Raw genomic sequence first — 144,179 nt, forward strand, 5'->3', positions numbered from 1 at the left:
TGGTAGTCCCTGGAACCATTGCTCGCCTTTCAGCGTTGGTCATTCGGGCAACATTGACGGACAGGATCCGTAGAGAGCAGAATGTTGATGTTCAGTTGACAGAGATGAGAGCTAGAGCAGAGGAGAAAGGTAACTCAGAGTTTGGGGTGAATGGAGATGGTTTGGTGACTTTCAGAGGCCGTATTAGTGTTCCTATTGGCGATGATATTCGACGAGACGTCTTGACAGAGGCACATACCGCACCATATTCGATACATCCAGGCAGCACCAAGATGTATCAGGATCTTCGTAGACTCTATTGGTGGCCAAGTATGAAGAAAGGCATTGCCATGTTTATTTCTCAGTGTCTAACTTGTCAGCAGGTGAAGATTGAGCACCAGAGACCTGCTGGGACATTGCTATCTTTGCCGATTCCTCAGTGGAAATGGGAGCATATTACGATGGATTTCGTGACTGGTCTTCCCAGAACGCAGAAAGGTTTTAACTCTATTTGGGTTATTGTCGATCGATTGACCAAGTCAGCGCGTTTTCTCCCAGTCAAGACGACGTATTCCATGAACCAGTATGCCGAGGATTATATAGCAGAGATTGTTAGACTTCACGGTGTCCCTGTGTCGATTGTGTCTGATCGTGACCCTAGATTTACCTCAGAGTTTTGGAAGAGTTTGCACAGAGCTATGGGTTCACGGTTAGCTTTCAGTACAGCATATCACCCTCAGAGCGACGGTCAATCAGAGATAGTTATTCAGATTCTAGAGGATATGCTCAGAGCTTGCACTATTGATTATTCTGGTAGCTGGGATTCTAAATTGCCTCTTGTGGAGTTCACGTACAATAACAGTTACCAGGCGACGATTGGGATGGCACCGTACGAAGCACTTTATGGCAGGAAGTGTAGATCTCCCTTGTATTGGGATGAGATTGGTGAGAGGAAGATGTTGGGTCCAGAGTTGGTCCAACAGACTGCTGATGTAGTTGCTGTTATTAGAGAGAGGATAAAGACAGCGCAGTCGATACAGAAGAGCTATGCGGATGTACGTCGTAGACCTTTGCAGTTTGAGGTTGGCGATCACGTGTTTTTGAAGATAGCACCTCTCAAGGGTGTGATGCGGTTTGGCAAGAAGGGCAAGTTGAGTCCGAGATTTATTGGCCCCTTTGAGATCTTGGATAGAGTTGGTGATCGAGCTTACAGATTAGCCCTACCGCCAGATCTTGACAGAGTTCACAATGTTTTTCACGTATCGATGCTCAGGAAGTATATTGCGAATCCTTCCCATGTTCTTCACCACGAGCCATTGGACTTGACGCCGAATTTGACGTACCAAGAGATTCCGGTTCAGATACTAGACCACAAAGTTAAAGTTTTGAGGAACAAAGATATCAGCATCGTTAAAGTTCTTTGGAGGAACCATTTGATCGAAGAGGCCACGTAGGAACCAGAGGATGAGATGAGAGAGAAGTATCCTGAGTTGTTCGTGCAGTGACGTCAATTTCGAGGACGAAATTCCTCTAAGGAGGGGAGATTGTAATAGCCAAGCCTGGTGTACGGTACGGTTTAAGTTTTCATAAGTTTATTGACTACTTGGTCAAGTTTAGGTATAGTTTGGATGTTAAGAGTTTCGATTTATGATTTATAGTATGGTTGGTTATAGATGATGTGTAGTGCTTTTGTAGCGGCGTTACGATTAAATTCATGATAAATTGTATATTGATCCAAATGAGGTGACGCCTTTTCCATTAGAAATATAAGACATAGAGGTGTAACTTTCTTATTTTGAGTTTTGTTCAAATCATTGTGGAAGGTAAGCCAAAAGTGCCCCGAAGTGTTTCGTGTGTTTCGACGTTCCTCCAGTGACACATGTTGGGAGAATGGGCATAACGTTTTACTCAGACGTCCAATTGATCTGAAATTTTGAGGGATTCAAGATAAGACATAGAGCTACAACTTTGTAGTTTACCACTTTTCCCAATTATGAATGTAAGAGGCGTTTCAGAAGCGATCTTTGGAGTGGCAGTGCGCAGAGTGCGCGCCCGAGCGGGAATAAATGTCCGCCCGGGCGAGCCTACTTCGAAAATTTTGTGTTTTGTCGATGAGTTCCGCGCCCGAGCGGAAAATATGTTCGCCCGAGCGGCCAGCAATGTTTAAAAATCGTATTTTGGTATTTTTAGTGTTTAAATACAAGGGTTTGCCCTCATTTCTCTCATTTCCTTTATTCTTTTCGTTTCTTCACTTCAAGGGAGAGCTAGGGTTCTCATTCCTTCTTCATTTCCTTTGATTCAAGCTTCTTGTTGGGTTGTTGAAGTGAGAGCAAGATTATTTTCGGTTCAAAGAGCTAAGGTAAGCTTGTGGTTTTGTTTATTCTTGGATTTTGGTGTTGGGGAGAAATCATGGGTTTGGTGATGTGTTGATTTTATGGATTAATTGATATGGGTTTATGATTATTGAGTTGTTGATGGTTCAATACATGGTTTATTGTTGTAGGTTTTGTACCAAGATTATAGGTTCAAGGTGTTCTTGTGGTTTGTAAGTGGAAATTCATCCCTTGTGCTCACATGATTATATATGTATTGTGTTTCAAAGGTTTTATTGTGTTCCCTTCATTTGATTCACTATTATTTATTGATGCCTTTGTTGTATATTGTGGAGGCAATTGATGTCTCAACTTTGAGAAAGGAATACAAAAGAGAAAGAATATCAAAGTGTTTGATGAAATGTCCCAAAGAAAGAGTTTAAATGTTTTATGGATTGATAGATACATAGTCAGAGATTGCATGCAATTAGTTGATCAACGACCATAGGCTTATATCCCTCAGAGTTGTCGAATTATATCGATGGGATAAGAGCACCACAGACAGAGTTACTATTGATATCAATCCACCATAGTAAAGAGAAATACCATCTCATTGTTATGCTATTGCTACGATATACATGTTTCAGAGTTGATGGTATTTTATGTTTTCAAAGCCATGTTTTACAGATTATACTATGTATCATTGCTATGTAAGAGTTCCACTTGCTGAGTTTTATACTCATTTCAGTTATTTCATGTGATGCAGATAAGAGCGACGGACCAGGACGTTGATTGTGGCCCGGAGTCATATGCATACGAAGTTGGAAGGAAGAGGTTATTTTGCAACTATTTTTGGATCATGATCATAGGAATGATATTTTGTATTTTTTTATATCATTTGAATGATCATTTATTTACTTTTAAACATTTTATGGTGATGTATTTTGAAACCTTCCTTCATTTTATAAGAAAATTTTAAATTCCGCTGCTACTGTTATTGTAAACGGGTCGAGGTGTCACAGGGAATGGAATGTTGATATTGCTATTCTCGATATGTCATTTCAGATTGACAGAGACAGTCTTGAATTCAGAACTTCCCATTTCTTCAGACCGAGACTACGAACGAAAGGTATAAGTCAATGTGGAACCGGGAAAACGGCTCGAGTAGGATATACTTGAGTTTCCCTAAATCACATACTTATTGTTATTATTTACATTGATTTGAATTGATATGCTTGTTATATTGTTTTATAGAAGCATGTATTAGATGAGTATTAGACGAGTGATCTTGTGATATAAGTGCCGATAGTGATGGAATCGTCACTGGAACATTGCACATTGTCACAAGATAGTGAATTGGCGATAGTGCCACAGTCTGTGACGGATAGGTCAAGACACCGGATGTTTGGTTATATCGATTGAATATAATTGGAGTTTCTTCTATTACTGAATTCGAAATAGGAATGCCAACGTCTGGAAACCGGGATCCCTAGACTAGGATTGAGTCTAGTCTGAGACGTGGAGTCACGAGTCTGATTAATGATTTTATATTGATTATATTTAGATTCTGATACATGTTAGTGATATTTGTTACATGCTTTTACATTTTTTAAATGATTGCATGTTTCGTTGATTTATACAGGGATGTATTTCTCACCGGAGTTATCCGGCTGTTGTCGTGTTTGTATGTGTGCATGACAACAGGTGGGACATGATCAGGGTCGAGGAGATGACAAGAGATCATGATTAGAGTGGAGACCTACGGACTTTGACGTTGCTGTAGATAGGATTCAGCACTGGACAATTAGTTGTTAAACCTTAGTTTGAGTTGATGTTTATAATACAAAACTTGTACTTTAAAACTGATATGTATATTAGAATCTATTCCATTACGTTCCGCACTTAATACTGTATTTAAAAAAAATTAGACCCTGTTTATTATAATTAAATTGTTCGAATGTTAATTAACATAATTAGCGTCCAGGTCCCCACATGGAACCTCAGATTTGATAGCACTATCAAAGAGTTTGGTTTTGCTAAGAATTCTGAGGAACCATGCGTGTACAAGAAATTTAGTGGGAGTGCAGTGACATTCCTGGTACTTTATGTTAATGATATCATGCTTATTGGGAATGATGTATGATTATTGCAATCAACTAAAGTATGGTTAGCCAGTAAATTCTCCATGAAAGACATGGGTGAAGCATCCTACGTATTGGGAATACAAATATATAGAGATAGATCAAAGAGGATGCTCGGCCTCACCCAAGCCACCTATATCGATACCATTCCGAAGAGATTCTCTATGGAAGAGTCCAAGAGAGGATACTTACCAATGTGTTATGGTGTTACTCTATCTAAAGCCATTTGTCCCAAAACTGATGAAGAGATATAGATGATGACATGTATTCCATATGCGTCAGCCATTGGTAGTATCATGTATGGTATGATATCGGCACGTCCCGATGTTGCTTACACTCTGAGTGTTACAAGCAGATATCAGGCGAACCCTAGTCCACTACATTGGAAGGCCGTGAAAGATATTCTAAAGTACTTGAGAAGAACTAAGAACTTGTTCATGGTCTATGGGGGTGGAGAATTGAAATTGGAAGGCTACACTGATTCTAGCTTCCAATGTGACGTAGATGATTCGAAATCGACCTCTGGCTTTGTATTCATGCTTAATGGTGCGGCTGTCTCTTGGAAAAGTTCCAAGCAAGACACCGTTACGGATTCCACCACTGAAGTTGAATACATTCTTGCATCTGCTGCAACAAAAGAGGTAGTTTGGATGAGGAGTTTTGTCCAAGAGTTGGGCGTTATTCCTAATGGAGTTGATCCAGTCCCGTTGTATTGGGACAACAATGGTGCCATTGCACAAGCAAAGAAACCAAGGTCTCATCAGCGATCCAAACATGTACTGAGGAAGTTCCACATCATACGGGAGATTGTGGGAAGATGAGACATATCAGTCGAAAGAGTCTCCTCTGCAGATAATTTTGCTGATCCACTTACATAGCCCTTGCCAGGACCATTGTTTGAGAAGCATCGCGAAGCAATAAGATTAAAGTTATGGGTAGTTGGCTCTAGGGCAAGTGGGAGATTGTAGAGTTGATGCCCTGCAAGCCAACGGTTGGCTAGGGAACTTATTGACTCAAGTGTAATAAAAAATCTTTATTTTAATATAATTTAACTTTTCATGGTCTAGTTTTACTTTATCTGTATACCCATGCAATCAGCATAGATAAAGTCCTTGATTATAATTTATTACAAATGAATCGTAATTCGATATTGAAACTCATTTGTAAACACTGTATGATCTAAATTCGTTCCTAGTCGATTCAGCCGCCTAAAACATGGGTAAAGGTCGCTTGAGCTCGAGACTAGCATCTGTGATGTTGTGTACTGCGTTTCTTGATAAGGGCATAGAGATGTCCAAACATGTAGATGGGTAGTCATATGATGATTATACCGAACAACCCTCCCTCAAACTTTCCAAGTGGTTATCATTCATCGAGAGGATAAGTCCGTGGTTATGATTGTACACCATTAATCCTTACGACCCGGGACAACACTAAGGCTCTATATGCTAGGGCTGTGCTTTGACTCGTTTACTGGCTCCAGGAGAGTCATCAGGTGGCGAGGTTGGGTACAGTTGCGACACATATAGGAGCCAGTGCATTGTAGTTAGGGATTCACCGCTCACCTGTGGGTGTGGATATCCTATGTGATATGATGAAAATATAGTGCGTGGAATCTCTGGCCAGAGTATGAGATGTACGTTAGAGAAGGAGTTCTCCAATCGTACATGCGATGCCACTATTTATAGTTATCACATAGTTATCGAATTATTATGCAACCCTCGATGAACCAATGGTTGCAGATTCGATCGGGATAAATGAGATGAAGGGACCGTACTGTACGTTAATCATAATCGACTGGTTCTTGTAGGCACTATCAGTGATACATAGGGGATCATGGGGCGATACTACTAGACGCTCTCACCATGATCCGATGGTGCAATCAGAAATGAGTTCTGACATTCTTAATCAAGGTGTTGATGAAAAGAATGGGGCTAACTAGGGTAAGCCCGAATAAGAATAAATATTATTCTGAATCACAAATAATTGTTAACCCACGGCTAGCTGTATCCCTGAACTATTGCGGGTCACACAAGTACTGGATCATTTGTTCCCGTTGAGAAAATAAATTCAAGTAGTTGAATTTATATATTATTATAGTAAATTCAAGGAGTTGAATTTATATATTATTATAGTAATCTCAAGGAGTTGAATTTATGATAATTAAATTTTGAAAAAATAAATTCAAGGAGTTGAACTTATGAGATAGTAAATTCAAGAAGTTGAATTTATGAAATTTGGAGAGAATAAATTCAAAGGGTTGAATTTATAAAGTTTGAGAATTTAATTTATTAAACTCAAAAGTTGGGTTTATTAAATATTAAATTTTAGAGGTGATAAAATTCAAGGAGTTGAATTTGTAATTTTAATAATAAATTCAAATGTTGAATTTATAAAAGATTTAATTTATTAAGCTCAAAAATTGAGTTTATTAAATAATAAATTAAATATAATGGGAAGTGTGTTTAATGGGCTTGTAGGAGTACAATCCAACATACTAAATAATTAAAGTTTTAATGAACTTTGATTAATTAAACTAGTTGGACTAGTCCAATTAATTAATCAAGCTCATTAATGTTATTTAACAGGCCCATGTATTATTTTATGGTAATTAGGTTATGGAAACTTTATTTAAGTCGGAGAATTAAACCCTAGCCTCCATAACACACCATCATTTTCGAAAAAAAAAACCTCCTCCTTCTCTCCACAATATTTCGGCCACCCGCTTTGCAAAAGGAGATTGACCCGCCTCTCGAATTTTCGATCTCAACGAAAAATCTCTTCTAACTTTTCTAGTACAAATTAGAAGAGGAAAAAATCTTCTAGTCGTAGATCTAATTAGAAGGATTGAAGGAAAGAGTTTTTGAAGATAGTTTGTAGGGATTCATCAAGAGCTAGATCCGCCTATAACGGATTAGTTGGAGCCAAGTGATTTAATTCACTAAAGGTATAATTCTAACACCCTGTGAATGATTTTGTTAAAATCATACGAGCGCCTAAAGCAAAACATATTTTGATTGTCAAAATAAATAAAAATTTTTAAAACTTTCGCTGCGTTTGGGCGTGTAGAAAACTCAGATCCAACAGAATTGAGCCTCAATACTAAGCTTTCAATCGATCAATTTTCCGTTAATGTGATTATTACTTGCATATTTTAGGGCTGGAAATTTTCTGAGAAAGCCTTGGGCAACTTAATATTTGATATGATTAAGAAAATTCTTAAAAATTTTAAAGGGATATTTTATACATATAAAAAAAACTCATATGATTTAATTTGATCTCAATTTAATATACATTTATGTTCACTAAGTGTTTGACATGGAAATCTTGCGTGCCGAAAAGTGCGCAAATCTGACATGTTACGAGTCTCAATTCGTCTGTCTCTTCTTAAATTCACTTTAAAGGTTAAATAATAAAAATAACGTACGAATTCAACCATCTGCACAACTCGATCGTATGTGTTTAAATAATTAAAATCAAGAGTGAGTTACGTTTCATGCATATCTCTTCTAATGTTAAAAAAGTTGTGCTATTTCTTGTATGACAATATTTATTCCCAAATTGTCATATAGTTTCTTAAATTAGAAATTGAACACCATGATATATTAGTCAAAATTTAAAAGCTCCAGGAATTTATGCATTACGATCACATCTTTCCACTTGTGCATGCAGCAATAAAACTGATATCTTAATAGAAAATATAATTGAGTACTGCATAAATTTTAAACCATGTATGAAATAAATGAATGACATGCAATAGGTAGACAAATTCAACACCTAGAGATCATTTTTTTAGGTAGATTTTAATATGTGTGATATAAGCTTTATTTTGTCAATTATAAGTGCATATAGTGAACTTCAAATGAATTTATTCAAAGACTTAAAAAATTTTGCTTTAAATTAATCTCTTGATCTATATAAATTCAAACTAAAGAATATGATGAAATGGTTGAAGAGTCTTTTCAAGGATCGCTAGAATCACTAAATCACGGGTTAAATTCGAGGCAATATCTTGTATTTTATATAATCATTCAAACACAATAAATTTTTTTTTAGGTTTATAAGATCCTAGCTATTAATGTAGAATAAATTTTTGGAAATTTAGTATGTAGATGCATTTGCTCCTTTTTTTTCCCAAGATATATATCTTAAGGAATTATTGCATGCAATACTATTATTCTTCTTTTCTGATCAATGGAATGAGAGGAGAAAATTTGTGATGGTGGTTGATGGATTTTCTCAATTTTGTAGTCGATGGACGGAATGTGATAAAATTTATTATTAAATTTGAAATTTTTAATCCGATACCATTTCTTGATATACCCAAAAATATCTTGTTACGTTCTTGCAACTTACCATGCAATCAACTTTAATGTTGTCTCTATCGCTAGCTAGATTCCACGGTTTTCCCTTATAGTTGCGGTTCAATATAATGGATTAAAACTTATCACCATATATGCATCTTCTATAGATAAAAAAATTTGCTTGGTTTGGGAGGAACGAGGATTTTGCTATGTAAAATTCATATTTTAAAAAAATCAAATTCAAAATTTTAAATTATCTTTTGTGAAATCCTAATATATCTTTTCTTCTATTAATACAAGTTCTTAAAGTGGTTCTCTGTTGTATTTTTCCTTTTTGAGAAGATCCAGTGAAAGAAAGTGAGAGTAGGCCAAGAGCTAGGGATTTCCATTCTTTTCCAAATAGGACTCTATCAACTAATGAATAATGATAAGGTAAATAGGACTATTAGACTTAAATGTAAGCATTCAGAGTGATTGTGTGAGAGAGGATGAAATTATGATTTTAATTATATCCGGAGGGGATCAAGGGATTCAAAACCAGCCAACCTTTTTAAACCCGTACCACACGTCCACAATTCTTCAACATTCCCACCACCTCCAGACACCATGGTAGCCACCACCACCACCGCGGCGAAATCGACCCCAGTTTTCCTGAGAACTCATAACTCTACCGAAATGAAGTCTTGGTCTCCCCACCAATACACGACAGTGTTATAGTAGATGCCCTGCAAGCCAACGGTTGGCTAGGGAATTTATTGACTCAAATGAAATAAGCAATCTTTATTTTAATATAATTTAACTTTTTATGGTCTTGTTATACTTTATCTGTATACCCATGCAAATAGCATAGATAAAGTCCTTGATTATGCTTTAATACAAATGAATTGTAATTCGATGTTGAAACTCATTTGTAAACACTGCATATTCTAAATTCTTTCCTAGTCGATTCAGCCGCCTAAAACAGGGATAAAGGCCGCTCGAGCTCGAGACTAGCATCTGTGATGTTGTGTACTGCGTTTCTTGGTAAGGGCATAGAGATGTCCAAACATGCAGATGGGTAGTCATACGATGATTATACCTGAACAACCCTCCCTCGGACTTTCCAAGTGGTTATCATTCATCGAGAGGATAAGTCCGTGGTTATGATTGTACACCATTAGTCCTTACGACCCGGGACAACACTGAGGCTCTATATGCTAGGGCTGTGCTTTGACTCGTTTACCGGCTCCAGGAGATTCATCAGGTGGCGAGGTTGGGTACAGTTGCGACACATATAGGAGCCAGTGCATTGTAGTCGGGGATTCATCGCTCACCTATGGGTGTGGATATCCTATGTGATCTGATGAAATAATAGTGCATGGAATCTCTGGTCAGAGTATGAGATGTACGTTAGAGAAGGAGTTCTCAAAAATAGTACAGGCGATGCCACTATTATAGTTATCACATAGTTATCGAATTAATATGCAACCCTCGATGAACCAATGGTTGCAGATTCGATCGTGATATATGAGATGAAAGGACCGTACTGTACGTTAATCATAATCGACTGGTTCTTGCAGACACTATCAGTGATACCTGGGGGATCATGGGGCGATGCTACTAGACGCTCTTACCATGATCCGATGGGTGCAATCATAAATGAGTTCTGACATTCTTGATCAAGGTGTTGATGAAAAGAATGGGGCTAACTAGGGTAAGCCCGAATAAAGGATTATGTCCTGAATCACAAGGAGTTGTGAACCCACGGCTAGCTGTATCCTTGAACCATTGAGGGTCACACAAGTACTGGATTGTTTGTTCCCGTTGAGAGAATAAATTCAAGGAGTTGAATTTATATTATGATATAGTAAATTCAAAGAGTTGAATTTATGATAATTAAATTTTGAGAAAATAAATTCAAGAAGTTGAATTTATGAGATAGTAAATTCAAGAAGTTGAATTTATGAAATTTGATAATTTAATTTATTAAACTCAAAAGTTGGGTTTATTAAAAATTAAATTTTGGAGGTGATGAAAATTCAAGTAGTTGAATTTATAATTTAAATAATAAATTCAAATGTTGAATTTATAATATATTTAATTTATTAAGCTCAAAAGTTGAGTTTATTAATTAATAAATTAAATATGGTGGATAATGTGTTTAATGGGCTTGTAGGAGTACAATTCCAACATAATAAATAATTAAAGTTTTAATGGACCTTGATTAAATTAATTAAATTAGTTGGACTAGCCCAATTAATTAAATCAAGGCCATTAATGTTAATTATGTATTAGGTCATGGGTTAATTATATATAGGGATCGAGAAGTCAAAACCCTAAACTACCACACCATAAGTTTTCGAAAATCAGCCTCCATCCTCCAAGCAAAAATCGGCCACCTCTCTTGAGAAAGAATTTTGAGCCGTCTCTCAAATAATTTTCTCCTACGTTAAATATCTTCCAATATTTCTAGTGCAATTTGGAAGAGGATCAAACAATCCAGTCGCGGACCCAATTAGAAGAATAGAAAGGATTCTTTTGAAGAAAGTTCGTAGGGATTCAACAAGAGCTAATCCGTTTATACCGGATTAGTTGGAGTCAAGTGATTTAATTCACTAAAGGTATAATTCTAACACCCTATGAATGTTTTTGTTAAAATCATACGAGCGGCCAGAGCAAAATATATTTTGATTGTCAAAATAAATAAAAATTTTAAAATTTCCGCTGCGTTTGGGCGTGTAGAAAACCGAGATCCAACAGTGGTATCAGAGCCAAGATTTTTCTAAATCGTATGGTTTGATATTGAATAATTTATTTCTAACCACACAAGAAAATTTTTCAGAAAATTGTAACACCATGAAAAATTAATTTTTTCAAAAAACAAAAAAAAAATTTTAAATCTGCCCGGAACTGTTCCGGGCAGTCCGTGCGCGCAGGGCCGCTAACGGCAGCGCGCGGTGCGCGCAGGCGTGCAGGCGCCAGACGCCTGCGCGCACGCGGCGTCGGCGCGCCAGGGCGCGCCTGTGCGCGATTTGCGCGCACAGGGCCGCTGCCGCTGCCCGAAACGTTCGGGCAACAGGCAGGCAGCGAGGGTGGCTGTCTGGGGTCGTCTCGGGAACCGTACTTGATGTTGGGCCTGAATTGTTTGGGCCTAGGGTGCAATTTTTTGAATTTTAAAATTTTTGGGTAAAATTGATATTTTTGAAAAATTGGTTCAATTTTTATTTTGAAAGATTGATTTTTAGAAAATTAATAATTTTCTTGTAAAATAAATAATTAGAATGTGATTTTAATTATTTATGGTAAAATGAGTTTTACAAGAAATCAATTATTATTGATTTAATTGGAAATTAAATAAAGAAGTTTATTTAATTTATTAAATTCTTTAATTATTGTGGTGGTTACTGATAAAATTATTAGATAAATGATTTATCAATTAATTAAATTGTTTAATTAAATTGATGTTAATATTTGATATTAAATGCATGAAGGATGATCGAGAACCTTGACCAATGTGTTAGGTGTATGTTAGGATATTTTACTGTTTTATTCGTTTTTTTTTTAATATTTGATATTATTAAAGTGAGCCAGGTTTATGGCCCGTTCCCACCCCATGAGATGTATCCTTTATGTGCCATGGCTATTTAAATGTAATTATTAGAAATAGTGGAAGATCAAGACTGGAAGATGGTGGGCCCGATGAACGAGATGAAGACATGTAAAATATTCGAAGCTCGTGTAATAATTGCATTTGCATCCCTGCATTCACCTAGGTTTTGGATCTGGATCCATGTTTGGCTCACATGGATCTAATAGTGTTGGCGATCGATCATTCTTATTTATTGTTGAATGTCATATTATGATATATGTGATATATAGTAGTATGCATGTATGTATATTATTAGATAATATTGTTGCATGGATCCGGCAAACATACAAACTCGTGGCACAGCGATTTTAAATTAAAATGATGAGACAATTTTAAAATTAAAATCCCTCATTTTGAATATGATTCAAAATTCATATCAAACCGTAAAAGTAAAAATTAAAAGAGTTTAATTTTTCCTTGCCTTCCATCAACCGTGATTGCATGTTGATCGCTACCCGCGGACAGTGTCTGGCTCATATTATTGGGGAGGCCTGGACGCCGGAAAGCTGTGACTTCCACCGGACATATGATGTGAATTGAGTGGAACTCCCATGACTTCGGCTCATATTATTGGGGGAACTCATGGCGACCGTCTACTACAATTCAATATTGATGGGTCGGTTTGACACGCGAAAATAAACGCCGTCATATTATTGGGTCCTTATTAAACGTGAGGCAAAACACGCGGAGGTTGCATAGTGATGCAATTGGATTCTACTTTTTAGAAATTATAATTGGCTGATATTATTCGGAATTATAATTGGCTAATTGAACTCTACGCGCCCACTAAGAAAATACGATTTTCCTTTTTCATCAGAGGGTGGTTAAAATTTCAAAATAGTGGGAGGAAGATTTATAAAATAAAAAATCCATATTTTATATCTTAAAATTATTTTAAAATAATCAGCAACCATTATTATGTTTCCATATCAGTATATTTTCGATTTCGTCACGTAATTCATTTTTGTTATTAACAAGCTAACCGAATCTAATTTTCAAGACTGGTTGGAAAATTTGTTCTAAATTCGGAGAAAATGACATACACACTAATGTCAGTCTTGTTGAACTGACAATGCATGCAAGATGGTGGGACCATAGTGTGCAAGCTAAAGTGTAATGTGCTTGCTTCTATGTCAAATGAACTGTAGGGACAGTTTGAGAAAATTTTGAATGCTGCTGATATTCGAATGCACGTGCAAGAGTTACATGGTGCATGAAATTATGCACATCACTTTCGAGGAGCTCATGAATACACGCATGCAAGACAGGGCTTTGGCCCATGAGCGTGGTGTACATATAATTGGGCTTATTGAGAATGTGATGGGCCTGGAATATGTGATTCCTAACAAGTTACTTCATGACATCAATTTGTTGTCATTCTCTTTCTCATTTGACAGGTTTATGTTGAACTTCATTTTGAATAAGATTGATGATAGCCTTGAAGAGCTATTCAACATGCTTATGACTTATGAAGTCATCATAAAATAGGAAAATTTTGTTTCTTAGTTGGGCTTGTTGTCAGGAACAAAAGTGGCCCGCAATGTAAGGGAAAGAAATGTTCTGCCTCTCACAAGAAAAACCCAATAAGAGGCAAACTCTGAAAGACACTTAAAAGGCCTACAAAGCCCGATAAGTTAGAACATATTTATTTCACTGAAAGAAGTCCGGACATAAGAAATTATATGTGCCAGAAATGTTCTGGAAATGATAAGTGAATGTCCAAGTAAACATGATTTCAACAACAAACAAAGAATGTTAGATGATCCAAATCCCACACAAATATGGCCCGTTAGAATATGTCATATTTCCCAAAGAAGGATGCACAAACTAGTGGGAGAAGACATGTTTGACTTGTCAAACATAAATTCTCTACTTACTTGTGAGTTCTGTCTAAAAGAAAAAATGACCAAGACTCCATTCGATGGAAACGTGGAACGTGCGCATGGTGTACTGGATTTGATCAACACAGACATTTGTGGCCCGCTAAGTGTTAGCACAGAATATGGGCAATCCTACTTCATTACCTTTACTGATGACCATTCAAGGTATGGGTACGTTTATTTGATGAAATACAAATCTGAAGCATTTGAAAAGTTCAAAGAATTCAGATCTGAAGTAGAAAATCCGCTAGAAAAAAGTATTAAAGCACTTCGATCTGATCGAGGTGGAGAATACTTAAGTGCTGAATTTTTGGGTTATCTAAAAGAGAATGGGATTTTCTCACAGTGGACTCCACCAGCAACACCACAATTGAATGGTGTTTCTGAACGTCGTAAGCGAACCTTGTTGGACATGGTTCGATCCATGTTGGGATTCACTGAATTGCCTACATCGTTTTGGGGCTTTGCGCTTGAAACTACGGCAATGTTGTTGAATAATGTCTACGCTAAAGCAGTTGATAAAACACCATATGAGATATGGATGGGAAAAACTCCCAAATATTCTTACCAGAGAATATGGGGATGTCCTGCTTACGTGAAGCAGACAGTGGGAGACAAATTGGATAGTAGATCCACTTTGTGCTACTTTGTAGAATATCCAAAGAATTCTGTTGGGTATTATTTCTATCGTCCCAATGAAGCAAAATTGTTTGTTTCAAGAAATGCCACCTTTTTGGAAAAGGAATTTCTATTAGATAGAAAAGGCAAGATGATGGAACTTGAAGAAATTCAAAATACTCCCTCAACTGTAGAAGTTTAACCCATTTCCAAGAACCAGTATTTGAAGTACAATCTCCTAGGAGGTCTGATAGGGTTATTAGACCACCTGCAAGACATACTCTTCTTCATGAACAAGATCATGATGAGTCTTGTGTTGGATATGATCCAATGAACTTTAAAGAAGCAATATCTGATACTGATTCAACCAAATGGCTTGAAACCATGCAGTCGAAAATGGACTCTCTATATTCAAACCAAGTCTGGACATTGGTGGATCAACCTGAGGGAATCGTTCCTATAGGGTGCAAATGAATCTACAAAAGAAAGCTTGGGGAGAATGGGAAGGTAGTGACCTTCAAAGCAAGACTGGTTGCAAAAGATTATACTCAAAGGCAAAGAGTTGACTATGAGGAAATTTTTCACCAGTTGCTATCTTTAAGTCCATTAGATTACTACTAGCCATAGCATCATGGTATGACTATGAGATATGACAAATGGATGTAAAGACTGCATTCCTCATTGGAGACATCAAAGAAGAAATTTATATGTCTTAACCTGAGGGATACACATCAGTAGGAAGTGAGCATAAGGTATGCAAACTTCAGAGATCAATACATGGTCTCAAGCAGGCATCAAGGAGTTGGAACCTCAGATTTGATAGCACTATCAAAGAGTTTGGTTTTGCTAAGAATCCTGAGGAACCGTGCGTGTACAAGAAAGTTAGTGGGAGTGTGTGAAGCATCCTATGTATTGGGAATACAAATCTATAGAGATAGATCAAAAAGGATGCTAGGACTCACCCAAGTCACTTATATCGATACCATTCTGAAGCGATTCACTATGGAAGAGTCCAAGAGAGGATACTTACAAATGTGTCATGGTGTTACTCTATCTAAAGCTATGTGTCCCAAAACAGATGAAGAGATAGAGATGATGACATGTATTCCATATGCGTCAGCTTTTTGTAGTATCATGTATGGTATGATATCGACACGTCCTGATGTTGCTTACGCTCTGAGTGTTACAAGCAGATATCAGGCAAACCCTGGTCCAATGTATTGGAAGGCCGTGAAAGATATTCTTAAGTACTTGAGAAGGACTAAGAACTTGTTCATGGTCTATGGGGTGGAGAATTGAAATTGGAAGGCTACACTGATTCTAGCTTCCAATGTGACGTAGATGATTCGAAATCGACCTCTGGCTTTGTATTCATTCTTAATGGTGCAGCTGTCTCTTGGAAAGGTTCCAAGTAAGACACCGTTGCGGATTCAACCACTGAAGCTGAATATATTGCTGCATCTGATGCATTTAAAGGGGTAGTTTGGATGAGGAATTTTGTCCAAGAGTTGGGCGTTATTCCTAATGGAGTTGATCCAGTCCCGTCGTACTGGAACAACACGGGACTGAATCAACACTTGTGTCGTTGTGCAAGCAAAGGAACCAATGTCTCATCAGCGATCCAAACATGTACTGAGGAAGTTCCACATCATACGGGAGATAGTGGGAAGAGGAGACATATCAGTTGAAAGAGTCCCCTCTGCAGATAATGTTGCTGATCCACTTACAAAGCCCTTGCCAGGACCATTGTTTGAAAAGCATCGCGAAGCAATGGGATTAAGGGTAGTTGGTTATAGGGCAAGTGGGAGATTGTTAGAGTAGATGCCCTGCAAGCCAATGGTTGGTTAGGGAATTTATTAACTCAAGTGAAATAAGCAATCTTTATTTTAATATAATTTAACTTTTTATGGTCTTGTTATACTTTATCTGTATACACATGCAAACAGCATAGATAAAGTCATTGATTATGCTTTAATACAAATGAATCGTAATTCGATGTTGAAACTCATTTGTAAACCCAGCATATTCTAAATTCATTCCTAGTCGATTCAGCCGCCTAAAACAGGGATAAAGGCCGGTTGAGATCGAGACTAGCATCTGTGATGTTGTGTACTGCGTTTCTTGGTAAGGGCATAGAGATGTCCAAACATGCAGATGGGTAGTTATATGATGATTATACCGAACAACCCTCCCTCGGACTTTCCAAGTGGTTATCATTCATCGAGAGGATAAGTCCGTGGTTATGATTGTACACCATTAGTCCTTACGACCCGGGACAACACTGAGGCTCTATATGCTAGGGCTGTGCTTTGACTCGTTTACCGGCTCCAGGAGAGACATCAGGTGGCGAGGTTGGGTACAGTTGCGACACATATAGGAGCCAGTGCATTGTAGTCGGGGATTCACCGCTCACCTACGGGTGTCGATATCCTATGTGATCTCATGAAATAATAGTGCATGGAATCTTTGGCCAGAGTATGAGATATACGTTAGAGAAAGAGTTCTCAAAAATCGTACACGCGATGCAACTATTATAGTTATCACATAGTTATCGAATTAATATGCAACCCTCGATAAACCAATGGTTGCAGATTCGATCGGGATATATGAGATGAAAGGACCGTACTGTACGTTAATCATCATCGACTGGTTCTTGCAGACACTATCAATGATACCTGGGGGATCATGGGGCGATGCTACTAGACGCTCTTACCATGATCCGATGGGTGCAATCAGAAATGAGTTCTGACATTCTTGATCAAGGTGTTGATGAAAAGAATGAGGCTAACTAGGGTAAGCCCGAATAAAGGATTATGTCCTGAATCACAAGGAGTTGTGAACCCACGGCTAGCTGTATCCCTGAACCATTGAGGGTCACACAAGTACTGGATTGTTTGTTCCCGTTGAGAGAATAAATTCAAGGAGTTGAATTTATATTATGATATAGTAAATTCAAAGAGTTGAATTTATGATAATTAAATTTTGAGAAAATAAATTCAAGAAGTTGAATTTATGAGATAGTAAATTCAAGAATTTGAATTTATGAAATTTGATAATTTAATTTATTAAACTCAAAAGTTGGGTTTATTAAAAATTAAATTTTGGAGGTGATGAAAATTCAAGTAGTTGAATTTATAATTTAAATAATAAATTCAAATGTTGAATTTATAATATATTTAATTTATTAAGCTCAAAAGTTGAGTTTATTAATTAATAAATTAAATATGGTGGATAATGTGTTTAATGGGCTTGTAGGAGTACAATTCCAACATAATAAATAATTAAAGTTTTATGGACCTTGATTAAATTGATTAAATTAGTTGGACTAGCCCAATTAATTAAATCAAGGCCATTAATGTTAATTATGTATTAGGTCATGGGTTAATTATATATAGGGATTGAGAAGTCAAAACCCTAACCTACCACACCATAAGTTTTCGAAAATCAGCCTCCATCCTCCAAGCAAAAATCGGCCACCTCTCTTGAGAAAGAATTTTGTGCCGTCTCTCAAATAATTTTCTCCTATGTTAAATATCTTCCAATATTTCTAGTGCAATTTGGAAGAGAATCAAACAATCCAGTCGTGGATCTAATTAGAAGAAAAGAAAGGAGTCTTTTGAAGAAAGTTCGTAGGGATTAATCAAGAGCTAATCCGTTTATACCGGATTAGTTGGAGTCAAGTGATTTAATTCACTAAAGGTATAATTCTAACACCCTATGAATGTTTTTGTTAAAATCATACGAGCGCCCAAAGCAAAATATATTTTGATTGTCAAAATAAATAAAAAATTTTAAAACTTCCGCTGCGTTTGGGCGTGTAGAAAACCGAGATCCAACAGACAGCCTTGAGTTCTGGTAGTTCATGATCGCCGGTTCCATTGCTGGTTCAATCAAACATATGGCCATGTTCCTCGTGGACACCCTTAAAACTCCCATGCAGGTACATTCTGTTGGGGCATCGTGTTCTTGCACCCAAGACGCAGTGGAAGCTTAAAATTTTTGTTCTTGGGCGTCGTATGTTTAAAATCATGCATAGGGTGTTTGGAATTATGCCTTTGCGTTCTTAACGCTTGGACTCCAAACTATTCCGGTTTTTACGCGGAGATAGTTCTTCTTTTAAATCCCTACGAACGGCTCTCCTTTTTGATCATCTAATCAGGTTCACGATCGAAGATTTTTTCAATCGTTTGGTTTGTACTAGAATATCCAAAACGATTTGTGCGTTGAGACTGTAGCCTTCGAATTTCCAAAATCCGGAGACGGCCCTGCGACGGCGGCGCGACGATGGAAGACTCTTGATGGCCGAAATTAGTTTTCCCAAAAACCTTTTGTTGGACGAGATTCCTTGATTTACAATCATGGATTTGTGCTAATTGATTCTCAATCAATTATTAACAAATAATTATTGATTCTTCAATTGAGTAGAGGATTTGTGGTTGTTTTGTGTGCAAAACATATGGTATGTATTATGAGCCCTAGTTGCGTATATATAGAGTAAGACTCATAATCTAATTACGATTCCTCCAACAAGGACTCTAATAATTTTATTATATTTAAACTCTCATATAATTAATATATAGAGTATTTATTAACTTTTACTAATACATGATATATTAATAACATATACACATATTTTATATCAACATATAAAATATATATGTACATTAATTAAATTAAATAACCATTATTTAATTCATAAATTAACACCTTTGTTAATTTAATTCTAGACTCAATTAGAACATATATGAGAATTTGTGCATGTTAGTAGTCAACACTACTAGCATAATCATTTAATTAGTAAATTCCAAATTTACAAAAAAAATGATTCCGAACTCATTATAATCATGATCGACGATCCAAGATGGCCGATATATCGAGGATACAAATCTTGTTCATATAATGAAAATTGATAATTTCGAAGATCAAAACATTCATTTACCATATTGGGCAGCTGCCAGTTTTAGTGAACTCATTCACTAAAACAGGCCATCTCACATTCCTTTCTTATTTAACAATGACGCTAACTTCCATTTCTTCCATCCTATGGAATCAGCTAATAAACTCTTTTATAAGCTTTCTGTTTGATCTCCATCAAACTATAGTCGCCAAATTCCAACACGTTGAAATTTGACAATCTCAATGGGAACACAAAATCCGATACTTGTGTGACCCTCAATGGTTCAGAGATATAGCTAGCATTGGGTTCACATCTCCATGTGATTCAGAATAACATTTATTCTTATTCCGGTTTACCCTGGTTAACCACATTCTTTTCATCAACTCCTTGAACAAGAATGTCAGAACTCATTTCTGATTGCACCCATCGGATCATGGTAAGATGGTCTAGTAGCATCGTTCCATGATCCCATACGTATCACTGATAGTTCCTACAAGAACTTTTAGTCATGGTTAGCGTATAGTACAGTCCTTTCATCACATATATCCCGATCGAATCTGCAACCATTGGTAAATCAAGAGTTGCATATGAATTACGATAACGATGCGATTTATCTTTGAGTACTAATAGTGGCATGGTATGTGCAAGTTGGAAAACACATTTTCCTAAAGCAGATTTCTTGCTTTGACCAAATACTCCTTGCACTATTAACCCATCAGATCACATAGGATATCTTCACCCGTAGGCGAACGGTGAATCATTGACTACAATGCATTTGCTCCTACGTATTTTGAAACTACACCCAACCTCGCCACCTGATGACCCTCAATGAAGTTGGTAGACTGATCAAAGTGCATGCTAGTACGTATAGCTCCTACATTGTCCCGGGTCAAAGGACTAATGGTGTACAACCATAATTTCAGACTACTCCACTCTATAAGTGAGAACCACTTGGATAGTTTGAGGGAGGGTTGTTCAGTGTATCATCATATGATCACCCATCTATGTGAATGGACATCTCCATGCCCTTACCAATGAAACATGGCGTTTCCATCACAGATGCTAGTCTCAATCTCGAGCGACCTTCATCCTTGTTTTAGGCGGCTGATACGACTAGGAACCTGTTTAGAATATACTGTACACTTCCTAATAAGTTCCATGATATTACGTTGCGATGTAGACCTCATGGTACCTATTGTATATTCAAGGAGTTTATCCATGCAGCTTGCATGAGTATACATATAAAGTATAAATCAAATAAAATCATAGAATATTATTAAAATAAAGATTGTTTTACATTAGAGTCAATAAAACTCGAGCCACAAGTTGGCTTGCCGGGCACGTACTCTAACAATCTCCCACTTGTCCTATAGCCAACTACCCATAAATCTTAGATCCATTGCTTCGTGATGCTTCTCAAATAGGGGTCCTGGTAGGGGCTTCGTTAGTGGATCAACAGGGTTATCTGCGGAGAAGACTCTCTCTACCGATATTTCTCGTCTTCCCATAATCTCCTGGATTATGTGGAAGTTCCTCAGTATATGTTTGGATCGCTGATGAGACCTCGGTTCCTTCGCTTGCGCAACGGTGATGGTGTTGTCACAGTAGACCGGGACTGGGTCAACTATTTAAGGAATGACACCCAACTTTTGGATGAAATTCCTCATCCAAACACCCTTCTTTGTTGTAGGCGATGCAGCTATGTATTCGGCCTCAGTGGTTGAATCTGCTGTGGTGTCTTGCTTGAAACTCTTCCAAGAGACATCACCACTATTGAGCTTAAATACAAATCCAGAGGTCGATTTCTAATCATCCACATATAATTGGAAGTTAGTATCAGTGTAGCATTCCAATTTTAGCTCTCCACTCTCGTATACCAAGAACAAATTATTAGTTCTTCTCAAGTACTTAAGAATGTCCTTCACTGCTTTCCAATGTAGTGGACCAGGATTCGACTGATATCTGCCTTCAACACTTAGTACATATTCAATATCAGGTCGAGTAGATATCATACCATACATAATACTGCCTATGGCAGACGCATAGGGAATGCGCTCATGGTTTCTATCTATTCATCAGTCTTAGGGCACATAAACTTGGATATAGTCACACCATGAGACATTTGGAGATATTCTCTCTTGTACTCCTCCAAAGAAAATCTCCTCAGTATGGTATCGATATATGTGTATTAGGTGAGCCCTAGCATTCTCTTTTATCTATCCCTATAGATTTGTATTCCTAATACATATAATGTTTCACCCATATCCTTCATAGAGAACTTACCAGCAAACCATAGTTTAGTTGATTGCAACATCCCTACAACATTCCCAATGAGTACTATGTCATCAACATAAAACACTATGAATATCATTGAACTCCCACTAACCTTCTTGTATACACATCATTCCTTGGGATTTTTGGCAAAATCAAACTCTTTCGTAGTTTTGTCAAATCTGAGATTTCAGCTCCTTGATGCCTGTTTGAGTCCATAAATGGATCTTTGAAGTTTGCATAGTTTATGCTCACTTCCTACTGATGCGAATCCTTCAGTTTGAGACATGTAAATATCTTCCTTAATACCCCCATTAAGAACGTTGTTTTTCACATCCATCTGCCATATTTCATAATCATACCATGCTGCTATGGCTAGCAGTATCTTAATGGACCTGAACATTGTGACTGGAGAAAAGGTTTCCTAATAGTCAATACATTTCCTTTGAGTATATCCTTTTACTACCATTCTATCTTTGAAGGTCACCACCTTCTATCCGCTCCAAATTTCCTCTTGTAAATATATTTGCATCCTATGGGAACAATTCCCTCAAGTGGATATACTAAGGACCAAACGTGGTTTGAATACATGGAGTCCATCTCGAACTACATGGCTTCAAGACATTTAGATGAATCGACATCAAACAGTTCTTCCTTGATATTACTTGGATCGCATCCAATAATGAGCTCACCTTGGCCTTCTTCAAGAAGCAGACTCAACCTATTAGGCAGCCTTTAGATCCTTTCAGATCTCCTAAGAGCTTGTGTTTCTGTGATTGGATGTTGGGGTGTGAGTTCTACTAGTTGTGTAGTAGGAGGTTCTTGAATCTCATCGAGTTCTATCATCTCGTCTTTTCTTTCCAATAGAAACTCATTCTCTAAGAAGGCGGCATTCCTTGAAACAAATAGCTTTGTTTCACTGGGATAACAGAAGTAATATCCAATAGAGTACATTGGATATCCTACAAAGTTGCACAAATTGGCTCTACTATCCAATTTGTCTCTCACTGATTGCTTCACGTAAGCAGGGCATCCCCATATTCTTAAGTAAGAATAGTTGGGAAGCCTTCCCATCCATATCTCATATGGCGTCTTGTCCACTTCCTTTGTATGGACTTGATTCAACAACCTTACCCCTGTTTCAAGTGCATATCCCCAAAGGGATGGCGGCAACTCAGTGAATCCCATAATAGATCGGACCATATCCATCAATATCGGACTACGGCGTTCTGACACACCATTCAATTGGGGTGTGGCAGATGGAGTCCACAGTGAGAGAATCTCATTCTCTTTAAGGTACTCTTGAAACTCAGTACTCATGTATCCTCCACATCGATCTTGTCGTAGTGTTTTAATACTCTTTTCTAACTGTTTTTCTACTTTTGTTTTGAATTTTCAATTTTTAAAAGGTTTCAGACTTGTATTTCATTAAATACACATATCCAAACCTCGAATGGAGAATGACCAAATTTCGTGCTAACACTTAGCGGGCCAGCCACATCTGTATGGATCAAATCTAATTGATCATGTGCACGTTCCACTTTCCCTAAGAAAGGGGCCTTGGTCTTTTTTTCTATCAGACATGACTCACATGTCTCTAGAATGTTTAAGTCTGACGAGTCAAATATGCCCTCTCCCACTAGCTTGTGGATCTTTCTTTGAAAAATATATCATAGCCTAAAAAATGTGCTTTATTTAGACTATATTGTTTTGTTTTGTTTTGTGTTGTTTTGTTTGTTGTTAAAATCGTGTTTACTTGAACATTCACTTATCATTGCCAAAACATTTCTGGCCCAGATAATTTCTTATGTTCAGACTTCTTGCAGTGAAGCAAACATATTCTGACTTATCAGGCTATGCCAAATTCCAGGCCCACCACCTTCTTAATAGACCCAATAATACTTAAACCATGCTCATGAGCGAGAGCCCCATCTTGCATGTGTGCACTCATGTGTTCCTTGAACGTGGTGTGCATCATTGTGCGAGTTTCATGCACTATGCAACTCTTGCATGTGTATTTGAATATCAACAACATTCAACATTTCCTCAAACTATCTCTACAGTTCATTTAACATAGAAACGAGTATATTACACTTTTTCTTGCATATTATGGTCCCACCATCTTGCATGCTTTATCAGTCAGCAAAACTAACATTAGTGTGTATGCTATTTTCTCCGAATTTAGAACAATTTTCCCAGCCAATCTTGAAGATTAGTGTTTGGTTAGCTTGTTTTAATAACATAAATGAATTACGTGATTAAATCATAAATATGCTGATGTGGAAACATAATGAATGTTACCGACTATTTTAAAATATTTTGTAAGAAGTAAAATATGGACTTTTGTATTTACGAATTTCCTCCCACTATTTTTACATTTTCACCACCCTTTGATGAAAAACTTGAAATCCAATTTTTTTGAATATCAACAACATTCAACATTTCCTCAAACTGTCTCTACAGTTCATTTAACATAGAAACGAGCACTAGTAGAATTGTTGGCTTTTACTTCGCCACACGTTACTTCGGCGAGTATTAATTATGAAGTAGTATATATCAATCAACTTCGGTAATTACACCAGCGAAGTAAAACATAATTTTTTACTTCACAATTTAAAAAACACGGGCTTCAGTTCTAATTTTTTGTAATCTTTTACTTCGACACAGTAGTTTTGATGAAGTGAAAAGTTCAAAAAAAATTTTAAATTTATATTTAGCGAAGTAAAAAAATGAACCACAATTTTAATTAATTTCCTTAAATGATGAAGTAATAAAATACAAATTAACTTGTCATATTAAAATTGTGTCGAAGTTAAAGAAAGAATTTACTTCACTACAACTCAATAATTGTGAAGTCGTTATCTATTAATTACTTCACTACAACACAAAAAAATGAAGTCTTTTAAATTTACTACTTCGTCATTAAATGTAAATTGTGAAGTAACAAAACTTACAAACAAAAAAAGATGTAAACCGTCGCTCGTCAAAACCGTCGCTATTAGCGACAATTTAAAATATCTGTCGCTAAATAAATTGGCGACGGTTGTATAAACTATCGCTACATATATCGACGACGGTTTTATAAACTGTCGCTAATTAGCAACGGTTTTGTTATGACAGTCGCCCAGAGCGACGGGTTAAACAATCCGTCGCTAAATAAATCGGCGACAGTTGTAAAACCCGTCGCTAATTAGCAACATATTTATTAACCCGTCGCTAATAGCGACGATTTATAAATTTCCGTCGCAAATTGCCTATAAATACACACCTCTGCGGCTTATTCTTCACACCACTTCGTATCTGCTTCCATTTTTTCTCTCGGACGGTTTTAATTTCGATTTAGATTATATTTTTTAGCTTCAATTTTTAATTTATGATCATGAATTTAATTTTGGTGTTAGTTTATTTTATCGCAAGATTAAATTATTTTATAAATTATTTACAAATTTGAAATATGATATTTAGATGTGTTGAGAATATTATTTAAAAATATGTAGGAATAATTATAAAATTTAAAAACTATTTTTTTTAAAAAAATAATATCTTTAGCGACGGTTTTATGATTTACCGTCTCTAACTAGCGACAGTTATATAAATACTGTCGCTAATTAGCGACAGTTTTGGTATAAAGGGTCGTTAATAAGCGACTGTGTTTGTTAGACCGTCGCTAATTAGCGACAATTTTGGTATAAAGGGTCGTTAATTAGCGACGGTATTTGGTAGACCGTCGCTAATTAGCGACAGTTTTTGAAATTATCGTCGCTACTTAACGACGAGATATATTTAACCGTCGCTAAGTAGCGACGGTCGGTCTATCTTTCTAAACCGTCGCTAACTGGAAACCGTCGCTAATTTAGTTCCGTAACACCGAAGTCATTCGCATCAATTACTTCACAAAAATACAAAACCTTTGAAGTTGTACAACACATTTACTTCGTCATTCTATATAAACTATGCAGTTATATATAAGCTACTACTTCTGCACTTTACGAAATCGACGATGTAGAAGACGTTGTTTTACTTCGTCATCGGTCTAATTCCGACCAAAGACTTCGCTAATTTCTTGGATACGACTTCGGTGATAATGCGAAGTAAAATGGTGCCCTATTACTTCACGTGCATCTACTTCGGCAATTAATATACCTATTATTTCATTTAATATGCGAAGTAAATCAAGGAAATTCTACTAGTGGAGTATATTACACTTTTGCTTGCATACTATGGTCCCACCATCTTGCATGCTTTATCAGTTCAGCAAGACTGACATTAGTGTGTATGCTATTTTCTCCGAATTTAGAACAATTTTCCCAGACAATCTTGAAGATTAGTGTTTGGTTAGCTTGTTTTAATAACATAAATGAATTACGTGATGAAATCATAAATATGCTGATGTGGAAACAGAATGAATGTTACCGACTATTTTAAAATATTTTGTAAGAAGTAAAATATAGACTTTTGTATTTACGAATTTCCTCGCACTATTTTTACATTTTCACCACCCTCTGATGAAAAACTTGAAATCCAATTTTTTTAGTGAGTACGCAAGACCCAATTGCGAATTATGATTCCTAATAATATCATCCAATTATAACTTCCAAAAGGTAGAGCCCAATTGCAACTCCTTGCAACCCTTACGTAATTTTGCCTCACGTTTGAGGAGGGTCCAATAATATGATCCCTTCTCTCTTCACGTGTCGAGCCCAACCCATCAATGTTGAACCTTAATGGATAGTCGCCATGAGATCCCCCAATAATATAAGCCGTAGTCATGGGAGTTCCACGTAGTTCACATCAAATATGTCAGTGGAAGTCACAGCTTTCCGGCCCCCAGGCCTCCCCAATAATATGAGCCAAACACTGACCGTGGGTGGTGTTCATCATGCGACCGCTGTTGATTGAAGGCGAGAAATTATTAAACTTTCTTTTAATTATCCTTTTAATGGGCTTGATTTAAATTTTGGATCTCATCCAAAATGAGGGATTTTAATTTCAAAAATTTGTCTCATCATTAATTTTAAAACTCGTGTCATGATTGTTTGTATGATTTTCGGATTCATGCAACTCTTGTTATTATATTAATAATAACACACATACTGATTAATTATAATATATCATATAAATCATAAATAATAAAAGATGATCAATAACCGAGAGCTAATTGATCCGTACATGCCTCATACGGATCCATGTCCATAACCTAGATAAATGCATGGATGAAAATGCAATATTACATAAGCTTCTAATATTTTACATGTCTTCGATCATCAAAACTACTTCCGAGGATCGGGCCCACCGTCTTCAAATCTTGATCTTCCACTAATTCTAATATTAACATTAAATACCCATGGCACATTGGGATACATATTTAGGAGGTTGGAACGGACCATAAACCAGGTCCACTTTTAATTATCAAATATTGAAAATTACAATAAGTAGAATATCTTAACATACACCTAGCACATTGGTCATAGCTCTCGATCATCTTTTTAACATATAATATCATATATTAAATAAATACGATAATATCACATATTATCAATAAATTGTGTATCTCGTAAATTTTCACTAACCGCCATAATTATCAAATTAAATAAACATTTTTATTTAATTTAAAATAATTAAATTTCTTGTAAAACACAAATATAAATAATTAAAATCATATTTCAAATATTTAATTTGTAAAAAATTAATTTTATCAAAAATATTGTAGGGGTAAAATCGTTTGCATTTCAAAAATATCAATTTAACCAAAACTTTTGAAAAATTTGAAAATCACCCCTCGTCCCGAACAATTCAAGTCCACGACCCAGCGCGTCCCGGGCATCCGACCACGCCACATGCCCGCTACCCGATCCGATCGGCTCGGCCATCGATGGGCGTGCTGTGTGCTGGCCAGTCGCGCGTCTGCCCGGAACAGTTCCGGGCAGACCCTCAAAATTAATTTTTTTAAATTAAAAACAGATTTTTCGAAAAATTTTAGGGGCGTTTTTTAAAAATTCTTACACGGTTAGAAATAATATACTCAACATGATTTAATTAAAACACACAATTGAGAATAACCGACTCTGATACCACTGTTGGGACATCGTGTCCTCGCACCCAAGACGCAGCGGAAGCTTAAAACTTTTGTTCTTGGGCGTCGTGTGTTTAAAACCATAAAAAGGGTGTTTGGAATTATACCTTTGCGTTCTAAACGCTTGGACTCCAAACTATTCCGATTTTTACGAGGATATAGTTCTTCTTGTAAATCTCTACGAATGGCTCTCCTCTTAGATCACCTAATCAGGTCCACGATCGAAGACTGTTTCCCTCGTTTGGTTTGTACTAGAAAATCCAAATGATTTGTGTCTTGAGACTATAGCCTCCGAATTTCCAAAATCCGTAGACGGCGATGGAAGACTCTTGATGGCCGAAATTAGTTTTCCCTAAAACCTTTTGTTGGCCGAGAATTCCATGATTTACAATCATGGATTTGTTCTCATTGATTCTCAATCAATTATTAACAAATAATTATTGATTCTTAACCAACAATCATGCAAATCTAATTTTCTTTGTGGAACAAAGTTTCTTCATCAATTTCCTTGTGGTTGCCGAACACTTGCTTCAATTGAGGAGAGGATTGGTGGGGGTTTCGTGTGTAAAAGATATGGTATGTATTATGAGTCCTAGTTGTGTATATATAGAGTGAGACAATTAATATAATTAGGAGTCCCTCTACCAAAAGAACTCTAATAATTTCATTATATTTAAACTCCTATATAATTATTATATAACATATTTATAACTTTTAATAATACATGATATATTAATACCATGTACACATATTTTATATCACCATATAAAATATATATATATATACATACATTAATTAAATTAAATAACCATTATTTAATTTATAAATAAACTCCTTAGTTAATTTAATTCTAGATTCATCTAGAACATATATGAGAATTTGTGCATGTTAATTGTCACCACTACTAGCATAATCATTTAATTAGTAAATTCTAAATTCACAATAAAATGATTCCGAACTCATTATAACCCTGATCGACGATCCGAGAGCGCCGATGTACCAAGGATACAAATCTTGTTCATATAATGAAAATTGAAAATTTCGAAGATCAAAACTTTCATTTACTATATTGGGAAGCTGCCAGTTTTAGTGAATTCGTTCACAAAAACAGACAGTCTCACTTTCCTTCCTTATTTAGCAATCATGCTAACTTCCATTTCTTCCATCATATGGAATCATCTAATAAACTCTTTTATAAACTTCATGTTTGATCTCCATCAAATTATAGTCGCCAAATTCCAGTACGTTGAAATTTGACTATCTCAATGGGAACACAAAATCCGATACTTGTGTGACCCTCAATAGTTCAGGGATACAGCTAGCCGTGGGTTCACATCTCCGTGTAATTCAGAATAACATTTATTCTTATTCCGATTTACCCTAGTTAACCCCATTCTTTTTATCTACTCCTTGATTAAGAATGTCAGAACTCCTTTCTGATTGCACTCATCGGATTATGGTAAGAGCGTCTAGTAGCATCGTCCCATGATCCCCAAGGTATCACTGATAGTGTCTGCAAGAACCTTTAGTCATGGTGAGAGTACAGTACGTCCCTTCATTACATATATCCCGATCGAATCTTGTAATAACCGATTGTTAATTTCTTTTATTATGAATTACGGTATTTTATGTTGATGGTTTATGGCTTTACATTATGATATGAATGGTAATGAATGTTATATAATGAAATAGATAATGGATTGGTAGAATAGAAGGTTGAATTTGAGTTAAATAGGTAATGGAAGTATTGAATGAAAGGGGATCGGTTACGGTGTCCGGTTTAGTGCAACGGAAGTTTTAAAAATTGTTTTTCAACAAGAAAACCGAGCACCTCAACTACTATAGTGTGTAGCAAATACGAAAAACACGAAATGTCATACATATGGTGTTTTTAAGAAAATATACCTATCAATCTTAAAAGATTGATGTTGGCTTCAACTTAGTTGATTTACAACTAAGCTCTTGATGGCAAGACAATCTTCAAGCTCTCCTTGCTCCAAAATTAGGCCCACCACCAACTAGCTAGTTCCCCTCTTATTTTGCACTAGAGAAATAAATGGATTTTTCAGAGAGAAGTGTATTGTTTCCTCAACAATTGAAGAACAAAATTATGGAGAGAATTTTTAAGAAATTTCGGCCAAGTGCTTCAAGGGAGGGAGGAGAATGAGTTTTCTTGGTGTTGTAAAAAGTTAAAGTCACCTTTTTGCATGCTAAGCAATTTTTAATGAAAAAGTATTCCCCAACTCTTTACCTCCCAAGCATGCAATTTGATTGAGCTTGTAACAATTACAAGGCCCATGGACTTTAATTTATAAACTCATTTATAAGTTTTTCAACACATTGAACTATTTTACTTCTCAACGGTATCTAGAAAGCTAATACTTGTGTGGCCCTTAATGGTTCATTGATACAACTAGCCGTGGGTTCACATCTTCATGTGATTCGGACTAAACATGTCCTTATACGAGCATAACCCAATTGCTCTATTCTTAATTATCAACTCCTTGATAATAAGAACGTCAGAACTCAAGTCTGATAGTACCCAACCAATCATGTTAAACGCCTAGCAGCATCGCTTACATGATTCCCTAGGTATCAAATGATAGTGCCTGCAAGAACTATTCAATTATGGTTAGCGTACAGTACGGTCCCTTCAACTCATATATCCCGATCGATTCGACAACCATTGGTATATCGAGAATCGTCAATGAATCGATACTATGTGTCATGTCGTAGTTGCATCGATGGTATAATCTATGGAACCCCTTTCATAATTACCACCATACTCTGATCAGAGATTTCATACTACATATACATGAGATCACATAGGATATCCATACCCGAAGGTAAGCGGTGAATCCCCGACTACAATGCATTGACTCCTATATGTTTCGACAAAACACCAAACCTTGCGACCTGATGACCCCATGAGAGTCGGTAAACAAGTCAAAGTATAATGCTAGCACATAGAGTCTCAATGTTGTCCCGGGTCATAAGGACTAAGGGTGCAAAACAATAAACTAGGACGTTTCCACTCGATAAGTAAGAACCACTTGGAAAGTCCTTTATGGAGGGTTTTTCAGTGCATTCTACAAGGAGCACCTATCTGCATGTTCGGACATCACAATGTCCCCTACCAATGAAACATGGTACTCACATTGCAGATACAAGTCTCGAACTCGACCGACCTAAATCCTTCTTAGCGGCGGCTGAATCAATTAGGAACTGTTTAGAATATACAATATTCCAAATATGAGTTTCATGATACTAATCATATGAGCATCTCATATTCTTTCTACTATTTGTATATTCAAGGACTTTATCTATGCAACTAGCATGGGTATACAGATAAAGAAGTGCCAAAATAATAATTTCAAATATTGTTAAAATAAAGACTATTTATACATAGAGTTTCATTGTGAACACTCGGCCAACACTTGGCTCGACGTGCACCTACTCTAACAATCTCCCACTTGCACTAGAGCCAACTACCCATATGATTCAAACCCATCGATTTGCGATGCTTCTCAAATAATGGTCCAGGTAAAGGCTTAGTTAGTGGATCAACAACATTATCTGTGGAGCCGACTTTGTCAATCGAGACTTCTACTCTTTCCACAATATCTTGGAGGATGTGGAAGTTTCTCAATACATGTTTGGACTTATGATGAGATCTTGGCTCCTTTGCTTGAGCAATGGCTCCCGTTTTGTCACAAAACACCGGGATAGGAGCAACTCCATTAGGAATGACGCCCAACTCTTGGAGAAAATTTCTTATCCAAACAGCCTCCTTTGCTGAAGATGATGCAGCAATGTATTCTGCCTCAGTGGTGGAATTCGCTGTACTTTCTTGCTTGGAACTCTTCCATGAGACAGCAGCACCATTGAGCATGAATATGAATCCAGAGGTTGACTTCGAGTCATCGATATCGCTTTCGGAAGCTAGAGTCGGTGTAGCCTTCCAATTTCAGTTGTCCACCCCCATAGACCAAGAACAATTTATTGGTCATTCTCAAATACTTGAGGATGTCTTTCACAGCTTTCCAATGCGGAAAACCAGGGTTCGATTGATATCTACTCCCTACACTTAGTGTGAAAGCCATGTCAGGACGTTTAGATATCATCCCATTCATGATGCTACCAATTTCAGATGCATACGGAATGCGTGTCATCGCCTCTATCTCTGCATCAGTCTTGGGAGACAAAAACTTGGATAGGGACACGCCATGACACATTGGTAGATGTCCTCTCTTGGACTCATCCATTGAGAACCTCTTCATGATGGTATCAATGTATGTGGACTGGGTGAGACCAACAATCTTCTTGATCTATCTCTATAGATCTGTATTCCCAATACAAAAGATGCTTCACCCAAGTCTTGCATCGAGAACTAACTCGCTAATCATATCTTAGTTGATTGCAACATTCCTACATCATTCCCAATGAGTAGAATGTCATCAACATAAAGTACCAGGAATGTCACAGAACTCCCACTGATCTTTTTATACACACAAGGTTCCTCAGTATTCTTAGTAAAACCAAACTCTTTGATTGTACTATCGAATCTAAGGTTCCAACTCCTAGATGCCTGCTTTAGACCATAAATAGATTTTGAAGTTTGCATACCATATGCTCACTTCCGACGGATGTAAACCCTTCAGGTTGAGACATGTAAATCTCTTCCTTAATATCCCCATTAAGAAAGGCTGTCTTGACATCCATCTGCCGTATCTCATAGTCATGCCATGCAGCTATGTCTAGCAATATCCTTATGGACTTGAACATTGCAACTGGAGAAAAGGTTTCCTCAAAGTCAACTACTTGTCTTTGATTATATCCTTTTGCCACCAATCGCTACTTGAAGGTCAATACCTTCCCATCCGCCCCATGTTTCCTCTTGTAAATCCATTTACACCCTATGGGAACAATTCTCTCAGGTGGATCCACGAGATTCCAAACTTGGTTCGAATGCATGAAATTCATTTCAGATTCCATTGCTTCAAGCCACTTGGATGAATCGACATCAGATAACGCTTCCTTGAAGGTCCTTGGATCACATCCATGGTTAGGCTCATCATGGCCCTCTTCAAGAAGCAGACCATACCTCATAGGTGGTCTCGAGACTCTCTCGGATCTTCTAGGAGCTTGTATCTCCTCTCTTGGCTCTTCGGGTGTGGGTTCTATAATTGTGGGTGTCTCTTGAACCTCTTCGAGTTCTATCTTCTCCCCTTTTCTATCCAATAGAAATTCCTTTTCCAAAAAGGTTGCATTCCTAGAAACAAACACCTTTGTTTCTTGGGGATGATAGAAATAATACCCAACTGAATTCCTTGGATATCCCATAAAGTAACATAAAATGGATCGACTATCTAATTTATCTCCCACTACTTGCTTCACATAAGCAGGGCACCCCATATTCTAAGATAAGAATATATGGGAGGCCTACCCATCCATATATCATATGGTGTCTTATAAACTGCCTTTGAATGGACATTGTTCAACAACAGTGCCGCTGTCTCAAGCGCATATCCCCAAAAGGATGGCGGCAACTCCGTGAACCCCATCATAGACCGAACCATGTTCATCAAAGTCCGGTTACGACGCTCTGAAACACCATTCAACTGTGGTGTAGCAGGCAGAGTCCACTGCGAGAGAATCCCATTCTCCCTAAGATACTCTTGGAACTCGGCACTCAAGTGCTCACCATCTCGATCCGATCGAAATGTCTTGATGCTTCGTCCCAACTGTTTCTCTACTTCACTTCTGAATTCTTTGAAACTTTCTGTGGGGATCCGGACGCTAATCATGTTCTTAATCATCATTGGGACTAATTAATCAATTATAAAACAGGGTCTAATTTTTTTTTTTAAAATACGGAACGTAGTGAAAAAAAACGTATATACATCTCAGTATAAAAGTACAAGTCCTGTACCACATACATTTATTCAACTAAGGTTTAACAGCTAATATCACGTGTCTAACCCTATCTCTAATCCAAGTCCGGAGCCTCCACTCTAATCACGATCTCTCTTCATCTTCTCAACCCTGAACCTGTCCCACCTGTTGTCATGCACACATACAAAACAAGACAACAGCCGGATAACTCCGGTGAGAATAAATCCCAGTATAAACAATGTAAACATACAATCATATAAAAACATATACAAAAGCATATAACAAATATCATTCACATGCAGCCAATCAACAAACATGTATAATATCAAAACTGTAAATCAACTAGTCATCACAGACTCGACTCAACTCTAACCTAGTGATCCCAATGTCTGGATATTGATAATTATATCGAATCTCAGTCGATAGGAATAAATCAACCCTAAACGGTATCGATATAATTCATATATCCAGTGTCTGGGCGAAACAGCCACAGAATTGACGAATCAGTCAAGGATTAAGCGAATCAGCCAATAATTAGACGAATCAGTCAGTAATTAAGCGAATCAGCCAATAATTAGACGAATCAGTCGATAACTAGACGAATCAGCCAATAACCAGACGAATCAGCCGGTGACTAGGCGAATCAGCCAATGAGTAAACGAATCAGTAGTCAATACATGCAGTGGCTATAAATCAATAGACTATAAACATCAATCTCATCAATTACAAATATCAATGTAATAAACTAAGTATGTGATTTAGGGAGACTTGAGTCAAACCTCACTCGAGTTGTGCAATCCCAACTCAACATTAATTTATACTTTTCTTTTTGATACTCTGACTCTGTCGAAGTATCGATCTCAAAGCCTGTCAATACTCAATCTGACAACAACAATATTGAGGGTACGACATCAATACACCACTCAATCAATACTGGATAAAATCATAATTCAATCAAATTCTGTTTCAACAATATGATGTCATAATTTCAATATATCCAGCACTACCATATCAGTCAGATATCAATTCCAACACCTCATAATCGATAACAGTTCAATTCTGATATCAAATCGACTCCAAAACTACTCCGAAAATCATAACAATTTCATATGGTATCTGTTCTCCAGTCCGGTTTCGATTATACGATGTCTAACATGAGGATAACATCATATATGAATCATATCAGATTCTGACAATACCATCATTTCAAAACATATCAAAACGTAGCAAAACTTACGTCCAGTTGTAGCCTACGTCGATAGGAACTCAATACAGAAGTCGGATTCAAAATCGGACGGGCGGATTTCTCCCGAAAGGCGTAAGGATTTTCGGAGCTTCTTCGTTTTTCTCTTTTCGTTTCTTCTTGTCTGAAGAATTAAGATGTACATATATATATATATATATATATACATCCACGCACATGAAATAAGCCAAGTGGCTCGGTGTGCCTACTGCACGTCTCGCGCATATGCACGACTAATATCGGCGCATATGCGGGAGACCTATGGGTCTCGTGGATAAACTTCTCGGCAGCTCGCGCATATGCGCGACTCATCTCCGCGCATATACGCGAGGTCCTCTGGACTTCGCTTGTACAGGGTCGCGCATATGCGCGACTCACTTCGCGCATATGCGCGAGGTCCTTTGCCCATGTCGCGCATATGCGCGCATCTGTGTCGGCAATATGCGCGAGGGCTACTGTTCCTCGCACATTTTCATGCATTATCTCGTCTTTCCCGGTCCGATCCTTTCCATCTATAATCATATCATTTATCACCAAATTATTTCAGATTAATAGGATAAAATTCTCGGGCCTTACATTTCTCCCCCCTAAGATATGATTTAGTCCTCGAAATCACAGGCAATCAATCATATCATAAGAAGGTATATAGAAGAAGTTAAGTAAACCACTCACCTTAGTGACATAAAACTGGGAACCTCTGTCTCGTATCAGACTCAGTTTTCCAAGTAGCTTTTTCAATGCCATGTTAACTCCACCAAACTTTCGCAAGTGGAATAGTCTTTGTTCTAAGCTATTTTTCCTTCCGATCAAGAATCTGAATCGGCTTTTCGAAATAACTCAATGTCTCATCCAACTCGGCCTCATTGGGTTGGATGACATGTGAAGCATCAGACAGGTATTTTCGCAAGAACAACATGAAAACGTCCTGTATCCCATATAATGAAGGCGATTAAAGCTAGTCGATAGGCACGATCTCCTATCTTCTCAAGAATCTCATACGGACAAATCTATCGTGGAGAAAACTCCCCTTTCTTGCCAAATCTGACAATTAATCTGAAAGGTGAAATTTCCAAAAATACTCGGTTTCCAGCCTCAAATACCAACGGTCGTCGTCGAACATTGGCATATTTGACTTGTCTATCTTGGGCTGCCTTCATTTTCTTCTGAATCAGCTTCACTTTTTCAGTCATATCTCTGATCATGCCAGGTCCGATCTCAGGAACCTCCGAGATATCATCCCAATAAAGAGGGGATTACCATTTCATTCCGTACAACGCTTCGAAAGAAGTCATTTCAATACTCGTCTGATAGCTGTGGTTGTACGATAATTCATAAATGACAACAAATCATGTCAACTAGTGCTAAAATCCAGCACTACAGTTCTTGGATATTCTCCAGTATCTGGATAGTTTGCTCCGACTATCCGTCAATCTATAGACAGTACGTGAAGGAGTTTATAATATATTCTGCCAAAAATACAAAATCAACCGAAAATCATGGTATGATATAGTCAATTTTGGCATTCAATGCAGTCTAATCACTCTTCTGACATAACTCTTGATCGTCTGATCTTATCTGTACCTCATCCTGTACACCTAATATATCCAGATTCAAGCATTTTATCAACACATTTTCAGCTATCAAAATGCATACCGCATAGATTATTGCACACTGTCTGGCAATATTTATCATTTTAAATTCGGAACATCTGGAACAACAGATTGGTTATTCATATACAATACAGTATTACTTACCTGATTCAAACACGGATTCAAAACAACAGCAAGCTTCAATCAGATTCAAAACATCACTCATCGGTACTGATCTGCTAAACTCATAAACTGCAAATATCTAACACTGATATCCATCTCGGCCAACTAATTACGGTTTAATTCTGCTAAATTCAACAGATACGTCATCTTCAGATATAACACACCCTAAATGAAATTTGTCTCAATCAGGATGCAATCTGTTTCTGATATCAAATCAAGGCTAAAATCAATCTCTCTTATTGGAATCGAACCAGAAGTCTTATCGGGGAAAACATTATTAACTTTCTTATCATTGGTAAATCAGCCAATGATAGACTCAACTTCAGTAAATCAACTGAATACATAAGGAGTCCCTCTGTTCCTTTCTGTAAAAATCGAGTTATAGATAGTACGAATCATCAAAGGAATTCTCAATCTAGAATCCTTATCGTACACTATTCATCCCTTGGCCATCTCAGGTCCGATTCTCACCATCTTCTGGAACTAATCTAGGGTAGCTCTGTACTTGGTCAACATATCAATATCAGTAGTGCAGTCTCAAAACCAGACAACACTAGTACAATACAAGCTACAACACGATCTAACTCAATCTCATTCTCATCCTATTGTAGTATATGATATTTTACAGAATTCACTGCTATAAACACTTTCCCCAACCAGTAAAGAGATATACTACAGTAGATACAAACTCAACAGGTAATGCATGACTCAATGCAAATCGTTCAAGAATAAACATATGGGAAGCATCCGTATTTATCAATACAAAAGCAGGATAACTACATCAAGAACAGTTATCTGCAACATCATCATCTGGTGCTTCCTGAGCCTGCTCCTCAGTCAAAGCAAATACTCTGGCCTGCTGTCTAGGAGGCTGGCCAACTGTCTGGCTTCCTCTTGGCCTCTGCTGTGACTGAGATGGTGCTGGCTGAAATGAAGGAACAGCAGCTGATCGTCTACTCCACTGTGCCGCTGATCCAGATGATTCGGCTCCCTGGGATCTTTGAGAACCCTTCTGTGGACACATTCTGGCAAAATGTCCCTGTTGTTTGCAGAAGTGGCGACTACCAAGTACTCCTTGGCATTACCACTGGAGCTAGAAGAACTGCCGCCAAACTTCTTAAACTGCTTTCCTCTAGCCTTCAGAAAATCTTTCTTTCCACCACTGCTACTATCACTCTCAAATCGGGGAAGTGGTTGCTGTAGTCTCGGTGCGGGAGGAATATCTGCAGCTCCTCTCTGCCTTATCAGGCCCGCTTCCGCGCCCTTTGCTCTATTCATGGCATCAGCAAAGTTATTCGGTCGCCCTGTGTTCACCAATGTAAATATATCGGGATTCAAGCCATTGATGAACTGATCAGCAACGGCTTCGTCATTTCCAGCCACATGGGGAGCAAACTTCAACAAGGTAGAGAACTTGGTCACATATTCTTCAATGTTTAGCTTACCCTGTCTCAAATTGGCAAACTCCACCCCCTTGTCTTTCTTGTACGACACTGGGAAAAATCTTTGATAAAACTCAGTTTTAAATACATCCCAAGTAATAGTCGTACCTCGATGCTTTAAGGCCCTCTTCATCGTAATCCACCAGTTCTTTGCAACATCATGCAACTGGTGCCCAATTAATTTAATTCGGTGCTCATCACTGTACTCCAGTGAATCAAACATCATCTCAATGTTATCTAACCAACTTTCACACTCAATTGATGTCTCAATACCCTTCAATGTCGGTGGTTTGAATGACTGAAACCTTTTCAATAACATTTCCATCGGAGTTGCTGTCACATCCATTGGAGGATTCGATGTGCTACTCTGTTCTGGTATTCTTCGAGGAGGCATATCTGATACTCAAATGGATTAGTACCCCAATCCAACAAACCTGTTTCAATTCAGTCCCTCCTCCGATCATCTTACTGCTGATCGAGAATCAGTTCGAATTTGTTCCCAATAATACATATTACACAATCAAATCAGATAAGTCAAGTAACATGTATTATATAAAGTAGTAAAGCATGCTAGCAATCACAAGAAAAGAAAGAAAACTCAATCTACCCCGCTCACTAGCTTCTATCTCAGTCTAAAGGATCTATCGCTCTGATACCACCTGTTGTGGGGACCCGGACGCTAATCATGTTCTTAATCATCATTGGGACTAATTAATCAATTATAAAACAGGGTCTAAATTTTTTTTTAAAATACGGAACGTAGTGAAATAAAACGTATATACATCTCAGTATAAAAGTACAAGTCCTGTACCACATACATTTATTCAACTAAGGTTTAACACCTAATATCACGTGTCTAACCCTATCTCTAATCCAAGTCGGAGCCTCCACTCTAATCACGATCTCTCTTCATCTTCTCAACCCTGAACCTGTCCCACCTGTTGTCATGCACACATACAAAACAAGACAACAGCCGGATAACTCCGGTGAGAATAAATCCAAGTATAAACAATGTAAACATGCAATCATATAAAAACATATACAAAAGCATATAACAAATATCATTCACATGCAGCCAATCAACAAACATGTATAATATCAAAACTGTAAATCAACTAGTCATCACAGACTCGACTCAAGTCTAACCTAGGGATCTCAATGTCTGGATATTGATAATTATATCGAATCTCAGTCGATAGGAATGAATCAACCCTAAACGGTATCGATATAATTCATATATCCAGTGTCTGGGCGAAACAGCCACCGAATTGACGAATCAGTCAAGGATTAAGCGAATCAGCCAATAATTAGACGAATCAGTCAGTAATTAAGCGACTCAGCCAAAGTTTAGACGAATCAGTCGATAACTAGACGAATCAGCCAATAACCAGACGAATCAGCCGGTGACTAGGCGAATCAGCCAATTACTAAACGAATCAGTAGTCAATACATGCAGTGGCTATAAATCAATAGACTATAAACATCCATCTCATCAATTACAAATATCAATGTAATAAACTAAGTATGTGATTTAGGGAGACTCGAGTCAAACCTCACTCGAGTTGTGCAATCCCAACTCAACATTAATTAATACCTTTCTTTCTGATACTCTGACTCTGTCGAAGTCTCGAGCTCAAAGACTGTCAATACTCAATCTGACAACAACAATATTGAGGGTACGACATCAATACACCACTCAATCAATACTGGATAAAATCAGAATTCAATCAAATTCTGTTTCAACAATATGATGTCATAATTTCAATATATCCAGCACTACCATATCAGTCAGATATCAATTCCAACACCTCATAATCGATAACAAGTTCAATTCTGATATCAAATCGACTCCAAAACTACTCCGAAAATCATAACAATTTCATATGGTATCTGTTCTCCAGTCCGGTTTCGATTATACGATGTCTAACATGAGGATAACATCATATATGAATCATATCAGATTCTGACAATACCATCATTTCAAAACATATCAAAACGTAGCGAAACTTACGTCCAGTTGTAGCCTACGTCGATAGGAACTCAATACAGAAGTCGGATTCAAAATCGGACGGGCGGATTTCTCCCGAAAGGCGTAAGGATTTTCGGAGCTTCTTCGTTTTTCTCTTTTCGTTTCTTCTTGTCTGAAGAATTAAGATGTACATATATATATATATATACACATCCACGTACATGCAATAAGCCAAGTGGCTCGGTGTTCCTACTGCACGTCTCGCGCATATGCGCGAGACCTATGGGTCTCGTGGATAAACTTCTCGGCAGCTCGCGCATATGCGCGACTCATCTCCGCGCATATGTGCGAGGTCCTCTGGACTTCTCTTGTAGAGGCTCGCGCATATGCGCGACTCACTTCGCGCATATGCGCGAGGTCCTCTACCCATGTCGCGCATATGCGCGCATCTGTGTTGCGCATATGCGCGAGGGCTACTGTTCCTCGCACATTTTCATGCATTATCTCGTCTTTCCCGGTCCGATCCTTTCCGTCTATAATCATATTAATTATCCCCAAGTTATTTCAGATTAATAGGATAAAATTCTCGGGCCTTACACTTTCAAAGGCTTCAGACTTGTATTTAATCAAATACACATACCCATACCTCGAAAAGTCATTGGTAAAGGTGATGAAGTAGGCATGTCCTTGCTTAGTGGTGATGCTAAGCAGACCGCACACATCGGTATGGATCAAATCCAGTAACCCTTTGGCTCGCTCCACATGGCCCTTAAAGGGAATTTTGGTCATCTTTCCTTTTAGACATGATTCACAAGTCGTGAGAGCATTAATATCAGACATATCAAACATGTCCACTCCCTCTAGCTTGTTCATCCTTCTTAGGAAAAAATGTCCTAATCCAGCATGCCATAATTGTGCCTTATTAAGAGTATCTTGCTTTCGCTTGTTTGTTGTTATTGCTAGGACATTGTTTAGTGGAATATCTTTCAATTTTAAGTTATAGAGATCGTTTTCAAGTTATCCAGTACCAATTAAACATTCATTCTTGTAAATGTTGCAAACACCTTTGCTAAATAAACAAGAATATCCATCTTTATCAAGCATAGAAATGGAAACAATGTTTTTCACCAAATCAGGTACAACAAAACATATCTTAAAATCAACTTAAAATCATTGTTCAACAATAGGTAAACATTTCCCACGGCTTTGGCAGCAACTCTTGCTCCATTGCCCAACCTCAAGAAGGTCTCACCTTCTCTAAGTCTCCTACTTCTTTCCATCCTCTGTAAATCATTACAGAGATGTAAGCCACAGCTGGTATCCAATACCCAAGAAGTAGAGTTAATTGAAATGTTTACTTCAATATAGAACGTACCGTTTCAAGAACTCTTCTGGGCAAGATATTCTCTGCAGTTACGCCTCCATTGTCCAAGCATTTTGCAGTGATGATAAATATCAGCAGTCTTGTCAGCCTTCACTGGTATGGCTGCCACAGCGGGAATCGGAGTCTGCCTCTTCAAGGGCACGTTTTTCTTGGGACGTTGGAAAGAACGCTTCTTTCCCTTCCCACGTGGATCGGTCTTCGTACCAGATGAAGAGCCCACATAAAGAACCGGCTTCTCATCTTTCATAGAAGACTGCATATAACACTTGGCATTCAAGTCATGGTCACACCATTGCTTGTAAGTCTGCAATTCCTCAGGATTGCAGTCAGTCAGAGCCTCAACAGGGGACGACTTAGTAAGTGTATACGTTATCCTTTCCGAATTCAAGATGATTTTCAGATTTCTTATCCAATTGAGGTAATTAGGTCTGGTTAATACGTGTTTGTCGAGTATTACAGATAGCGGATTGCGAATCAAAGACATTGTCAAAAAGTATTGAAAAGTAAAACAAATAAATGTTAATGACTATTTTAAAATATTTAGCAAGATATGAAGTACGGACTTTTACTTCATAAATTTTTTTTACTCCCACTGTTTTGACATCTTTCATTACCCTCTACTGAAAACGGGAAACTCCTTTCCTCAGTAGGTACGCAAGGTCCAATTAGCAAATTATGATCCCGAATAATATCAGCCAATCACAATCCCTAAAAGGTAGTTTCCAATTGCATCTCCATGCAATCCTCTACGTAAACTTTTGTCTCACGTTTGATTAAGACCCAATAATATGACGTCGTTCATCTTTACGTGTCAAGCCTTACCCATCGATGTTGAACCTTAATGGACGGTCGCCATGAGTTCCCTCAATAATTAGCCGAAATCATGGGAGTTCCACGTAGTTCACATCACCATGTCAATGGATGTCACAGCTTTCTGGCACCTAGGGCTCCCCCAATAATATGAGCCGAGCCCCGAGCACGGGTAGCGTTCATCATGCACCCATTGTCGATGGAAGACATGGAAATTATAAACAACTTTATAATTCCCCTTTTCGGGCTTGATATTAATTTTGAATCTTATTCAAAATGAGGGTTTTTAATTTTGAAAGGTCTCATCATTAATTTTATTTAAAAGCTCGCCATGTTTGATCGTATGTTTGCCGGATTCATGCAACTTTGTTATTATCATAATAATAACGCACATACTCATTATTTATAACATATCATGCATATATTATAAACAGTAAACAAAACAAGGATGATCAATCGCCCCAAAACTAATTGCCCGTGTGAGCTAAGCACGGGCCTAGGTCCAATCCTTGGGAAATGCAAGGGATGCAAATGCAACTATTACATAAGCTTTCAATATTTACATGTTTTCGATCTTCATAATCATCAAGGCCACCATCTTCCAATTTTGATCTTCCACTATTCTAATATTTACAAATAAATATCCATGGCAAATAGGGATACATCTCATGGGGTGGGAACGGGCCATAAACCAAGCCCACTTTATAAATTGATAATTATTACAATCATTCAACACAAAATATCCTAGCATACACCTAGCAAATTGGGCTTGGGCTTTTGATTATCCTTCATGCATAATATCACATATAATACACCATCAATTCATTATCACAATAATCAATTGATCCAATATTATATATCTTGATCCAATCACTAACCGCCACGATTATAAACTAAATTAACAAAGTATACAAACTCTTTTGTGTACTTTCCAATTAATTTATTTATAACCGAATTTCTTGTAAATCACAATTTACTATAAATAATTAAAGTCCAACTTCAATTATTTATTTCATGAGAAAATATGTACAACTTTTGTGGATTTAAACTTAAGGGCCCAAAAAATCATTTTTCACCAAAAAACATTTTGGTCCATTTAAATTCACAAATTGTATTAGCCATCTAATGGCCCAACAAATTCAAGGCCCATGACACTTTGATATTCCAAAACACTTTTGGAAACCCTAGCCGTCATTGCCGTCGCCGGAGCTCCAGTCGCCGGATTCCGGCCAACTTTAAATTTTTTTTTTTATTAAAAAACTTGGGGCTGTTCGGGAAGCCCCTCGGGCTGACCTTGTTGCCCGAAATGGGCAGCCCCTCGGGCAGCCCAAGCCGACCGAAATGGGTAGCAACTTGCTGTACGAAATTGCCCCCAAGATGGCCTTGATTTTTGTTGCAAAAACTCATCTCATGCGGTTAGAAATCGACCACAATATGATATTATGTATAAGCTACACAAAATAGTAACCTGGCTCTAATACCACTTGAAAGAGGATCGGTTACGGTGTCCAGTTTAGCGCAACGGAAGTTTTAAAAAAATTTTTTCAACAAGAAAACCGAGCACCTCAACCACTATAGTGTGTAGCAAATACGAAAAAGACGAAATGTCATACATAGGGTTTTTTTAAGAAAATATACCTATCAATCTTAAAAGATTGATGTTGACTCCAACTTAGTTGATTTACACTTAAGCTCTTGATGGCAAGACAATCTTCAAGCTCTCCTTGCTCCAAAATTAGGCCCACCACCATTTAGCTACTTACCCTCTTATTTTGCACTAGAAAAATAAAAGGATTTTTCACAGAGAAGTGTATTGTTTCCTCAACAATTGAAGAACAAAATTATGGAGAGAATTTTTAAGAAATTTCGGCCAAGTGCTTCAAGGAAGGGAGGAGAATGAGTTTTCTTGGTGTTGTAAAAAGTTAAAGTCACCTTTTTGCATGCTAAGAAATTTTTAATGAAAAATTATTCCCCAACTCTTCACCTCCCAAGCATGCAATTTGAGTGGGCTTGTAACAATTACAAGGCCCATGGACTTTAATTTAAATGTCCCAAACACATTTGAGACCATTTAAATTTTACTTGAATTTACTCAAGCCCACTATTATAAATAATTATATCAATTGGGCTCTATAAGACCCAATGTAATTTAATTAATTCAACACTTGAATTAATTTAATCATTTGGACTCTACTAGGCCCATTATTGTTTAATTTATTCAACACTTCAATTAATTTAATTTAGTCCATAATAATGTTTATGAAAATCACAATTTTCAAATACATTATTTATTTTGCCAAATTTTAATTAAGGAACTCATTCATAAATTAAAAATTACATTTCCCTAATAGAAGTCATACTTCTATTTTTGCTTACGCTTATAAACTCATTTATAAGCCGTTCAACACATTGAACTATTTTACTTCTCAACGGGATCTAGAAAGCTAGTACTTGTGTGGCTCTCAATGGTTCATTGATACAACTAGCCGTGGGTTCACATCTCCATGTAATTCGGACTAAACATGTCCTTATACGAGCATACCCCAATTGCTCCATTCTTAATGATAGTGCCTGCAAGAACCATTCAATTATGGTTAGCATACAGTACGGTCTCTTCAACTCATATATCCCGACCGATTCGACAACCATTGGTATATCGAGAGTTGTCAATGAATCGATACTATGTGTCATGTCGTAGTTGCATCGATGGTGTAATCTATGAAACCCCTTTCATAATTACCACCATACTCTGATCAGAGATTTCATACTACATATACATGAGATCACAAAGGATATCCATACCCGAAGGTAAGCGGCGAATCCCCGACTACAATGCATCGACTCCTATATGTTTCGACAAAACACCCAACCTTGCCACCTGATGACCCCATGAGAGTCGGTAAACAAGTCAAAGTGTAATGCTAGCACATAGAGTCTCAATGTTGTCCCGGGTCATAAGGACTAATGGTGTACAACCATAAACTAGGACCACTCGATAAGTGAGAACCACTTGGAAAGTCCTTTATGGAGGGTTGTTCAGTGCACTCTACAAGGAGCACCTATCTGCATGTTCGGACAACACAATGTCCCCTACCAATGAAACATGGTACACACATCACAGATACTAGTCTCGAACTCGAGCGGCCTATATCCTTCGTAGCAGCGGCTGAACCGACTAGGAACTGTTTAGAATATACAGTATTCCAATTATGAGTTTTATGATACTAATCATATGAGCATCTCATATTATTTCTACTATTTTTATATACAAGGACTTTATCAATGCAACTAGCATGGGTATACAGATAAAGAAGTGCCAAAACAATAATTTCAAATATTATTAAAATAAAGACTGTTTATACATAGAGTTTCATTGTGAATACTCGGCCAACACTTGGCTCGACGTGCACCTACTCTAAAATTGAAACAGTATGAAATTGTGGCAGTAGTTGTGGTTTTTAGCATAGTGTTTTGTATATTAATCTAATTGATGTGAGGCCACTTCCATTAGATGGATAAGATACAAGGCTATAACTTTTGTTCTTTTAGTTTTGTTAAATAATTAGGGAAGACGAGCCAAAAGCACCCCGTAGTGTGTCGTGCATATCGTCGTTCATGCAGTGACACATGTTGGGAGAATGCGCATAACCTTTTACTCAAACCTTCAAATGACATGAGGCTAATTGGAGATGCAATCCAAGACATAAGGCTATAACTTTCCTGTTTACCACCTTTTCAGATTATGAAGGGAAAAGGCGTTTCGGAAGCGATCTTTCATGTAGCTGTGCATAGAGCGCGCCCAAGCTGTAAAATTTGACCGCTCGAGCACGCCCCGCTCTGGATTTTTGGTTTTTGACAGAGAGGTCGGCGCTAGGGAGGTAATAAATGAACACCCGAGCGCGCCTGTAGAGTTAAAAAGCGTGTTTTGGGTACTTTAAGACATAAAATCGAATGAGAAACAATTTTTACTCATTTTTTCTTCTCTTGTTTTCCGTTCTCATGGTTTGGAAGCTACGGTTCTTCATTTCTCCTTCAATTCAACTTCTTCCAAGACATTAATCTTTTATTGAAACCTTAATCTTTGCTTGGAGATTTGAAGTTCTTCTCCTCAAGAGTTTAGGAGCAAGGTAAGAAATCTTATTCCATGGGATAGTGATTGAAAGGGAAGATATTGAGTTCTTTGGTTTGAATGTTGAGTTAAGGTTTTTAATATAATAAATGATGGTATTATTATTATTATTGTGTTGTAGGAATCCCTCAAGAGCTTAGCAACCACTTGTGTATTGGGTTGTAAGTAGACTTTTCCATTTGAATGCATCTTATGAACTATGTATATGATAAATGATATTTTAAATGATTTTAGCTCCTTTAACTCATTGATTATGTATATTGTATGTATAGATATATTGAAAATAGATGGAATTGATGCCAAGGGCAAAGTAAAGGACCTAAGGTTTTAGCACGTACACCACGTGTTTGATAAAATGTTTCAATGAATGCTTTTATTGCTTGATGGTTATATGGTAAAGTGGTGTTACCTATGATAATTCTAAATCAACATGACGGAAGTTGATCAACATAATGACATGTACTGTGACTGAATTTGACTGAGACGTACATGTATACCATCGATGGATGACCTACCAATGCCATGCAAAGGAAAAGAAAGTAATGTTTTATGGAATGTCATCTTATAATTGTTATATACATATTTATTGACGGATGTCATATTACGGTTAAGAAATGATACATATTCCTTCTTTACACTATGGTATATGTATTTGTTATTACAATGTCTACTTGCTGAGTTTTATAACTCATTTCGGTTATGTTCATGATATGCAGATGCAGGCAACTGAGATTGATAGGACAGAGTGTCGAGATGGAAGAAGAAAATGTGCCAAACTTGTAGGAAGGATGAAATGATTATTTTGTCTATGGATGGTTAAGAATTTATTTTGTTTTGAAATGGTTGAAGTGGTGAATATCTTTTGTTGTAACACCTTTGATATTTTGGGAGTTTAAACATGACTCAATTATTTGGTAATCAAATGCAATACTTTTTATTTTGTATATCTTTATGTATTAGTCGTGGAAATTTTTATGATGTATTGGTTTTATTGCTTGAGACAGGTGGTGAGTTCCTTTGACGGGGAAACTCTGCCAAAATTTTTAAAGCACTACTTTCCTCCAAGTATATTTTTAAAGCTTCCGCATTATAGAGTTTATTTTTTTAAAACGGGTAAGGGTGTCACATTTAGTGGTAACAGAGCAAATGATTTTCGGACCAATGAATTGGCACATGACTTCTTCTATTTACGACACTTTGGTTTGTATAATTTTGCATCTCATTGATGTACTGATATGATGATAAGTATCTTTCATGGTATATATATTATTTAAAATGATTTTAAACTGAGATGCAATGTAGGAGATGCCACCTAAGCGGAAAGCTGTAGAGGGAAAAGATAGTTCATCGTCACGAGTTCTTGATGAGTTTAGTAAACTGCTCAAGGATCAAGACAAAGTTCATGGAGAATAGATTCAACAGTTATTAAGATTTCAGAACTTAGTACAAGGGAGAGGTAGATGCCTTGTGAGACAGGAGCCTAGTTCAGAGGGAGCGTATGACAGATTTAAAATAATGAATCCACCTGGGTTCGTGGGAAGTGCGGATCCTCTTGTGGCTATGGAATGGGTTAAAGCTATTGAAGCAATCTTTGACTACCTGCACTTTGAGGATAATGATCGAGTTAGTTGTGTTGTGTTTCTTCTGACCAAGACTGCATGCATTTGGTGGGAAGCCACGAAGGTAGACATCAATGTTCAAACCCTTAAACGGAGTGAGTTCAAGGAGTTATTTTATGACAAATATTTCTCTAATGATGCCAAAACCCGGAAAGTAAAGAAGTTCTTGAAATTAAAGCAAGGTAACTTGAACATGAATGACTATATTTTGAAGTTTGAAGAAGTTTGTTTGTTTGTTCCTTTCATTGTCTCGAATGACAAAGACCGAGGTGAACATTTCATGAGAGGCTTGAGAGCCGAGATCAGAAGAGATGTCAGAATGTCCAAGGCTGCAACGTACAAAGAGATAGTGGAGAAAGCCCTTATGGCGGAGCACGATGAGAAAGAGATTGAGAAGGAAAGGAAATTGAGAAGACAGAGCTTTAATCCAAAGAGCCAAGCTTCGAGTCAAAGTTGGAAAAAGGGATACAAAGGAAAAGAAAAAGAAGAACATCGAGGTAAAGCTCATGTGGTTCAGTATGAGACGAATAGGCCTTTATGTCCCAAATGCAGCAAGCCACACAAGGGTGAATGCTTTGTATGAACCAACAAATGTTATAGATGTGGAGGTGCAGGTCACATTGCCATCAACTGTTCCAAATCTTCATGCCGAGGGAGAGTCCAAGAGCGCATCTTCTCTTTGACCAAAGTGGGTGTTAATCCTGATACGTCGGTTATATCAGGTACTATTCTGATTTCAGGCAATGTAGGTCTTACTTTAATTGATAATGGAGCTACATATTCATTTATGTCTGAAATTTTCATGAGATCGCTGGGTATTGCACCTATATTTGAACCTCTCCAGTATAATATTTTGCTTCCTTCGGGTGATGTGATTTGTCCAACTAGTGTGATTAAGGCTTGTCCTATCCAAGTGAATGAGGAAACATTATTTGCTGATTTGATTGTGATTTCTATGATAGAGTTTGATGTGATTTTGGATATGGATTGGCTATCATCGTATCGTGCAGTAATAGATTGTGTTGAAAAGACGGTGCAATTTCTGACAGAAGAAGGTGACAGCAAGGTCTTCAAGCGTTCAGGTACTTCGCTTGACACTTCTTTTATTTCTTGCTTGAAGGTGAATAAGATGTTGGTTAAGGAGTGTCAAGGATTTCTGGCGACAATAATTGATGTGTGTAAGGAATATAATGTGGATGTGAATGATATTGAAATTGTTCAAGAGTATGCGGATGTCTTTGCTGATGATGTGTCGGGGTTGCCACCCAATAAAGAAGTTGAGTTTGTCATTGATGTTGTACCTGGTACTGCTCCTATTTCTAAAGCCCCTTATCGAATGGCACCGACTGAAATGAAAGAATTAAAGAACTAATTGCAAGAGCTGTTAGACAAGGGCTTTATTAGACCGAGTTCTTCACCATGGAGGGCACCCGTGTTGTTTGTGAAAAAGAAAGATGGGTCACTACGTTTTGTGTATTGACTACCGAGAGATCAACAAAGTTACAATTAAGAACAGGTACCATTTGCCATGAATTGATGATCTTTTTGATCAATTGCAAGGGGCAACGGCATTTTCCAAGATTGATCTGCGATCAGGATATCACCAATTGAAAGTGAAAGAAGATGACATACCTAAGACTGCTTTTCGAACTAGGTATGGTCATTATAAATTTCTAGTAATGTCTTTCGGGTTAACGAATGCGCCATCAGTTTTTATGGATATTATGAATCGAGTCTTCAAGCATTATTTGGACAGTTTCGTCATTGTATTTATTGATGATATTCTAATTTATTCGAAGACTCGAGAACTTCATCGAGAACATTTGAGAACGGTGTTGCAGCAATTGAGGGATAACCAGTTATATGCCAAGTTAAAGAAGTGCGAGTTCTGGTTGGACCAAGTGACTTTCCTAGGCCATATTGTTTCTAAAGATGGAATTACCGTGGATCCAAAAAAGATAGAATCAGTGAAGAAATGGCTTATTCCTACGACAGTTTCTGAGGTACGAAGTTTTCTTGGTTTGGCAGGTTACTATCGTCGTTTTATAGCCGATTTCTCAAATATAGCCCTGCCATTAACCACATTGACAAGAAAGACAGTTAAATTTGTATGGACAAATGAGTGTCAACAAAGTTTTCAGGAGTTGAAGAATAAATTATCACCAGCTCTAGTGTTGTCCCTTCCTGAGGGAGTTGAAGACTTTGTGGTATATATTGATGCTTCTAAGAAAGGACTTGGTGTTGTATTGATGCAGTGTGGTAAAGTGATTGGTTATGATTCCCGTCAGCTTAAGGATTATGAAAAGAATTATCCGACTCACGATCTTGAGTTGGCAGCTGTGGTTTTCGCTTTGAAGTTCTGGCGACATTGTTTTTACGGAGTGAAGTATGAGATTTTCTTAGATCATAAAAGCCTTATATATCTGTTTACTCAGAACCAATTGAGCATGCGTCAGAGCAGATGGTTGGAACTTGTTAAGGATTATGATTGAACTATTAGTTACCACCCTGGGAAGGCGAATGTAGTTGCAGACACATTGAGTCGGAAGTTAGAAGTTGTATTGAGTTCTATGATTCAAAAACCTTTATTGTTGGACTTACAAAGGAATGAGATCGCTTTGGTCGAGAAAGGTACGATAGCTCGACTTTCAGCTTTGGTGATTCGACCTACTTTGAATGACAGGATTAAAGATGAACAACAGAATGATAAGCAATTGCTGTAAATGAAATCTAAGGCTGATCTGAAACGAAATTCTGAGTTTGGTTTAAACAGTGATGGGTTATGACTTTCAGAGGTCGAATTTGTGTTCCTATCGACGATAATATTTGACATGATGTTTTGATTGAGACGCATACCGCACCATATTCGATACATCCAGGTAATACCAAGATGTATCAAGATCTTCGTCGACTCTTCTGGTGGCCAGGTAAGAAGAAGGATATTGCGTTGTATATTTCTGAATGCCTAACATGTCAGCAGGTTAAGATTGAGCACCAAAGACCTGCATGATTGTTGCAGTCATTGCCGATACCTCAGTGGAAATGGGAACACATCACAATGGACTTTGTTGTCGGACTTCCAAGGACGCAGAAAGGTTATAATTAAATTTGGGTCATTGTTGATCGTTTAACCAACTCATCAAATTTTCTTCCTGTCAAGATAACTTATTCGATGAATCAATATGCTGAGGCTTATGTTCAAGAGATTGTTAGACGTCATGGGATACCAGTGTCAATTATTTCTGATCGTGATCCAAGATTTACATCTGAATTCTGGAAGAGTTTGCATAGAGATTTGGGTACAAAGTTGGCCTTCGGCATAACTTATCATCCTCAGAGTGATGGACAATCGGAACGAGTTATTCGGATTCTTGAGGACATGTTAAGAGCCTGCATTATTGATTTTCATGGAAGTTGGGATTTGAAGCTGCCTCTTGTGGAATTCACATATAATAACAGCTATCAATCCTCGATTGGCATGGCACCCTATGAAGCTTTGTATGGGAGAAAGTGTCGTTCACCTTTGTCTTGGGAGAAGTAGGTAAAAGAAAGTTGTTAGGACCAGAGCTGGTTCAACAAATGGTTGATGTTGTAGCATTGATTCGAGAAAGAATGAAAATTGCTCAGTCTCGACATAAAAGCTATGCAGATGTTCGAAGAACGCCTTTGGTATTCGAGGTAGGTGATCACGTGTTTGTTAATATAGCTCCTCTCAAGGGAGTTATGAGATTTGGAAAGAAGGGGAAGTTGAGTCCTTGTTTTATTGGACCTTTCGAGATTCTCGATAGAATTGGCGAGCGAGCTTATCGAGTGGCTTTGCCTCTGGATTTGGATAGGGTGCATAATGTGTTTCATGTCTCAATGGTTCATAAATATGTATCTAATCCATCTCATGTACTTCGTCACGAACCACTAGACTTAATGCTAAATTTGAGTTATCATGAACGGTCGGTACAAATACTGGATCGAAAGGTTAAAGTGCTTAGAAACAAAGAAATTGGGATCGTGAAGGTGTTATGGAGTAATCATGTCATCGAAGAAGCAACTTGGGAACCCGAGGAAGAGATGAAGCAACATTATCCTGACTTGTTTACATCTTGAGGTAAATTTCGGGGACGGAATTTTTATAAGGGAGGAGAATCGTAATAGCCGATCCTTCATTTCTTTTATTATGAATTACGGTATTTTATGTTGATGTCTTATGGCTTTACGTTATGATATGAATAGTAATGAATGTTATATTATGAAATAGATAATGGATGGGTAGAATAGAAGATTGAATTTGAGTTAAATAGGTAATGGAAGTGCTGAAACGGTATGAAACTGTGGCAGTAGTTGTGGTTTTTAGCATAATGTTTTGTATATTAATCTAATTGATGTGAGGCCACTTCCATTAGAAGGATAAGATACAAGGCTATAACTTTTGTGCTTTGAGTTTTGTTCAAATAATTAGGGAAGACGAGCCAAAAGCACCCCGTAGTGTGTCGTGCGTATCGTCGTTTCTGCAGTGACACATGTTGGGAGAATGCACATAAATTTTTACTCGGACCTTCAAATGACATGAGGCTAATTGAAGATGTAAGCCAAGACATAAGGCTACAACTTTCATGTTTACCACCTTTTCAGATTACGAAGGGAAAAGACATTTCGGAAGCGATCTTTCATGTAGCTGTGCGCAGAGCACACCCGATCGGTAAGATTTGATCGTCCGAGCGCGCCCCGCTCTGGATTTTTGTTTTTCGCCAAGAGGTCGGCGCTAGGGAGGTAATAAATGACCGCCCGAGCGCGCCTGCAGAGTTAAAAAGCGTGTTTTGAGTATTTTAAGACATAAAATTGAATGAGACACAATTTTTACTCATTTTTCCTTCTCTTCTTTTCTCTTCTCACGGTTTGGAAGCTAGGGTTCTTCATTTCTCTTTCAATCCAAATTCTTCCAAGACATTAATCTTTGATTGAAACCTTAATCTTTGCTTGGAGATTTGAAGTTCTTCTCCTCAAGAGTTTAGGGGCAAGGTAAAAAATCTTATTCCATGGGATAGTGATTTAAAGGGAAGATATAGAGTTGTTTGGTTTGAATGTTGAGGTAAGGTTGTTAATATAATAATTTATGGTATTATTATTATTATTGTGTTGTAGGAATCCCTCAAGAGCTTAGCAACCACTTGTGTATTGAGTTGTAAGTGGACTTTTCCATTTGAATGTATCTTATGAACTATGTAAATGATAAATGATGTTTTAAATGACTTTAGCTCCTTTAACTCATTGATTATGTATATTGTATATATTGATATATTGAAAATAGATGGAATTGATGTCAATGAAAGGGATCGATTTTAGGTGACCGAAAGCGCAACGGAAGCTCAAATATTTTCGATTTTTACATGAAAATTTCGGCCACCTTGTACTAGGTGTGTAGCATATACTAAAACAACTATGACATTCATAGGGTGTTAAAAATTATACCTATCAACCTCTTGAGGTTGATGATGGCTCCAACCAAGTTGTAAACAACTTGGCTCTTCAAAGGATGAACTTCTACAAGCTTTCCTTGAGCACACCTTGCTCAAAATTAGGCCCACCACTTGCTAAGAAGATCCCCTCTTATTTTGCACTAGAAAAACAAAAGGATTTTTCAAAGAGAAGTGATTTCTTTCTTCAACAATTGAAGAACAAAAATTGAGAGAAATATGAAGGAGAGAGCCCCCAATATTTCGGCCAAGGTATTCAAAAATGGGAGGAGGGAAGACTAGTCTTGGTTGTGGAGAAAGGTGTTGTGTATTCCAAAGGCATGCCATGCCTTGGATGTTGCAAAAGTTGTCTCCCAACTTTTCACCTCCCATGCATGCAAATCTATTTAGGCTTGTAACAATTACAAGGTCCATGGACTTTTATTTTAAATTTCTCAAACACATTTGAGCCCATTTAAAGTTTACTTGATTTTACTCAAGCCCAGTAGTTTAATAATTATTTCTAATAGGGTCTACAAGGCCCAATATTGTTTAATTAATCCAACACTTGAATTAATTTAATTATTTGGACTCTACTAGACCCACTAGTGTTTAATTAATTCAACACTTGAATTAATTTAATTTAGTCCATAATAATGTTTATGAAAATCACAATTTTCAAATACATTTTTTACTTGGCCAACTTTTAATTTAGGAACACATTCATAAATTAAAAGTTACATTTCTCTCATAGAAGTCATACTTCTATTTTTCTTTACGCCTATAAACTCATTTATAAGCCGTTAAACACTTTGAACTATTTTACTTCTAAACGCTATCTAGAAAGCTAGTACTTGTGTGGCCCTCAATGGTTTATTGATACAACTAGCCGTGGGTTCACATCTCCATGTGATTCGTACTAAACATGTCCTTATACGAGCATACCCCAATTGATGCATTCTTACTTATCAACTCCTTGATAACAAGAACGCCAGAACTCAAGTCTGATAGTACCCAACAAATCATGTTAAACGCCTATCAGCATCGCTTACATGATTCCCTAGGTATCAAATGATAGTGCCTGCAAGAAACATTCAATTATGGTTAGCGTACAGTACGGTCCCTTCAACTTATATATCCCGACCGATTCGACAACCATTGGTTTATCGAGAGTTGTCAATGAATCGATACTATGTGTCATGTCGTAGTTGCATCGATGGTGTAATCTATGAAACTCATTTCATAATTACCACCATACTCTGATCAGATATTTCAACCTACATACTCATGAGAACACATAGGATATCAATACCCGAAGGTAAGCGGTGAATCCCCGACTACAATGCGTCGACTCCTATATGTTTCGACAGAACACCCAACCTTGCCACCTGATGACCCCATGAGAGTCAGTAAACAAGTCAAAGTTTAATTCTAGCACATAGAGTCTCAATGTTGTCCCGGGTCATAAGGACTAATGGTGTACAACCATAAATTAGGACTTTTCCACTCGATAAGTGAGAACCACTTGGAAAGTCCTTTATGGAGGGTTGTTCAGTGCACTCTACCAGGAGAACCTATCTGCATGCTCGGACTTCACAATGTCTGTAATGCCCGAGATTTAATTACTGTAATCAGACGCTGATTAATTAACATAATTGAGATTTCAAGAGCAAAGGAAGTTGCGAGAGGAGAAGCCGAGCGCCAGGGGATGAGAATATGAGGGCTTGGACAGAAAGTCTGGCGCCCGAGCGGTAGTTTTTGACTGCCCGATCCCCTGTGTTTAACATAGCCCGAGCAGTACTTTATGACCGCCCGAGCGCCACTTGCAAAATATGGAAAATCAGCCACGTATCATTAAATGCAATTGGATATATATATATACAAATCCCTCAGAATTATCAGACGGAAAACAAAGAAAAGGAACGAGGAAGGCTTCTGAAAATCCTTAGGCCTTATATTTCGATCCGTCCGTCAGATTTTGAATCCGGACACAGTACCGTGTTCCTATCAACGCAGGCTACAACTAGACGTAAGTTTTGCTACGTTTAGGTATGGTTTGAAATTATGATGTTGTAAAAATTGAATAGGAATCATATATGGTGTTTCTATTACAGTGGACATCGTATAATCGAAGTCAGATTAAAGAACAGACTGGTTATGTAATTGTTATGATTTTTGGAATTGATTAATTGAGATTCGATATCATATTTGTATTGTTATGCTGTCGAAACATCCGTATATTGATGTTGATCAGATTTACGAATGACTGAGATTGTATTGTTGTGCTGTATGTCGATTGACATTGATCAGATAGTATGTTGATTTGAGTATTGATCAGAACAGGTTCTGAATTGAGTTACATATTGATATTGTGTCTGTTCGGTATTGTTATTACCAGATTGAGAATGGATAGAGTTGAATTCAGGACTTCGTCTTCGTCAGAGCGAGAAGATAAAGGTATAAATTAATGTTGAGTTGGGATTGCATAACTCGAGTGAGGTTTGGCTCGAGTTTCCCTAAATTACATACTTTACCTTATTGTATTGATTTGATTGATGTACTTGTTCTCTTGATTTATAGACAGCAGGTATTTGACGAGTAATCTTGTGACAGAAGTGCCTGATAGTGGTGGGATCGCCACGGGCACGTTGCACGATGTCACAAGATAGTGTATTGGCAATAGGACCACAGTCCATGACGGTTAGGTCAGGACACTAGATGTTTGGTTATATCGACTTGGATAGAACTGGAGTCTATTCTATTACTGTTGGTCGATATAGAAATACTGACATCTTTACATCTGGGTGTTTTGGTTATATCGACGTGGATAGAACTGGAGTCTTTTCTATTACTGTTGGTCGATATAGGAATACCACATCTGGAAACGGGATCCCTAGACTAGGATTGAGTCTGGTCTTAAATGTGGAGTCATGAGTCTAATTGACAGTTTATATTGAGTTACATTGATTATGTTCCTGAATATGGTACATGATGAATTATGTTCCTGATGATGGTACATGTTTAGAATAGGATTTATTCTTGATATGGATTTATATTCTTATTTGAATACATGTTAGACATATCTGTTATATGCTTTTATATTGTTTTATGATTGCATGTATACATGATTTATACTGAGAATGTAATTCTCACCGGAGTTATCCGGCTGTTGTCTTGTTTGTATGTGTGCATGGCAACAGGTGGGATAGGATCAGGGTCAAAAAGAGAACGAGGCTGGACTAGATAGCGTGGAGATCCGGGCTTCGAAGCAACTTAGGATTCAGCACTGATATATAGTTGAACCTAGTTGAATTCTTGTAAATAATACAAGATTTTTATGTTTATGTTTAATATGTAATTTGAATTGAATTACATCACGTTTCCGCTTTGTATTTTAAAAAAAAAAATTAGACCCTGTTTATTATAATTGTTTGAATTATTCCTAAAGACGATTATGGAATGAATTAGCGTCCGGGTCCCCACAACAGGTGGTATCAGAGCATTAGGTTCCAGAACTGTAGGTTCTAGAACTGTAGGTTTTTGAGACTGAGATAGAAGCTAGTGAGCGGGGTATATTGAGTTTTCTTTCTTGCTTTTGATTGCTAGCATGTGATTTATTATAATGTTGAATTACACTGTGTATGCTAGCATGCTAAGTATGATTTATTGCTTTTAATTACATGATTACCTGAATATCTGAATTGATTTGGTAATATGTCTGATTTGAAAATGAATCAGAACCAATTCTTGATCAGAGGTAAGCTGATCAGGAAGGGACTGAGATGGATTTATTTCCTGTGATTGCTAACCCTTGTGGTGATCAGATATACCTCCTCGAAGAATTCCGGAAAGGGGTAATACTTCGACTGATCAGATAGATGTATCAGAAACTCCGATGGAAACACAGTTGAAACTATTTTAGTCTTTTCAGCCGCCGATTCTGAGGGGTGTTGAGACGTCTGAAGTTTGTGAGAATTGGTTAGATGACAAAGAAATACTGTTTTATTTATTGGATTATCCAGATGAACAAAGAATCAAACTGGTGCCCAACTAGTTACGAGAGGCCGCCAGGAGTTGGTGGATTACAATCAAAGGAGTATTAGAACGGCGTGGTACTGTGATCACATGGGAAGTCTTTAAAGCTGAATTCTATCGAAGATTTTTCTCAGTTTCGTACCGGGAGGACAAAAAAGCAGAGTTTGAGAATTTGAAACAAGGCCAACTGAATATTGAAGAATATGTTGCTAAATTCTCTACTCTACTGCGTTTTGCTCCTCATTTAGCTGGGAACGATAAAGCTGTAGCTGATCAGTTCATCAAAGGATTGAATTCAGAGATAATTGCATTGATAAATATGCAGCAACCCTACCATTTTTCTGATGCTTTGAGTAGGGCAAGGAGAGCTGAGGTGAGTCTGATTCGACAATGAGAAAGGTGGGATGTGATCCGACCCCAGACACAATAATCCCCTCTCAGATTTGATAGTGGCAGTATGAGTGGGAAGCAAGATTGGATGAAAGCTCGAAAGAAACAGTTTAAGAAGTTAGGAAGTGGACCGATTGGTTCGTCTAGCTCCAGTGGTTCTAGCCCGAGTTATACTAGAGTTTATTGCAGGACTTGCGGAGGGAGACATCCCATGGAGCAGTGCCAGGGAGTGACTGGTAGGTGCAATATCTGTAAACAGCAGGGACACTTTGCTAGAGTTTGTCCACATAAAGATTCCCGAAGATTTCAGGGAGCAGAATCATCTGGTGGTAGTGATCGAGGAACAGACCCAGGACACACGTGATGATATAGTGGCAGGTAATAATCTTTTATGATTATGTTGCATATGTATTGATATATACTAATGCATTCCCTACGATTATCTTTGACTAAGTTGTATTGATATATGTTGTACCTGCTGGGTCTGTATTACTGTAGTATTGATCTTTGTACCTTTTGGGGAGAGGAATTGATATCAGTGAATTCTGTGATATATTGTGTACTGCAGTAAAAAGAGAATGAGATTGAATTAGATTGTATTGTACTTGTGTTATCTTATTCTGACTACCTTATTGATATTAATATGCTAACAAGTACAGAACTATTATAGATTCTTGCCAGGAGATGGTAAGATTCGGACCTGAAATGGCCGATGAACGAATGATATATGGTAAGGATTCTCGATTTTGAATTCCTTGATATCCGTATTATGTATGATTCGATGATTATCGAAAAGAATGGAGTAATTCCTTATGTATTCAGTTGATTACAGAAGTTGAGCCTATCTGGAAATGATTTGTCAGTAGCAGGAGAGTTGCTATAGTCGTTCCAGATGAAATCCGGGTTTGTCTTATATCAGAGAGAGCGACTTCAGCCTTGATTGGATATCAGGTATGAATTTCATTTTAGGCTTCTGTACAGAATGATATTGATTGAATTGAAAGAATTGAAATGTCAGTTAGAAGATTTACTGCCTGAGAATTAGAGTTACATCTGATTATATGTTTATCTGGGAAATACTTCAGTTCTGTGTATGGGTTGATAAATCCTGTGTTCCGAAGTGTTCTGATGACCTTATGCTCGTTTTATCTATGATATTTTGATTGGATATCAGCGTATGATTGATTGAATCAAACAGTTGAAATTTGTATTGAATATTCTGAGAACTGAGATGGTTGTATACAGAATTGTTCAGATATGAATCTTTATTGCAACAGAGGGTACTCAGAGTCTATGATATCTGAAGATAGTATATTGACTTATTGTAGCACAGTTGAGATCGCGATCTGTGGCTGAGAATGACATTGAAAATGGCAGAACTTCAGAAATGTCAGAAATTGCGTTCTATTTGTTTACTAGATTGGTATAAGTGATTGATATGGCGAATCTAATCCGATATTACTATCAATCTGAATCCGTATTGGATGCCGATTGTTACGAACCGTTGAGATTATATACAGTTCAAGCCGACTCAGAGTTGATTTTGAGAATTACAGAAGTTCAGAAGTTTGATCAGACTGTTCAGAACTTGATTTCGATAGTCAGAACAGTGTGTCGATTAGAATACCAGGTAGGTAATATTTTAGTTTATATAACTAGCTGATTTGTTTGTCCCAGATATTTCGAATTTGAAATGACAGGTATTGTCAGATGCACACAGTAATAGATTCAGTATTATTCTGGTAACAGGAAATGTGTGATATTTCGAACGGACAGTTTTGATGTAAACAAATGAAATCATTTATGTCAGAATTTGTATTGAAATGTCTAAATCGCAGACAGATGAAGACAGAAAGATAGAAACCAGGAGATTGGTTATACAGATTATCGATTCTTGAATAGAAATGGGGGTACATTTCTATGAATTTCGTGACGAAACTATCGAAAATCTTGCTATGACGGTGATATGATGTGATTATTATTGAACGATTGTTCAAATCTGCGGATGTTATATTGTACAGGATGACGTATAAATATGATCAGACGACTTAGATGTATGTCAGAAAAGGGGTCAGATTGTATTGAATGCCAGAGTGATTATATCATACCGTGATTTTTGATTGATCTTGTACTTTTGACAGAATATATAACATGATCTTTCATCTATCGTCTATAGATAAATGGATAGTCGGAGCGAACTATCCTTATACTAGAAGATATCCAGGAACTGTAGTGCTGGATTTTAGCACTAGTTGATACGATGTTTTATCACTTTGTGAATGATTGTACAACAATAGCTATCAGATGAGTATTGAAATAGCTTCAGTCCAGGTATTGTACAGTGAGAACGGTAGATTTTCTTTGTATGAGAATAATATCTCCGAGATACCTGAGATTGGATCGGATAGGATTAGAAATATGATAAAGAAAATGAAACTAATTTAGAAGAAAATAAAGACAGCTCAGAATAAATAGATTGAATATATCAACGTCGGATGATGACTGTTGATATTTGAAGCTGGAAGATTGAATATAACCTTGATTGGAATTATCAGAGTTGATAGGAGATGTTAATGTTGATTTGTTATGCACTGTTGATGGGTATATACGGATGTTGTCATAGCCAGTATTGTAAGATTAATTCTGTTAGAGCTATTTCGAGTGGTATTATGATATTATACTTCTTGAATGATTATTCTAGAGTAAAATCAGAGATTCGTGAAAGAAAGATATTTCCGAATGAAGAATATTCCGCTGTTGGAAGTACAGTACAGTGATCAGGGCATCGAAGAGGCTACCTGGAAGACTGAGTCTGATATGAGGTAGCGATGTTCAGAGTTATTACACTGAAAGGAGTTATGACTGATTCTATTATACATTTATTTCTTTATCTAATTTGATTGCCTGTGATTTCGGGGACGAAATCATATCTAAGGGGGGGAGAAATGTAATGCCCGAGATTTAATTACTGTAATCAGATGCTGATTAATTAACATAATTGAGATTTCAAGAGCAAATGAAGTTGCGAGAGGAGAAGCCGAGCGCCAGGGGATGAGAATATGAGGGCTTGGACAGAAAGTCTGGCGCCCGAGCGGTAGTTTTTGACCGCCCGAGCGCCAGTGTTTAACAAGCCGAGTAACCGAACAGAGTGTTCGGCGCCCGAGCAGTACTTTATGACCGCCTGAGCGCCACTTGCAAAATATGGAAAATCAGCCACATATCATTACATACAATTGGATATATATATATATATATATACAAATCCCTCAGAATTATCAGACGGAAAACAAAGAAAAGGAACGAGGAAGGCTTCTGAAAATCCTTACGCCTTATATTTCGATCCGTCCGTCATATTTTGAATCCGGACATAGTACCGTGTTCCTATCAATGCAGTCTACAACTGGACGTAAGTTTTGCTACGTTTAGGTACGGTTTGAAATTATGATGTTGTCAAAATTGAATAGGAATCATATATGGTGTTTCTGATACAGTGGACATCGTATAATCGAAGTCAGATTAAAGAACAGACTGGTTATGTAATTGTTATGATTTTTGGAATTTATTAATTGAGATTCGATATCAGATTTGTATTGTTATGCCGTCGAAACATCCGTAAATTTATATTGATCAGATTTACGATTGACTGAGATTGTATTGTTGTATCGATGTCGATTGACATTGATCAGATAGTATGTTGATTTGAGTATTGATCAGAACAGGTTCTGAATTGAGTTACATATTGATATTGTGTATGTTTGGTATTGTTATTACAAGATTGAGAATGGACAGAGTTGAATTCAGGACTTCGTCTTCGTCAGAGCGAGAAGATAAAGGTATAAATTAATGTTGAGTTGGGATTGCACAACTCGAGTGAAGTTTGGCTCGAGTTTCCCTAAATCACATACTTTACCTTATTGTATTGATTTGATTGATGTACTTGTTCTCTTGATTTATAGGCAGCAGGTATTAGACGAGTAATCTTGTGACAGAAGTGCCTGATAGTGGTGGGATCGCCACGGGCACATTGCACGATGTCACAAGATAGTGTATTGGCGATAGGACCACAGTCCATGACGGTTAGGTCAGGACACTAGATGTTTGGTTATATCGACTTGGATAGAACTGGAGTCTTTTCTATTATTGTTGGTCGATATAGGAATACCGACATCTTTACATCAGGGTGTTTTGGTTATATCGACGTGGATAGAACTTGAGTCTTTTCTATTACTGTTAATCGATATAGGAATACCACATCTGGAAACCGGGATCCTTAGACTAGGATTGAGTCTGGTCTTAAATGTGGAGTCATGAGTCTAACTGACAGTTTATATTGAGTTACATTGATTATGTTACTGAATATGGTACATGATGAATTATGTTCTTGATGATGGTACATGTTTAGAATAGGATTTATTCTTGATTTGGATTTATATTCTGATTTGAATACATGTTAGACATATCTGTTATATGCTTTTATATTGTTTTATGATTGCATGTATACATGATTTATACTGAGAATATAATTCTCACCGGAGTTATCCGGCTGTTTTCTTGTTTGTATGTGTGCATGGCAACAGGTGGGATAGGATCAGGGTCAAGAAGAGAATGAGGCTGGACTAGATAGCGTGGAGATCCGGGCTTCGAAGCAACTTAGGATTCAGCACTGATATATAGTTTAACCTAGTTGAATTCTTGTAGATAATACAAGATTTGTATGTTTATGTTTAATATGTAATTTGAATTGAATTACATTACGTTTCCGCTTTGTATTTTTAAAAAAAAAAAATTAGACCCTGTTTATTATAATTGTTTGAATTATTCCTAAAGACGATTAAGGAATGAATTAGCATCCGGGTCCCCACAATGTCCCCTACTAATGAAACATGGAACGCACATCGCAGATACTAGTCTCGAACTCGAGCGGCCTATATCCTTCTTAGTGGCGGCTGAATCGACGAGGAACTGTTTAGAATATACAGTATTCCAAATATGAGTTTCATGATACTCATCATATGAGCATCTCATATTCTTTCTACTATTTGTATATTCAAGGGCTTTATCTATGCAACTAGCATGGGTATACAGATAAAGATGTGCCAAAATAATAATTTCAAATATTATTAAAATAAGGACTGTTCATACATAGAGTTTCATTGTGAACACTCGGCCAACACTTGGCTCGACGGGCACCTACTCTAACAATCTCCCACTTGCACTAGAGCCAACTACCCATATGCTTCAAACCCATTGATTCGCGATGCTTCTCGAATAATGGTCCAAGTAAAGGTTTAGTTAGTGGATCAGCAACATTATCTGCGGAGCCGACTTTGTCAATCGTGACATCTCCTCTTTACACGATCTCTCTGAGGATGTGGTACTTTCTCAATACGTGTTTGGACTTCTGATGAGACCTCGGCTCCTTTGCTTGAGCAATGGCTCCCGTGTTGTCACAAAACACCGGGACAGGAGCAACTCCATTAGGAATGACACCCAACTCTTGGACGAAATTCCTTATCCAAACAGCCTCCTTTGCTGTAGCTGATGCAGCAATAGATTCTGCCTCAGTGGTGGAATCCGCTGTACTATCTTGCTTGGAACTCTTCCAAGAGACAGCAGCACCATTGAGCATGAATATGAACCCAGAGGTTGACTTCGAGTCATCGATATCGCTTTGGAAGCTAGAGTCGGTATAGCCATCCAATTTTAGTTCTCCACCCCCATAGACCAAGAACAACTTATTGGTCCTTCTCAAATACTTGAGGATGTCTTTCACAACTTTCCAGTGTGGAAGACCAGGGTTGGATTGATATCTACTCACTACACTTAGTGCAAAAGCCACGTCAGGACGTGTAGATATCATCCCATACATGATGCTACCAATCGCAGATGCATACGGAATGCGTGTCATCGCCTCTATCTCTGCATCAGTCTTGGGAGACATAGACTTGGATAGGGACAGGCCATGACACATTGGTAGATGTCCTCTCTTGGACTCATCCATCGAGAACCTCTTCACGATGGTATCAATATATGTGGAGTGGGTGAGACCAAGCAATCTTTTTGATCTATCTTTATAGATCTGTATTCCCAATACAAAAGATGCTTCACCCAAGTCCTGCATCGAGAACTTACTTGCTAACCATATCTTAGTTGATTGCATCATCCCTACATCATTCCCAATGAGTAGAATGTCATCAACATAAAGCACAAGGAATGTCACAGCACTCCCACTGACCTTCTTATACACACAGGGTTCCTCAGGATTCTTAGCAAAACCAAACTCTTTGATTGTACTATAGAATCTGAGGTTCCAACTCCTAGATGCCTGCTTTAGACCATAAATAGATCTTTGAAGTTTGCATACCATATGCTCACTTCCGATAGATGTAAACCCTTCGGGTTGAGACATGTAAATCTCTTCCTTAATATCCCGATTAAGAAAGGCTGTCTTAACATCCATCTGCCATATCTCATAGTCATACCATACAACTATGGCTAGCAAAATCCTTATGAACTTGAACATTGCAACTGGAGAAAAGGTTTCCTCAAAGTCAACTCCTTGTCTTTGAGAATATCCTTTTGCCACCAATCGCGCCTTGAAGGTCAATACCTTCCCATCCGCCCCAAGTTTCCTCTTGTAAATCCATTTACACCCTATGGAAAAAATTCCCTCAGGTGGATCCACAAGATTCCACACTTGGTTCGAATGCATGGAATTCATCTCAGATTCCATTGCTTCAAGCCACTTGGATGAATCGGCATCAGATAACGCTTCCTTGAAGGTCCTTGGATCACATCCATGGTTAGGCTCATCATGGCCCTCTTCAAGAAGCAGACAATACCTCATAGGTGGTCTCGAGACTCTTTCGGATCTTCTAGGAGCTTGTATCTCCTCTCTTGGCTCTTCGGGTGTGGGTTCTATAACTGTGGGTGTCTCTCGAACCTCTTCGAGTTCTATCATCTCGCCTTTTCTATCCAATAGAATTTCCTTTTCAAAAAAGGTTGCATTCCTAGAAACAAAGTTTCTTGGGGATGATAGAAGTAGTATCCAACCGAATTCTTTGGATATCCCACAAAGTAACACAAATGGATCGACTATCCAATTTATCTCCCACTACCTGCTTCACATAAGCAGGGCACCCCCATATTCTAAGATAAGAATATTTGAGTGGCTTACCCATCCATATCTCATATGGTGTCTTGTCAACTGCCTTTGAATGGACATTGTTCAACAACAGTGCCGCTGTCTCAAGCGCATATCCCCAAAAGGATGGCGGCAACTCCGTGAACCCCATCATAGACCGAACCATGTCCATCAAAGTCCGGTTACGACGCTCCGAAACACCATTCAACTGTGGTGTAGCGGGCGGAGTCCACTGCGAGAGAATCCCATTCTCCCTAAGATACTCTTGGAAGTCGGCACTTAAGTACTCACCACCTCGATCCGATCGAAGTGTCTTGATGCTTCGTCCCAACTGTTTCTCTACTTCACTTCTGAATTCTTTGAACCTTTCAAAGGCTTCAGACTTGTATTTCATCAAACACACATACCCATACCTCGAAAAGTCATCGGTAAAGGTGATGAAGTAGGCATGTCCATGCTTAGTGGTGATGCTAAGCGGACCGCACACATCGGTATGGATCAAATCCAATAACCCTTTGGCTCGCTCCACATGGCCTTTAAAGGGAATCTTGGTCATCTTTCTTTTTAGACAGGATTCACAAGTCGTGAGAGCATTAATATCAGACATATCAAACATGCCCACTCCCACTAGCTTGTTCATCCTTCTTAGGGAAATATGTCCTAATCGAGCATGCCATAATTGTGCCGAATTTAGAGTATCTTGTTTGCACTTGTTTGTTGTTGTTATAGCTTGGACATTGTTAAGTGGAATATCTTTCAATTTTAAGGTGTAGAGATCGTTTTCAAGTTCTCCATTACCAATTAAACATTCATTCTTGTAAATATTGCAAACACCTTTGCTAAATAAACAAGAAAATCCATCTTTATCAAGCATAGAAATGGAAATAATTTTTTTCACCAAGTCTGGTACAAACAAAACATCTCTCAAAACAAGCTTAAAATCATTGTTCAAATGCAAATAAACATCTCCTACGGCTTTGACAGCAACCCTTGCTCCGTTGCCCTTCCTCAAGAAGGTCTCACCTTCCCTGAGCCTCCTACTTCTTCCCATCGCCTGCAAATCATTACAGAGATGTGAGCCACAGCCAGTATCCAATACCCAAGAAGTAGAGTTAATTGTAATGTTTACTTCAATATAGAACATACAGTTTCCAGAACTCTTCTGGGCAAGATATTCCCTGCAGTTACGCCTCCAATGTCCAGGCTTCTTGCAGTCATGACAGATGTCAACAGTCTTGTCAGCCTTCACTGGTGTGGCTGCCACAACGGGACCCAGTGTCTGCCTCTTCAAGGGCACGTTCTTCTTTGGACGTTGGAAAGAACGCTTCTTTCCCTTCCCAGGTGGACCGGTCTTCGTACCAGATGAAGAGACCACAAAAAGAACCGGCTTCTCTTTCTTGATGGTGGACTCAAAAGTCACAAGAATATTCACCAACTCCTCAAGGGTCGGCTCCATCTTGTTCATGTTGAAGTTCACCACAAAAGGATCAAATGAGCTAGGCAGCGATAACAGCAACACGTCGGTGGTCAACTTCGAAGGCAATATCAAATTCCATGCCAACGAGCTTGTCCATGAGCCCAATCATCCTCAGGCCATGCGCATAGTGATCAGCTCCTTGACGGTAGCATGCCTAAGAGGCCGTGTCTGCTCACCAAAGAGCTCCTTGAGGTGCATATGAATGTCAGCAGCATTCTTTGCATCCTCAAAACGCCTCTGCAGCTCATCATTTATAGAAGCCTGCATATAACACCTGGCCTTCAAGTCATGGTCACATCAATCCTTGTAGTTCTGCAATTCCTCAGGAGTGCAGCTAGTCGGAGCCTCAACAGGGGGCGACTCAGTCAGTGTATATGCAATCTTTTCCGAGTTCAAGACGATCTTTAGGTTTCTTAGCCAAGTGAGGTAATTAGGTCCAGTTAACACGTGTTTTTCGAGTATTGCGGATAGCGGATTGCGAATCGAAGACATTGTCAAATTTTGTACTGAAAAGTAAAACAGATAAATGTTAATGACTATTTTAAAATATTTAGTAAGATATAAAGTATGGACTTTTACTTTATAAATTTTCGCTCCCACTGTTTTGACATTTTCACTACCCTCTAGTGAAAACGAGAAACTCCTTTCCTCAGTAGGTACGTAAGGTCCAATTAGTGAATTATGATCCCGAATAATATCAGCCAATCACAATTCCTTAAAGGTAGTTTCCAATTGCATCACAATGCAACCCTCTACGTAAACTTTTGTCTCACGTTTGATTAGGACCCAATAATATGACGTCGTTCATCTTCACGTGTCAAGCCTTACCCATCGATGTTGAACCTTAATGGACGAACGCCATGAGTTCCCCCAGTAATATGAGCCGAAATCATGGGAGTTCCACGTAGTTCACATCACCATGTAAATGGATGTCACAATTTTCTGGCACCCAGGGCCCCCCCAATAATATGAGCCGAGCCCCGAGTACGGGTAGCGTTCATCATGCACCCATTGTCGATGGAAGACATGGAAATTATAAACAAATTTATAATTCCCCTTTTTCGGGCTTGATATTAATTTTGAATCTTATTCAAAATGAGGGTTTTTAATTTTGAAAGGTCTCATCATTAATTTTATTTAAAAACTCGCCATGTTTGATCGTATGTTTGTCGGATTCATGCAACTTTGTTATTATCATAATAATAACGCACATACTCATTATTTATAACATATCATGCATATATTATAAACAGTAAACAAAACAAGGATGATCAATCGCCCCAAAACTAATGGCCCGTGTGAGCTAAACACGGGCCTAGATCCAATCCTAGGGAAATGCAAGGGATGCAAATGCAACTATTACATTAGCTTCCAATATTTACATGTCTTCTATTTTCATAATCATCATGGCCACCATCTTCCAATCTTGATCATCCACTATACTAATATTTACAAATAAATATTCATGGCAAATAGGGATACATCTCATGGGGGTGGGAAACGGGCCATAAACCAAGCCCACTTTATAAATTGATAATTATTACAATCATTCAACACAAAATATCCTAGCATACACCTAGCAAATTGGTCTTGGGCTTATGATCATCATTCATGCATAATATCACATATCATACACCATCAATTAATTATCACAATAATTAATTGATCCAATATTATATATCTTGATCCAATCACTAACCGCCACGATTATAAACTAAATTAACAAAGTATACAAACACCTTTGTCTACTTTCTAATTAATTTATTTATAACCGAATTTCTTGTAAATCACCATTTACTATAAATAACTAAAGTCCAACTTCAATTATTTATTTCATGAGAAAATATTTGCAACTTTTGTAATTTTAAACTTAAGGGCCAAAAAACACATTTTTCATCAAAAACATTTTGGCCCATTTAAAATTCACAAATATGTTAGCCATCCAATGATCCAACAACTCAAGGCCCATGACACTTTGATATTTCAAAACACCTTTTGAAAACCCTAGTCGTCATCGCAGTCGCCGGAGCTCCGTCGCCAGATTCCAGCCAAAATGCAAATTTTTTTTTATTTTTCAAGGGGGGGATTCGGGCAGCCCCTCGGGCTGCCCTTGCTGCCCAAAATGGGCAGCCCTTCGGGCTGCCAATGGGCAGCAACATGCTGCTCGAAAACCCCTTTGTTTTGGCCTTGATTTTGTTGCAAAAATTTCATCTCAAGCGGTTAGAAATCGACCTCAATATAATATTATGTATATGCTACAAAAACTAGTACCCTTAGCTCTGATACCACTTGAAAGGGATCGATTTTAGGTGACCGAAAGCGCAACGGAAGCTCAAATATTTTCGATTTTTACATGGAAATTTCGGCCACCTTGTACTAGGTGTGTAGCATATACTAAAACAACTATGACATTCATAGGGTGTTAAGAAATTATACCTATCAACCTCTTGAGGTTGATGATGGCTCCAACCAAATTGTAAACAACTTGGCTCTTCAAAGGATGAACTTCTACAGGCTTTCCTTGAGCACACCTTGCTCAAAATTAGGCCCATCACTTGCTAAGAAGATTCCCTCTTATTTTGCACTAGAAAAACAAAAGGATTTTTCAAAGAGAAGGGATTTCTTTCTTCAACAATTGAAGAACAAAAATTGAGAGAAATATGAAGGAGAGAGCCCCAATATTTCGGCCAAGGCATTCAAAAATGGGAGGAGGGAAGACTAGTCTTGGTTGTGGGAAAAGGTGTTATGTATTCCAAAGGCATGTCATGCCTTGGATGTTACAAAAGGTCTCTCCCAACTTTTCACCTCTCATGCATGCAAATCTATTTAGGCTTGTAACAATTACAAGGCCCATGGACTTTTATTTTAAATTTCTCAAACACATTTGAGCCCATTTAAGGTTTACTTGATTTTACTCAAGTCCACTAGTTTAATAATTATTTCAAATTGGGCTCTACAAGGCCCAATATTGTTTAATTAATCCAACACTTGAATTAATTTAATTATTTGGACTCTACTAGGCCCACTAGTGTTTAATTAATTCAACACTTGAATTAATTTAATTTAGTCCATAATAATGTTTATGAAAATCACAATTTTCAAATACATTATTTATTTGGCCAACTTTTAATTTAAGAACACATTCATAAATTAAAAGTTACATTTCTCTCATAGAAGTCATACTTCTATTTTTCTTTACGCCTATAAACTCATTTATAAGCCGTTCAACACTTTGAACTATTTTACTTCTAAACGGGATCTAGAAAGCTAGTACTTGTGTGGCCCTCAATGGTTCATTGATACAACTAGCCGTGGGTTCACATCTCCATGTGATTCGAACTAAACATGTCCTTATGCGAGCATACCCCAATTGCTCCATTCTTACTTATCAACTCCTTGATAACAAGAACGTCAGAACTCAAGTTTGATATTACCCAACCAACCATGTTAAACGCCTAGCAGCATCGCTTACATGATTCCCTAGGTATCAAATGATAGTGCCTGCAAGAACCATTCAATTATGGTTAGCGTACAGTACGGTCCCTTCAACTCATATATCCCGACCGATTCGACAACCAATGGTTTATCGAGAGTTGTCAATGAATCAATACTATGTGTCATGTCGTAGTTGCATCGATGGTGTAATCTATGAAACCCCTTTCATAATTACCACCATACTCTGATCAGAGATTTCAACCTACATACACATGAGAACACATAGGATATCCATACCCGAAGGTAAGCGGTGAATCCCCGACTAGAATGCATCGACTCCTATATGTTTTGACAGAACACCCAACCTTGCCACCTGATGACCCCATGAGAGTCGGTAAACAAGTCAAAGTGTAATTCTAGCACATAGAGTCTCAATGTTGTCCCGGGTCATAAGGACTAATGGTGTACAACCATAAACTAGGACTTTTCCACTCGATAAGTGGGAACCACTTGGAAAGTCCTTTATGGAGGGTTGTTCAGTGCACTCTACCAGGAGCAACTATCTGCATGCTCGGACTTCACAATGTCCCCTACCAATGAAACATGGTACTCACATCGCAGATACTAGTCTCGAACTCGAGCGGCCTATATCCTTCTTAGTGGCAGCTGAATCGACTAGGAACTGTTTAGAATATACAGTATTCCAAATATGAGTTTCATGATACTCATCATATGAGCATCTCATATTCTTTCTACTATTTGTATATTCAAGGGCTTTATCTATGCAACTAGCATGGGTATACAGATAAAGATGTGCCAAAATAATAATTTCAAATATTATTAAAATAAAGACTGTTCATACATAAAGTTTCATTGTGAACACTCGGCCAACACTTGGCTCGACGGGCACCTACTCTAACAGTCAAGGGCAAAGTAAAGAAGCTAAGGTTTTAGCATGCACACCACGTGTTTGATAAAATGTTTCAATGAATGTTTTTATGCCTTGATGGTTATATGGTATAGTGGTGTTACCTTTGGTAATTCTAAATCCACATGACGGAAGTTGATCAACATAATGACATGTACTGTGACTGATTTTGACTTAGACGTACATGTATACCATCGACGGATGATCTATCAATGCCATGCAAAGGAAAAGAAAGCAATGTTTTATGGAATGTCATCTTATAATTTTTATATACGCATTTTATTGACGGATGGCGTATTACGGTTAGCAAATGATACAGATTCATTCTTTACACTATGGTATATGTATTTGTTATTACAATTTCTACTTGCTGAGTTTTATAACTCATTTCAGTTATGTTCATTAGATGCAGATGCAGGTAACCGAGATTGATACGACGGAGTGTCGAGATGGAAGAAGGAAATGTGCCAAGTTTGGAGGAAGGATGAAATGATTATTTTGTCTATGGATGATTAAGAATTTATTTTGTTTTGAAATGGTTGAAGTGGTGAATATCTTTTGTTGTAACACCTTTGATATTTTGGGAGTTTAAACATGACTCAATTATTTTGGTAATCAAATGCAATACTTTTTATTTTGTATATATTTATGTATTAGTCGTGGAAATTTTTATGATGTATTGATTTTATTGCTTGAGACAGGTGGTGAGTTCCTTTTACGGGAAAACTATGTCAAAATTTTTAAAGCACATACTTTTCTCCAAGTCTATTTTTAAAGCTTCCGCATTATAGAGTTTATTTTTTTAAAACGGGTCAGGGTGTCACAAATCTGCAACCATTAATATATTGAGAGTTGCATATGAATTCTATAAAGATGCGATTTATCTTTGAGAACTAATAGTTGCATTGTATGTTTTAGTAGGAAAACACATTTTCCTAAAGCACATTTCTTGCTCTGACCAGGGACTCTTTACACTATTAGCTCATCAGATCACATATGATATCTTCATTTGTAGGAAAACACATCACCTTGCACTTTAAAACTCTTGGTAAAAATTAATAATTTTAAGCTCGAAATAATCAAAAGTGCACGATGTCAAGTTATAATATAATGTACTAGAGTACGAGTATCGTTCCACTCGAGACTGTATTTTGCAATTATTAAATCTTTAGCAACAAATTTTGAATGATTGTTTATTACTAATATGTTTATATGAAAAATGCGAATGAAAAAGTTCAAGAATTAAATGCTGAAATATATAAGCTAGAATGGTTTTGTAAAATCCAAATTTAAGACGACGTAATCCAATGGCATGCAAATCTAGGAATTTTGAAAATAAGTAATCACTTGATTTAACTGCTTAATTATTTGTGTGACATGCATGATTTTTATATTAAATATGATTTAATTGTCATTTTGTATAAAACTGTATTTTTAAGGAATATTCACGTTGCGATCGAGGAACGGAGACCGAGGGCTGAAAAACGTAAAATGTTTTTATTAAATGATTATTTTTAATTATTTAAAATATGGTTGATGGTTTTCATATTTTTGAAAATAAGGAGTTTTTAGGTGATTTTATATGCCGGGACGTAAATTTTATTGGTGTTGTTTTTTAAACAAAATACGAACTTTTGGCAACCCGGCTATTTAATTCACAAAATATTTTTACCAAAACTGTTTTAATATTCTAATTAAATCCTAATCAAGACTAATTGGCCTAAATTGTTGGCTTAATAGGCCTAAAGCCTTGTTAGTATTTAATTAGTATATATAATATATTAAGTCTCCTAAACCCCTACAAAACTACAAGCCTACAACTCTGAAATTTCACACCATATGCATGACACCACACAACACCATATTTTGAAGAAATTTTCGAAAAAAAATCTCAATGGAAATTCAAGCCAAGGGTCTTGTCCGTTCTTCGCAAATCGTCAACGATTTTTCGTGCATTAAATACGCAAAGGCACGCCATGTTCTCCTTTTACTCATCATCACACCATAGTATTTGTGTAATATCCAAGCTTGGTGAACGGTACGGTTTAAGATTTCTTATGTTTATGGAATATTTGGTTAAGTTTAAGTATAGTTTAGATGTTAAGAATTTGGATTTATGATTTCTAGTATTGTGGAATATAGATGGTGTGTAGTCATAGTGTAGCCTCGTTGCGATTTAATTCATGATAATTTGTATGTTGAGCCAATTGGTATGAGGCCAATTGTAGTGGTTAGATAAGACATAGTGGTGCAACTTTCATGTTGATAGTGTTGCCTAATTATCAGAGGAAGCGACGTTGCGATTCGATTTTAGTTGCAAAGAGTTTATTGTTGGCTACAGAGGAGAGTGCACCCGCGGTCCATTGTGCACTGTACCCGCGGTGTTTGGGCAGGAGGTCTACCGCACCCGCGGTAGGAAAGGCAGCGCACCTGCGGTCCTTTTCTTTGGATTTTTGGATGTGGTTCAGTAAGCCTAGCGCACCCGCGGTGCGTGAACAATAAATTCGTGTTTTGGAGTTTTAAGTGATATAATACAAGAGTTGGTTCATTTTTCCCTGATTCTTTCTCCATTTCCTCGTTTCTTCAGCTCAAGGGGAGGCTAGGGTTCTCATTCCTTTCTTTTATTTCTTTGATTCAAGCATCTTGTTGGGTATTTGAAGTGAGAACAAGATCATTGTGGGTTCAAGGAGCTAAGGTAATCTTGTGGTTTTAGTTATTCTTGGATTTTGATGTTGGGGGAAATCATGGAATGTTTGATTGTGTTGGTTTTATGGGTTTTATTGTATGGGTTTGTGATTATTAAGTTGTTGATGGTTCAATACATGGTTTATTGTTGTAGGATTTGTACCAAGAGGTTAAAATCAAGGTTTCTATTGGTTGTAAGTGGAATTCATTTCTTGTGCTCACATGAATTATATGTATTGTATTTCAATGGTTTTAATATGGTATTCCCTTCCATTTGATTCATGCTATGTATGGATACACTTTGTTGTATATTAGAGGCATTTTTATGTCTCAATTGTGTTAAAGGGAATGCAAGAGAATAGAGTCTTCAAAGTGTTTGATTTAATGTCCAAGAGAGAGTTCAAATGATTTATTGGATTGATAAAGAGATAGTCAGAGATTGCATGCAATGAGTTGATCAACGACCATAGGCTTATATCCCAACAGAGTAATCGATTTATATCAATGGGATATAGGTACAGAGATAGAGATACTATTGAAATATCAATCCACTAGAGAAAAGAGAAATACCATCGTTATGTTCATGTTCTACTATATTATTCATGTTTAAAGAGTAAGATGGTATTTAATGATTTCAAAGTCATGTTTTACAGAGTATGATATGTACAGATTGTTATGTAAGAGTTTCACTTGCTGAGTTTTATACTCATTTCAGTTATTCATGTGATGCAGATAAGAGCAACGAGCCAGGACGTTGATTGGAGCCGGGGTCATATGCATACAAGAGATGGAAGGAAGAAAGATGTTTTGTTAGCTTTTGACATGATCAAAAATGATATTTTGTATTTTGATGCAACACTTGATTGATCATGTATATACTTTTGATTGTAAACATTTTATGTCAAGAAAATTTTTAATCCTTCTTCCCTCTAAGTAAATTTTTATTTTTCCGCTGTGTTATTTTATAAAATCAGTCGAGGGCGTTACAATTTGTTTATGCATGAATTTTTTGGGAAAACATAGCGCACAAGATAAATTTTCGTAACTACATGATTATGGATTCTAAATTAGTGTTTTTAATTTCCAAATTCATGTTTTATATGAGTTAAAGGGGCTGCCATGATCAGGACATGTTTAGACATTGTTTTACGTGAATATAGAGTCTTAGGAACAGCACCTAAACACCACACACGAACCACAAGACACAAGCTGGTGCACAAGTTACTGTCATGGAGTACAGGGTTCGATTTCATTGTCTTCACGGCCTGGGCTTGGTTTGGTTGGGTCCAGGGGCTAGCCAGGGTCATGGGGGAGTCAAGGAAAGAGTCCTATCCATGCTAGGACTCGAGCTAAGGGGCTGGGAGGAGTCCTTGACAGCAAGGACTCCTACCCGAGAGAAGCCAAGGGGGATGAGCTTAGGTCCTGTGCTTGTTACAGGCTTATGGACTCGGTCCAGGGGGCCTGGGTTGGGTAAGGGTGTGTCCTTAGGGTCCTAGGTAACTACACAAGAGGCTGGTTCAGGGGCTAGGTTGGTCGGCTAAGTCCTAAGATAGTATGAAGAGTCCTTGTCCAATAAGGCACTTCTCGGCCAGCTTAGGGTAGAGGAGTAGGGGCTCGTTTTTATGGTTGGGTCATTTTCCGTGGGATCTTTTTGTACAATAGGGTGCTCTAACATGTTGGTCAGGGTTTGGAGGAACATGGCTCGGGGGTGACTCGATAAATCAAGAGATGGCTCGGGGTCGAAGATATTGTGTCATATTAGGGTTTCCTAAACTTAAAAACTTGAAAAACTACTCACGGGGGTCGAGTCGTGGTTCATGGGGACTAAAATAATATAAAAAGACTAAATTTAGAATTTAGGAATTTTATATTTAAGTTTGGGATTTTTCGGAATTAAAACGCCTTCAAAAACGTCCAGTTACGAATTTATTTAAAAGCCTAGTTTTTAAGCTAAATAAAATTATGTGAATTTTAATTTAGGCTTAAATAATTATTTGGGACATGTTAGAGTCAAGAAAATCAAGAAAACGCCAAAAACGTAAAATCTCACGTCCAGGGGTAAAACGGTCTTTTTACACCGGAAAATTAGTAAACGTCATGGCAGTGCTCTATTTGCTGTTTTATATGCTAATATGATTATGTAACATGTTTACGAATTTTTACATGTTGAAATATGATTTTTTTTAAATGTTCATGGATTATCAAGGGTTAAATTGGACAATTAAAAGATATGTTGCATGCTTGGTTTCAAAATAAAAATGATATTATGCATGTTTTTATTAAGTGATTATAACATGTTGAAGGACGTGAAGGGATTGTGACTACTTCATGTTGGAAATATCGTGAGGGTTATGGTCCCAGTGGGAGCCCGACAATCATGTTTCCTTGGATATGGATACGAATACGAATACGAATATGTTAATACGTAGGCCAGGGCCCAGTTGACCGGTGAGAGTGTTGCTGGTGTCTCCGCCGCCCAGTACTGTGGTTTTCTTTAGATGGATCCATCGCCCAATACGATCAAGAATACGAGTAACAATCACGATCTGAATTCAACAAACACGAACATGAACATGAATATGAATATGAATATGGACATGAACATGAATATGAATATGAATATGGACACGAATATGGATATGAATATGAATATGTTTATGTGATATGTTTATGTTTTTGAAAATGTTTAAGTTTAAAGTTTATGCATTATTAAGAAAATGATATTTTAAGTACAAGTATTTTTCACTTTTATATGTTAACTGTATTACGTATTACTCATTATCAAGGATATGACGTGTTGAGTCTTTAGACTCACTAAGTGTGTATGATGCAGGTGATATAAATAACTATGATGTTGGAGGTCTTGATGAGTGACTTGCTGGACTGTCGGTGCACATAACCCGAGGACCCACGCTTCTATTTCCGCATTTAAGTTTAGGATTTTAAGTTAAAGATTTTTACGACATTTTATTTTATGCTTTTTGAGAGATTTTGAGAGGTTTTGTATGGGCTACACTTTTCAACATTTATTGCTTTTTAGGTTTGGTAAAACGATTTACGATTTCATGTTTGACTAATCACTTTGAATTTTCAAGTACTAGTTGGATGTTTTATTTTAAAAATGTTGACTATATGTATATTTTTAATTATGGAGGTCAAGGAGAAAAAATAATTTTATAGTACTTTTTAAGAAAACGAATAAGCAGACGTTTCAGTTGGTATCAGAGCAAAGGTCCTGTAAGGGTTGTGCCACCATTAGCGCCGGGAATTCAGTCGTCAAGCCTCAAAGTTGTAAGTTTTACATGCTTTATATGATTCAATATGTTGTTACCTGCATGATGACATGAATAATATGTTTACGTTACATGATTACTAGATTTTTGAATATTTATGATGTACATGTTTAAAATGCTAAAAGAGTTAGGATATGTCGCATGATTCGAGAACTTAGATTTAAATGCATGTTGGTTACGTTAAAATTTGGAAAACGTTCAGATAAAATGCCTCCTAGACGTGCCCCTGTTAATGAGAACCAAGCAGATAACAGTGTGAATCATCAAGGAAATGGACTTCCACCGCCACCTCCAGGAGATGCTGCTACTCGTGCTTTGGAGGGGATGGCTCGTCTCTTCGAGCAACAGATACAGCAGCAACAGTTACAGCAGCAACAGTTACAGCAGCAGCTACAGCAGATGCAGCAGCAGTACCTACAGCAGCCACCTAGGCCACAACACGACATTTATGATCAGTTCCGGAGGCTAGTGCCGAAGGAATTTTCTGGCACAACCGATCCTTTTGCTGCTGAGAGTTGGATCCGTTTACTTGAGGTACATTTTCGTTACCTGGATATGAGGGATGCAGATCGTGTGAGGTGTACCACTTATTATTTAGGGATGACGCTTCTTTATGGTGGGAAGGAGCCGAGCATAGTGTTGACTATTTGGGCTCAATTCAAGATAAAATTCTATGAGAAATATTTTACTGCTGTTGTCAGAGGTCGAATAAAGAGGGAATTTATGGCTCTTCGCCAGGGAGATGCTACTGTTGCTGAGTTTGTGAAGAGATTTGATAGGGGTTGTCACTTTGTACCCCTTATTGCCAGGGATGTGGAAGAAAAACTTAGACACTTCATGGATGGCTTACGACCTACCATTCAGGATAAGGTTATGATGATGCGTCCTGTGGATTATGCTACAGCAGTTACCTATGCATATCAGGCTGAGCAATCCTTGAAAGACATTGACTTTGAGTTACAACGTAAGAGGCAACAACATCAGAATAATAATCATCCTAACAAGAAGCCATATACGGGTCCTCCTAGGCCTCAAGGGCCTCAAAAGGCCCAAGGTCAAGTCAAGAAGCAAGGACAACAGAAGCCACCACCTGCAGCACCAAAACTTGCAGAATCACAGCCATGCAAGAAGTGCAATCGACTACACTATGGACCATGTGTGTGGGGTACTTCTAAGTGCTTCATATGCAAAGAAGAAGGGCACAAAGCAGCTGACTGCCCAAAGAAGAATCCACCTACTGTGGGACGAGCATAAGTTATGAATGCAGAGGAAGCGGAAGAGGAGGCAGACACTACGCTCATCACGGGGAGGATTATCATTCAAGGAGTAGCTACCTATGCATTGCTAGATTCAGGGGCTACACATTCTTTCATATATGAAATCTTCATCAAAAGACCGAATATTATTCCTCAAGATATGGGTTTGGGTTTCAAAGTTACTATTCCTTCCGATGATTAAAATGCTTACGTCTAAAATTGTCAAAAATCTGGAGCTTCGTTTATTCAAGGATGTGGTTCGGGCAGATATTATTGTGCTTCCTATGCCCGAATTTGATATCATACATCGGATGGATTGGCTATCAGCAAATGGAGCTTCGATTGATTTTCGTTAGCGATCAGTATCTATTAGACCACCTAATGGTAAATCTTTTGTCTTCGAGGCGGCAAAGAACAAGCAAATGCCGCACATCATCTCTTGTCTATGTGCGAGGAAACTTATTAAGCGGGGATGCCAAGCTTATCTAGCATGTGTCACTACCACACATGTTCCTATCAGTCAGAAATTGGAGGATGTTGATATTGTTAGAGATTTTCCTAGCGTCTTTTCCGAGGACGTTTTTGGCATTCCGCCCGATCGTGAAGTGGAATTTTCTATTGATTTGATGTCCGGCACATTTCCTATATCTAAAGCGCCTTATCGTCTAGCACCTGCTGAAATGAAAGAATTAAAAGATCAAATTCAAGAATTGCTAGACAAGGGTTTTATTCGCCCTAGTTTTTCTCCATGGGGTGCACCGGTATTGTTTGTGAAAAAGAAAGGTGGTAGCATGCGTCTTTGCATTGATTATCGAGAGCTTAATAGGGTCACTATCAAGAATAAATATCCAATGCCAAGTATTGAAGATTTATTTGACCAGTTACAAGGAGCATCAATAATTTTCAATATTGATCTGCGATCTGGATACCATCAGTTGAAAGCTAAAGAGGCGGATGTGCACAAGACAGCATTTCATACGAGATATGGGCAATATGAGTTTATGGTCATTCCATTCGGGTTGACCAATGCGCCAGCGATCTTCATGGATATCATGAATCGCGTATTTCAGCCGTATCTGGAACAGTTCATTTTAGTCTCATTGATGACATACTGATCTATTCCAAGAGCAGAGAGGAGCATAGTCACCATTTGAGGACAACACTGCAAGTTCTACAAGATAGGAAGCTTTATGCGAAATTCAGCAAGTGCGAGTTTTGGCTTGATAGAGTGGCATTCTTAGGCCACATCATTTCTAGTAGTGGAGTGGAGTTCGATCCAAGTAAAGTTGAGGCAGTGAAAGAGTGGCCAGTACCGAAGAGTGTTACCGAGATTCACAGTTTCTTGGGACTAGCTGGCTATTATCGCAAATTCATCAAGGGATTCTCATCTATTGCAGTGCCTTTGACATCTTTGACTAAGAAGAATGCGAAGTTTATTTGGGGATCCGAGTGTCAAGACAGTTTTGATAAGCTGAAGCAAGCCTTGATTACAGCGCAAGTATTGTCTATGCCATCGGGACGAGGGGAGTATGTTCTTTATACCGATGCTTCTAAGCTTGGTTTGGGCGCAACTCTGATGCAAAATGACCAAGTTATCGCCTATGCGTCGAGGCAGCTGAAAATTCACGAGAAGAACTACTCTATTCATGATCTTGAGCTTGCAGCAGTAGTTTTTGCTTTGAAAATATGGAGACATTACCTTTACGGGGAGAAGTACAAAATATTCACCTACCATAAAAGTTCGAAATACTTCTTCACCCAAAAGGAGTTGAATATGAGACATCGAAGATGGCTTGAGTTAGTGAAGGACTATGATTGTAACATTAGCTACCACCCAGGAAAAGCTAATGTAGTGGCAGACGCGTTGAGCAGAAAGGCAGCAGTTATTACTCAATTATCACTCCAAAAACCGTTGCAGTCCGAGATACATCTGTTTGAGCTTACAGTGTATGCTAGGGGCGAGGGCCCAAGTCTTGCCACATTATCAGTCCAATCGACTTTGAGAGATAGAATTCGAGATGGACAATCCACTGATGAGCAGTTGCAAAAGTGGAGAGCTAGAGATGAAGCCAAGGGCCGGAAATTATATTCAGTGGCGGATGGTTTAGTTCGTTATCGAGATCTTCTATGGGTTCCTAGTGACGATTGTTTGAGAGATCTTATTATGAAGTAAGCCCATGACACACCTTACTCCATCCATCCGAGAAGTACGAAGATGTACAAAGATTTGCAGTTGTTGTATTGGTGGCCAAGCATGAAGAAGGACATTTTGAGATTCGTATCTGAGTGTTTGACTTATCAGCAAGTCAAAGTAGAGCATCAAAGACCCGCAGGGAACATGAATCCACTCCCTATTCCAGAGTGGAAATGGGAAAATGTCACCATGTATTTTGTTGTGGGATTGCCAAAGACTGTTAATGGATTGAATGCCATTTGGGTGATAGTGGATCGTCTTACGAAATCAGCGCATTTTCTATCCATTAAGACGACATTCCCCATGATTTAGTATGCAGAATTATATATTCGGGAGATAGTTCGTCTCCATGGGATTCCAGTGTCTATTTTTTCTGACAGAGACCCGAGATTCACGTCATCTTTTTGGAAAAGTCTGCATGCAGCAATGGGGAACAAGTTATTATTCATTACATCATTCCATCCTCAAACCAATGGTCAGTCAGAAAGAGTTATACAGATTTTGGTAGATCTACTGCGAGCATGCGTTATTGATTTTCAAGGCAGTTGGGAACAAAAATTACCTCTAGTGGAGTTCACCTACAACAATAGATATCAATCATCAATCGGGATTCCTCTTTTTGAGGCACTTTATGGAAGAAAATGTATATCTCCTATTCATTGGGACGAGGTTGGGAAAAGAAGAGATATTGGTCCGGACGTGGTTGAAGACATTGCCGAGCTTGTAGTCAAAATTCGTTATAGAATGAAGACTGCGCAAAGCCGACAAAAGAGTTATGCGGACAAAAGACGAAGGGACTTAGAGTTTGCAGTGGGCAACCATGTATTTGTGAAAATAGCACCTATGAAGGGTGTTATGCGATTTTGCAAAAAGGGCAAGCTAAGTCCAAGATTTATTGGTCCATTCGAGATTTTGGAGAGGATTGGGAAACTAGCTTATAGAGTGGCGTTGCCACCAGCGCTTTCAGGATTTCACAATGTGTTCAATATTTCAATGCTACGGAAGTACATGTCGAATCCGTCACATGTGCTTAATTATGAACCACTTCAACTAACTCCAAACATGACCTATGAGGAAAGACCTGTCCAAATCTTGGCACGGCAAGAAAGAAGATTACGAAATAAAGTCATTCCAATGGTCAAACTCAAGTGGCTGAATCACTCGGAAGAAGAAGCTACTTGGGAAACTGAGAGGGACTTGAAGAGTCGCTATCTAGATTTAATCGATAAGTTCTAATTTCGATGACGAAATTTAATTTAAGGGGGGGAGGAATTGTAAGGTCCAAATTTAAGACGATATAATCCAACTGCATGGAAATCTAGGAATTTTGAAAATAAGTAATCACTTGATTTAACTGCTTAATTATTTGTGTGACATGCATTATTTTTATATTAAATATGATTTAATTGTCATTTTGCATAAAACTGTATTTTTAAGGAATATTCACGTTGCGATCGAGGAACGAGACCGAGGGTTGAAAAACGTAAAATGTTTTTATTAAATGATTATTTTTAATTATTTAAAATATGGTTGATCATTTTTCATATTTTTCAAAATAAGAGGTTTTTAAGTGATTTTATACTCGAGACGTAAATTTTATCAGTGCTGGTTTTTCAACAAAAATACGAACTTTTTAAGCCTTGTTAGTATTTAATTAGTATATATAATATATTAAGTCTCCTAAACCCCTATAAAACTACACGCCTACAATTCTGAAATTTCACACCATATGCACGACACCACACAGCACCATATTTTGAAGAAACTTTCGAAAAAAAAGCTCAAGGGAAATTCAAGCCAAGGGTCTTGTCCGTTCTTCGCAAATCGTCAACGGTTTTTCGTGCGTTAAATATGCAAAGGCACGCCATGTTCTCCTTTTATTCATCATCACACCATAGTATTTGTTTATGCATGAATTTTTTGGGAAAACATAGCACACAAGATAAATTTTCGTAACTACATGCTTATGGATTCTAAATTAGTGTTTTTAATTTCCAAATTCATGTTTTATATGTGTTAAAGGGGCTGTCATGATCAAGACATGTTTAGACATTGTTTTACATGAATATAGAGTCTTAGGAACAGCACCTAAACACCACACACGAACCACAAGACACAAGCTGGTGCACAAGTTACTGTCATGGAGTACAGGGTTCGATTTCATTGTCTTCACGGCCTGGGCTTGGTTTGGTTGGGTCCAGGGGCTAGCTAGGGTCATGGGGGAGTCAAGGAAAGAGTCCTAGCCATGCTAGGACTCGAGCTAAGGGGCTGGGAGGAGTCCTTGACAGCAAGGACTCCTACCCGAGAGAAGCCAAGGGGGATGCGCTTAGGTCCTGTGCTTGTTACAGGCTTATGGACTCGGTCCAGGGGGCCTGGGTTGGGTAAGGGTGTGTCCTTAGGGTCCTAGGTAAGTACACAAGAGGCTGGTTCAGGGGCTAGGTTGGTCTGCTAAGTCCTAAGATAGTATGAAGAGTCCTTGTCCAATAAGGCACTTCTCGGCCAGCTTAGGGTAGAGGAGTAGGGACCCGCACTTCTATTTCCGCATTTAAGTTTACGATTTTAAGTTAAAGATTTTTACGACATTTTATTTTATGCTTTTTTAGAGATTTTGAGAGGTTAGTATGGGCTACACTTTTCAACATTTATTGCCTTTTAGGTTTGGTAAAACGATTTACGATTTCATGTTTGACTAATCCCTTTGGATTTTCAAGTACTAGTTGGATGTTTTATTTTAAAAATGGTGACAAGATATCTTAAAGTATTTATATATATGTATATTTTTAATTATGGAGGTTAAGGAGAAAAAATAATTTTCTAGTACTTTTTAAAAAAACGAATAAGCAGACGTTTCAGGTTTATTTAAGTTCAATGAGAAATGAATTTGTTGGGAATTTCGGTTTACCTACCCCCTCGTTATTTACTTAATTCGCTCGACGGTGATTTAGGCTTTTGAAAGGATTTCCTATTCAATTGAACACGCCCTCTCGAGCTATGCCAAACTAATTCTACGCAGTGAAGTAATTAAATTTTTATAATTATTTATCAAATGTGAATTGCATGCCGATCTATGAAATCCCCTAGTTTTCGACCCTTAGGACTATAACTATCAATATGTATCCAATTTCATATTTTTATGTAAATTGTAGATCCACGGACTATACTACTCCTTCTTATCCCAAACTATTCTCTCGAACTCACTCGCGATATAAAATCGTTATTAAAATTAGCTATGCTCTAATAACGTTATAAAACAGTAGCATAATCAAGAATAAACCAAGAATCGAAATATGAATAAACTAAGCTCGGTTTCGGGGTAAGATCCCTTAAATCCCAACAAATAATAAAAGTGTAGCTACTAGACTTCATATTAAAAATCCGCAAAACAATGTTTGAATAAGAGAAAATAAACTAGAAATACTAGACGTGACGAAATCTGCGAAGAACGGTGCCCGGAAATCTCAAAATCTTCAATCTAAGCACTTGCTCCAAGCTTTTCTCTCCTTCTTCTCTTCCTTTGCTCTGGATAAAGTCTCAATCCCCTCAAAACTGTCCAAATCCCCTTTTCGTCTCATCCCCCATTCAGAAATAGGGGAAGAAATCGGCCAAGAATCTTTAAAAAAAATCAAATGGGCCCGGGCGCATATAAGTTTCCGCCCGGGCGGATAGCTAGCGTAAATCTTCTTTTATTTTTTTCCTTTGATGCGCTCGGGGGCACATAAGTTTTCGACCGGGTGGATAGCTTGCACAAATCTTCTCCAATCCACACCTTGCAGGGGCCCGGGCGGTTCAAAGTGTTGGCCCTGGCGGATGTCTCTCGTAATTCGACCACTTTTCTTCAGTTTATCCACGAATTGCCTGCATTTTCCACCACGAGACTTATGGGCAACAAGAAAACATAATGTACCAAAACACCACAAAATACATGCAATCTAAACGATATGTGCAACAAAATGCGACATCACTTAACATGAAAAACTAGTAAAATCCACCTATATCAACCCCCCAATACTAACCTTTTGCTCGCCCTCGAGCAAAATAGGTGACACGAATAAACGGAACATGACAAAATTAGCTCGACAGTGAGTTCACGGTCCCAATTACCCTCAGCGAAACTCAAAATATTCTCTTGTCGATCAATGCAAAAGCACAACTCTTCGCACTTTCCTTGGTCTAGACATTGTTTCAAATAAAACATGAACGTGTGTGTGTCGTTAGTCCTAGCATCATATACGACAGAGAGATCAATTCTCAACAATTGTCAGAGATTTAAATCAGCCTGTTAGTGTAAATCTTACTCTCCTCTATTCTCTGCACTCATTAACTACCAGTAGCCTCCACCAATTTTTTTCTTTTTTTTTTGGCTGAATTGGAATACAGTAATAAAAGGAATATATCATAACCTTTCATTTCAGATTCAAATCCATGTGTTCTGCATTTTTAGCCAGGAATAAAATTTCATTCCTTTATTAAGCTCCCCAACACCTTACATCTCCATCGTTAGCCAGGAATAGGATTTAATTCCTTTATTCGGCTCCCCCACACCTTACATCTCCATATTTCTCTTTTCTATTATTTTTTTACGCTGCTGATAGATACATCGATTCAAGAAAATATAGTCAAGCTCAATTCACACCTTCAAACATCTTCGTTCTCCACTCTAGTTTAAAATTTTCACCCTCTGATCATGCATGCTTCTAGTTCCAACATTTGTGCAAAGAGAATTCAATATTTTAAATAAAACTTCATGTCTATACCACAGTATGTGCTAAGAAAATGCGAGTATACGACAGACAAAGCATGTCTCATCACCTCATATTCATCCTTGGCTAACAAGTACTACTTCGAACACTGTCGGCTGACACACAACCAATGGAAAATAAATAATAATAAATGTCAACGAATAAAACCAACAAAGCACCAAAAGGAAAACAACAAAACATCCACCCCCCAATACTAACATCGAGCAGTGTCCCCAATGAAACAAACAATAGAAGACAGAGAGTGCACAGCAAAATTGACTCAATATAACCGAATCATGCAACAGAAACAGAAGTAAATAAAATGAACGAAAAAAATTCAAGAAATAAAATAAGGGACAAAAGTGACTCCCCTCTCAAGTGTCCTCCTCCTCGTGGGCCTCCGGGGGAATGACACCAGCTCCCGGCTCTGGGGCATCAATGTAGTGAAACTGAAACGGTTGTGGGAAAGCTGGCATAGGTGGTGGAATAAGGGTCGGATCAATACCATTGTGGCTCAGAGATAAACGCAGCATGGCATCAGTAGCGGCCTGATATGTCTAACTCACAGTCTGCCACTGTAACTGATGGTCAGCAAATGCTGCAAATTCGTCCATCTGATCCTGAAGAAAGCAACGTCGAGATCACGGGGCCGGTGGTTCGGGCTTCTGTGAAAGTGGATCAAAGGTCAAGTCGTCCCATAAAGGGCCAAACTAAGGAAAGGCCTTCCGCCGTACTGCGGTTTTCTGTACCCAGCTAGCGTCCTCCAGGGCTTTTGTCGGTGGCAACCACTCATCATCATCCTGGAAAACTACCTCGACGCCCGCACACAGCTCGGTGATAATGTGAGGAAATAACAATGCCACATTAGGATTGTGAATTCTCAGCTGGATCTGTGGATAGATAATCTTTCCCACATTGATTGGCATAGAGGTCATCAGTCGATAGAGCAACACCCCCCTCTCCTTCGCACGTCCCTAGTGTGCTTGACATGCATCAGTCGTGTGGCCAAAAATGCATACCACATCACTGCCGAGACTAACAAATACTTTTCATCAAAACAAGTGTAGGATCCAGGTGTCTTCCACGGAGACCCTGGATAGCAAATTATGCGCCTCATCAAGTCCAAGTCGGGGATTGCTGCACATGTCAAATAAACCGAATCATCCACCACTGGGGTATCAAGCAACCTATTAATCTCCGCAAAACTATAATCTACCAGCTTCTCTCGCACAAATGCTTTATTATCGTTCCGCTCAGCCACATTGGCATAAAATTCTTGAACTACCAGCTCCACCGCTGCTTGCGGTGGGGCACAAAATTTTTCCCATCCTCGATATGAAATCTGATTTTGAATTGAAATTTGGGCCACAAGTTGAAAACCACGCTCTCAAATTGGAGCTCGATGTATTTTGGCATGTTCATAACGTTCTTTAGCGGCATCATTCACAAATGAGCGGGAAATACGATAGGATGACGAAGAAACATCATTACTTACTCGATCTTCCTTTGGAGGCATCGTGGATGATTTTTTAAAAAGGAGCCTAGAGGAGGAGTTATGTTTTCGGAATAATGACTCGCCGGAATCCGGGAAGGGAAGCATTGGAGAAGCTTGTACTCGGGGTTTCTCTTTCAAGACTGAATCTGAAAGAGAGTGGAGGGAGTTGTCGTCACCGGAACTCAGTGGTGGACGAAAACTTCAGTGGTGGCCGGAAATTGTGGTGGTGGCCGGAAATTTTTACGCCCTTGGTGCTTGGTTAAAGTGGTGACACAAGATTTGACCTGAAAACGTCACAAAAAGGTCATGTTGGTGAGAATTGGAGTGTGAGCGGCGAAAATCAAAGGGGGAGAAGATATGGTTCGAATGGGAGAAGAGAAGGAGGAGGCTGCAACTTAAAAATTTCCGCGACCCGCCCGACGGATAAGTTTCTGCCCAGGCGGATAGCTTGCGGCTTTCAATTTTAAAAAAGGGTGCGCCCGGGCAAACATAAATATGCGCCGGGCGGAAGCTGAACGGCTTTAAAATCAAAAATAATTCGCCCGGTTCGCCTTGGCGGATCTCGTGTGCTTCCCACAAAATATATTTTTTTCAACAAATATATAAAATAAATAAATAAACTAGAATATTAAAATCAAATTAAGTAAGGAAGAGAGATATTTCTTAATTTATAATCGAGAGCTTGACTGTTTGTCAGTTTCAGTTCAGAGTGTCCTGGAACCGGGTGATTCCAAATTGTGGCACAATTGTGCCACCCATTGTAGTGCTTCAGTTGCTGGGCATTGACCGTAAACGTCCCAACCTTTCCATCTTGCAGTTCTACAGCTCCCGATGGGTATACTTTAGAAATCACGAATGGACCAGACCATCGCTACTTCAATTTTTCGGGAAAAAATCGCAACCGGGAGTTGTAGAGTAGAACACTTTCCCCTTCCTTGAATTCCTTTTCGATAATTCGCCTATCATGAGCCCTCTTTGTCTTCTCCTTGATCATATGCCAGATTTCGTAATTCTTCCAACTGATCCAATTGAAGCTGATGTCATTCACCTGCATCAGTAAAGTTAAAGTTTATTGCTTTTTTTGCCCAGTATGCCCGATGCTCTAACTCTGCAGGTAAATGACATGCTTTACCAAACGGTAGCCTATATGGTGTAGCGTCTACAGGTGTTTTAAAAGCAGTCATATATGCCCAAAGTGCATCATCTAACCTTACAGACCAGTCTTTCCGACTAACACCTACAACGTTTTCCAAAATCCGCTTGATCTCTCGGTTAGACACTTCCACTTGACCACTCGTCTGGGGGTGATATGGATTAGAGATCTTATGGGTGACACCATATTTGCTCAAAAGTTTTTCAAACAGTTTGTTGCGAAAATGGGTGCCACCATCACTAATGATTGCTCGTGGTGTTCCAAATCTATTAAAAATATTTTTCTTTAAAAATTTCAGGACCACTTGATCATCATTAGTGGCATATGCTTCTACCTCTACCCACTTGGACACATAATCAACTGCAACCAAAATGAATTTTTTCGTGAATGAACTGGGAAACGGTCTCAGGAAGTCTATCCCCCGCACATCAAAAACCTCACACTCAATAATATTGTTTAATGGCATTTAATGACGGTTAGAGATGTTACTTGTCCTTCGGCATTTATCACAGGTAAGCACATAAAAACGAGCTTCTTTAAATAGATTCGGCCAATAGAAGCCACATTCAAGTACCTTAGATGTTGTCCTTTTTGGTCCAAAATGACCATCTACCTCACGGTCATGGCATCGGTCGAGATTTTGACCAAACTCTTCCTCTACAACACACTTTCTTATCGTGGAATCTGCACAAATCTTAAACAAAAACGGTTCCTCCCAAAAATAATGCTTCACGCTAGAAAAGAATTTCTTTCGTTGGTGAAACGATAGATTGGGTGGTGGTATGCCTATGACAAGAAAGTTAGCAAAACTTGCATACCAAGGACATTGTTTCACCTCGAATAGCTGCTCATCAGGAAACCAATCATTAATGGCATGATCTACACAGTCATTACTAATAAGCTCCAATATAGACAAGTGATCAGCTAACACACTCTCAACACCCTTATGATCCTTTATTTCTAAATCAAACTCTTGTAACAATAAAATCCACCTAAGTTGGCGTGGCTTTGCATCTTTCTTGGCAAGTAAATATTTCAGTGCAAAGTGGTCTTTGTAAACAATGACTTTGGACAAAACAAGATATGAATGAAAATTTTCAAGCGCAAATACTACTGCAAGTAATTCCTTTTCAGTTGTTGCATAATTCAATTGACCCTCATCTAGGGTCTTACTTGCGTAGTAAATGGTATGAAATAACTTTTTTTGCCGCAGGCCGAGCACAGCCCCAACCGCAGTATCATTGGCATCGCACATGACCTCGAAGGGACGATCCCAATCCGGTGCCACCAAAACAGGAGCCGTCACCAAGCACTCTTTTAAATCCTCATATGCCTACAGACAGTTGCAATCAAAATCAAACGGCACATCTTTCATAAGTAAAGAAGATAGAGGTTTGGAAATTTTAGAAAAATCTTTAATAAAACGTCGATAAAAACAGGCGTGGCCTAGAAAACTTCTAACTCCCTTTATGGCTGTCGGAGGTGGTAAGTTCTTGATAACTTCTACTTTTGCCTTATCCTCCTATATTCCATGCTCAGATATTTTGTGCCCCAATACTATGCCTTCTTGTACCATAAAATGACATTTTTCCCAATTCAATACCAAATTCGTCTCCTCATATCTCATCAATACCACCTTCAGATTCTGCAAACAGTCATCAAAAGAAGAACCAAAGATTGATAAGTTATCCATAAATATTTCAAAGAAAGTTTCAATCAGGTCATGAAATATAGCGGTCATGCATCGTTGAAAAGTGGAAAGGCATTACACAAGCCAAAGGACATCCTTCTAAGGCAAAGGTGCCATAAGGACAAGTGAAAGTGGTTTTCTCTTGGTCCTCAGGCGCAATCATTATTTTTTTATACCCTGAATACCCATCCAAAAAATAATAAAACTTATGACCCGCTAACCTCTCAGGTGTTTGATCAATGAAGGGAAGTGGAAAGTGATCTTTACGGGTGGCATCATTCAATTTCATATAGTCGATGCACACGCGCCATCCCGTAACTGTCCTAGTGGGTATTAATTCATTTTGTTCATTTGTGATAACAGTTATCCCACCTTTTTTCGGCACAAATTGAACAGGACTCACCCATGCACTATCAGATATAGGATAGATAAAGCCTGCATCAAGGAGTTTGATAGTTTATGCTTTTACTACTTCTTGCATCTTTGTATTCAATCTTCTCTGAGGTTGCACAAGATGTGAGTGCTTGTCTTCAATCAGTATCTTATGCCAGCAGACTGATGGATTAATGCCTTTGATATCCTCCACCTTCCATGCAAATGCACTCTTGTGCGCTTTCAAGACTTCAGCAGTTTGTCCTCTATCGAATCTGTCAAACCTAAGAAATAATCACAGGAAGTTTATTATTCTCACCTAGATAAATGTATTTCAGATGTGGAGGCAATGGCTTCAGCACAAGAGTTGGTGGCTCCTCTATGCTTGACTTCTGAGAGGTTAAGTCTCTCCGATCCCCCAAGTCCTCTAATCTCATCCGTATTGGTCTCTTCCATGGATGGTTGGCATTAAGATATGCCACTGCTTCAGGTTTTTCTTCATCCAATTCGTCTTCTCTCAATTCAGTAGTGAGAGTGTCTTCCAAAGGGTCCTTAATAGCATCCTGCACATAGTTACACACAAGAGAATCAAAAGCATCAATTCTAAAACAATTATCAGAATGCAGTGTGTGCTTAAGTGCATTAAAGACATTAAACGTAATCTCCTCGTCCCCCACTCTCAATCTCAACTTCCCTTCCTGCACATCAATTAGAGCCTTGCCATTTGCAAGGAATGGCCTCCCCAATATCAACGGCATCTCCTTGTCCTCCTCCATGCCGAGCACCACAAAATCTACAGGAAAAATAATTTTGTCCACTTTCACTAGCACATCATCAACAACTCCTCGTGGATACTTAACAGCCTCGTGGTTACTTGACAGATCGGTCTGCTAGCTGTAAAGACATCCTCATTGGCTTAGGTTCTCCCAATCCCAGTTTTCTAAATACAGACAAAGGCATGAGATTAATACTTGCACCAAGATCACATAGGGCTTTATGAAAAACAACATTACAAATCAGGCAAGGAATAGAAGAACTCCCTGTATCCTTAAGTTTCGGTGGGATCTTTTTTTGCACCAAAGCAGAGAAATTTTCAGTTAAATTAATCGTCATGTTATCCTCCAATTTTCTCTTATTTGCTAAGATGTCCTTCTGGAATTTAGCATAACTAGGCATTTGCATCAAAGTATCGGCAAAAGGAATATTGATGTGCAATTTTTTAAATATCTCAAGAAACTTACCGAATTACGCATCAAGTTTTGCTTTTTTCAAAGCTGCGGAAAAAGGAGGAGGTATAACAATTTTGGATTGTGCAGTGGGTGCTGGTGTAGAGTTAGAAGACTTACCTTTTGATGTCTCAGCTTGCTCATCTGGTAATTGATTTTTTTCTTTTTCTTTGGACTCTAAAATTTTCCCACTCTTCAACTCGATGGCCTTCACTTGCTCTTTTTTATTGGTCTCTGTGTTACTTGGCAAGGTGCCCGGCTCTCTACTTGCTATCATCTTAGCTAACTACCCAATTTGAATCTCTATCCCCTTTGTCGATGCATCTTGATTTTGGAGTCTAGTTTCGGTAGATGAGATGAATTTAGACATCATCTGCTCCAAATTGGAATTTTATTCTCTAAGAGGGTCAGATCTGTACATCGGTTGTTTTCCATATGGTTGTCCTCTATGTGGTCGATTCTGACTGCTTTGACCACCCCATGAGAAGTTGGGATGTTGCCTTCATCTAGGATTATATGTGTTCGAATACGGATCATTCCTTGGACGGTGTTGGACAACCCCTTTATCGATGCATCTTGGTTTCGGAGTCTAGTTTCGGTAGATGAGATGAATTTAGACATCATCTGCTCCAAATTGGACTTTTCTTCTCTAGTAGGGTCGGATTTCTACATCGGTTGTTTTCCATATTATTGTCCTCCATGTGGTCGATTCTGACTGCTTTGACGACCCCATGAGAAGTTGGGATGTTGCCTCCATCCAGGATTATATGTGTTCGAATACAGATCATTCCTTGGACGGTTTTGGACTCCCACTTGATTCACTGGTGCCTTGTTTTGCACATAAAAGGGATTGCCATCTTGACAATCCTTCGCAAAGTGTTCACCTCCACATTTATCACAAAATATCTCTTGAAGACGCATAGATGTGCCACCCATATTCAAGCCGTCCAATTTCCTGTTCAAGACATCAATTTGCGCAGTAATAGCAGAAAGGTCAGTTACCTGGTGAAATCCTGAACTTCTCCGCTGGTTGTTCCTTTCGGACAAAGGATGATAGATGCTAGCAGCCATCTCCTCCAATAACTCATATTTATCCTCAGCAGTTTTTCTCAATAGGTTTCCACAGGCAGCAACATCTATCATAGTACGATTATGAGTAAGCAAGCCATAATAAAATGTTTGAAAGACAAACCCAAGCGGCAGTTCGTGATGCGAACATCTTCGCATTAAATCTTTGAAGCGCTCCCATGCCTCGTATAAAGAATTCTGCTCGAATTGAGCAAGTGTGGTGATTTTTGCCCGCAGCTTCATGGTCTTGGATTGAGGAAAATATTTAATGAGAAATGCTTTCTCCATGTCCTCCCATGTTGTGATAGAACCTACAAGCAAACAATTTAAACCGTCTTTAGCTTTGTCATGTAAGGAGAAATAAAATAAACGCAATCTAACAGCATCATCAGAAACTCCATTAAATTTAAAAATATCGCAAATTTCAAGAAAATCTGCGATGTGCGTGTTTGGGTCATCCAACGCAGATCCCCCAAACTGGACAGTATTATGGATCATCTGAATTATTGTTGGCTTGATTTTGAAGTGGTTTGCCCGCACAATAGGTGTAGAACCCGTAAATTAGACTACGTATAAGCCATGCATAATCTAATATTTAAATTAAAATGATTTCTATTGCATGAGTATTTAAATTCTTTTTTTAAACTTATTTATTTCATGCAGTAGTTTAGTTGCTATCTTTTCAATTAAATAAGTGAGGCCGGACTGGAGTTGGAGTAAAGAAATAAATTTTAATATTAAGAAAACATTCCTAAAATTTATTTAAGATAAATAATAATTTAATATAAAAGAAGGTTTAAAGAATTATTTAAATAAGTTGAGTTAAGTAGTAAATATAGTTCAATAATTAATTTCTTAATTCCCTAAAATATTTAATGGATAGATAAAACACTAGAGATTTAAAATTCAATAATTAAGAAATATTTTTTCTTTATTTTTCTTAAGATTTTCGGCCCTCTTTATTTAATATAAAAATAGTTGTCAATCCAATTATTTAATATATTTCCTTATCCATTTTCTTGGGAGATAATTCTATCACACTTAATCTTTAATAATTAACACTTAAGCAATTTCCCTACCCTACTTTATTTATAAAAAAAATCGGCCATCCCCTATTTTAAAAGATTTAAATTTGTTTAAACAACTCACCCTTGATTCTTTTCCCTAATCTTTTCCTTGGTATGATATCCATTTCCTTTTATTCACCAATAATTAGTAATTAAGAAATATCCCTACCTTGGTTTTATCTAGCAAATAATCGGCCACTCACCTCTCCAATATTCCCCAAAAAAATCCCTTGATATCATGTCCTTTCTATCTCCAAGCAAACTCAAAGAAAGCAAGATTTGTTTTACCTTTTTATCTCCCACCTATCTTGCAATTTCCATTCACTTCTCCTAACCTTTTTCCCTCCCCTCACCACCGAAATTCAGAGTAACTTTCAGAGTGAATATTATGAGGAAAAAACCGTGAGAAAAGTTAGAGAAAAGAAGAGAGAAAAGTGAGAAAAACTAATAAGCAAAGGGCACTCCTCCTCCGCGCCGCATCGTCACTCGTTTGTTTTTCTTTCAAAAACAAAAATATCCAGGCATGCATATACCATCCGTTGCTCTTCAATCAAGTTATATTTATATTTTTATAAACCAACATGTGAGCATGAATCATGAAAACCCGAAATATGGACAGCAACTTTTGTCAAATTCTGCACAGATTTTTTTTATTCCCTTGTGCTTCACGTTTCTGTTGTTTATGATGGTTCAGGGTTCGGCTCGTGTCCAGGCTCCCAAGGCTGCATCTAGACATGTTCTAGGACATGTTAGGATCATATTGGGCCATTCTTTCAAGCTTCATGTACGCTGGAAACTTAGAAATACAGCAACTCATCCAATAAGCCATTCTTGAGTTCGAAAATGCTGTTCTTGTTGACAAGGGAGATGGATCTGACCTTGGCTACGCTAGGGGATATAGCCATGGTTAGAACATCTCCTTGTGATGTCTAAGACGTGACCAATTCACCCTTTCGAGGCTTGGTCTATGGTGGAATCGGTTTTCAAATAAAAGAAACAAGAACAGCCCCCCCCCCCCTTCGGCCCCTTCACTTTTTACAGCATGTGTAGTTCGGTTTGTGGTGTTGGTGTGGATCTTGGTTGGCTCTATAGCCCTTAGCCACGATTCATACCATACCCCCTGATGTCTAGATCATGTCATGGTCAATCAAATGGCCATTGGAAGGATCCATGACAGCGAGAACCACAGCAAAATCCCGCGCGCAGGTTTAGTGTTTGGGTGGGATGTATGGCATGTTTCGGGTATTGTTCGAATTGTAGCTGGCCTAGGGCCCTTAGCCATGGTTCAAACCATTCATTAGCATGTTGGTAAGAGGTTCTGGTCGGTGGTTCAAGCCCCAATGGCCATTAGCCTCGCAAACGACGCAAGGAAATGCTCACGCACGCTGCTGTATTTTTGACAGCACGTGCGCTGCGGTTCAGAGGTGTATTTCGGGTTCTTGGTTGGCTTTTAGCCTATGGCCTTGGACTGGACAGTACCTCATCGAGTTAGAAGGTCATGTTTTTGGCTGTTTGTGATTCGGATCAGTTTAGAGGTCGTACGAGAATTTACGGTGCAATGTGCCAAAGTGACTCTCGAAAGAGCGTTTCATGTTTTGGCCTCCATTCACCAAAATTTCGAGTACTGTAATTTTAGGAGCATTATTTCATCATTTTAGGTGTATTTTAATCATGACTAAATGATGGTTCGGTGTTGGTTTGGGTTGGCACGGAGTCACGATTAAATACTAAGTCATTGGGCGTAATTGTCTCGTTTTTGGAGTCAGTTACAAAGTTTGGTCAAGTTAAACCATTTGCATATTTTTCATGTGAGATTTAGGTCGCAGCGAGCCTGGGAACGATCCAACCCATATGTTAAAATTATTACAGGATATTTAATTATGTGATTAATTATTTTACGTGCATAAAAATATATAAAATATTCATTTTTGAGATTTATGCGATATTGCTTGTGGCCACTTCACTGTCATGGGATTATTACTTTACCCGGTGGTCACTTACCGGTTCAGTTCAGTTCATCCCGGTGGTCACTTACCGGTCAGTTCAGTTCCACCCGGTATACTGTGGCATTAGTCTGATCAGACGCTCATTACTTCACCCGGTGGTCTTTTACCGGTTCAGTTCATTGCAGTTCATTGGGCCACTTGCGTAGAACATAATCTCAACAGCAAAACTACGACATGTTATTTTATGACAGGGCTCTACGGAGCAAACATTTTTACTGATGATTTTCAGTTAACTTATGCACGTATTATAATTATTCATGACACGATATTTTACGTTATGCCTCACGACATGATATTTTCACTTTGCATGCGATTTTATTATTTATTTACTTGTTATGTACGATATATGCATGATGAGTCTTTAGACTCACTAGACTTCATTGTTGTAGGTACTGATGAGGTCGGGACCGAGGACGGGGACCAGTGAGCTAGCTTGGGTCGGCAGTAGTGGAACTCGAGGACCTCATTTTTAGCATTCGCCATTTTATGCTCAAACATTTTTACCTTTGTCGGATTATTTTAAAATTGTTATTTTGCAAACAAATACTTAATTCCACTGCTATTTTGAACATTAAACTTTATCTATCAGTCGAACTATGAGTAAGACATTTAATTATTTAATGAGGCATTTAATTATTTAAAAAGAAAATTTTAAATTTTTCCGCAAATTTTCAAACATGAATTTTCGGGCCTTTATAATAGGCCTCACAATGCTGGGGCGTGCACCATCCAAAGAAGGCTGTGCATACTCTAGCATCGGTATTCGGCGTGACACCTCAACATGTCTATCTTCATGGTGTTCCTCCTCATGCTCATGCTCGTGCCTCTCCATCAGTTCCTTAAGTCTCTGTTGATGTCTTCTTCTGCGGAAATTTCTTTCAATTTCAGGGTCAAACTGCTCAAGCTCCATGTCAAGTGACTTTGGCATGCACATGAAAAGATATCTGGAATAGAATATGGAGTATTAGCTCAAGAAAATAAAAAATAATGCTAAAGAAAATAACTAAGAATAGAATTGTGAATTTACAATCCCCGTCAACGGCCCCAAAAACTTGATCGAGCAAAACTTGCACTGTAAAACTCTTGGTCAAAATTAATAATTTTTAAGCTCGAAATAATCGCAAGTGCACGACGTCAAGTTATAATATAATGTACTAGAGTACGAGTATCGTTCCACTAGAGACTGTATTTTGCAATTATTATTTTCAGTTATTAAATCTTTAGCAACAAAATTTGAATGATTATTTATTACTAATATGTTTAAATGAAAAATGCAAAGGAAAAAGTTCAGGAATTAAATGCTGAAATATATAAGCTAGAATGGTTTATTTAAGTTCAATGAAAAATGAATTTGTTGGGAATTTCGGTTCACCTACCCTCTCGTTATTTACTTAATTTGCTCGACGACGATTTACGCTTTTGACAGGATTTCCTATTCAATTAAACACGCCCTCTCGAGCTATGCCAAACTAATTCTACGCAGTGAAATAATTAAATTTCTTTAATTATTTATCAAAGGTGAATTGCATGTCGATCTATGAAATCCCCTAGTTTTCAACCCTTAAGACTATAACCTATCAACATGTATCCAATTTCATATTCTATGTAAATTGTAGATCCACGGACTATACTACTCGTTCTTATCACAAGCTATTCTCTCGAACTCATTCGCGATATAAAATCGTTATTAAAGTTAGTTATGCTCTAATAGCATAATCAAAAATAAACCAAGAATCGAAATATGAATTAACTAATCTCGGTTTCGGGGTAGGATCCCCTTAAATCCAAACAAATAATAAAAGTTTAGCTACTAGACTTCATATTAAAAATAAGCAAAACAATGTTTGAATAATTGAAAATAAACTAGAAATACTAGACGTGACGAAATCGGCAAAGAACGGTGCCCGAAAATCTCGAAATCTTCAATCCAAGCACTTGCTCCAAGCTTATCTCTCCTTCTTCTCTTCCTTGGTTCTGAATAATGTCTCAATCCCCTCAAAATCGCCCAAATCCCCTTTCCATCTCATCCCCCATTCAGAAATAAGGGTAGAAATCGGCCAAGAATCTTTCCAAAAAATCAAATGCGCCCGGGCGCATATAAGTTTCCACCCGAGTGGATATCTTGCGTAAATATTCTTTTATTTTTTCCTTTGACGCGCCCGGGCGCATATAAGTTTTCGCCCGGGCGGATAGCTTGCGCAAATCTTCTCAAATCCACACCTTGTAGGCGCTCGGGCGGTTCAAAGTGTGTGCCCGGGCGGATGTCTCTCGTAATTCGACAACTTTTCTTCAGTTTATTCACGAATTGCATGCATTTTCAACCAGAGACATATGGGCAACAAGAAAACATAATGTATACAAAAACACCACAAATTCATGCAATCTAAACGATATGTGCAACAAAATGCGACATCACATAACATGAAAAACATGTAATTAGCAGGAGTATAAACTGTGGCCCGGATGTGCTAACGCGCAACGGCTTTCGCGCAGCAATAGTCCGAGGGAAGGTTGTTCAGCGCATCATCATATAATCACCCATATGTGTGTATGGACATCCTCATGCCCTTGCCAATGAAACATGGCGTTTACATCACAGATGCTAGTCTCAAGCTCGAGCGACCTTTATCCTTGTTTTAGGCGGCTGATTCGATTAGGAACCAGTTTAGAATATACAGTACACTTATTAATGAGTTACATGATCTTACATTGCGACGTAGACCTCATGATACCTATTGTATATTCAAGGACTTTATCTATGCAGCTTTCATTGGTATACAGATAAAGTATAATGCAATAATCGAATAAAATCGTAAAATATTATTAAAATAAAAATAGTTTTACATTAGAATCAATTAAGCTCGAGCCAAAAGTTGTCTTGCCGGGCACCTACTCTAACACATTCTTCTTCGTGCAAAACCGTCGCCATTTCTCTCAAGCAATCCTTCGGCTCCATCATGAAACTAGAAGAGCTTGGTGGCATGTATCATGGCAAATCTGCATGGGATTCGACGTTGGTCCAGCCCATGCTCTGTACATCTCGATATACGAGTCTTGCAAGAAACTACTCTTTGCAGGAAATCCCAATTACTCAATGGCATGCAGCTTCTGGAGTGTTCGATACCGTGGCGAATGATGCTGTTATTACACCAATGAATGTGGTGAAGCAACATTTGCAGTTAAAAGGGGCAGTCCTTACAAGGGAGTGTCTGATTGTACCAAGAAATTGTTGATGGAAGAAGGGGTTGGGACGTTTTATGCTAGTTACCGGACATCTGTGGTGATGAATGCTCAATTTACTGCTGTCCATTTCGCGACATACAAGGCTGCTAAAAGAGGGTTGACGAAAGTGTCTCCGGAGAGCGGGCGTGACGAATAGACTTTTTTGGTGCATGCAACTACTGGCGCGGCGGTTGGTATGCTAGCTGCAGCCATAACCATGCCGTTTGATGTTGTCAAACTCGGTTGCAGTGCCAGGTGAGTATTCCTACGATTCTTGGACTGTTATCTGAATGTCTCTTTTTATATGTGCACTTTATCTGATCATACAGGGTGTTTGTGGGTGTGATAGATTTTTTAGTAGCTCGACAGGGGATGTTATTCAAACGATCTTGAAGAATGATGGATATACTGGACTGAATTCCCAGAATGCTCTTTCATGCACCAGCTGCTGCAATCTGCTGGTCTGCATATGAATCTATGAAAATATTTTTTTAAAATTTAATGGAAAAAGGAATAGCTCTTTGAATTGAGAAAGTTGTTTACTTTAGTTGGATGTTAAATAATGGCTAGCAACTCAATTCAGTAGAGGAATTGGCTTCTTATATTGCACATAAGCTATTTTTAGGTGAAGTAAAGGAAGATTCAGGCTGTATATCATCAAAATAAGCATGCATTCCAGATACTTGAGTTATCACGCTACAAAATATAATTAACAGAAAGCCTTGCTTTTCTTTTTATTTTTTCCGTATTGTTAAAAGTCACATTTGTCGCACAATTGAACCGAAGTGCACTTAATATTAGCGCAACAATTTGGTTGTGCACAAGTGATCACAAGTACAAGAAACAAGAATGAAGCGAGAGAGGATCCACACGTAACAACAGTTTCATGGTTTTAATACTTCTCTGCTCATATCCCATCTCTAAGAACCTCGTACACGTCTCTACTTCGAGATTTCTTCATACCAGCAGTGAAATGGAGTTTTGATTTCTCAGATGATATGCAAGTCACTTTGACGAAAACAATCACCTTAGTTTGAATTCCCTCAATATCACTAAGTTTACCTCTATCCAGATAACCTGTTCCAACAGTAGTGAAACACAGAATAGATTAATCTTCGTAATCAACTTCGCACGCTGACGGAAAGTAAACAGTGTTGTGTTATCATTTTTCTCGTGTCCAAAACGTAGAGGAAGTTTAAAAATTTTATTTTTACATTCAAAATATTATCTTGGACACTAATATGGTTTAAATTGAAAGAACATACATGAGATGTTTAGTAATATACCTTTACGTTGCGTTTGGTTGCCTTGATTAGGTGGGTTTATTTTTTTAAACCCACATAATCACATGTTTGGTACGTTTTTTTTAACCAAGTCAATCCCTCCTATGAATGATTAGGTTATATTAGGTGTGATAAAATAATCACTCCTCACCCCCTAGGATTATTTATCCCACCCTTAATCCATCATATTTTTTCAATTTTACCCTTCTAAATCCAAACTCACAACCATTTCCCTCAACCGACTGCCGGACGACCACCCCTGCCGCCGGCCGACCATCGCCCCCCACCTCCGACAGCCGTCGACCACCGCCGACCGCCGACGCCGACCACCGCCGACGCCGACCGCCGCCCGATAGCCGGTCCGCCGTCGTTGTCGTCGTCGCCGCCGCTTCCGATCGGCAGGACCACCATCTACCGCCGCCGACAGCCGCCACAAAACTGGAAGGAAAATTTTGTCAATTCATCAAAAGAATATTATTTATCCCATTCTTAACAATCATACCAAACATAATAATATTTTAATCATTATCTACTTCAATCATTTTTTTTATCATTTCTCTCTTAATCATTTCATTATTTTAACCTCCAAATCAAACGTAGCCTTAGTGAATTCTCAATTGGCTCTAACAATGCCGGTATAAGCGAATGTAGCTCTTGTTATAAATATCTACATTCGTTTTTCAAGTCTCCTTTTTCAATCTCCCAATCTGGTTCATGACTAGAATATTATTTCTTCTGCTAAATAGCACTAGAATATTTAGAAGAAGTTGTCGTTGAGATAAAAAAACTCGAGAGGCGGCACAAACCCTAAACGCTCTTTATGGGTGGCTGAATTATTGGAAGAGAAGGGAAGGGAATTTTGGAAAAGTTGGATTGTTATGGAGGTTAGGTGTAACGTCTTGAAAATTTGATGGTTCACGTAAACCACATGCATGCAATTATTAAATTCCTTTGTATTTTATTTAATTATTTTAATTGCATAAATTAACTATGTTGTGCACATTTTCATGTTTAAAATATATTTTTCTTCAAGGATGCATTAAAATATATTTTTAAAGGTTATTCGAGTTGCGATCTAGGAACGGAGACCAAGGGCTGAAAAATGTAAAATGTTTTTATTAAACAATTGTTTATAATTATTTAAATTAAGGATGATGCTTTTTATTATTTTCGAAAATAAGGAGTTTGAGATGATTTTATACGCCGAGACGTAAATATTATCGTTGTTGGTTTTTCAACAAAAATATAAACGTATTGGCAACACGGATAATAAATTCACAAAATTATTTAAACAAAATTGTTTTTAATGTCTTAATTAAGCACTAATGGGCCTAATTTTCCTACTTAAGTGGGCTTAAGCCTTATTAGTAACTTAATTAAGTATTTAATGTGTTAAACCCCACCCCAAACCCTCATACCTCACGACCACACACACACACAATCAGATTATAAACTCTTTCAATCAATTTTACACGGCACACACGAGTGAGAATTGAGAGAAAAATTCGAAAATCCTTCAGGGAAAATCAAGCCAAGGTTGTCGTCGCCGTTCTTCGCAATCGTCAATGTATATTCGTGCGTAAATTACGTAAAGGCACGCCATAATTCTCTTTTTACTCATCCATCAAACCATAGTATTTATTTAATTGTGGTTTGAATGGAAAACAAGTTTCATCATGTTATATTTTCGGATTTGCATCATTAGGTGATTTTTAAGGCTTGTATTTTAATCCAAAAACTTGTTTATTATGTGGTGTAGGGGCTGCCATGATTAGGGTATGGATTAAGGGTTGTTTTACACAAGTTTAAGGAGTACTAGAACACTAGAAACATGCTGCACACATTCATGAACCAAGATGGAACAAACTTTCTGTCATGTTAATCAAGGGGATTGGTTTTGGAGTATGTTGCTTGGCTTGGATCACGGCTGGGACCAGGGCTAGGCTAGGGTCTGGTATGAGTCAAGGAGAGAGTCTTAGCCATGCTAGGACTCGAGACCAGGGGCTGGGGAGGAGTCCTAGCTTGCTAAGACTCCACCCGAGAGCCCAAGGGAATCACGCACAGGTTGTTGCAGCTTGTGCAGGGCTTGTTGGCTCGGCCAGGGGCTTTGGGCTGGGCTAGGTTAGGTCCTTAGGGTCCTGAGTGGGTGCATGAGGGTGTGGTTCAAGGGCTGGCTCGTTGGTTAGGTGGCTAGGCAAGAAAATAAGGGTCTTTGTCAAGTGGGTCTTCTCGGCTGTGTTGCTGCAGCTTATGTTGTGTCTTCGGTTTCAAGGGCTGGGGTCTGGGGTCGAGTCCATAGGTTCTAAGGGTTCCGTATGGTCCATAGGGGGTCTGGGTCTAGGTTGGCTCAAGAGGGTTTGAGCTTGGGTCATGAAAAAACGATTATGGCTCAAGGGTGTCTAGGTGGGTTCTCGACTGGTTCTTGCAGCTCAAGTTGTGCTTCAGTTTTGGAGTTAAGGGCAGGTCCTATGGGTTCTAAGGGTCCAGGAGGGTTCCTACATGGGTTGGCTAGGGTTTGGCTTGATGTGGCTTGGGCATGGCTCGAGTAAATCGGGAGATGGCTCGGTGTGTTCGAATGAGGGTCATTATTTCAAAAATTAAAAGGAAAATTGGAACCATGGGGTCCACGGGTGCGGTTCATGTCTCAAAAGGGTAGAATAAATAATAAAAATGTAATGTTTAAAATTTGGGTTCAAAATAATGAGTTTTGGGTTTATCCGGGATTTTCTCGCCCCACGAAACGATAATTAAAGAATTAATTCAAAAGCCTCGTTTTATGCTTAATAAAATTATAAAAAATTATATTTAAGCTTAAATAATTATTAAAAGTCTAAGTTTTTAATTTCGAAATTTTATATTAAGGTTTGGTTTAATTCGGGATTAAAACGTAGTAATATATTATATTTAAAGACTAAATGAAAAGCCATCGATTTAAGCCAAATAAAAATATGAGAAAATTCATGTAAGCTTAAGATAATTATTTGGGACATGTTAAAGTCAACGGAATTAAGAAAATGTCAAAAATGTAGAATTTTACGTCCAGGGGTAAAACGGTAATTTTACACCTAACAATTAGTAAACATCATGGCAATGTCCTGAATGTTATTTTATATGATAATATGATTATTTTCAATGGTTATGGATGTTTATGAATTTTATAATGTTAATATGTTTATTTTTTATGTTTATGGACTTTTAATATGTTAAAATGTTATTTTAAATGTTTATTGTCTATTATGTCAAAATTTTTATTTTAAATGTTTATGATGTTAAAAAGTTTATTCTAACTGTTTAATGAATTTTTATATGTCAAAACGCTTATTTTAAATGTTTATGGATTTTTATGATTAAACAATAACGCTAAAAGATATGTTGCATGCTTGGTTTAAAAGAAAAACGTTATATGCATGTTTAAATTTTATAAAGTGATAAGAATATGAAACGTTGAAGGAAGTGAAGCAATTGTAACTAATACGATGATATGTGGGAGATATCGTGAGGGTTATGGTCTCAGTGGGAGCCCGACGATCGTATTTTCATTGATACGAATATGATGATATGAATGGGGATGCCGTGAGAAGAGAAGCCTCCAGGGAGAGCTCATTTATGGGAGAAGGCCCCAAAGTGAACACATTTTTGGGAAAAGGCCCTAGAGAGAGTCAGTCTATGGGAGAAGGCCCCCGAGGGAGCCCCGACGATCATATTTCCATTCGATGAGGATAGGCCAAGGCCCAGTTGACCGGTGAGAGTGGTGCTGGTGTCCCCACCGCCGAGTACTGTAGTTACATATAGATGGATCCATCGCCCAACACGTAGACGTAGATAAACACGAAAGTCACAATTAACGATCTGAATTCAATGAAAGGAAAAAGCGATACGTATATGTTGATGATAATATGTATATGAATATGTTGAGGATGATATGAAAAATGTTTCTGAAAATATTTTTATTTAAAGTTTATGCATCATGAAATGTTTATGAAAATGTTTTTGTTTAAAGTTTATGCATCTTCATGAAACTAATATTTTAAATACATGTATTTTTACGGTGTATGTGATTTGTATATGTAGTACTTGTTATGAAGAATATGATGTGTTGAGTCTTTAGACTCACTAGGTGTGATTGATGCAGGTAATTATGATAATTATGATAATGAGGGTCTTGATGGTTGACTTTGCCGGACTGAAGGTGCACATAACCCGAGGACCGACGCTAATTTTTTGCACTAGTTATGAATTATGATTTTAAGATTATGTTAAAGATATTTTATGACTTTTATTTATGCTTATGAGTGGTTTTTGAGAGGTTATAGTATGGGCTATACTTTTCAAATAATGTTTTTAGATTGGTAAAATTTTTGACGATTTTATGCTTTAAAATATTTCCTTTGGATTTTTAAATTTCAGTTGGTTGGGTTATTTTAAAATGGCGTAAAAAAATACTTTAATTAATTTATGCAAGTGTTCGGCCGATGCTAATAACGGTTTTTTTTAAAAAAACTAGTACTTTTGAAGAAAACGAATAACAGCCGTTTCATTAGGGTTTGTGCCTCCTTGCCCTTTTCTATTATCAATGCATGACCTAATTTCCATAAATATAGGTTTAGGCCTCTTAATTAACATTAATGGGTCTGGTTAATTAATTGGACTAGTCCAACTAGATTAATTATTTAATAAAAATCCATTAAAAACTTTAAGTATTTAGTATGTTCGACTTGTACTCCTACAATATCATTAAACATATTTCCCAATATATTTAATTTAATATTTAATAAACTCAACTTTTGAGTTTAATGATTTAAATTATCATATATTATAAATTCAACTCCTTTAATTTATACTCTCAAAATTTTAAATATCATAAATTCAACTTCTTGAATTTACTATATTATAAATTCAACTCATTGAATTTATTATCTCAAAATATAATTATCATAAATTCAACTCCTTGAATTTTTTGTATCATAATTTAACATAAATTCAAATCCTTGAATTTATTCTCCCAACGGGAACAAAATGATTCAGTGCTTGTGTGACCCTCAATGGTTCAGGGATACAGCTAGTCGTGGGTTCACAACTCGTTGTGATTCAGGACATTTTCCTTTACTCGGGCTTACCCAATTTACCCTATTTCATGCACCAACATCTGGTAATGAGAATTTCGGAAATCATTTTCTGATTAGACCCATAAAATCGTGGTAAGAACCTCTAGTAGAATCGTCCCATGATTCTCTATGTATCGCTGATAGTGCCTGAAAGAACCAGTCGGTTATGATTAACATACAGTACGGTCCTTTCATCTCATATATCTCGATTGAATTTGCAACCATTGCTTCATCGAGGGTTGCATATTAAATTCGATATCCATGTGATACAATCATGAAATATTCATAGTGTCATCGCATGCACAACTAGAGAACTCTTTTCTTAATGTACATCTCACACTCTGGCCAGAAATTTCATGTTCTAGTATTTCGTTAGATCACATAGGATATCCACACTCGTAGGTGAGCGGTGAATCCCCGACTACAATGCACTTGTAACGATCATGGGACATGGCATAGCATGGGCCTCAGCCCATACCCACGCACCATCACGCATAGGATTTATCCAGCACAGTCACTGGAATTTTTACCTTCCCAGGATTAGAACCCAAGACCTCCTGGACTTATATAGATCTTCGTAGCAATCCTGGTACCCATTGAGCTATTGTAATGATCATGGGCCATGGCATAGCATGGGCCTCGGCCCATACCCACGCACCATTACGCATAGGACTTATCCAGCCCAGGCACTGGAGTTTTTACCTTCCCAGGATTAGAACCCAAGATCTCCCGGACCTATATAGATCTTGGCAGCAATCCTGATACCAATTGAGCTACTAGCTCAAGTCGTATCAGGATTGCTGCCAAGATCCATATAGGCCCGGAGGTCTTGGGTTCTAATCCTGGGAAGTAAAAACTCTAGTGCCTGGGCTGGATAAGTCATATGCGTAATGGTGCGTGGGTATAGGCCGAGGCCCATGCTATGCCATGGCCATGACCGTTACAGCACTGGATCTTATACATTTCGCAATTGCACCCAACTAGGCCGAGGCCCATGCTATGCCATGGCCGGGTCGTAAGGACTAATCATGTATAATCACAACAGTAGACTTTTCCTCTCGATGAATGATAACCACTTGGAAAGTTTGATGGAGCGTTGTTCAGTACAATCATCGTATGATTACCCATCTACATGATTAGGCATCTCTATGCCCTTCCCATGGAACATAGTACACAACATCACAAATGTTAGTCTCAAGCTCAAGTGACCTTTATCCTCATTTTAGGCGGCTGAATCCATTAGGAACGAATTTAGAATATATAGTGTTTACAAATGAGTTTCAAGATCGAAATACGATTCATTTGTATTGAAGTATAATCAAGGACTTTATCTATGCTGATTGCAGGGGATCTACTTTAATAATCTCTCACTTGCCCTAGAGCCAAGTTGTAAAGCCCAGGAAATTTAATTTACGTAATCTGAATGCATGCAATCTAGGATTTTGTTTAAATTATGTGTTTATTTATTTTTATGTATTTAATACATAATTATTGCATGATATGGTTAATTTCACGATTTTTTAAAAAAGTTCACGTATTAGAGTTTCTAGATGCATTTCGCATTCGATCGAGTAATGGAGACCGGGGAAATATCAAGAAATTTTTTTTATTACATGTTTAATTTTTATTAATTAATACGAGATGTTTTAAGTGTATTTTTAAAGAAATAGGCTTCGTTGGGTATTTTTACCCGCCGAAACATATTTTTAATCGGTACGTAAATTTTATCGAAACGGGGGACTTTTTGAGAGTTTCGGGCAATAATTTCAAAAACTTACCAAAACAAAATTATTTTTCGGGAATGTGTTTGGGCTTTCTGGGAATATTTTTAGGCTTATTGGGCTCAAAACCCTTCTAATCCTTTTTTAAAACAAAGTTAGGGACCATTAGCACTTTAATTACATATTTAACTACTACCCTAATCCTAACCCTATTCCATCAGCCGACACCCCACTATCCAGCAGCTTTCACGTGAGCTTTCTAGCAGGTTTTCGAAGCTTCTCAGCATCCAAGCCTCGGTTCTCCCTTTTTGCTTCAAGATTAATTCATTCCCCGCTCCTCCGACGCGTTTCTCTCCAAGTTTTCGTTCTTATATTATCAAGGCATGCCATGTATTTTCTTTTAAGCATCATTTACGTCATATAGTTGTTGTGATGTGTGCCATGTATGTAGAGATTATCTGACTTGCATGTAAAAAAGGTTTTCCTTCATTCATTGACATGATCTCACATATCTTTGTGTATTTCTCACGTTTTTATGATTTGTAATGTAAAGGGGCGTAAACCTTCGTTGCTAGGGGTATTTTTACATCATGGATGGGAGGAACTAGGAGATGGAGTCACTTGTGGTCGGGTGGAAGTGTAGCTAAGCGTGAATGGCCGAGCGGGTATTGTTTTTGGGATATATCTGTTGGTTGTGAGAAAGCCGGCTGTGCAAGGGCCATCCCTAGCCATGAACCAGACCCTGGTGAGTCGGTGTCATGGTCCAAGATGGCTCGAACATGGCTAGAGCTGATCATAAAGCCGACCGATCGAAGGGTTGGTTGTTGACCGCGAGTTGGTGTTTTGGTTGATCCCAGGTTATTCGAGTGTTGGGACGTGCATGGGGCTGTGCACTAGGTTCATGTAGGTCCAGTAGGGTTCATAGGTTGGCTAGGAGGGACTGGTGTGTGGCTAGTTCGGTCGGTTGTTGGCTAGGATCGAAAATTATGGGAAGAATCGCACCTAGGGTCGCACTTGGGAAGTTGGAGAAGTTTTCAAAAAACATTTTGGGTATGGTCGAGAGGTTTAAGGGTCTTGTCTTGAGGTTTTTAATGGTGTGAATGTGTTAATAAGGTGTGGTTTATGTTTGGAATAATTGGTTAAGTTTCGGTTCGATTCGGCTAAAACCGAGACCCCGGTCGAAGTTTTAAAACGAATCGATTAAATTTTAAAATGGATCAGTTAAGTTTTGAAATGGGCTCATGTTTACGTCTAAGAAATGCTTATAAATATGTTTTGGGATGTTTTAGGGAGTTTGGTAAGCTTCGAGTCAAAATTTAGAGGTCGAGGGGTAAAATGGTCATTTTCGATTTTCCAGGGGCAAAATGGTCATTTTGCACATAGGGTGAGATTTTTGTCCTGGCAGCGCCCTGAGAACAAATTTAGCATGTTTTAAAATTTTTATGCATCATGACCATGATTTTTATGAATTTATGAAATATACCTTGCATGCTTGGTTTTAATAAAATTTACGCATGTGCATGATTTTTATAATTGATGAAAATGATGATGTTCTGAAGGATGGGAATTAGTTATGACTATCGAAGTATATGTAAATGCTTAAGATGTATATGTAAATGCTGATGTGAGGCTTAGGCACAGTGGACGGGTAATACGTTCACTGATGTCCGACAGCCGCCGGGTACCGTGGTTCTATGTAAATGAATCCATCGTAAATGATGGATGATGTACGAAAGTCACAACAAATGAACTGAATTCACCAAAGAAATTGATGTATAAGGATATGATGATAATGATGAGCGGTTTTGACATTTTACGATTTCATATGACACGTTTACATTTACTCTTTTAAAGTTCATGAAAGGTATGTTGCTTACAATATAATTTCACTAATGTGTGCTATGTATATGTATTTGTTATTTCCTGTATAGGTGGGTTAAGTCTTTAGACTCATTAGGAATGTGTGATGCAGGTGAGCATGTTTACGAGGGGACTGGAGGTGCCGAACTTTGAGTCGGCGGGAATGGATGTGCGTGCACGATCCGAGGACAACGTTTCTCCCGCACATGATGTTTTTATTATTTTTGAGAGGACATGAGTATTTTATGCATTGGTTTTGTACGTTACTGATTTCAATATTTTTACTCGTTATGTTACGCTTATCTGTTGGTCGAGTTTGGCCATTTTAACTGCACTGTTTTTAGTTGTTAAACATTTACAATTATTTTTAAATGGTATGTTTTTAGTAGGATTGCATGCATGTAAAATATTTTAGTGAATATTTCGAAAAGGAGAGCTTTTACAAAAAAAAAAAAGAATATATTTCTGCATTTTAAATAAATAGATGTTTCAGTTGGTATCAGAGCAAGAGTCCTGTATAGGGTTGTTCCACCGTCAGCTTCTACCGCTCAGTCTTCAAGCCTCAATTCTGTAGGCTTTTATGTTTTAAATGATTTACTGCTATCACCTGCACGCCTTCATGATATTCGATTTGCGAGAATTTTTCAGTGCATGTTTAACTACTTTTATGATTTAAAGACTTATTATTTTGAAAAAACTAGATTAATTTCATGATGGTTTACGTTTATAAATTGAACTTTATTCAGATATGCCACCCAGACGCGATCCTACTGCAGATCATCAGGATGAGATTCCTGGAGGCGGCAGAGGTCCTCGGCCACCACTGTCGCCAGGAGATGCAGCTACTCGTGTACTGGAGGGTATGGCTAGGCTATTGGAGCAGGTACAGCAGTCTCCCAGACCTCAGACGAATGTTTATGGGCAGTTTAGGCGGCTCAGCCCGAAGGATTTCGGGGGTACTACTGATCCATTCTTGGCAGAGGGATGGATTCGATCTCTAGAGTAGCACTTTGAGTATCTGCAGATCAGAGATGGCGACCGGGTCAGGTGCACCATTTATATGCTAAGGGATGATGCATCCCTATGGTGGGAGGGAGCCGCTCATGCAGTGGACTTGGCTACCCTCACCTGTGACAGATTCAAGGAGATGTTCTACAGGAAGTACTTTCCAGCTGACGTCAGGGGGCGCCTAACGAGGGAGTTTATAAGTCTTCGCCAGAGGGACTCATATGTGGCAGATTTTATCCGTAAGTTCGACAAGGGCTGCCATTTTGTGCCCATGATAGCTAGAAATGCCACCCAGAAGCTGAGGAATTTCTTGGACGGACTGAGACCCACCCTTCGCCGGGACGTTATGTAGATGAGGCCGACAGGTTATGATGAGTTTAATAAAATATTCAAGGCCACCGAGGCATAGGAAGCGACATCAGACTCAGCCTAGCTCTCAGCCGCAGAAGAAACAATATTCAGGGCCATCGATGCAGCAGGGGCAGCAGAAGCACCAGGGACAGGTTAGGAGACCCCAGCAGCTGAGACCTCTTCAGGCGCCAAGGGCACCTAAGCTCAATGACAGAAAGCCATGCACGCAATGAAACAAGTTCTACATCGGCAAGTGTTTGTGGGGGACCTACAGATGCTTCGTTTACGGGCAGGAGGGTCACAAAGCAGCAGACTGCTCTAAGAACATAGACCCCACTACTTGGCGAGCTTATGTGATGCATGCCAAGGAGACCGATGCTGTGGGGACCCGGACGCTAACTCATCTTTTTTTCAATTTGAAAGGGGATCGATTAAGGTGCCCGAATACGCAACGGAAGTTGAAATAATTTCATGAGAAAACCGAGCACCCTAAGCCTATAATGTGTAGCAAATACAAAAACACCAAGATGTCATACATAGGGTGTTTAGAAATCATACCTATCAACCTCTTGAGGTTGATGATGGCTCCAACTAAGGTGTAAATACCTTAGCTCTTGAAAGGATGACAAATCTTCAAGCTTCCCTTTGAGCCCACCTTGCTCAATATTAAGCCCACCACCAACTAGCTACAACCACTCTAATTTTGCACTAGAAAAATTAAAGGATTTTTCTTTGAGAAGTGTATTGTTTTCTCAACAATTGAAGAACAAAAATTGGGAGAGAAAATGCAAGAAGATTTCGGCCATGGTGTGAGTGAATGGGAGAGGGATGAGTTGCCTTGGTTATGGAAAAGTTGAATCAATCATATTAGACACAAGCCTTGTTATTTGAAAAAGTTGCCTCCCAACTCTTCACCTCCCTTGCATGCTTTTTGAGTGGGCTTGTAACATTTACAAAGCCCATGGACTTTATTTAAATGTCTCAAACATTTTTGAGTTCATTTAAAACTTTACTTGATTTTACTCAAGCCCACTAGTTCAATAATTATTTCTAATTGGGCTCTACAAGGCCCAATGTTATTTAATTAATTCAACACTTGAATTAAATTATTTGGACTCTATTAGGCCCACTAGTGTTAAATCAATTCAACACTTCAATTAATTTAATTTAGTCCATAATAATGTTTATGAAAATCACAATTTTCAAATACATTATTTACTTGGCCAACTTTTAATTTTAGGAACACATCCATAAATTAAAAGTTACATTTTTCTCATAGAAGTCATACTTCTATTTTTCTTTACGCTTATAAACTCATTTATAAGCCGTTCAACACATTGAACTATTTTACTTCTCAACGGGATCTAGAAAGCTAGTACTTGTGTGGCCCTCAATGGTTCATTGATACAACTAGCCGTGGGTTCACATCTCCATGTGATTCGGACTAAACATGTCCTTATACGAGCATACCCCAATTGCTCCATTCTTACTTATCAACTCCTTGATAACAAGAACGTCAGAACTCAAGTTTGATATTACCCAACCAATCATGTTAAACGCCTAGCAGCATCGCTTACATGATTCCCTAGGTATCAAATGATAGTGCCTGCAAGAACCATTCAATTATGGTTAGCGTATAGTACGGTCCCTTCAACTCATATATCCCGACCGATTCGACAACCATTGGTATATCGAGAGTTGTCAATGAATCGATACTATGTGTCATGTTGTAGTTGCATCGATGGTGTAATCTATGAAACCCCTTTCATAATTACCACCATATTCTGATCAGAGATTTCATACTACATACACATAGGATATCCATACCCAAAGGGAAGCGGTGAATCCCCGACTACAATGCATCGACTCCTATATGTTTCAACAAAACACCCAACCTTGCCACCTGATGACCACATGAGAGTCGGTAAACAAGTCAAAGTGTAATGCTAGCACATAGAGTCTCAATGTTGTCCTGGGTCATAACGACTAATGGTGTACAACCATAAACTAGGACGTTTCCACTCGATAAGTGAGAACCACTTGGAAAGTCCTTTATGGAGGGTTGTTCAGTGCACTCTACCAGGAGCACCTATCTGCATGCTCGGACATCACAATGTTCCCTAGCAATGAAACATGGTACTCACATCGCAGATACTGGTGTCGAACTCGAGCGGCCTATATCCTTCTTAGCGGCGGCTAAATCGACTAGGAACTGTTTAGAATATACAGTATTCAAATATGAGTTTCATGATACTCATCATATGAGCATCTCATATTCGTTCTACTATTTGTATTTTCAAGGGCTTTATCTATACAACTAGCATGGGTATTCAGATAAAGATGTGCCAATAATAATTTCAAATATTATTAGAATAAAGATTGTTTATACATAGAGTTTCATTGTGAACACTCGGCCAACACTTGGCTCGACGAGCACCAACTCTAACAATCTCCCACTTGCACTAGAGCCAACTACCCATATGCTTCAAACTCATTGATTCGCGATGCATCTCGAATAATGGTCCAGGTAAAGGCTTAGTTAGTGGATCAAGCAACATAATCTGCGGAGCCGACTTTGTCATCGAGACATCTCCTCTTTCCACAATCTCTCGGAGGATGTGGCACTTTCTCAATACATGTTTGGACTTCTGATGAGACCTTGGCTCCTTTGCTTGAGCTATAGCTCCCGTGTTGTCACACAACACCGGGATAGGATCAACTCTATTAGGAATGATGTCCAACTCTTGGACGAAATTTTTTATCCAAACAGCCTCCTTTGCTGCATCTGATGCAGCAATATATTCGGCCTCAATGGTGGAATCCGCTGTACTGTCTTGCTTGGAACTCTTCCAAGAGAAAGCAGCACCATTGAGCATGAATATGAATCTAGAGGTTGACTTCGAGTCATCGATATCACTTTGGAAGCTAGAGTCGGTATAGCCTTCCAATTTCTGTTCTCCACCCCATAGACCAAGAACAACTTATTGGTCCTTCTCAAATACTTGAGGATGTCTTTCACAGCTTTCCAATGTGGAAGACCAGGGTTCGATTGATATCTACTCACTACACTTAGTGCGAAAGCCACGTCAGGACGTGCAGATATCATCCCATACATGATGCTACCAATTCCAGATGCATAAGGAATGCTTGTCATCGCCGCTATCTCTGCATCAGTCTTGGGAGACATAGACTTGGATAGGGACACGCCATGACACATTGGTAGATGTCCACTCTTGGACTCATCCATCGAGAACCGCTTCACGATGGTATCAATGTATTTGGACTGGGTGAGACCAAGCAATCTTTTCGATCTATCTTTATAGATCTGTATTCCCAATACAAAAGATTCTTCACCCAAGTCCTGCATCGAGAACTTACTCGCTAACCATATCTTAGTTGATTGCAACATTCCTACATCATTTCCAATGAGTAGATTGTCATCAACATACAACACCAGGAATGTCACAGCACTCCCACTGACCTTCTTATACACACAGGGTTCCTCAGGATTCTTAGTAAAACCAAACTCTTTGATTGTACTATCGAATCTAAGGTTCCAACTCCTAGATGCCTGCATTAGACCATAAATAGATCTATGAAGTTTGCATACCATATGCTCACTTCCGACAGATGTAAACCATTCAGGTTGAGACATGTAAATCTCTTCCTTAATATCCTCATTAAGAAAGACTGTCTTTACATCCATCTGCCATATCTCATAGTCATACCATGCAGCTATGGCTAGCAATATCCTTTTGGACTTGAACATTGCAACTGGAGAAAAGGTTTCCTCAAAGTCAACTCCTTGTCTTTGAGTATATCCTTTTGCCACCAATCGCGCCTTGAAGATCAATACCTTCCCATCCGCCCCAAGTTTCCTCTTGTAAATCCATTTACACCCTATAAGAACAATTCCTCAGGTGGATCCACGAGATTCCACACTTGGTTCGAATGCAAGGAATTCATCTCAGATTCCATTGCTTCAAGCCACTTGGATGAATCGGCATCAGATAACGCTTCCTTGAAGGTCCTTGGATCACATCCATGGTTAGGCTCATCATGGCCCTCTTCAAGAAGCAGACCATACCTCATAGGTGGTCTCGAGACTCTCTCGGATCTTCTAGGAGCTTGTATCTCCTCTCTTGGCTCTTCGGGTGTGGGTTCTATAATTGTGGGTGTCTCTCGAACCTCTTCGAGTTCTATCATCTCCCCTATTCTATCCAATAGAAATTCCCTTTCCAAAAAGGTTGCATTCCTAGAAACAAAGACTTTTGTTTCTTGGGGATGATAGAAGTAGTATCCAACTGAATTCTTTGGATATCCCACAAAGTAACATAAAATGGATCGACTATCCAATTTATCTCCCACCACCTGCTTCACATAAGCAGGGCACCCTCATATTATAAGATAAGAATATTTGGGAGGCTTACCCATTTATATCTCATATGGTGTCTGCCTTTGAATGGACATTTAGTGGAATATCTTTCAATTTTAAGTTATAGAGATCGTTTTCAAGTTCTCCAGTACCAATTAAACATTCATTCTTGTAAATGTTGCAAACACCTTTGCTAAATAAACAAAAATATCCATCTTTATCTAGCATAGAAATGGAAACAATGTTTTTCACCAATTCAGGTACAAACAAAACATCTCATAAAATTAACTTAAAACTATTGTTCTACAATAAGTAAACATCTTCAACAGCCTTGGCAGCAACTCTTGCTCCATTGCCCATCCTCAAGAAGGTCACACCTTCCCTAAGCTTCCTACTTCTTCCCATCACCTGTAACTCATTACAAAGATGTGAGCCACAGCCGGTATCCAATACCCAAGAAGTAGAGTTAATTGAAATGTTTACTTCAATGTAGAACATACAATTTTCAGAACTTTTCTGAGCAAGATATTCTTTGCAATTACGCCTCTAATGTCCAGGCTTCTTGCAGTGACGACAAACATCACTAGTCTTGTCAGCCTTAACTGGTGTGGCTGCCACGACGGGATTCGGAGATTGCCTCAACAAGGGCACGTTCTTCTTGGGATGTTGGAAAGAACGCTTCTTTCCCTTCCCATGTGGATCAATCTTCGTACCAGATGAAGAACCCACATAAAGAACCAGCTTCTCTTTCTTGATAGTGGACTCAAATGTCACAAGCATGTTCACCAACTCCTCAAGGGTCGGTTCCATCTTGTTCATGTTGAAGTTCACCACAAAAGGATCAAATGAGCTAGGCAACGATAACAGCAACACGTCGGTGGTCAACTCCGAAGGCAACATCAAATCCATGCCAACGAGCTTGTCCACGAGCCCAATCATCTTTAGGCCATGCTCATGGACCGAGGCCCCATCTCGCATGCGCAAAGTGATCAGCTCCTTGACGGTAGCATGCCTAAGAGGCCGAGTCTGCTCACCAAAGATCTCCTTGAGGTGCAAATGAATGTGAGCAGCACTCTTTGCATCCTCAAAACGCCTCTGCAGCTCATCATTCATAGAAGCCTGCATATAACACCTGGCTTTCAATTCATGGTCACACCATTCCTTGTAAGTCTGCAATTCCTCAGGAGTGCAGTCAGTCGGAGCCTCAACAGGGGGCGACTCAGTCAGTGTATATGCTATCCTTTCCGAATTCAAGAAAATTTTTAGGTTTCTTTGCCAAGTGAGGTAATTAAGTCCGGTTAATACGTGTTTGTAGAGGATTGTAGATAGCGGATTGCGAATCGAAGACATTGTCAAAAATTGTACTGAAAAGTATAACAGATAAATGTTAATGAATATTTTAAAATATTTAGTAAGATATAAAGTATGGACTTTTACTTTATAAATTTTTACTCCCACTGTTTTGACATCTTTCACTACCCACTAGTGAAAACGGGAAACTCCTTTCCTCAGTAGGTACGCAAGGTCCAATTAGCGAATCATGATCACGAATAATATCAGCCAATCACAATTCCTAAAAGGTAGTTTCCAATTGCATCACAATGCAACCCTCTACGTAAACTTTTGTCTCACGTTTGATTAGGACCCAATAATATGACGTCGTTCATCTTCACGTGTCAAGCCTTACCCATCGATGTTGAACCTTAATGGACGGTCGCCATGAGTTCCCCCAATAATATGAGCCGAAATCATGGGAGTTCCACGTAGTTCACATCACCATGTCAATGGATGTCACAGCTTTCCAGCACCCAGGGCCACTCCAATAATATGAGCCGAGCCCCGAGTACGGGTAGCGTTCATCATGCACCCATTGTCGATGGAAGACATGAAAATTATAAACAAATTTATAATTCCCCTTTTCGGGCTTGATATTAATTTTGAATCTTATTCAAAATGAGGGTTTTTTAATTTTGAAAGGTCTCATCATTAATTTTATTTAAAAGCTCGCCATGTTTGATCGTATGTTTGCCGGATTCATGCAACTTTGTTATTATCATAATAATAACGCACATACTCATTATTTATAATATATCATGCATATATTATAAACAGTAAACTAAACAAGGATGATCAATCGCCCCAATACTAATGGCCCGTGTGAGATAAACACGGGCCTAGGTCCAATCCTAGGGTAATGCAAAGGATGCAAATGCAACTATTACATTAGCTTCCAATATTTACATGTTTTCGATCTTCATAATCATCATGGCCACCATCGTCCAATCTTGATCATCCACTATACTAATATTTACAAATAAATATCCATGGCAAATAGGGACACATCTCATGGGGTGGGAACGGGCCATAAACCAAGCCCACTTTAAATTTGATAATTATTACAATCATTCAACACAAAATATCCTAGCATACACCTAGCAAATTGGGCTTGGACTTTTGATCATCCTTCATGCATAATATCACATATCATACACCATCAATTAATTATCACAATAATTAATTGATCCAATATTATATATCTTGAACCAAACACTAACCGCCACGATTATAAACTAAATTAACAAAGTATACAAACACCTTTGTCTACTTTCTAATTAATTTATTTATAACCGAATTTCTTGTAAATCACCATTTATTATAAATAACTAAAGTCCAACTTCAATTATTTATTTTATGAGAAAATATTTGCAACTTTTGTAAATTTAAACTTAAGGGCCAAAAAAATCATTTTTCACCAAAAACATTTTGGCCCATTTAAATTTCACAAATATGTTAGCCATCCAATGGCCCAACAAATCAAGGCCCATAACACTTTGATATTTCAAAACACCTAGTCATCATCACCGTCGTCGGAGCTCCGTCGCCGGATTCCGGCCAACTTACCAAAAAAAATTTTTTTTTTTATTTAAAATCAAGGGCTGTTCGGGCAGCCCAAGGGGCTGCCATTGCTGCCCGTTTCGGGTAGCCCAAGCTGCCCGAAATGGGCAGCAACTTGCTGCCCAAAAGCCGCCCCAAATCCGGCCTTGAATCGTTGCAACAAATCATCTCATGCGGTTAGAAATCTACCTCAATATAATATCTTTTATAAGCTACACAAAATAGTATCCATAGCTCATGATACCACTTGAAAGGGGATCGATTAAAGTGCCCGAATGCGCAACGGAAGTTGAAAAATAATTTTCATGAGAAAACCGAGCACCCTAAGCCTATAATGTGTAGCAAATACAAAAACACCAAGATGTCATACATAGGGTGTTTAGAAATCATACCTATCAACCTCTTGAGGTTGATGATGGCTCCAACTAAGTTGTAAACACCTTAGCTCTTGAAAGGATGACAAATCTTCAAGCTTCCCTTTGAGCCCACCTTGCTCAATATTAAGCCCACCACCAACTAGCTACAACCACTCTAATTTTGCACTAGAAAAATTAAGAGCATTTTTCTTTGAGAAGTGTATTGTTTCCTCAACAATTGAAGAACAAAAATTGGGAGAGAAAATGCAAGAAGATTTCGGCCATGGTGTGAGTGAATAGGAGAGGGATGAGTTGTCCTTGGTTATGGAAAAGTTGAATCAATCATGTTAGACACAAGCCTTGTTATTTGAAAAAGTTGCCTCCCAACTCTTCACCTCCCTTGCATGCTTTTTGAGTGGGCTTGTAACATTTACAAAGCCCATGGACTTTATTTAAATGTCTCAAACACATTTGAATCCATTTATAACTTTACTTGATTTTACTCAAGCCCACTAGTTCAATAATTATTTCTAATTGGGCTCTACAAGGCCCAATGTTATTTAATTAATTCAACACTTGAATTAATTTAATTATTTGGACTCTACTAAGCCCACTAGTGTTAAATTAATTCAACACTTCAATTAATTTAATTTAGTCCATATAATGTTTATGAAAATCACAATTTTCAAATACATTATTTACTTGGCCAACTTTTAATTTTAGGAACACATCCATAAATTAAAAGTTACATTTTTCTCATAGAAGTCATACTTCTATTTTTCTTTACGCTTATAAACTCATTTATAAGCCGTTCAACACATTGAACTATTTTACTTCTCAACGGGATCTAGAAAGCTAGTACTTGTGTGGTCCTCAATGGTTCATTGATACAACTAGCCGTGGGTTCACATCTCCATGTGATTCGGACTAAATATGTCTTTGTACGAGCATACCCCAATTGCTCCATTCTTACTTATCAACTCCTTGATAACAAGAACGTAAGAACTCAAGTCTGATAGTACCCAACCAATCATGTTAAACGCCTAGCAGCATCGCTTACATGATTCCCTAGGTATCAAATGATAGTGCCTGCAAGAACCATTCAATTATGGTTAGCGTATAGTACGGTCCCTTCAACTCATATATCCCGACCGATTTGACAACTATTGGTATATCGAGAGTTGTCAATGAATCGATACTATGTGTCATGTTGTAGTTGCATCGATGGTGTAATCTATGAAACCTCTTTCATAATTACCACCATAATCTGATCAGAGATTTCATACTACATACACATAGGATATCCATACCCGAAGGTAAGCGGTGAATCCCCGACTACAATGCATCGACTCCTATATGTTTCGACAAAACACCCAACCTTGCCACCTGATGACCCCTTGAGAGTCGGTAAACAAGTCAAAGTGTAATGCTAGCACATAGAGTCTCAATGTTGTCACGGGTCATAAGGACTAATGGTGTACAACCATAAACTAGGACGTTTCCACTCGATAAGTGAGAACCACTTGGAAAGTCCTTTATGGAGGGTTGTTCAGTGCACTCTACCAGGAGCACCTATCTGCATGCTCGGACATCACAATGTCCCCTACCAATGAAACATGGTACTCACATCGCAGATACTAGTCTCGAACTCGAGCGGCCTATATCCTTCTTAGCGGCGGCTGAATCGACTAGGAACTGTTTAGAATATACAGTATTTCAAATATGAGTTTCATGATACTCATCATATGAGCATCTCATATTCTTTCTACTATTTGTATATTCAAGGGCTTTATCTATGCAACTAGCATGGGTATTCAGATAAAGATGTGACAATAATAATTTCAAATATTATTAGAATAAAGATTGTTTATACATAGAGTTTCATTGTGAACACTCGGCCAACACTTGGCCCGACGGGCACCTACTCTAACACAATCATCATTAGGATCAATTGAATAATTTGGGTCATAAATTTTTTTTAAAAAATGTTGAACACCTTATAAACAAGTGTACAATTTCTATAACAAAATAGGTCCCATCTAATGCACATCGTAAGATCAAGTTAAATATCTATACATGATCCATAGTACAAGTCTAGTACAAAATGCAATTCATAACAAACTTGGATTCAACCACTACATATCAAGATATGAAACCAACTCTACTTCTGGGTTCGAATCTCCACTCTAAACTCAATCTCTCATCCTCTTCTCGACCCTGATCCTGTCTCACCTGTTGTCATGCACACATACAAACACAACAACAGCCTGATAACTCCGGTGAGAAATATATTCCCAGTATAAACAACATATACATGCATTTCATATAAACATATATGAAGGGATCGGTTAAAGGGTGATAAGTATTTAGAAGGGGGGGGGGGGGTTGAATAAACACTCACTGACTGATGTATAATTTTCGAATATTGAGTTCAATTTAGTGACAAACTGATTCTCGGTATCTCGTCAGTCGATAACAATCAATTTAACTGAAAAACAGTTGAAGAAGTAAACATACTGAAAGATAGAATAACTGATAGTAACTGAAATAAGATGCACACGATTTGTTTCTGGTTGTTCGGAGAATAGAATAACTCCTACGTCACCCCTTCTATCACGAAGATAGGATATCCACTAAAAGACTTTGATCGAATACAAGAATTGTACTGACCCACTTCAGTTTGGACTTAACACTGCCAAAACTGAAACTCTTAGTACACAAAACTTTTACAGTGCATGACTGAAATTTAACGCGACTAAATGAATCTAACAAAGATTTCAAAGTGCTAACAAGCTCGTAAATGTACCCTTGATTGCTACTGATATATCTTATAAGAGTGAGCTTTCGATATTTGAATACGAGTTGCGATTTTAGCAGAGTAACAGGAAGCTTGAATAGAATAAAAGTTCGTGTTGTTTTCTCAGCTGCCCTCTTCACCTATTTATAGGCTTCCCTCTCAACGGTAATATTAAATAACGCTTGAATCCATATATCCGTTGATTGTCACGTCAATATTCTCTTGACATCTGTACACTGCAATCTATGAAATGCGGCATTCCACTACTAGTTGCAGTCTGTTGTACTATTTGTCGTTTATCTTTCTCAACTGATGTGTACAACTGAGAGATTAGCTGAAAGATAATTTGCTGGAAAATTCATAACTGATTGTTTCAACTGATCAGTTCCCAACTGATCACTCAGTTGATTCTGCTTTAACTGATAAGTTTCCAACTGATCAGTTTGACGTAGATAAGATTTAGCTGATACGCATTAATCTTCAGCAAATGACGACAAACAGTTGTGAGATTTTAGTCAGTTAAGCTCGTTTGCTTTCGATCAGTTATTCCAATAATTTCGATACTTAGTTTGTCAAATCACTGAAATTTAGTTTCAAACAATTTCCCCTTTTTGGTGATTGACAAAACTCAGAATTTAATAAACTGATCAGTTGAAGTAAAGGAATGCTCTTGAATTACTGTAGATAAAATAATTTTTCTAGTGTACAGATTCGTACAAAAAAAACAAATAATCTTCAGCTAATAACTGTCTCTTCAGTTGTATCCTTTTTATTCTTTCATTAATCTATCTGCTTCCCCCTTTTTGTCAAGCACATCGAATTTGAGAGATAGAATCCTAACATCAGCTGCAATATCTTTGACGGCAGTCAACACAGTGGTTTGCAACAAGTCAATTTTCTTTGAGACAGATGCCTCCATAGATTCTACTCGCTTGCTGATTGAGTCTTGAGTAAGAGATAGACTCTCAGCTAAGCCTCTGTTCTTTTTAAGCTTGTTGATCGCAAAAGAGATGGAGGTCACAGCTGTTTGAATGGATTTCAGTTTTCCTGAGTTGAGTTCTTTGGAGGAGTCAGCTTTAGAGAGTGAGCAAGCGGAGTTCTTTAAATATCCTTGATTTCTTGCATTATCTTTGACATATTTAGCTGAATGTCCTGAATCTCTTCAAGGACTAAATCCATGTCTGATGATGGATGAGGAGATACAGGTCCAGACGGCCCTGTTTCTTGTTCCTTGGTAGATTGATCAAATATCACAAAAGTTCGATCATGTATTACAGTCTCATCATGGGTCATCTCTGGAACGTCTTCTTGTTGAATAGGAGGAGAAGAATATTGATTTGGATCAGCAGATGGACTGTCATGCTGATTAATTTGACGATCTGTGGAAGTTTCGGTTGGTGGATCTGTGACAGATGGTTCTGATGGTTGGTAAACTGGAACTTGTGGCAGTTCGTCAGCATGCAAATAAGCCTCCTCAGTGACAACATTTTCTACATTTGGCTCAACAGTTGAGGGAATGTGCACATCAGTTTGAACATCTTGTTCAGCAGAGACAAGGATATGAGCATTTGTAGCTGCTTCATCTTGTAGGAGATCAACTGATGCGGTTGAAGGCTCATTTGTTTGAAGTTCTCGGGCGACTGACTGAATGATTTCATCAATATCGGCAAGTGTCAAGTCAGCTTCCGAGTAAATTTGAGGGTCAGCAACAAAAGAAGATGGTGGCACGTCCTGAGTTGGCTCTACTGTTGTAGCAGCAGCTTGTTTTGGGGATGGCTCTTTGTGCTGAGATGTCGATTCATCTTCTTCATCTTCGGAAAAGCCTTCATAAATGACTAGTTCCTGATCTATTTCCCAAAACTTTATCTTCGATTGCAGAGCAATAAGATCTGAATCCAACTGAGAGAGCACAGCTCGATCATTATAAGCAGTTGGACTTGTAGGAATGTAGTTGCTTTTGAGCTTCTGAACCAGTTGGTCCAACTTCTTGACCCTTATTTGATCAAAGAAATAATTCTTTCTCTCCAATTCCTGAACAATTGTAGCAGCTTTGACCATTTTAAGAACACTTGCCTCGAGTTTGATGAATATATTCAATTTAGACTTTTTTTCAACTGTTTGGCAAAAGTGTGAGTTCTAAAACTCGTCCAAGCATTATAAACTTTCAGTTTTGATTCAGCAAAGGCGTTGACCTGTTCCCAAATAAGGTCAATGTGAGTCAGAATTGCATTTGATGGCCTGGGCTTTTCGATCGACTTGCCCTTCCCTTTATCATCAGATAGGATGTGTGGGATGTTCAATCCAGAATGAGTAGCGTCCACTTGTTCCTGGATTATGATTCCTTTTGGTCAAGCAGGAGCAAGGATTGTTGGTCGATTGATATTGGTCAACGGAGCTGAAACTTTTGCTGATTCCGTCTTTTTACCAGCTGTACTGATGACCTTTTTTGATTGATCAGTTGGTGGAGGTAACTGATCTTTAGCTGAAACATCAGCTGGAACGGCTTTTAAAGGAATAGCCTGAATAGGTTGTTGAGCGTCTGATGGCTTCAATTTATCAGCTGGGAAAGATGCCAATATTGCTACCTGGCTTGGTTTTCTGAGTCCTTTGTTTCTTTGTAATCAACTGAAAAGGTGTTTCCTCAGAATCTGATCCACTTACGATCAGTTTTCTCTTGATTGTTTTCACTTGAGCCATAGTTCTTCCCTTTTTGACTGACTTGGGAGCATCCTGCTGTATCCCAATCTCCTTTTTGATCTTAATAAACTGAACATGAGAGATGTCCAGTTTAGTTTTGGGTTGCTGAACATTCTTGGCGTGGAAGATTTTGAATTTTGATGATCTCTCTGAATCATCAGCCACCAATCCTTTGACTTTCATCAAATAGCTCAGTTGCACTGCGAATCCTTTGGACTACTTGGTGGATTGAAACATATTCTTCAAGATATTGAAGATGAGGTGCTTCCAGTTTAGCCTTTGACCAGCCATAATGACAGTGATGGCTTGAAATTTCTCCAAGGTCAGTGCAGCAAATGATCCTGCTTTTGCTAATAGCCCCTTGGCTACAATACCAGCTAGCAACTGAACTTCGTGCTTCAGTTCCTTCTTTGGATCGGAAACTTTGATTTTCCGTCCATCAGCAGAGAGAAAAGTTTGCATCTCTTCAATATCAGATGCCTTAACTTCAGCAAGGTTGGCCAGCCCATCGGAAAGCAATAAGAACTTTTCTCCAAGTGATTATTCAGAAATGATCAATGACTGACCATTGACAGTAGTGATGATGCTTCCATAAGAATTGATATTTCCATTAGAGTAGAAACCCTGAAGTTCTTTCGGGTAGATCTCCTGTGAAAATTGCCCCAAAAATGTCCTCAACCCAGCTGATTCTAGCTTCAAAAAGACGTTCTTGACATCGCCTTCTCCGACTGATAGAGCTGATTCAAAATTGATAGCCATTGCACTCAACATGTGAGCGGGAATTTGATTTGCCATTAGAACTGAATGATTTCCTGCGAAAAGTAAAGCTTGAATTTGCTTGTGCTCTGAGAATTTTTTGATAAGTGTAAGGAAGAAGAACTGAAATGGAGCGGGCAAAGTACTTATGTACGTGACTGTTTAAATTCTTGGACACGTGTTAGTCCAGAAAATTTTGAATAAAAAATGTGTGTATGTGTGTACGTGTGGTAAAAGCGTGTGTTGAAAATACATGGATTAAAAGGGTCCACATTTCAACCTACTATTTGTTGAAAGACAGCATTTAATGCCTTGATAATCAGTCACGTCACTAAATTTGGAATTAAAAATGGTTAATTTGTTAACTTATGTGAGAAGATTAGTGAAATAATCAGCTGAACGATCAGTTGTAAAACTGTCTTTTCAGTTGAAGATTTATTAACTGCTGTCTTCTCAGTTAACCTTTTAAACCAATATTCCCCCTTAATAAATGCATATAAAGATTACGAGAATTTAAGCAAGACGATTCAAATAAAATCTTATGCTTAACAGGTTAATCGTCTGCCGTAATGACTTTGTCCTATCATCTTCCTTAACCCTGGGCTATAAATAAGAATAGCTAAGTTAGTTTCAATCATATCAGCAAATAGCAATCAAACGCTAAAATGGCAGGTGCAAGTAGCTCAAAGACTCCAGATATGGCTAAAGCGTTTATGGACGCTGCTTTGGAGGAACGAAAGGCTGCTATGGAAGATGAAGTCTTCCACAAAATCCTTCGATACAGGGAGGAGCTCCAGGGGCTCCAGTTCCTCTATGAGTGTGGAGAGGCTACCACCCCCAAACTGTTGGCAAAAATAAGGAAATATCGAGAACGCTTGCGCGTTTCTGATACGGTGGACCTCTTCGAAGATGAATATGTCTACCAGCTAATGCTCAAGAAGGAACGGAGGATCCTAGAGCGTATAGCTGACTCAGATAGCTTTCTGAAGACTTCCATTGTTGACCAAGTGGAGGTCTTTTGTTGAAGAAGAATATTTTGATGTACTCCGTAATAATTTCTTTAGATGAATAAAATGATTATCTAGTTTATATGTGTCTTTTATTTTCCTGCAAGAGTTAATCTCATCAGTTGATAAATAAATCATGAACTGATCATAATAACTGACAAATAACAAACTGACATCAGTTAGAAATTAAAAATTGATATGTAACACAAGTTAATCGACAACTGACATAATAGAAATAAAACTGATTATGATAAATCAATTAAGCCAAGTATATTGCGAAAGTGAGAAAACTTAGTCTCGGGCAACGGTTTGGTGAAGATATCAGCTGCTTGTTGTTCAGTTGAGACATATTCCAGTCTTATGTCCTTCTTCAAGGCATGATCTCTGATAAAGTGGTTCCTGACATCTATGTGCTTGGTCCTAGAGTGAAGAATTGGATTGTAGGTAATAGCAATCGTGCTGGTATTGTCACAAAATATGGGCGATTCTTTGGCAATGACTCCATAGTCTCTCAATTGTTGCTGAATCCAGAGGCAGTTGAGCACAGCAACTTCCAGCAGCAAGATATTCTGCTTCAGTTGTGGAAGTAGCAATGGATGTCTGCTTCTTGCTGAACAAAGAGATCAGTCTGTCTCCTAGAAACTGACATGATCCACTTGTACTTTTTCGATCAAGTTTACATCCTGCATAATTTGCATCTGAATAGCCAACTAGATTGACAGAGGAGTCTTTAGAATACCATAACCCAATATTTTGAGTGCCTTTCAAATATTTTAAAATACGTTTGGCAACTGAAAAATGTGATTGCTTAGGGTTTGCTAGAAATCTGGCACACATACAGACAGCAAATACAATATCAGGGCGAATAGCATTTAGGTACAATAATGAACCTATTAAACCTCTGTAAAGTGTCGCCTCAACTGATATTCCACCTTGATCAATGTCTAGTTTAACTGATGAGCTCATGAGAGTACTTGCAGCTGACCACGATTCCATGCCAAATTTCTTCAGCAACTCCTTTGTATATTTAGTCTGACTGATAAAAGTGCCTGTCTCCAGTTGCTTCACTTGCAGTACAAGAAAAAATGTCAGTTCACCCATCATGCTCATTTCAAATTTATCCTGCATCAACTTAGCAAATTTCTCGCATAATTTGGGGTTAGTTGACCAAATATGATGTCATCAACATAAATTTGAACGAGTAAAATGTGATCATTCTTTGAAAATTTGAACAATGTCTTATCAACTGATCCAACAGAAAAATCGTGATCAGTCAGAAATTTTGAAAGAGTTTCATACCAAGCTCTTGGAGCTTGTTTAAGACCATATAAGGCTTTGTTCGAATGGTAGACATGATCAGGAAAAAGTTGATTGATGAAACATGGGGGTTGTTCAACGTAGACTTCCTCTTGCAACTGACCATTTAGGAAATCACTCTTTACATCCATCTGGTAGACTTTGAAATTTTTGAATGAAGCATAGGCGATGAATATTCTTATAGCTTCCAGTCTTGCAACTGGTGCATATGTTTCATCGTAATCAATTCCTTCTTCTTGCATGTACCCTTGTGCTACCAGTCTCGCCTTGTTGCGCACAACTGAACCATCTTCATTCAGTTTATTCCTGTACATCCATTTTGTACCTGTAATAGTTTTTGAAATTGGTCTTGGAACTAGGTTCCAGACATTGTTATGGATAAACTGATTCAGCTCTTCTTGCATTGCATTTGTCCAGTTTGGATCAGCAAGAGCTTCATCAGTTTTCTTCGGTTCCAGTTGCGATACAAAAGCTGAATGAATAAATAAGTTGAGCATCTGATTTCTAGTTCTCACCGGATCAGATGGGTTACCTATTAACAATTCTGGAGGATGTGATTTCTTCCATCTGTATTCAGCGTTTTTTGTATCCAAGTCAGCAACTGCTTCAGTTTCCAACTGGGTGTTTTCTTCAGTTTCAGTTGTTGTTGCATCAGTTGGTAATTGAGTATCCTCAATAGGTTTTGCCAATTGATTTTCAGGAACTACTTCTTGTTCAACTGATTGATCCACAATTTCAGGTTCTGGTATTTGAAGGATGTTTCGATTGATTAGATTTTCTTCTTCATGATCATCCTCCAAACTGATATCTGTAAATCTGTCAACTGGATCAGTTGGCTTATTTGTTAGTACACTTTCATCAAAAACAACATGTATAGACTCTTCAACATTTAGTGTGCTTTTGTTAAACACTGTATAAGCTTTGCTGACTGATGAATATCTCAGAAATATTCCCTCAGCAGATTTAGCATCAAATGTTTTTAAATGATTTTTGCCATTGTCAAGAACAAAACATCTGCAGCCGAATATTTTGAAGTAAGAAACCACACTTTTATGTCCATGCCAGATCTCACAAGGTGTTTTCAAATGATTTTTATTAATCATTGATCTATTCTGAGTGTAGCACGCAGTGTTTATTGCCTCTGCCCAAAACCTTTGAGAAATGCCAGAATCAGCAAGCATTGTTCTAGCAGCTTCATTGAGGGTTCGATTTCTCCTCTCAGCTACACCATTTTGCTGAGGAGTTCTTGCTGCTGAGAGCTCATGCTTAATTCCGGCATTTTCTAAAAAATTTGAAAGAATTTGATTGATGAATCCAGTTCCTCTATCGGATCTGATTCTATCAATTCCAATTTATTTCTCATTTAATAGTCTTTTGAAAAGCTTGATCTGTTGTGCAGCAGTTTGGTCTTTGGATTTTAGAAAAATAACCCAAGTAAATCTTGAAAAATCATCCACAACCACCAAGGTGTATTTCATTCTCCCTAAGCTCATGACTGGAATTGGACAGAATAGATCCATATGTAACAGCTCTAAGCAACGGGAAGAAGATTTACTGTAATGCCCGAGATTTTATCACCGTAATTAGACATTGATTAATTGATAGAATTGAGATTTCAGGAGCTAAAATAAGATGTGAAAGGAGAAGCCGGGCGTCAGTGCATCATAATCCAAGATGTTGGACAGAACATCTGGCGCCCGAGCGGCACATTACAACCGCCCGAACGCCAATGCACCATAAGTCTACCCTTCGGACAGAACATCTGGCGCCCGAGCGGTATATTTTGACCGCCCGAGCGCCAGGGGATGAGAATATGAGGGCTTGGACAGAAAGTCTGGCGCCCGAGCGGTAGTTTTTGACTGCCCAAGCGCCAGTATGTAACAATCCGGGTAACCGAACAGAGTGTTCGGTGCCCGAGCGGTAATTCTCGACCGCCCGAGCGCCGATTGAAATGGGTGAAAATATGACACGTTTCTTTAGCATGCAACGTGGGATATATATATATATATATATACATATACACGTCATCTTCAGCAGAGAGCAAGGAAGGAAACGAGGAAAAGCTTCAGAAAATCCTTACGCCTTTATATTTCAATCCATCCGTCTGATTTTCAATCCGACTTCAGTACTGATTTTCTATCGATGAGAGCTTCAAATGGGCGTAAGTTTTCTTATGTTTTGTGATGATTTGAAATTATGATACTGCCAGAATCAGATATGATCCATATATGTTGGTCTTGCGATATCAGACATTGTATAATCGAAATCGGATCGAAGAACAAACTGTTTATGTAATTGTTTTGATTTTCAGAGTTGATTTGATTGTGATTAGACCGCTTTGATATCAGAATTGTGTTTTTATCGATTAGGAGATGTTGGGATTGATTTTTGATTGATACTGTATTGCTGGGTACATTGATATTATTCAGATTTGGATCAGATGAGTTATTGAATTGTATATACTGATATTGCATTGCCGGTATTGCAAGATTGTACGGATTTGATATTATGATCTGTTATTGTTGAGATTATGGGTTGTACTGATATTGATTATGAGCTGTGTTATTATATCTGTGATGTTGAGATTGACGGGGTTATTGAGATTGTACTGTTATGCAGTCAAAACATCAATAGATTGATATTAATCAGATTCGCTATTGATTGAGATTGCATCGTTGTATAGTTGACAGTGATCAGATTATGTCTAGATTTGAGTATTGATCAGAACAGGTCTTGAATTGAATTATACATTGACACAGTATATTCGATATTGTTATTACCAGATTGAATATGGACAGAGTTGAATCCGAGACTTCGATTTCGTCAGACCGAGAAGAGAAATGTATAAATCAATGTTGATTCGGGATTGCACAACTCGAGTTAGATTTGACTTGATTTTCCCAAAATCACATACTGAATGATTATTGCATTGGTATTTGCAATTCTTGATATTGATATGCTTAGTCTATTGATCTATAGGAAAGCGTGAGTTAGAGTTGGGCAGATCCGCCTAGTCTTTGGCAGAATCGCCATGGCAGAACCGCCAAGTCACTGGACTTTCGGATATATATATCGACATACTGAGGAGAAGACCGACGCCTATTGCAGATCTTCGATATAGACAGCCAAAGTCTGGGACTAAGAACGTACCACCATCTAGCTGGGGTAAAGTAGATGGGAGAACGTTGCGTTCTTATTCATATCGGGATCCCTAGATTAGGATGAGTCGAGTCAGAGTCTAAGAGTCACGGAGTGTGATTCAGAGTTTGTATTGATTCATGTTGCTGATGTTGATACATGTTATGAATATCTGTTTCATACTGTTATACCTGTTTAGATGAAATACATGTATACATGATTTATATTGGGAATGTAATTCTCACCGGAGTTATCCGGCTGTTGTCTTGTTTGTATGTGTGCATGACAACAGGTGGGACATGATCAGATCAGGAAAAGGATGAGAGATTATAGTTAGCGTGGAGATCCGGGCCCAGAAGCTGAATAGGATTCAGCACTGGATGTATAGTCGTTGAACCTAGTTGAGATAGAGACATGTAGTACATGATTTGTACTTTGATTTTGACATGTATATTAGATAGATTACTGTTACGTTTCCGCATTTATAATTTAAAAAGGAAAAAAATTTAGTCCCACTTTTCTTAATTGTTATGTTTGACATTAATATTGATTAAGACATGAATTAGCGTCCGGGTCCCCACATTTACTGCCCTTGTTTTTAAAAGAAGATTTAACTTGTTTACCAAACTGACATGCTGAACAAATTTTATCTAAAATCCATTTTGGGCAGACCAGTGACAAGATCGTGATTACTCAGATAAGCAATAGATTTAAAGTTCAGGTGGTTTAATCTCTTATGCCACAACCAGTTTTTAGAAGATTTTGAAGCAATAAAACATACTGGTGCATAAGGTTGATCATTTCAACTGATTTTGTAAGTGTTTCCACACCTTTTGCCAGTTAGTATGACCTCATCAGTTGCATCTTTGACTGAACAAGAATGTTTGTCAAACTGAACTGAGAATCCATTATCGCATAAATGACTAATGCTAATCAGATTATAATTGAGATTTTTAACTAATAAAACATCATTAATCATAAAGTTACCATAGATAATCTTACCCTTACCCAAAGTTTTACCTTTGGAATTATCTCCGAAACTGATGTTTGGTCCAGTGTACTTTATCAGTTGAGATAACAAGTTTGCATCTCCCGTCATGTGTCGTGAGCATCCACTATCCAAGTACCAGATTGATTCTTTGCTTGTACCTATTACCTGCAATCACACACAAGATATAATTTTGGTACCCTTATTTATTTGGGTCCTACACTGATTAGTCCTTTAGGAATTCAGACTTGGATCAGTCTAACTGACTGTCAAGTTGCTGTATTCTAGATGGTCTTTCTCGATTTGTGTGTGCTAGGTGTGTAGTGTGCAGATGAGACAACATGTGATTTAGCTTTGTTCAACTGATTGTTCAGCCGATATCTTTTCTGAACTGGCTTGTTGTTATAATAATTGGAGTAGCCATTTGAATAATTCTTGCTGAATCTTTTTGACGACTGACTGCGTGAGTCAGTTAAAACTTTTGGGCTATAACTAATGCCTTATCTTCCAGCCTTGTTCGTACTTTCAGTAGGCTGTTCAACCAGTTTACTTGGCTCAGGTTGTTCTTGTACCATAACTGATTTGACAAAGTGAATGTATTTCCCTTTATTCACATTCAGTTTTGGTTGAGTATCACTAGAAGACATTTCATCTTGGTTACTGAACCCTAAACCAGTTTTATCAGTAACTGATTTCTGAGAGTTCTGTATATCAGTTAATGCAGCAGATGACTTGTTCCAAGAATGAATATGCTCAGTTTGCTTTGATTTTTCAAGCATCAACTTCTGAATCATTGATTGATTCCTGCTTCTTTCAGCATTGAGTTCAGCAATCTCCCTTTTTAGACTCAACTCATCAACTGATTCAACAGTTTTAGTTTTATTGTATATGGGATCAGTTTGCTTTGCTCTGACCTTTTCAAAAGATAAGGCAAGCTTGTGGTCCTCATTAACCATGTCATGAAGAGTTGAAATAAGTTCTTCTCTAGTGAAATCAGTTGAGCTGAAGTCAAATACCTGTTGACTGCTTGACTCCACTTCTGTGTCATCAGCCATTAGACACTTCACTTCCTCTTCACCATCACTGGTACTGCATGAGGTATCTGGCTCTGACTCTTCGCTGTCAGTTTATGCCCATTTTGATTTACTCTCTTCAGCTAAGAGCACCTCATGCTTTTTCCTGAAAGACTTCTTATGATCCTTGGGTCTCCTCTTGTGCTCATATAACTTCTTCTTTCTTTCAGTCGAGCCTTGACTGTCCTTCTTGGGTTTGGTACAGTCAGCAATGAAGTGACCGGGTTTGCACAGTTGTAGCAAGCATTTGATTCCTCTTTAGAAATGTTTCTCTGATAACGCTTCTGGAAGTTCCCTTGATTTTTCCTCATAAATCTTCCAAATTTTTTGATGAACAATGACATAGCGTCATTGCTCAATTGATCAGCAACCTTCTCAACTGAACCAGTTGGTTCTGTTCTGACAGCAACTAAGGCAGTTGTGGCTGCTGAAGTAGAGGGTTCTCCTTCTCGAGTTTGCAGCTCAAAATCATAGGCTTTCAGATCAGCAAATAGGTCATGAAGCTCAACCTTGTTTAGATCCTTGGATTCCCTCATTGCCCTGGTCTTAACGTCCCACTCCTTGGGAAGACCTCTGATCACTTTTAAGGCAACTTCTTTGTTGGTATACACATTTCCAAGTGCATTAAGTTCATTAATGATACAGCTGACTCTTTCATCATACTCATGCATCGATTCTCCAACTCTCATCTTGATATTGTCAAACTTCTGAACAGTAACAGAAAGTTTATTCTCTTTTGTTTGTTCATTTCATTCACAAAGCTGGATTAGTTTTTCCCAAATATCTTTAGCTGTCTTACACATCTTGATTTTGCTGAAAGTTACTTTATCCAGCGTTTTGTATAGTATATCATTTGCCACGTTGTCCAAATTTGCTTTTCTTTTGTCCTCAGCAGTCCATTCCTCTCTGGGCTTTTCAATTCTATGAGGTGCCCCATCGGTGATTGCAACTGCTGTGTTGGCTTTCAAAATCTTCATTGGTCCGTCAGTGATGACGTACCACATATCATCGTCTTGTGCAGCTAAGTGAGCCTGCATCCTGATTTTCCAGTCATCGAAGTCTTCTCTGGAAAACATTGGGATCTTGTTGAAGGAAGATGATAAAGATAAAAAATTGTATATTAATTAAATGCTTTATAATATAAATATATAGTTTTTGTTTTATTAAATGTTTAAATATTATATGTTTTATAATAAATTGTATAAAATATAAGTTGTTGTGTAATTATAAGTTTTTACTATTTTTTACAGGTTAGATAAAACAAGAATAAACTTGGCGTTGCAAATGAGATTAAGATGAATTCTTGGACCTGTAGAAAGTTGATGTTAATATCTACAATATTGGTGGCAAGCATGAGATAAAAATCTTCTCACAAGTGGGATCAAATTAAGCAACAATTAAAGTTACCAAAGAAGTGGCAGTTTTACCATGCTCTAGTATTTTGACCATATCTCTCAAATTACTTGGTCAAATGGTTAAAAAAAAATACCACAACTCAAAAAACTCAGATATCTACATGTTTTATTTTATGTGGAGAAGAAAATTCAGATGGAAATATTTTCAAAAGTGATGTGTATTAAAATATTAATTTCTTGAAACGCCAATGAAGACTTATATGTAAAAAATAATATTTTATTTGTGGTTGTCTCCCCAAATTTGGCTATAAATAGGGGTGCATTGTAATGTATGGAGATATCCCTCATTTTATGAACAAACCTTTGAGTTCATAATATTTCTCTCTTTTTTTTTCCTTTATTTCTTCAGTTAAATATAATTAGCATGTTAAATTCATATTCAAAGTTTTACAATTTGAATAATGAGTAGCTAACTTCCCAAAGTTGAGATGAAAATGTGAAACTCTTGGCATGACAATAAGGTTATTAAAAGGTAAGAATCTATGTTTTATATTATTTAATCATTATTTATTGTTTATGTTATATTTATTTCTTTAAGTATTATTATATCCTACTTATAAGTGGGAGTTTTGATTTATTGTTGCTATATGTTACACTAAATTCTTGGAACCATTTAAATGTTAGTTTGGTATTACCAACCGTTTAAAGTGGATGCCTTGATTTATTATATTATTATATCATAATATTAATTTCTCGGTACCATTTAAATGTTTGTTTGGTTTTACCAACCATTTAAAATGGATGCCATGATTTATTATTTATTAATATCATAATATTAATTTCTTGGTGCCATTTAAATGTTTGTTTGGTTTTACCAACCATTAAAAGTGGGAACCTTGATTTAGTGTCTACAAATATATATATAGCACAATAAATACTTGACAACATTTACAAGTTTTGGTATATATTATATGCTTATAAGATAATAATATATAACATAATAAAAATATAATTATTTAATATTTATTGGAACCATTTTATTAAGTGGATTTCAATAATGTTCATTAATATTAACTTTATTAAAATACCAAGAGTGGATCTTTTAATCTCAACTACTTAAATTAAAATTTGAACAATTAAAAATTACCAATTAAAGATTCAAACCATTAAAGAAAAAAAAAACAAAAACAAAAAAAAAAAAGACATTGTAGTGGACTTATAATTACCTTAGCTTCCCTGTGGATATGATATTCGGAGTCACCGAATTATACTACTTGTTGACAACCTGCTCTTGGGAGTGCAACAATCAAAGTCGCAACAAGTTTTTGGCGCCGTTGCCGGGGAAGTTGTAAGGCCCGTGAATTTTATCCTATTAATCTGAAATGATTTGGGGATAATTGATATGATTATAGACGGAAAGGATCGGACCGGGAAAGACGAGATAATGCATGAAAATGTGGGAGGAACAGTAGCCTCGCGCATATGCGCGACACAGATGCGCGCATATGCGCGACATGGGCAGAGGACCTCGCGCATATGCGCGAAGTGAGTCGCGCATATGCGCGAGCCTATACAAGCGAAAGATCCTTCGCGAGGACAGAACACCTCGCGCATATGCGCGAGCCAAGTATGTGGGGTGATTGCCGAGACAGTAAGTCTCGCGCATATACACGAGACATGACGCGCATATGCGCGAGCAGGTGTATTCAGGAATGCCGAGTCCAGAGAGTTGGGCGCATATGCGCGAAAAGGTGTCGCGCATATGCGCCAGCAGTTGGGAAGACACGCGCCGAGACTTAAGGTCTCGCGCATATGCGCCGATTGATGTCGCGCATATGCGCGAGACGTGTTGCGTGAAGGATGTGTCATTTGCCTTGATGCATGCACGAGATATATATATATATATATAACATTCCTCTTCAAAAATGAGGAGAAAGGAGAAAGAGGCCGAAGAAGCTCCGAAAAATCCTTACGTCTTTATATTTCAATCCGTCCGTTAGATTTTGAATCCGACTTCGGTATTGAGTTCCTATCGACGTAGGCTACAACTGGACATAAGTTTTGCTACGTTTTGATATGATTTGAAATTATGGTATTGTTAGAATCTGATATGATTCATATATGATGTTCTTGTCATGTTAAACATCGTATAATCGAAACTGGACTGAGGAACAGATACCATATGAAATTGTTATGATTTTTAGAGTAAAGTTGAGTAAGAATTGATATCAAGATTGAGTGATTATCAAGTGTAAGATGTTAGAATTGATATCTGACTGATATGGTATGGCTGGATATATTGAGATTATGATTCTATGCTGTTGAACCAGAATTTGATTGAATTCTGATTATATCCAGTATTGATTGAGTGATGTATTCATACCGTACCCTCGATATTGTTATTTTCAGATTGAGTATTGACAGGCTTTGAGTTCGAGACTTCGACAGAGTCAGAGTATCATAAAGAAAGGTATAAATTAATGTTGAGTTGGGATTGCACAACTCGAGTGAGGTTTGACTTGAGTTTCCCTAAATCACATACTTAGTTTATTGCATTGATATTTGTAATTGATGAGATTGATGGTTGTATACTATTGATTTATAGCCACTGCATGTATTGACTGCTGATTCGCTAGTCATTGGCTGATTCGCCAAGTCACCGACTGATTCGTCTGGTTATTGGCTGATTCGTCTAGTTATCGACTGATTCGTCTAAAATTTGGCTGATTCGCTTAATTACTGGCTGATTCGTCTAGTTATTGGCTGATTCGCTTAATTCTTGACTGATTCGTCAATTCTGCGGCTGTTTCGCCCAGACACTGGATATATGAATTATATCGATGCCAGTTTAGGGATGATTCATTCCTATCGACTGAGATTCGATATAATTATCAATATCCAGACATTGGGATCCCTAGGTTAGAGTTGAGTCGAGTCTGAGACGACGCGTTGTTTGAGTCGAGTCTGTGATGACTAGTCGATTTACAGTTTTATATCATTCATGTTTACTGATTGGCTGCATGTGAATGATATTTGTTATATGCTTTTGTAAATGTTTTTATATGATTGCATGTTTACATTGTTTATACTGGGATTTATTCTCACCGGAGTTATCCGGCTGTTGTCTTGTTTTGTATTTGTGCATGATAATAGGTAGGACAGGTTCAGGGTTGAGAAGATGAAGAGAGATCGTGATTAGAGTGGAGGCCGGACTTGGATTAGAGATAGGATTGGACACTTGATATTAGCTGTTGAACCTTAGTTGAATAAATGTATGTAGTACAGGACTTGTACTTTTATACTGAGATGTATATATGTTTTATTTCACTACGTTCCGTATTTTAAAAAAAAAATTAGACCCTGTTTTATAATTGATTAATTAGTCCCAATTATGATTAAGAACATGATTAGCGTCCGGGTCCCCACAGAAGTATAATTTAATTTCAAGTCTATTTAATTTTGTTTATAGTTTATTTTTCTTTATTTGAATTTTTATTGCTTTTGTGTGTTTTTATTCTTTTGCATTTGCATTTGCATGAGAATTTGGTCACGTACACTTAGTGGTCGACTTATTCGAAATAACCCTTTATTTTTACAAAACATGGTGGAAGAACCCATCCAAGAAAATTAAGATGAAATTCAATCTCAACATGATCATGATAGACGAAGAACACTTAGAGATCACATGAATCCTACACGTACTAGTGCACCTTCATGTCTAGTTTTTCCCCCTGATGCATCTCATTTCAATTTTAAGCCTGGTATTATCCAACTTTTACCCAATTTTCATGGCTTAGATTCTGAAAATCTATACATGCATTTACGAGAGTTTGAAGACGTGTGCAACACATATAATGATCTAAATTGTAGCATGAACACCATTCGACTTAAGCTTTTTCCTTTTTCTTTAAAAGATAAAGCTAAAACTTGGCTACAAAATCTTATATCGGGATCCATTCGAACTTGGGATGAATTGCAACAACAATTTTTGAAAAAGTTTTTTCCATCTCATAGAACAAATTCTTTCAAAAGGCAAATCATCTCTTTCACTCAAAAACAAGGAGAAACTTTTTATCAGTGTTGGGATAGATACAAAGAATTGCTTAATCTTTGTCCACATCATGGTTTTGAAATTTGGAGAGTTGTTTCTCAATTTTATGAAGGCTTAACACCTAAATATAGGCAAATCGTTGAATTTATGTGTAATGGAACATTTGAAGATAAAGATCCAAATGAGGCAATTGAGTATCTCGATTCATTAGCTGAAAATGCTCAAAATTGGAACACTATAGGTACAATCGAACCATCAAATAAGATTCAATCTCCCACGTCTGGTGGAGGTATGTACACCCTCAAAGATGAACATGATATCCAAGCTAGATTTACCTCTTTTGCAAGAAAATTTGAGGCACTTGAATTGAAAAAAAATGGTCAATTAAAAGCTATTCAAGAAATTGCGTGTCACATCTGTGATACAAGTGATCATTCTACAAAAGATTGTCCCACTTTGCCCTCTTTTAAAGAATGTCTCCATGAACAAGTCAATGTTTTGAACAATTTCAAAAGGCCAAATTTTGAACAATTTTCTCAAAATTACAATCCAGGTTGGCGAAATCATCCAAATTTTAGTTGGAGGAATGATAATGCTGCACAATTTCCGTAACCACATTTTCAAACTCAACAAAATTTTCAAAATTATGCACATTATGTTCCTCCAACTAAAAGAAATTTGGAAGATTTAGTGAATTCTTTCATTGCAAAGCAAGAGTCTATCAATACTCAAACTTCTCAAACCATGACAGATTTGAAAGATACTCTTGCTAAATTTGCATCTGCACTTAATGTTCATGAAAAAGTTAAATTTCCTTCACAACCACAGCCTAATCCCAAATATCATCATTCACAAACTGGAACTTCTGGAACTCAACTGATGGATCAGGTAAAATCTGTTATTACCCTTCGAAGTGGTAAGGTTGTGAAAAATCCATTCCTGAACCTTGTGAAGATGATGATAAATCAACTCCAAAGGGTAAGGATGTGGACCCCATAACTTGCGAAGAGGAGGTTCAACAGACAGTGTCACCACCATTCCCTCATGCATTGAAAAATGCAAAAAAATCAAATTTGAATTCTGATATATATGATATTGTTAAACAAGTAAAAGTTAATATTCCTTTATTAGATGCAATAAAACAGATACCATCATATGCCAAATTTTTGAAAGACTTGTGCACTGTGAAAAGAAAATTGAATGTGAAAAAGAAAGCATTTTTAGCCGAACAAGTAAGTGCAATCATTCAAAATAATAATACTTTTAAATACAAAGACCTTGGTTGTCCTACTATTTCATGTATTATTGGAGAATGAAAGATTAAAAAAGCCTTGCTTGATCTTGGAGCTAGTGTGAATTTACTTCCATATTCAATTTATCAAGAACTCAATCTAGGCGAGTTAAAATCTACTTCGGTAACACCTTTACTTGCCGATAGATCTGTTAAAGTGCCAAGAGGTATGGTAGAAGACGTGTTGGTCCAAGTTGATAACTTTGTATATCCTGTCGATTTCATAGTTTTAGATACAAAACCTATCGAAGCTTGTAATGCAATTCCTGTAATTCTAGGTCGTCCATTTTTAGCAACTTCTAATGCTCTTATAAATTGCAGGAATGGAATAATGAAGTTTTCATTTGGTAACATGACCAACATGACCTTGGAGCTCAATGTTTTTAATCTTTGTAAGCAATCACATGACAAAGGAGATGAAAGTGAAGATGAAAATCTTATTGAATATCTAGTGGAAGAAAACATTCAAGAAGGGAGTACTCGTGATCAATTAGATATTTGTTCAATTGAAACTGTTAAAGAAAATATTGAAATTGATCTTGATGATTTTATCAGGTATCACTCGTTACCAGGATCAGAGAAAGAATTTGAGGCAAAATATGAGAACAAAGACGAACCACCCATATTGGAGTTAAAACCCTTGCCATAAGAATTGAAGTATGCATTTCTTGGAGAAGATGAAACATATCCGGTGGTAATTTCTTCCAAACTAGCAAGTGATCAACAAGGTAAATTAGTTTATATGCTTAAAAGACATAAAAATGCAATTGGTTGGACACTAAAAGATCTCAAGGGCATTAATCCACTAATTTGCACTCACAAAATTCACTTAGAAGAAAATGCAAAAACATCTCAACAACCCCAAAGGTGATTAAATCCACACATGAAAGATATTGTGAAAACTGAAGTTCTCAAACTACTTGATGTTGGGATTATCTACCATATTTCTGATAGTAAGTGGGTAAGCCCAACACAAGTAGTTCCAAAAAAATCTGACATCACAGTGATAAAAAATGAAAAAGGTGAATTGTTAACAAGTCGAGTCCCATCTAGTTGGCGGATCTGTATTGATTATAGAAAATTAAATGACGCCACTAGAAAAGATCATTTTCCATTACCATTTTTGGATCAAATTTTAGAAAGAGTAGCAGGTCATCCATACTACTGTTTTCTTGATGGATATTCAGGTTATTATCAAATTCCCATTGCAATCGAAGATCAAGATAAAACTACATTCACATGTCCTTTTGGAACATTTGCATTTAGAAGGATGTCATTTGGATTATGCAATGCCCCAGCAACATTTCAAAGATGTATGCTAAGCATTTTTAGCGACATGGTTGAAAATTGTTTGGAGATTTTCATGGATGATTTAACTGTTTTTGGGAATACATTTGATAAATGTCTTGAAAATTTGGAAAAAGTTCTAAAAAGATGCGAGGAAAAAGGTCTTATTTTAAATTGGGAAAAATGTCATTACATGATTACTTCTAGGATTTTTTTGGGACATGTCGTGTCATCTCATGGAATTGAAGTTAATAAAGCCAAAGTTGATGTCATTGCCAATTTACCCCCTCCAAAAACCATTAAAGAAATTCGCTCATTTTTGGGACATGCTGGATTTTATAGGAGGTTTATAAAGGACTTTAGTTCAATCTCTAAACCCATTTGTAACCTCTTAACAAAAGACACTGCATTTGAGTGGACTCAAGACTGTCAAAATGCTTTTGATAAAATTATTCGACATTTAACATCAGCTTCTATCATGCAACCTCCTGATTGGTCTTTACCATTTGAAATCATGTGCGAAGCGAGTGATTATGCAGTAGGTGCAGTATTGGGTCAAAGAAGAAACGGTAAGCCTTACGTGATATATTATGCAAGTAGAACTTTAAACAATGCTCAAATGAATTACTCCACAACTGAAAAAGAACTACTTGCTGTAATATTTGCATTAGATAAATTTCGTTCTTATTTGATTGAATCAACGACTATTGTGTTTACTGATCATTCTGCTATTAGATATTTGTTGACCAAACAGGATGCAAAGCCACGAGTGATACGATGGATTTTGTTGCTCCAAGAATTTGACATTGTGATCAAAGATAAAAAAAGAACCGAGAATGTCGTAGCCGATCATTTATCGAGACTAGTAACAGGATCATCTTGTGAAATGACACCAATTAACGATAATTTTCCTGATGAACATCTATTTTCAGTTACTACTACACTTTGGTTTGCTAACATAGTAAATTTTCTTGTGACAGGAAAAATGCCACAGCAATGGAGTTCCCAAGATAAAAGAAAATTTTTGAATGAGGTAAAAAACTTTTATTGGGATGATCCGTATCTGTTCAAGTATTGTCCAGATCAAATTTTTCGACGTTGCATACCGACAATGAGGTAAGTAGTGTCATTAAATTTTGTCATTCAGAAGCATGCGGAGAACATTTTTCTTCAAAAAAAACGGCTGCAAAAATCTTGCAGTGTGGATTTTATTGGCCCACTTTGTTTAAAGACACCCACGAAATCTGCAAGATTTGTGAAAATTGTCAAAAATTGGATGCGATTTCAAAAAGAAACATGATGTCTTTGAATCCTATCATTGAAATTGAAATCTTTGACTGTTGGGGAATTGATTTTATTGGACCATTTTCACCGTCGTTTGGATACTTGTATATTTTAGTTGCAGTTGATTATGTTTCCAAATGGATAGAGGCAATTCCATGTCGAACAAATGATCATAAAATCGTCATCAAATTTTTGAAAGAAAATATTTTTAGTAGATTTGGAATTCCTCGAGCCATGATAAGTGATGGGGGAACTCACTTTGTTAATAAACCATTTGCTTCATTAATGAAAAAATATGGTATTACTCACAAAGTAACTACTCTTTATCATTCTCAAATAAATGGACAAGTTGAATTAGCTAATAGGGAGATAAAGAAAATTTTGGAAAAAACTGTTAACTCAAATAGAAAAGATTGGTCTCTGCGACTTAATTATGCACTTTGGGCATATCGAACAGCTTTTAAAACATCATTGAATATGTCTCCCTATAGGTTGGTTTACGGAAAACATTGTCATTTGCCTGTGGAATTGGAACATAATGCTTATTGGGCGATCAAAACTTTTAATTCAAGCATGGATGATTGCAACAAATTGCGCAAATTGCAACTTAATGAACTTGATGAACTCAGAAATGATGATTATGAGAATTCAAGGATTTATAAAGCAAAAATCAAATCATTTCATGATAAAACAATTCTTAGAAAATCTTTTGAGATTGGTAAAAAAGTTTTGCTTTATTATTCTCGACTTCACATATTCCCAAGAAAATTACGATCAAGATGGACAGGCCCATATGTTGTAAAGCATGTATATCCTTATAGAGCTGTGGATATTGAAAATCCTAAAAATGGGGATGTTTTTAAAGTGAATGGACAAAGGCTTAAACCATTTTTGGAAAATGAAATCTTTCAGGAACAGTTTATTTCCCTTTATGATCCTTAAATTTTTATGTTGCATTTAATTTTGTTCGCTTTTATTTCAGGTTTCCTTAATCTTTTTATTTTTCCGGTTAAATGACGGATAACGGTACTCTGTGACTCTCATAGTCGGTTAAATCAGTTTCCCACAATTGCTGATACAAAAATAAAAAAAATCATTTCTTTTCTTTTCAAAATGGATGAAAATCTCTAAAAAATTTGTAAATATTTTCCTTCTGTTTCTGAAAATTATTTAAGAAAAATTTATGCAGGTAGGTGTGAAAGATTGAGATTGTTAATGCAAAAAGGAATTCCAGAAGATATTCGTCTTGTAATAGAAGCTAAGGTCCGATTAGGAGGAGAAGTTCCACAATCATTGCTCATTCGGTATTTGTCTGGATTAGGAAAAAGTACTTATGCGAAAAAACGAAGGGCCAAAAGGTTAGGGGTTTGTCATAAGTGTGCAAGATGGACTTGTGACAAACGATGCAGATCTTTGGGATGTGTTTCCGATAACAGAGAAGATAAAATTGGTTTCATTAAGAATGGGCTGAGTAAGGAGTCTTTAGATAACATCTTATTGACTCTTGAGACGCATTCTAGTGGACATGTGCAAATTGAACTTCTCCGTTTATGGAAACAATTTCAAGATGAGCGTCATAGTCTTGGGAATCCGAATAAAAAAGACCATGTTTGCCAATTTATAAGAAAATTGGATGGGAAGCATATCCTCGACTTATAGAAGGCGTTGAAGTCGTTTCTGGACGTAAAACCAGAGGAAAATTGTGAGCCACAATCAAATTACTGTTTATATGCATGTGTGTCATTATTATTTTTACTATTTATTCTGATTATTTTGCTTACTGCTATGACCCATAGTTTTGTCATGATAATATATTATCCCTATAAAATCTCTCATCTTTTTCTCTATTTTCGCAGACAAAAAAGAAAGTAAAAACATGGTTGGATCCTCTGCACAAACATTGAAAAATATTTGTGTATTTTTTGGGTCGAGTTCTGGAAAAAATGAAGCATTTGTAGAAGCAGCGAATAATCTTGGAAAGATATTGGCTGAGAGAAAAATTCACTTGGTTTATGGGGGAGGTAATATTGGGTTAATGGGATCTGTTTCAACATCTGTTCATCTTGGAGGTATTCAGGTTTTAGGTATTATTCCTACAGCTTTAGCTGAAGGAAATATTACAGGTGTTACAATTGGGGAGGAATTAAAAGTTTCTTCTATGTATTAAAGAATCACCAAAATGATTGAAAATTCTGATGCTTTTATCGCACTACCATAATAAACCTGTTGGCTTGTTGAATATCAATAATTATTATGACAGTTTGTTGACATTTATTGATAAAGCCGTGGAACAGAATTTCATTTCAGAAAATTCACGATGGATGCTCAATTAATTGATGATAACAAATATCAATTGGTCGCAATCAAGCAGTAAGAAAAGAAATTTGGATCATTGATTCAAAAATCGTGGATTGGTTTGCGTTTGTTTCAGTTTGTTATCTTCAATAAAATTCCAGGTGATATCTCTTTTATTATGTACTTTTTATTAATAATTATTTTGACATTAAGGAAAATGTCATATTTTGATTGGGGGGAGAACAAACTTAAAAATTAAAAAAATAATAAAAAAAAAATTTATTTTAAAATAAAAACATGTAAAATTATTTTAAAATAAAAACATGTTTATTGTTTGTATCTTAGTAATTTTTGCAAAAATATCATACATTACATGTTTGAAAGGTTTAGATTAGAAATTGTAATAATCTATCTAAAGATGTTTAAATTTTTATTTGAAAAAAAAAATCAATTTTAATATTTTGATCACTATAAAAATATATGGCCCAAGATATACCTGATAAGAGTGCCTAAATTTTTTTAAACTCACACATATTTTGTGAGTGAGTGGAAAGGATTGAGAAAACAGCTTGCGAGCCTTTATTGATCATCAGAGAGGCTATCTATTGTTTAGATCTTGTGTTCTTATTTTGAAAAAAAAAATTTAATATTTCCTGGAAAAAAAAAAAGATGTTGAAGATTTATGTAATTTCTAAGTTATATGTTGCGACCCATTTATCTCTCATAAAAATACAAATAAAAAAAGGAAAAAAAAAGAAAGAAAGAGAGAAATACATTGTACAAATTAAATAAATATGTGGTCAAGAAGCATAAACTTAGTCTGATTCCATGATGTAAAAAAAATAATCAGGAAAAAAATATATAATAAGAACAACTGGATTTTGAATCTATGGATTTCCTATCTTTTGATTAGTTTGGCTCGTTTGTCTGTCTGCATTCTGTAAACCATTTTCCTGAGCATTTATCTGTATTCCAACTCCATGAGAGAAATCATTCTCATAAATTGAAACACTTATTAACCTGTGAGGATATGGAGTTGAGACTCTTAGTAGGAATTTCTGAAGACCATGTACATTTAACTACCTGAAAATAAGCTTTGAATGGATCAGTTCATATTATTTCATAAATTATAATTATAATGATCTTGATATTACTTTGACGGTTTTCAAATTTAATTTAAACACTTGGATAGTTCTGATTA

General features: G+C 37.7%; 1 pseudogene; it reads left to right on the forward strand.

The window, feature by feature from the left end:
• Nucleotides 1-18,238: 18,238 nt before the first annotated feature.
• On the forward strand, nucleotides 18,239-99,183 carry LOC142505052 (uncharacterized; annotated as a pseudogene).
• Nucleotides 99,184-144,179: the final 44,996 nt, after the last annotated feature.

The sequence above is a fragment of the Primulina tabacum genome, chromosome 10 (assembly GCF_025594145.1).
Source record: "Primulina tabacum isolate GXHZ01 chromosome 10, ASM2559414v2, whole genome shotgun sequence".
In the NCBI taxonomy this organism is placed as follows: Eukaryota; Viridiplantae; Streptophyta; class Magnoliopsida; order Lamiales; family Gesneriaceae; genus Primulina; species Primulina tabacum.